This window comes from Phaenicophaeus curvirostris, chromosome Z, assembly GCF_032191515.1.
Source record: "Phaenicophaeus curvirostris isolate KB17595 chromosome Z, BPBGC_Pcur_1.0, whole genome shotgun sequence".
NCBI classification, from domain to species: domain Eukaryota; kingdom Metazoa; phylum Chordata; class Aves; order Cuculiformes; family Cuculidae; genus Phaenicophaeus; species Phaenicophaeus curvirostris.
In genome coordinates, this window is record NC_091431.1 from 49,878,586 (window position 1) to 50,022,764 (window position 144,179).

At 41.4% G+C, this 144,179-nt stretch overlaps 4 protein-coding genes across 5 annotated transcripts; 2 read left to right on the forward strand and 2 right to left on the reverse strand.

The window, feature by feature from the left end:
- Nucleotides 1–28,184: 28,184 nt before the first annotated feature.
- On the forward strand, nucleotides 28,185–49,338 carry HEXB (hexosaminidase subunit beta). The gene is made up of 14 exons (XM_069881139.1): nucleotides 28,185–28,482; nucleotides 28,594–28,748; nucleotides 32,746–32,811; nucleotides 33,147–33,193; nucleotides 33,408–33,518; nucleotides 35,823–35,924; nucleotides 37,227–37,356; nucleotides 39,080–39,260; nucleotides 40,296–40,382; nucleotides 40,964–41,036; nucleotides 41,556–41,730; nucleotides 42,545–42,635; nucleotides 42,836–42,940; nucleotides 49,030–49,338. Exons 1-14 carry the CDS (start codon nucleotides 28,193–28,195, stop codon nucleotides 49,091–49,093), a joined length of 1,677 nt encoding a protein of 558 aa, XP_069737240.1. The 5' UTR covers nucleotides 28,185–28,192; the 3' UTR covers nucleotides 49,094–49,338.
- A 47-nt stretch (nucleotides 49,339–49,385) lies between these two features.
- On the reverse strand, nucleotides 49,386–69,165 carry GFM2 (GTP dependent ribosome recycling factor mitochondrial 2). 2 transcript variants are annotated; one of them, XM_069881133.1, is made up of 21 exons: nucleotides 69,071–69,152; nucleotides 68,901–68,988; nucleotides 68,410–68,494; nucleotides 67,490–67,535; nucleotides 64,153–64,250; nucleotides 63,007–63,132; nucleotides 62,599–62,687; nucleotides 61,399–61,487; nucleotides 61,093–61,153; nucleotides 60,811–60,996; nucleotides 58,009–58,089; nucleotides 56,403–56,551; nucleotides 55,993–56,133; nucleotides 55,812–55,911; nucleotides 54,836–55,025; nucleotides 53,432–53,508; nucleotides 52,804–52,942; nucleotides 52,473–52,658; nucleotides 50,950–51,065; nucleotides 50,536–50,718; nucleotides 49,386–50,169 (listed from the first exon to the last, which is right to left on the reverse strand). In XM_069881133.1, exons 2-21 carry the CDS (start codon nucleotides 68,961–68,963, stop codon nucleotides 50,041–50,043), a joined length of 2,334 nt encoding a protein of 777 aa, XP_069737234.1. In that variant the 5' UTR covers nucleotides 68,964–68,988; nucleotides 69,071–69,152; the 3' UTR covers nucleotides 49,386–50,040. The 2 variants fall into 2 exon arrangements, with proteins under 2 accessions (XP_069737234.1, XP_069737232.1); XM_069881131.1 differs by having other exon boundaries at nucleotides 68,901–69,165.
- Nucleotides 69,166–70,439: 1,274 nt separating this feature from the next.
- Nucleotides 70,440–75,145, forward strand: NSA2 (NSA2 ribosome biogenesis factor). The gene is made up of 6 exons (XM_069881148.1): nucleotides 70,440–70,476; nucleotides 70,840–71,027; nucleotides 72,180–72,330; nucleotides 72,677–72,856; nucleotides 74,008–74,200; nucleotides 74,863–75,145. Exons 1-6 carry the CDS (start codon nucleotides 70,474–70,476, stop codon nucleotides 74,928–74,930), a joined length of 783 nt encoding a protein of 260 aa, XP_069737249.1. The 5' UTR covers nucleotides 70,440–70,473; the 3' UTR covers nucleotides 74,931–75,145.
- A 1,989-nt stretch (nucleotides 75,146–77,134) lies between these two features.
- Nucleotides 77,135–104,260, reverse strand: FAM169A (family with sequence similarity 169 member A). The gene is made up of 12 exons (XM_069881150.1): nucleotides 104,123–104,260; nucleotides 102,597–102,696; nucleotides 101,486–101,571; nucleotides 99,932–100,103; nucleotides 98,980–99,159; nucleotides 97,494–97,622; nucleotides 97,181–97,290; nucleotides 95,221–95,272; nucleotides 94,715–94,853; nucleotides 92,437–92,596; nucleotides 91,393–91,599; nucleotides 77,135–81,510 (listed from the first exon to the last, which is right to left on the reverse strand). Exons 1-12 carry the CDS (start codon nucleotides 104,255–104,257, stop codon nucleotides 80,965–80,967), a joined length of 2,016 nt encoding a protein of 671 aa, XP_069737251.1. The 5' UTR covers nucleotides 104,258–104,260; the 3' UTR covers nucleotides 77,135–80,964.
- Nucleotides 104,261–144,179: the final 39,919 nt, after the last annotated feature.

Below are 144,179 nucleotides of genomic sequence, written 5' to 3' on the forward strand. Positions count from 1 at the left end.
TCTTAGCAAGAAAAGTCATTCTTGGTCAACAAAGACAACAAAGATGATGACTCGCTTTTGACCAGGTTTGATTAGCAAAGGGTCTCAATAATTACTGGTATGTGAGCCACTTCCTACAGACATACCGACCAGCACAGGACGGGGAATACAATTGCAGAGTCAGTGGTGCCACGTCTGTCATCACTCAAGGTGACATTCAGCAAAAGTCTTAGCATCTCACTCATGTTCTCTGTCAGGAGATTTCAATTCCGTGGACATATCTTTGCTAGGTATTCCCACCTCTGAACAGTGACTCCAGGCAGGGGCAGTTTCTCACTTCTCTCTAGGAGCTATCTCCAGCCAGTACAGACTCCAGGCATTGCAGGAACCTCCCTTTGCTTCTCTCTTGCTAAGTAGCAGTGGCCCCCAGTGGTGACAGCTAAACTGGCTTCTTGTTTCAAGATTTCCTACTCCGGGCTGAAAAGTCTCCATACTGTAATAGAAACTTGGCCAAAGGACTTCCGAGATCATCACATCTTCCAGTTCTACAGGGAACATGGGGGAGTTCCTCCTGACCCCTTGCAGACCTAAGCTTGGAACCCAGCAATGCCAATGACTCTCTGAAAACAGGGCTGCAACTTAAATTATTCATTAAAATGCTTAGGTAGTTTAAACAGAGAACAGTGTGTCATCTAGGGAGACACCTAAATGATGGAGATTTTTTTGCTTGTCTTCACCTTTTATGTTAGTATTAAAAGCTGGAAGACAAAAGTGTAAATAGCTTCAGCTTTGTAAGGAGAGGAATACACATCTAAGTAACTGTTCTTGCATTCACGAGTTGCACTACATATTGAAATGCAAGGTATTTAAGGACTTTCAGTATTTAAGGACTATTTAAGGACAAGGATTTTTGAGGTGAGATGGGAATACACATACATTTTTGGTGGTGCAACTTTGAGTCACTCAAGTCTGAAAATACAGACCTGTATGTCTTCAAAAAAAATTCACATTTTAGCTTGGAGACTTGTTACACTGTTCCCCCCACTTAGATGCTATTTTATCCCCAAGCTGTTGGGGAAAGTAGCTCTTCACCTAGTCAGGCCTGCTGCGGAGTCATGCACTGACAGAAGCCAGAAAAAAAGAAGGCAATGCATAGGAGCTGAAATGGGCCCTGGTGCTTAGCAGAGAGCTTTGGATTTCTCAGGTGGTTAAAACATAAGAGAATTTTTCTTTTAACTCCTGTCAGTGCCCAAACTTTCAGTGCCCAAACTAATGACCAGTGTCCAAACTTTACTAGTTTCCAAACTAATGACCATGAAGTCATGGGAACTGGTCCACAGAACCAAGGTAAACTGTAAAGTTTGTAGTGTTTCCATTTCAAAAAGTTTGATGATAAGAATATATGTGAAATTCGGAAGCTTGATATGGTTTGTTGGGGACCACTGCTTTAAAGAGGCAGTACAGAATTTTCTGATTTTTATGGGCTTAGGACAGATCCAGACAAGCATTTCAAAGCAAGCTTGTTTATGTAAGTATGGCTTTATTAATTTTCCTGCTCAACAATTCACCACAAACATCTGGAACTGCACTATTAGTAGTTTTGAGGTCACATTAATTCTGGATGTTCTTAAATGGCGTTTTTACAGATACTTAAGAACACTTAAGAAAGAAACACTTTTGAAGGCTCTTGGCAGAACATGAGAAGGTTAAAACAGACTCTCAGTTACCTAGTCTTCTTCCTAGAAGCTTGATGATTGTGAAGACTAAGTAATCTGATTCCAGACATTTTAACAAAATGAAATGTGTCCTATGGAGTTGCTGTTTCTGTGGTTTAGATCTAACTTTTTGACCATGTTGCCTACAGCAGGGATTGTTTCCCAGGCATTGTTATATGCACATGTAGCCTCAGTATCTTCATCAGCCTATGTATGTTTAATGAGAAGGATTTAAAAGGACACATTTGCTTGTTTCAAAAGACTTGTTTATGTACTCTCTGGAAGCCTTTCTTTGAGACTTCATTGTTCTTGCATACAAAGGAAAACAGTGAATTGGATCCTGCCATAGAGCCTGTGTGTAATACGAAGGTTTAAATCCATCATGGTGCTGGTTTTAATTTTTTTATCTTTTTTACGAGAAGGTTTCATAAAAGTCTTCATTCTTGGTGCAGTGCTGATGCATTTAGATCTGCAGAAGAAATGGTTTATCAGTGAAGAAATGTCACAACATAACAGGCAAAACCTTGCAAGTTTCATATACAACAGTGAGGGGAAACTAGAATTTTTTAGGTGAACTCTTTTCCAAAAAGGCCTATTACTTCTCTGCTCTAAATGTTAATTTGGACGATTTAGTTAAGCCCAAATTAAGTCAAAGGCCTTAAACTTGGAAGAATGTGCAGTGTGGGCAAATCTTCAAAACTTTCTTAATACAGTCAGTGTGGCATTTACTCTGGTTATTGAGTTGAATCTTCAAAGGACTGTTTTATTTTAGGCTAATGGATTTTAATTAGAGATCTGATTGCTGCTGAATGTAGTAAAAATGAAACTGTTGATGCTTTATTCGAGCTAAACATTTTCTGGCAATTTTCCCAACCTCCAGGACATGTCTGAACACATTTTTTCTTTCCTACCTGAAGACAGAGCCACTTGGCATGTCAACTTATGTGTATTTTGGCTTGAAGAAAAGACAGTAGTTTGGAAATACAAAAGACAGCTTCTCTTTTGTTACAAGTCACAGGTTACAGTACACAAGAGGCAATACATTAAATTAGAAAGAACGCAAAGTGCATAGTTGGAAGATAGCTAACTGACCACTTGTGCTTTCTTAAAGGAATCTATTTAAGGTTTTAGTTAACAGGAAATTTCCTTTTCAGAATCTGCTTTCATCTGTCTGTAAACTTACAGTTTTGCTCAAACAGAATAACAAAGCCTCCACATCCAAGTAATTAATTGGAGAGTGGTGGGGTTTTCCTTAATGGAGTAATGCAAATTCAGCTGCGGAAGCAACCTTGTCCTGTGCTGGCTAAAAGATCAGAAGATTTTCACTAGTGTACTCTGTAGACATCTTTGAAATTCATTGCTTATTGTGATAAACTGCACATATCATGAATATTCTGGATGGAAAAGTCCTTGCAGGCTTTATCATATCACAATAAACAGATGGTTGCAGGGGCTGACTGTCTTAAGACAGTGGTTTTCAGATAACAGATTTCAAGCATGCATAAATGGATTTTGTAGATCCAAAGTAATGGTTCACCAAAATATCTAAGCATATACCTCTACCTGTTCAGTAGCTTGTGTGAAATGCCAGTACACTTACAGTGCACACACACACACACAAGGTCAGCCTATTCTGCAGAAGCCCAGCCAGAACTTGTATTGTAAATGTGTAGTCTCATTTTCTCAGCTAGAAACATAGAAATGAAAATTATGAATGATCAATTATATGAAAATTCATCAGATTTTGAAATCTAGCTTCAAAAATTTCTCAAGCAAATTTTACATATTCATTACTTATATGAAGATTGGAAAAACATGAAAAACTCAATAAGTGTTAATACAAGTGCCAGATTTTCATGCAAATGAAAGCTGCTTGCATATTGAAACAGAATCCTAAGATTTGCCTAGAGGCTTTCCTGAGCTCCTATGACTAAGATACTGTGGAAAGACCTTCTGGTTTTTTTTCTACTCAAGTACATTTCAAGAAGCTTGCCTTTTGCTAGGAGTCTTAGACATTCCAGTATGTCAAATTGGGAGAAATCTTTGAGGTGTAAAATCTCTGACAAAAATCATAAGTGGTTTCATCAGACACCAATGATTTTCCCATATTACAGTCAAATCAAAAGATAAAATAAAGATTTAAAAAAAAAAACCCACAAAAAAATCATTGAATTCTCCTTTATGACTGACACAGCAGATTCCATACAGTTTTTATAAATCAATAAATAAAATTATTTTATGTTGCTTCTCTGAGCAGGTCTAGTGGAGATACATTGCTGCAAGAGAGCTGTGTTGTCTGGGAGCAAAACAGTTTTAAATTTTCTTGAGTTCCTATTTGTTCCTGCCAAATAACATATGAACTTCTAATATTTACATGAAGTAATGTGATATGGTTTAGCTTTTTTGTGCTAATGCAACCCAATAAACAGACTACAGAAACGAAAATACATCTAAAATACAAGGCTTCCAGCCTATCCAAATATAAAGCATAAAATTTTGTCTGTGATCTTCAGAGTAAATTTAGAGCAAGGACAAATCTTTAGACTCCTTAACTTGTCAAAATTATCCTTTTAGTATATACTAAATGTTCTACGTATTTCAGCTTACCCCAATGTACTTCTATAAGAGAAATAAGCTCAAGAAAATCCCATCCATTGTTTTAAGGGACCAAAGGAAAAAGATGCTCTGATAATTTCTGACTAAAGGTTTGTAAGAGGAGGAAATGTCTTCAAATCTTTGTTGTTCTTGTAGTGTTGCAGTTACACCACCACTACTCTTGTGGAAGTACCTTCACATTCAACTGTTTACTAGTTATAATGCTTTAAGCATCTCTTTTTAAACCGTAACAGTCAAAGTGTGGGCTGAGTCCTGTAGCCTTCTCTTCTAGCTCTCTCTCAGGTCCCTCTTGCAGTGAGGTGGCAGAGGGCTGCCCCAAGTGCGCACCTCCATGGGCAGGGTGGGACGTGAACATAGTCTCTGACTGGGGGACAACCTCGTGGCACCATACAAGGCAACAAACTGCCTAAAGCCTGTGATAAATTATGTTAAACTTACTGTTTGGGCAATCATTTATCATGAACAAACACCAGACATCTGAAAAGGGATCAGGTCAATCCAGGCTTTGTTGGAGACAGTGGGCAGGTGATTGGAGACATGGTTTTGTCTCACTAATTATTGCAGAGCTAGGTGATTATGTTTAGTGAAACAAATGTGCAGTTCTATTACCTAGGCTCACAAATGTAAAGCTAACTCCACCCTTCCCTCTTTAAATACATCTTTCCTCCCTCTTTTATTTATTCTTATTCTGACAAACATATTATTAAGGAACTCGTGACAATGGTATTTTTTCCTTTCTTGTTTTCTATATATATTTATTTTTCTTTGCATATTTCTGTCTTGCTCCATCTTGGCATAGGTCATTTAAGCTGCGTCCTAACTGTTAGCAACATCATTTCTCTTAGCTGCCCTCCTAGCTTAGCAGTATTTGTCAAAAAAGGTAAAAGTAGCTGCAGAGAAGGGAGCCTGTCAATTGCACTGCCAAAATATACTCAGTCACACCCTGGTAATGGACTAATTTTTGAAGGACTGCACAGATTCTACCTTTATAGGTTTTGGTACCGCATCCCCTATCTGATCCACCTATTTCAGTAAATACCCCAACCATGAAAAGGTATGCCTGATCTGTTAATGTCTGCTGGCGTGGTTGTCCACTCTACCATGATCTGAACCAACCAATTAACTCAAAGTTTCTGAAGCACATTTTCTCAACATTATTCATTTAATACTAGAACCCACCTTCTGTGAAGTCAATGGGAGTTTTGCCAATGAATGTCAACACCTCTGCTATTTTATTACTTGGCTTCCTAAGCAGGAACTGCCAATCATGCTGTATTACACCATAATTTTATTAGGCATCCGATTGCGCTTTCTGAGAAGTAGAGACAACTACTCTTCACCTTTGCTGGCAACAGAGTCAAGGAAACCACCAAATTCTCTACATGTTTCTTTTGTTGGAAGACACAAATCTATAAAACCATTCTGACTTCTGAACTGATAAACTAAAACGTTGTGCCATCACATATATGTAGTGTTAAACTCCTGTCTGCAGGGAGTTTTTTCCCCTCTTCCAGGACCTATGTATTTTCCTATTTCCTTCTGAATAACAAAGCCTATAAACTAGACATTGGTAGATTCTGTGTTATAACATTCTGCACAATTAATATGAAGTGTTAAGAAAAACATTAGATTAAAAAAACCCACATTTTTCATCAGTCAGTCAGCTTGGACTGTATAAAAATGTGTAGTTATTACTTCAGATTCTTTCCCTAAAGGTATGTATTTTTGACTGAGGTATCTTTTTGTCTGTTTATTTAAAAAAAAAATAGAAATCTATGTATGACAAGCATATGGCTAATGAGATTAGGCAGTCCTCTTAAAATATTGGCACCTTGGCACAGCATCTCTTGGCAGAATTGAAAGCAGTAGACAGATAGAGTTTCAAAGAGTCTTCCTCTCCTTTGTTTCCATTTCTCCACCTCCAGATACACCAAAGGCAGAAAGCCACCTCCATGCTTCTTTTCACAGTGTTTACCTTCAATAACCCTCAGGGAGGGAAAACAAAAAAAATGGCAGGACGTGTGTCCTACTTCAGGAACACAAAATGTCTCCTGCATTCAGAGATTTGCTTTAAGGCCATTTTGTACTACCAGCATCGACAGAGGCAGGTCGAAGCATGGGGTGCCGTTTGACTGCATATTGTCCTTATCCACACAATTGACTTGAACGAAGATGGCTTTCTAAGCACCCTTTGGCTGACTAAATATACCATTGAAAATTTTAATAAGAAAGGACTTTATAGATGAGTAGAGTCTATTTGTGATACCATTTATTCATAACAGTCTTATGAAGAACATTTGCGCAAAGCATCCTGGTTAATACAAGTAACTAACGGCCACAAGAAGCAGTCACGAAATAACATGACCTGACTATTTCTTCTGACAAATTAAACTGCAAATACAACACACAAGCTTTAGAGCTCACTGAACAAAAGAGATTACTTACAGACTGCCAAAAAAGAAAGCAACATCTGTTACTGGGGCCTATACAAAGAAAATATTACTGTTTAACTGCAATCAAATCCACTCTGACCGTTCACTCTGAATGCATTGTATTTTTTTCAAAACTTGATATTTTGTAAGGTTTTCTATATCACTTAAAAAAAGCTTTTCTCCAAAATATTTCACAATAAATCTTTAACTTCTTTTCAACAGATCTTACTCAGTATACTGAGCAATATTTCTTACAAATGCCTTTTAGTTGTATTTTGTTAGCTCTTTGGATCATGTATCAGTGTTTACTCAGATCTTTCTTTCAGATTCTTCATAGTCATAGCTTTCAGATCACAACTGTCAGGCTCCACACAGTATTTGTGAATTAAATTATCACAGTAAGTTAAATATTCACAATAAAAATTAGGCTGTGTGGGACGTGTGTGTATCAATAATGACATTGATTATGTATTAAAGGATTGATCATTCATTCTAGAAAGTTAGAAATATTTCAAACCTAGTCTTTCTTATATACACAGCACTTTTAAATATAACCCCTGTAAATTCCATAGAATTTACTTCCCCATTACAGCCAACAGAACATGAGCCAGCAGTGTGCCCAGGTGGCCAAGAAGGCCAACGGCATCTTGGCTTGTATCAGAAACAGCGTGACCAGCAGGTCCAGGGAGGTTATTCTCCCTCTGTACTCAGCACTGGTGAGACCGATCCTCGAATACTGTGTTCAGTCTGGGCCCCTCACCACAAGAAGGATGTTGAGGCTCTGGAGCGAGTCCAGAGAAGAGCAACCAAGCTGGTGAAGGGGCTGGAGAACAGCCCTTATGAGGAACGGCTGAGAGAGCTGGGGTTGCTTAGCCTGGAGAAGAGGAGGCTGAGGGGAGACCTCATTGCTCTCTACAACTACCTGAAAGGAGGTTGTGGAGAGGAGGGTGCTGGCCTCTTCTCCCAAGTGACAGGGGACAGGACAAGAGGGAATGGCCTCAAGCTCCGCCAGGGGAGATTTAGGCTGGACATTAGGAAAAAATTCTTCACAGAAAGGGTCATTGGGCACTGAAACAGGCTGCCCAGGGAGGTGGTTGAGTCACCTTCCCTGGAGGTGTTTAAGGCACCGGTGGACGAGGTGCTAAGGGGCATGGTTTAGTGTTTGATAGGAATGGTTGGACTTGTTGATCTGGTGGGTCTCTTCCAACCTGGTTATTCTGTGATTCTATGATGGGTAGGAACACTTCAAACCTGCAACCATGCAGCATTTGCAAAGCCTCTTGTTCTTCAGGAGGTTCAACAGCACCTCAAAGTTTACTATCATCATCAAACCTACTAATGGTGGGTTCAAAACCTGCACCCGGATCAGTGATAAGAGGATTGAACAGAACTGAAAGAACCTGGAAAGCTTAGCAGGAAATTCTGCTAGTAAAATCAAGAAAGCATTGGGTACCACAGCATCTTCCGTGCCCTTCATTAGCAGATCATCTGCCTGATTCAGCAGCAAGCCCATATTTTTTATGGTATTCCTTTTGCTGCCAGCATACCTGCAGAAGCCCTCATGGCACTTCACGTGCCTTATCTCTTCCAATACCAGCCAGACTTTTGTCTTGCTAATTCCACCCCTGCAGACCCAAGTGACACTTCTATACCCCACCTTGGTAGTATATCCTGTCTTCCACTCCCCACACACCTCCTTCTTGTGTTTGAGCTCAGTCAGACAGTCTCTGACAGCACTGTTTTCCTGCTGTATGCCTTGCCTAGGGGGATAACATCACTGGCCAACAAAGATGTCAGGCTCAAGCAGGTGGAGTCAACTTGAAAACAAGAGGGGGACAAATTTCTTATATATTTTTCCACAGAAAAAAAAAATCTAATTTGGGCTTTGAGACCACACTAATGTTTAGGCTAAGAATCATTTTTTTTTTTCCTAGTGGAAGCACTTCATGTTCTTCGTATCTAAATTACTCATTAAGTCTGAGACACATTAGTGCCTTACTCCCTCTGTCAGAGCTATAGATTATAAGTCCATACATGACAGTTTATTTATTACTACAATCAAGAGTTTGATAGAAACACTGTGTATATTTTGGACTTGATTATTGGGCTTTTTTCACTGTTTCCTTTTGCCTTCCTCAATCTTGTTAGTGAATGAAGCGTGTATATCCACTTTACTCATAACAAACTCTAAGTCAGGAAAGAAGGAGATACAAATCCAGCAAGAGTTCGAAAAGGAAGAAGCCCAATCTTGAACCTGAACATGAAGATGCCCAGCTGGAGGAATGGATGGGGAATGTACATGAAAAAGTAATCTAAGCATGGTATTCTGAATTTCCTGAAGCTTAAGAGCATAGGGATTTAGAAGACCTATAAAAGAAAAAGCTGAAATAGTTAAGACAAAAAATTAATCAAGAATGACTAATAATTTCAGCAAAGCCAGAGCTGAAGCAGAGAAGAAGTCTGGCAGTACCTTAGAGTTTCTGAGAGGTCAGGGACACACAAGCAAACTGTAAGGAGGGTAGCAAGCTTAAAAAACAATTCAGGCTCCAGCATGACTTCAAGATATCCGCTCTTCACCACTGTGGAAGATAATTAGACAATTTACTGCATTAGTTGGAGTCCTCCTATAAAGTTTAAAAAAAAAAAAAAGATTTCATAGCTGCCAAGCCAGCATCCCTGCAGGCTTTACCTCCCTTTCAATAAAAGTTAAGGGAAGGAAGGATGCACTAGAAGAATTACAGTGGTATTCCAGTATTGACACCTTTCCAAGCCTAGCTTCAGTGCACTTGCTTTAAAACCACCTGTATCATATATTTGGAAATACACATGTGGAGTATTTGATTGAGGAGGTATTGCAGAGTAATAAAAATAACTAAAGAAGCTGTAAGAGAGATTTTACATTAACATCTCTTCTACCAGCAATAATCATGGAAAAGGACATGGAACAGAATGATTATAGCAAATGCGGAATATTGTAGGATCATCACATGTAGACAGAGCTCAATGGGCTCAACAGAAATGGGAATGGTAAATGAAAATAAGTTGTGAGTGCCATTCTTGATAAAGCAGTGATGATTCAGGCTGAAAACAGTAAAAACTGCCTAGACAAAGAAAAGGTGTAGAGGAGAGAATTACATGCTTTTCAGGGCAGTTTGGAAAGTAACAATGACAAAAGCAAGGTGGACAGGGTTCAGCGGAATCCCTTTGCCAACCGATAGATGCTCACTTTGCCTTACTTGAAAATGACAAGACTGTAAAAACGGAGATTGTGCAGCTGGCTTTTATGCAAAGCTGTTGTCTCAATGACAAAATGTAAAAGACTGAAGAATAAACATAAAAGAGTAATTATTTCACAGATGTGTAAATGTAACAGAACACAGTCCTAGAGAAGAAATAAACAACTCTCAGATCAAAGGATTCATAGATCACTTTCACTGGAGGAATAAGTTGAAATTTATTAGTTGCCTTTTTCTTTTTTTTCTCTTTCTTTTTTTTAAGCCAGCTCACAATAAGTATACAGCTTAATGTCAACTTAAATTACATGTATAGTTTTCTGACAGGTTCATTCGCTTTTTCAGGTTTATGTCTAACACACTGACAGTCTCTAATCAATAGGAGACAATTCCCTTTGAGAGTTATTAAAATATACCTTGCATTTAAATGCAATAAAAAGCACGACTGAACATGCCTCTGTTCCTCAACACATAAATACCACATCTGGTCCATAAAAAACATGCATTATACAGAGATTGTATGAATGCCAGATACGTATTATTACATGGAACTGTTTTATTCATCTAGCCTAATTTCCAGATGGTTTATTACTTGTAGACAAGAGTATCGTCAAAACTGTTGCTGGAAGTCCATTTATTTCATGACAGCAAAGGACAGGCATAGTGAGTTAAGCTACAGGAAATGTTTGTGATACAGTTAATGGCAAGCCATGTGACTGCATCATCAGTGCTATCATGTTTAAAGAGATGCACTTAAAAATTTGATTTCAGACTAAAATTTCAGTAAACTGCATTTCAAATATGCACTTACTTTTTTTTTCCAGCAATAAATGGCACATAAATGCAGGTAATGTTTACAATAAACAGAGTAAGCAATTAATGGAAATGTAATGGAAACCATTGGTACAAAAGGTGCTGGTAACTATAACCATACCCAAAAACATATCAAGCAGCTAGCTGCAAATTCTGAAGACGCTGAAAATTAATATCCTTTAATTCCTCCAATTTGGAATAGGGCTGTGGGATTTCTCTCGGGTTTGGCTTTTGTATTTTCTCTATAAGGAACCAAAATGTATTTTCAAACATTATTTGAAAGGAAAATGACATTTCTCAATGAGCTATATTATATCATAGAATCATAGCACAGTTTGGGTTGGAAGGAACCTTAAAGATCATCTAGTCCCAATCCCACTAGCATGGGCAGGCACATCTCACCAGACCAGGTTGCCCAAGGCCCCATCCAACCTGGCCCTGAACACCTCCAGGGATGGGGCAGCCACAGCCTCCCTGGGCAACCTGTGCCAGTGCCTCATCACTCTCATCATGAAGAAATTCTTCCTTATATCTAGTCTAAATCTGCCCCTCTCCAGTTTATACCTGTTCCCCCTCATCCTATCACCACAAGCCTTTGTCAACAGTCCCTCTCTAGGTTTCTTGTAGGCTCCTTTCGGGTACTGGAAAGTCACTATAAGATCTCCTTGGAGTCCTCCCTTCTCCAGGCTGAACAAGCCCAACTCTCTCAGCCTGTCCTCGTATGGGAGGTGCTCCAGCCCTCAGATCATTTTTGTGGCTCTCCTCTGGACCCATTCCAACAGTTCCATATCGTTCTTACATTTAGGATTCCAGACCTGGACACAGTACTCCAGGTGAGGTCTCACAATAGAAGAGCAGAGGGGCAGAATCACCTCCCTCAACCTGCTGGCCACACTTCTTTCGATGCGGCCCAGGATACAGTTGGCCTTCGGGGCTGTGAGTGCACGTTGCCAGCTCATGTTGAGCTTCTCATCAAGCAGCACCCCCAAGTCCTTCTCTGCAGGGCAGCTCTCCATCATGTTATCCCCCATCGTGCACCAAAATTGGGGATTTCCCTGACCCAGGTGTAGGACTTTGCACTTGGCCTTGTTGTTGAACCTCATGAGGTTCTCACGGGCCCACCTCTCCAGCCTGTCCAGGTCCCTCTGGATGACATCCCCTCCTTCCAGTGTGGCAACTGCACCACTCAGCTTGGTGTCATAAAAAAGCTTTTCATTTCTGAAAAACTTGTTTTGGTTCCACACAAAAGTAAAGTTTCTAGTGCAATGGTTAAAGTATGAGGTGGAGGAAGGGATGAAAAGGCATGTAGGTGGGTGCAGACACTATGTTGTAAAAATGGTGTTTCACCAAGATGTCAGAGGAGATAGGGTTAAAAAGCTAGAAATAACGTCACTGTATGAATGCTGCTAGAAAGGCACTAACATGAGGGTTGGACAGTAGCCACTAGTTTTCCTTGTAATGAAAGTACATTTCATTAAACGCCAGATTTACTTTAGTGAAGTACCAGCTACACAGAGATATATGAACTACAAAACAAAAACACACAATTTTTTAATATTTGATGTATCAGTGTGACATTTTTTATATTATCCCTCAAAAAAACCCCTTAGAATTATTATAGTAAATTTACTTTACAATCTCATTCAAAAATGGCATCATAACATGACCTTATAACTTCTCTTTTTAAGACATAATATTAACCTCAGGCTCTTTTCTGTGCCACAACATTTCCTATACTGGCTTTGAAAACCTTAAAGTTCCTCTCCTCAGTTCACTTTGAGTCCTGTTTCAAATTATGTACTACTCCTCACACTATGCCTTCTTTTTTGTAAATCCTGAACAGAAGCACAGCCATTTACAAGAAAAACCGAAACACCTCAACAATTAGGTAATGGGAAGAAGTCCAAATAATGTTTCAGAGAAACCTGGAGGCTGCAGTCTATGATTCTAATGTAAAATTCCCTTTAAACCAGTCAGAAAACTTGTGGTCTAGTGTACTGTCAGCTACAAGACTAGGACATCTAGAACTATGGATTAATTAGTACTGCGCAGGAGATTACCCTTGGTAAATGCAAGACTTCTTTGTGGAAGTGAATAGCCAGCTGAGTGGCCTCTTGATGTCATCTGTGGCCAAAGCCAGAAGAGTTCTGTATGACCTTTCAAAAGGTTTGTGTATAATCATAGAATGGTTTGGTTGGAAGGAACCTTAAAGATCATCTAGTTCCAACCCCTCACCATGGGCAGGGACACCTCCCACCAGGCCTTGAACACCTCCAGGGATGGGGCAACCACAGCTTCCCTGGGCAACCTGTGCCAGTGCCTCATCACTCTCATTGTGAAGAAATTCTTCCTTATATCTATATATAGATATAAGATATATATAGAGAGATATATATCCCTCCTTGAACACGGGAGGGAGCAGCCACAGATTCCCTGGGCAGCCTGTGCCAAGTACTCACCATTCTCATCGTGTTTAAGATAGATGCAATAAGACTAAGGAGGTAACTAATATTCCTGAGCGTATGTACAAGCCTAATCAGTAATGCATTTCCTCCCCTTTCTCTCTCACGCTTTTTGTTCTCTTATAGTAAATGGAAAGAAATCTGGACAGAGAACATGTCTGATTTTGCTTGTACAATGAATTGCTCAAAGTCACACAGAAGTATCTTGTGTCTAAACACCACCAAGAAGAGAGAGACAATGCACTTGGAAGAAAAACATCCTACACATTCTCTGAAATGTTTGTGTGTTGGAAAAACAAGTGCATTGTTCCTTTTTGGATCCCATAAAGAAACACTCATTTAATCAGTCTTGAGATTCTGCATGACTCTTGCTATTGAAAGTAAAAACAACTCAGCTTTTCTGTACTGCTCAACATCCTGATACCACTAGGGATAAAATCTGCCACTTATAGCGTATCTATGTTGCATCTAACAGAATGAAATAAAACTTGACAGACTAAAGCAATGTAAATATGTACGTGTAAGAGAATACAAAACAAGCAGCTTCTTACAAACAACACAAGAATACACTCTTATGCTCAATGTGGACTTTTTTCTAAAGCTAAGACTATAAGGACTATAAATATGCATAGTATTATTTATGGTAGGATGTCCCCAAACACCTCACAATAGAGATACAGCTCTTGAAATATAACATGCTAACCAAAAACACACTAACCAAGTCACAAACACAGAACAAGCCCAAGCTAGATCAGAACAGCTGCAAATTACATGGAAGGTAGAATTTGCCTCATCCTCAGCCTTATAGTAATGCATTCACCTGTGTACCAATATCATTTTTTATTGAAAACATCTGTGAGCTCTCCCTACAATACTCTATTGTCCAAGAGAAAGACAAGTGTGTTAAAAACAAAACAGTATCATCAAAGTTTGCCCCTCTGGGGAATTTTCAGTAAACTGTTACCTACATTGTTGTCTAAAACATACTGTATTCCTTTTCCAGTTCTCATCAAATCCAAGTGAAAAAAAGGATATCCATCTACCTTTGATTTTCTAGACTAGAAAACACGTCTTCCTTGTATATACTCTGGGTCATGTTTGCAAACCTGCTGTAATCCTAACACATGTTCTTATTTCATTTTATAAGGACCAGTGGAAGAGTTTTTATCCATTGGCTTCTTTACTGCTCCATAAAGCATGCCTTTTCTGTAACTGAAGTTTGTGATAAAAATGAAATGGGCCTAAGAAGGCTGATTCATACCTCCTTCCTCCATATCCCCCATCCACTCCATTCTGCATTAAGGAGACTGTATTTCACATGGCAGAAAAAGGTTATAGATAATCTTCTCTTAACAGACTACCCTGCATGCAGCTGGCTGCTTTTCAGGACCACAGACCTGTTTTAAAGTACTGGAAAATCAGTAACAATTTGCCAGCAGTGAGCAAGGCACCAGATCTAGATTAGCAACGCAGTAAAACACAGTACTGGTGGGCAAGACTATATAGGCATTTGGACACACAGATAACAAATAGATAGAATAACACAAGCCTGGCAAAAGTTTTTGGAGCATCTCTGCTTTTTACCTTTCTCTAGCCCCTTTCTTACTAGGTGATCTGACTGCTCTTGAGCCAGAATTTGACTTATGGGTCTTTACCTCAATGGAAAATCTGGAGCACTGAGTGAAACACAATCTTTTTCTTCTCTTCTGCCTTCCTTACAAGACTTTGCCCCCTTCCAGGACCACACAAATGCAGTGGTAGTTCTGCTCCACATCCAGGTCAGCTTTTCCTGTGCGTCGCCTACCTGAGTACACCAAAGCACAGTCACAATGAAGCTGTAGGTTCTCTCTCCCCAGCTGCAGCAGGAGAAGCTCAGCCTGACCAAGAGGCATAGAGCAGCTGAACCTACTTAAGGGTATCCAAGGAGGTCGGAAGACAAAATCATTAGGGCACTGTGCCTAATAACCTTGATGTCACACATATTTACCTGATTAATCAGTACATAATAAAGATTTACTGCAGCTGGCACTAAGCCTCAGTAGCATTGATCAAAGAACATTGGCAGGAAAGGACTACTTCTGCACAGAGTGAACTAATGCCAATGTCAGATGAGGTCAGCTGCATCTTTACCTGACCAAGCCTTAGAAGCCTCTGTAGATGTTCCAGTACTGCATCAAGGAAGCTACCAGCCTGTACTGATGCACAGGGCTATTCTATCCCTGCACATTTCTTGTCATTGAAGTTCAAAAGTTTTCTGTTAGTCCAGTCCTTGAATTTCTCAGAGCCTCTCTGAACTGAAGTTCTACTGATAGGCTTGTCATCCTCTCCTACTAAACTGTGGACTGTGCTGTCCACAAGTTGGACACCTCATTACAACAGACCACATCAGCTGCACATGCCTGCATAACCTCCCCTAGAAAACTGGGACTGCACTTGAAATCACTGAGTGTGTCTGTTTAGTAAGGAATTAGTATAGAGTAAAATCATTAGGAGAAAGGTATCAAAACTTTTCCAAGGCCCTGGCAATTGAATTCATTCTAAGTTCAATATTTTCAGTGAAAGCAAGGAGGGAGGCAGGACGAAAGTAAGATCCACTCAGATCCTGAGAAATAATAATTTTATTTTTTACATCCTGAAACACAGACAGTTTAGCTTTTTTGATACTGGAAAATTCTTCAAGTGTTCTTAAAGAGGACGGCCTTACGCCTGTGCACTGAATTTTGCTCTGTCTCAGAGGCTGCAACAATTGAACAATTAACTATTATCCTACAAATTTGAATGTTAACTACTCACAGTACAAGTAATCATGAAGTAGGCATCTGATTTGCATGGATTTCTTCAGTGACAAAATGTAATTATATATAAAGTAATAATATATATATGCACAGCATGGAGGAACTCAGGAAAGAAACTATGCACGTGGAATCCCAGAACGGTTTCTAATCGTCTAATAAAAGATGCAGACAAGACCTAATTGCTGTTTCCATCACGCCAGTAGTTCCACTTTCAGAGTATTGTCTCCAGGAATGACTCCAAACGCTGATTCACTGAGACCACAGCACCACCTGCTGTCGAAAACAAGGCTTCAAAAGGGAGGAAGAGGTTTTGCCATCTTTCCATATGCTATTGCTAGGTTTAATTAAATATATATATGCATATTTAAAAAAGGCAATAAAAATGGAAGAAAAAATACTTCCTTCTCTGTATAGACTTCATCCTCTCTGATTATCAAAGACGCCTCCAACATAAAACTTGCAAGGTTTCTGTGCCTCAGATGTTGTGTGGAGACTCCTACAAAGTTTCTGGGCAATTTCAATTACTCTATTATGTTTAAATACAGTGCTGACAAGGTGACTCTCTTTTAAAGCTTCTACACACAGGCAGTTTTGTCTAGTATAAAGCAAGGGATGTAGAAGGATCTATGTCTTCATTGTGTAATTTATTACAATGATGCAACAGATAGGTGACTAAGATGCTCTGACAGTAATTTAACCTCAAAAAAATGTACAGTAGTTATGTTTGTGTGGGTCTGCCTTTGGTTCATGATACACTTGCAGATGCCTTCCTGTACCACACCTTTTCCTGATTCACCAGCCTGTTTGTGTGGATGCACTCAGCTCTCTTGAGATCTTAGAAGACTGATGTCACCTCTGGAAAAATGCTGCTGTGCAGCTTGGCTTGATGCACCTCCATCTAACTAGCAGACTCAGTACCTGGCCTATGTGCTATGTTGCCTTGTTGTGTCGCCAGCTGGAGCTATGCCGAGATCCTGGGTTTTATTTCCCCCAGGAAGAGGCAAAGAGGCAGGACACACCAAAGGCTTATCATCAGAGAACTTTTGAGGAAATTACTGTCTTATACTGCTGTCATAGCTGTCTTGCACAGATAAATTAGTGGTCCTGTCTGAGCTCCCTCTCCATCTAAGTTGCACCCTCTCTATAACTGTACAAAGAAGCTCTAACATCATTATAAATTTTGCACTAAAAGACCTTTTAATAGGACATAGTTCCACAGCTGATAGAACTGCGAGAACTGAGTGACTGAGCCAGACAGATAAGCATCTGGAGACTACAGTGCATAACTGTTGGGAAGCCTGCCCAGAATAAAGTCAGGGAGAACAACTGGAGCTATTTTTAAGGACAACTTTATTTAGCAGAAGGCCAGAACTACTTAAATGTTTGGGCTGTGGTGGTAAAAGCTCAGGAGATCTTCAGGGAAGGAGTCTAAGAAGCATAAGAAATTCTGCTTCTGCTTGAATAGTCCTTATTCCTCCACAATCAAAACAGGGACTCATTTGCTGACTACTGCTCTTTTAATCCAGGATAGCTCTACCATGTCTGATGGACAGTGGTCTGACAAAGCAGTCGTTCATGATCAGGCACAAATCACTACTCAAAACAGACTATACAAAAGCCCTAATTCACTTCAGTCTTCCCTGCTTGCTCCTCCCCTCACAAACACACCCCCCTACCTTCCCCTGCAAGATCTCATTCCAAATCATAGAATCACCAGTTTGGAAAAGACCCACCGGATCATCGAGTCCAACCATTCCCATCAATCACTAAACCATGTCCCTCAGCACCTCATCCACCCATCCCTTAAACACCACCAGGGAAGGTGACTCAACCACCTCCCTGGGCAGCCTGTTCCAGTGCAAATGACCCTTACATGCAAATTTTTTTCCTAATGTCCAGCCTAAACATCTCCTGGCAGAGCTTGAGGCCATTGCCACAGACCAAAGAACCACGGCTGATTAAACTAAAGACCCCAGAGCAGTATGTTTGGGAGCAGCAGTATTCTGCCAGAAAAGGAGATTTCATCAGTCCCCAAAACAGCTCCAGATCTCAGAATTCCCAGATACCTGTGAAGAAAAAAACAAAAATCAGCAAATAACCATGGGAAGTTTATAGACAGCCAGTAGACTAGCATGTTTCTGTATCTGGCATATAGTGGTGCTTTCTCCCAGCATGTTTTTCACACCTACTAAGAGCTTAAATACTGAAGCCACAGACTTGACTCAGTATCAGAATCATTCAGATTTTCTTGTATTCAAACAACATAGCGCAAATCCTAGAGCTATATACGGTGAGGCTGGCAGCCTAAACCACAATTCCCTTTACTAAACAATATGTGTATAATATATATGCTGTGTTCACAGTTTGCTTTATAGCTGGTTCACTAATTATGCATCTGGCATGTTTATCCATTCATTCACAAACTGTCCTTGCTATTGTTGGAAGAAGATTTGACCTGTGAATTTTCTTCAAGTTACATCAGTTAAACATCCTGTTTTGGTTAGTTCTCACCCCTAATTACTTATGTATGTCAACATCAGTACCAGCATTCTTATTGTGTAGCTCACACACAGCTCCTGTGTAATCTTCTTTCATTCTGAAATTCTCCTCAGGCAACAAATATACTTGAAGACAGTAGGTCATGGGCCCATAATTCAAGCACTCCATTGTCACACACTGGATTTGTAGGCTGTCAGGGGTTTCCAACCTTCTAGATCTAGTAGATACCTGGGCACCTCTGATATGTAAAGGATGTCCTTAAAAATCAGTCTGTACAAAATCTCCAGGATAAAAGAGAAGAAACATCTAGCAAAACCTGACATACAATCACCACACAGAAGACAGTGTATAAGCTAGGCTAGTATTTTACAGTGCAGCAAGTGATTCCCTGCTAGAAGTTTATTCCATTTCCAAACTGCAAAATCTTCACAACCTTTCCCTATAGGAAATTAATATGAGCAGCTACTTGTAGTGGTTAGACCCTAATGCTAATAGAGAGGACTGAAATGGGTGCCTTAATTTATCTCAGTTGCATGTTGTTGCACTCAATTTGTTTGCCAGTACTTCAGCATATATACTATCTAGAACTCCTAATCCTGTCCATATGATACTAGCCACATCTCTCTTAGTTTGTTGTGGAAGAGAGTTTGTTTCTGGTGGGATCTGAAGTCCCAAGCCCTCTAAATGAGTAATTATTTCTGATTGTGTTTGTCCTAGAGCAGAGGCATCTAGGCCACCAATTAAAACATCATCGATATATTGGTACACTATGAATCCCTCTGGGATAGGAAACCTTTCCAGTCGTGCACGGTGAGCTATGGCTGGGGAATGACAATATCCCTGGATGAGGCAGGTAAAGGTCCACTGTACTCGCTTCCATATGAAACCAAACCTATTTCTGTCTGTGTCTTTCAGGGAAACCATAAAAAACATAACTTACACATCAATGGTAACTAAAACTGGATGAGCCTGGTCCTAATTAGTTTTAATTAGCTCAGCTATGTTTGGCACAGCAGCAGTTAAAGGACCAGTGTTAACATTTAATCGTTGATAATCTACAGTTAATCTCCACTTCCTGTTCAGTTTTCACACTGGCCATACTGGGGAGTTGTAGGGGGAATGAGTTGGAATTGTTATCCCCTATTCTTTCAATTCGGCTATCACTGGAGTAATCCCATCTTTAGCTCCTCTTGGAAGGGAGTAAGGCTTAGTGTTTGCCATCTTGGAGCAGGGGACAGAGAGCTGGAGAGGTCTGCAAAAGACTGATAGCAGTTACAGAAGACCCAAACTTCCATTCCTGTGCCTTTGAATCCACTCACGCTCTCCCCTTCAATAAATCAAGCCCTAAAATGCTAGAAGACAAGGAGCCCAACATCATAGTTATGGTGGGGTGCTCTTCTCCAGGCAACCAGCATTTAGCATAGGCACTTGATTGCAGCTGGGTGTGTCCGAAAGCACCCATAACCAAAATACATTTCTTGTCTACCACTATTCCATTGTGCTCAGCAACTTCTGTTTCTACAGGTGACATTTATGCTCCTATATCCACCAGGAATGTACTTGGGGTCTTTAAAGGTCCTACGGGAAGTGTCTAGCACATCTCCACTATGGTTCTCACTGAGCTTCCTTAAATGGATCCACAAGCCACTGCCTTCCTGCTTATTGGAAGCAGACAGTGGCCTCTGTTTCGGGATTGCAAGTGGTGACATCAGCCAAAACAGGGGAGCTGTAGGGCTGCTGGGGAGGGAAAAGGAGCTGTGGTGACAATTAATGATTGTGCCATTCTGCCCCTGCCCTCTCCTAGTTGGAGACAGTTGGGGGAGAAGCTGGTATTATTTCGTCCCAGCCTATCAATAGCCTTTCCAAATCATCAATGGGGAAGCTGTCCATTACTTCCCTAGGAATCCCTTTTGAGAGATCCTCGGACCATAATACTTATTTGTTGTTATCGGGGGATTTCAGAGGTGGTCTGGCAATACACACAGCACTATCATCTCGAAGAGCAACTGCCTTGGCCTTACCATTTTTTTCTACACGCCTAATAGTTGCTTTTACTCATGTGTCCCAGCTAAGACACAGACGCTTATGACAATTAATCACTTCCTGCCCAACCTCTCCCTACGTTAAATCAGGCTGCACCCCCCTCACATGCGGACAAAGTAATCTGAGACAGTCTTAGAACTAAACTGCATATTGCTTCAAGAGATCCAGTAACCCTCTAACAATGGGCCTTAATCTTTCAGGGTCTGCTATGTATTGCATCAACGGTGGGTGCTGCAGGACCAGTAAACAAACAGTGGTGCATAAGCTGAAGTCAAGCAGCCTTTTGCATGCTCTCTGTTATGCAGCTCAGTGTCAGGGTGTGCATGACTAACAGTTCTCCTCTCTCCACCATCTCAAATCCCCCCACCCAAAAAGCAGGTCTTTGGGTCAAAGACCAAGGCTCACAATTATCATCTGCTATTAGTATCACAGCTGGGCCCCAGTACCTTCTATTCTCATCCTCACTCAAGAGAAGACAATCTCCACCAGCTAAAGAGACGCTAAATATATATTCAGTTTTACTTTCATGAGCCTCTCTGGACTATTTCTCTTGGATTTTGCCAACTCAATAGCAAATAAGATACGGCGTATGTCTGATGACTCGCTGAGCACCCCACACCCCTTCATCTTTTATTTCCTTTTTTACCATCAGTCAGAGTCTTACTTCCTCCAGATAATATTTCTCCTTTAACTTCTCTAGCCTTTGCTGGGGAGAGAGACCCTCTGAAAAAACAGGTGCTTCATATGTGCACCATAATTGCTCCTGCAACAACTTTTCTCCTTTGAAAGCATCCTTCAGAGCACTTTGTGATTAAAATCATAGAATCATAGAATCATAGAATCATAGAATCACCAGGCTGGAAAAGAGCCACCAGATCATCGAGTCCAACCACTCCTATCAAACACATTTGTCCATGTTCACCTTCAAGTCTCGTATTTATAATATATTTATATATCATATAATTATATATTATATAATTATATTTATTACTAGCTCTTTCTGCATTTAACTGGTTAGAAAAGTTCCTGGTCTCATTCTATTATTGCTCCTGTAGTGCTCTTACTAAATCCTGCAAAGACTTTATAGTCTCATTCTCCAAGTGGCAACTTTTCGCTTTATCCTCCTGTGCAGTCACTAAGGCAGCCCCCAAAATTGCACACACTGAAGCTTTTCCTTTTCCTATTTTAAATGTACATTCTTCAGCTACAACAGCAATTTTATCTGCTACAGCTGGTTAGCTGTGTCAATTATTCCAGGCCCACAATAATCCAAGAGCCAAAGGATGTGCAACATAAATTTTGAACAGTTTCAAAATAACATCACAGTCACCACCACAGTCTCCCTGGGATGCTACGGTGTTGGAAGATTCCCTGGGAATTACCCCCCTTAACTCTTCTTCCCCTGGGGACACCTTCTGCATGCTCAAGCTCCCCTTTATGAGGAGAGGCCCTTAAGACTCTGGACCTGAATCAATCGTTTCAGCATAAAAGGGATCCCACTGCTGACACTAATTGACCCAAACTCGGATGTGAGTGGTGGGTCCTGGGTCCCCCCTGAAAATTTAGCTGATTAAGGTAAAAAATAATACCAATGATTGAACTAAAATATATTTATTCTCACAGACAAAAATCTTGCGTATAGGAAAATCATCAGCTTATCAAACCCTTGGTTGGAACAATGAAGAAGAAAAAGAAGGAAAGGAGGAAAATAAAGACGGAGTAAAAGACAAAGATTCACCACCCCAAGGCTCCAGCACTAAAAGGATCCTTCCAGGATGGTGGGTGCGCAAATGTCCCCTCTTCTAGAGTATTGTTTATAGGCTTTTGGTGAACTCGTGCTGTGCTGCTTCTAGGAAAGTTCTGGAACTGAATTTCAGGGGGCTGTTTCTTCCAAGGGGGCTCTTCAGGCAGCCAGCACAGCTGGGTTGCTTGTGAGAGTGAGAGACAGTGTTGAAGGACACTGGTTCTGCTGCAGCCTCAAGCATGATTTAAGGCAGCCAAAAATAATCAGTTTCTTACAATGAGATACCAGTGTAGAATTCCCAGTCTGGTGTCAATTCACACTCTAGTTTCCTGGGCAATAACATCCCTATATGTTACCAGACTACAGTGGCTAAAGAACATTATTTGGCTGTAAGAAGTCACTATTTCCTCTCTGCTGCTTTGTTATTTCTCAAGTAAGAAGGGGAGTCAACTGCAGAGACAGGATTACTGCAGAGTCAACTGGTAAATTTTGTTGCACACCTGGAAACATTGCTGAGAAATCTCCAGTCACTTTGAAGCGACTGCTTTAGCCACAGCAGAATTGGAAGAACTGAGAGCCACATTTACTACTTCCTCCTATAAAAGATACTGTTACCCAGCCCTATTCCACCATTTTGGTTTGCAAGATGAACCTTTGAAATTCCTTAATGTCCAAAACTGCTTTTGTGTTTTATCCTGTTTAACACATAGTCGTATGCAATTCACAATCCTAATACAGTCTGGAAGCATAACTGTATCTGTTACCATTAAAGTCTTAGCTATTGCTTGACAGCCTACCAACAAATTTTGGAAATACAAACAAACAACATAGAAGGATCCTTGTTACCTAAAATCTACTTCCATTGTAAAAGTCTCTGTACACAGATAATTTTTAAAATGTCTTGGGTGAAGTGTTTTTCCATTATTGTTCCCAATCCTTGTGACCCCATTTCATTACTTCTACAGACACCTGCAAAAGACTCCTTTCTTCCTAGACTCCTGCTTCATCCACATTTATTCATAGAATCATAGAATCACAGAATCATAGAATCACCAGGTTGGAAGAGACCCACTGGATCATCGAGTCCAACCATTCCCATCAATCACTAACCCATGTCCCTCAGCACCTCATCCACCCGTGCCTTACACACCTCCAGGGAAGGGGACTCAACCCCCTACCTGGCCAGCCTTTGCCACTGCCCAGTGACCCTTTCCGTGAAAATTTTTTTTCCAAATGTTCAGCCTGAACCTCCCCTGGTGGAGCTTTACTACATCTTGCCTCTCTCCTCCACTGCCAACATCCTTACCCAATTCTCTAAGAAAGGCAAGTTAGAGACATCCAGTAATACTGTGAAAGACAAGAAAGTTACCCAAGAATTAAGTTCCACAGTACCTATTCTTCAGGAGACATAAATGACCGCACCATATCTTGTCACTTACATGTTCTACTAATATCATGCACTATGAAAGCCTTTATGTCCCAGACCCCTCCCCACAGACACATAGAGAATAACACACCACATAGAATACCTTCTACTGAGAGTATATGGAAACATTTGTACTGCCAGTGTATGCAAATGTGTTTCCACCAGTGACACCAGGGTTTGTCATTCACGTGGCAGAGGGGGCATACCATGTTTCTTTGGGGATGGGAAAATGGAAGGAAGCTCTTTGGGTAGTCAAGTTGTGAGGTTCATAAGAGACAAGGTAACTAAAAACATGCTGTCTGGTCTAGCAGCCTGTGATTTCCTTGGCTTTGATAGTGATTTAAGTATGGCAATTTTCCCTATACTCTTTTGAATAAAGATTGGAGGGGGAGTTAATTAAACTAAAGAAAGCTACACCATATTGACAACTGATTTATGCCATACACATAATATTTTCTTTCTGCCTTGTTAGCTGTCTTTACAGTACTGAAAGCATCAGCTATGTATGCTTGGGATCCATTCAGTTTTCCTGGTTTTGTGTTCATTCCCTACCAAGAAAGCACAGAGGTAAAGCACAGAGGAAAAGCACAGACACTCACTAGCCTGTTTGTGTCTAACCACAGATTCCATTTCACATCTCTAAAATACTAGCTCAGTCTCATTATTGTTTTTTAAATTTCCCCTCTTCTTGAATCAACTAAGTTGAGGTTTTTTTCTAAGAGCATGAGTCATACTGATGTCTCCTCTCCTTGTGCACATGTTGGAAACAATTATAGTCCCGGTTCTGCAGTTTCATCCATCTGTTATGCTCAGTGGAAAACCCATTGAAATCAGCAGGCCTCTGAAGACGCTGATGTACTGGAGGACTGAAGCCTGCTGTCAAATACTCTTCAATTCTATGGCTGCCTGCTTCCTCTCTACTTCTTCCCTGTGAGCTTAAAACCAGGCCCCAGATGCAGTATGAAACAGGGTTACATTGCAGCACTTCAACTATATCAGTGTCTAAAAACACCAGTTGAAATTCAGATTGCTTGTGGTTATTAAAACCACTAGTCAGGTTTCCTCAGAAAATGAGGATAGTGTGTTCATACCTGCCTACTTCACCTTTCCACCCAATAACTCATAAAGCCCAGTGGCCAGTTTCAAGGCAGACTGCCAGAGAGGTACGTCTGAAAGATACTAAGTCCCTATAAGTTTGTCCAATATACAAATGAGTACAAGAAAGAAAAAAACACATTCACGAAAATACACAAGGAAGACTACCTGCTGTCTTCATTGATCACCAGAAAGTCTACCCAGCCAAAAAAAAAAACAAACACAAAAACAAACCCAAGGGAAAACTTACTTAATTAGTTGTCTGTGCACAGAGTAGCTTATTTAAAGAGTGAAAATCATAAATAAAGAGGAAAATATTTATTAGGTGACTAATAAAAGACACACGTAATTGGTAGAGAACAGCTTTGTTCTCTGGAAGCTACTAGGACTGAAAACAGAACTGAAAGCAAAAGTATTCAGCATGTCTATAGCCACCAGACCTTTGGGATGGCCAGGCTGGTTAACAACTTCCTTTAAACGGTAGATTTAGTTTAGTACTTACAGCCTCCCACCAACTTCAGATACTGCTCCTTGCCCGCTGCTGCCCCAAAAGAGTTTACTAATCTCCCGGTTGTGCCAAGGAAACCTATGAAATAACCCAGACTTCCTAAATATGCCTAAAAAGATGAACAGAGTTAGGCAACATGAACAGTTGAGTCAGCACAGCCAGGGAGGCAGTCACATCAAGCTAAGGGAAGAGTGTATATAAAAGAGAGCCTGAAGCTTCCACCATCACTTGAACACTTAATTGTAACAATTGCCTCTGAGAGAGCCAGAAAAGACTGTGCATCTATTTCCACACATCTCACTAGGAGATAGGAAGGGAGATATATATATGCAAGCATATATATATATGTGCAAGCATATGTGTTGTGTGCCTATTCGGTATCACATAATAAGAAATTGCTTTTTACTTACAGCATGATGAGATTAAATAACATTCTGCTATTGATAGCCTGTATCAAATAGCTTCCACCAAGCCTTCACGCTCCAATTGCATGGATTGGCACAGCAAACGAAAAACCCAGGATGTTTTGTGATCCATTCCCTTCAGGTGTAGTTCACACAGCCGAAACAGGCCTGGCATAGTCCCAACCTTCCCCTCATCCTATGATTTATTCCTCCTTTTTCCAGTGTGCCATCACTTTTTTTGGGTTTTTTTTTTTTGGAGGGGAAAGAGATTAGATCAGCTCCTCAGACCAGCTGAGTGTGTGATCACCTAAATCTGACTGCAGGGACACCTGGCAGCCGAGACCCACCTCCTCCTAAACTGCTGTGCAGCCCAGTCCTGCAGTGATTCACCAAGTGGATGAGACACCAGCACCTCTCAGGGAACCTTCCTGATAATATAAAGAGCTGCTCCTCCAGACTTGCAAAGTGACACAGGCCAAACCCTACCAAAGAAGAGGAGTTCTTTTTAGTAATTCCACAGCAAGACATCTGTGTTCTTTGCAAACAGATGTAACTTTCATTATGGAGGCCGTCTCCTTTTTTATTTTTTTAAACTTAAAAGTCTATTTTGTAATGCAGAGCATGTAGCTTCAGAGTTAACCTTCCACATGAAGAAGAGCACAGAGGGAGTGATGGCAGACCAACTCCACAGCTATGCTGCAGTAACAGCGTACAGACACTATCTCCCTGATCACTGTGGGTCATACTGGTGCATCAGGCAAAGCTGCAGCAATGGCTCTTCACTGTTTGCATCAATTATTCAACTGGAGGTGGCTTAAAACCTGAATTCCCCCCTGCCCCATGACTTCCAGCTTTGAATGCTTGGCTTGACTTCTTAAGACTTCACAGCAACTTTCCAGAATTCATATTGGATGTTGAAACTTTGTTTGGCAAAGCTTGAAATAGTTCACCGCAACTCACCTCTTATTCACAATATAGTTCATAACACAGCCTGCAGAAAGCCCGTTAAGAAGTAATTTCTGCTGAGAATGAAATTGTTTTGCAGCAGTACAAGAGATGCGTTAGTTTTCCCTTTACAAAAATGTAACCTGAATCAAGATCTTTCCATATGGAAATTAACCTGGTCAGAGTTTCTGACCCAGCCACATTCCCTGTTTAGAGGGCCGGAGCACCTTCCATATGAGGACAGGCTGAGAGAGTTGAGGTTGTTCAGCCTGGAGGAAAGAAGGCTCCAAGGAGCCCTTATAGCACATGACACTGAGATAAATGGTGCAGTTGCCACACCAGAAAGATGGAATGTCATCCAGTGGGACCTGGACAAGCTGCAGAAGTGGGCCTGTGTGGACATCATGAGGTTCAACAAGGCCAAGTGCAAGGTCCTACACCTGAGACAGGGAAATCATAGAATCATAGAATCACTAGGTTGGAAAGCACTCACTGGATCATTGAGTCAAATCATTCCCATCAATCACTATACCATGTCCCTCAGCACCTCATCCACCCATCTTTTAAACACCTCCAGGGAAGGTGACTCAACCACCTCCCTGGGCAGCCTGTTCCAGTGCCCAATGACCCTTTCCATGAAATATTTTTCTCTGATGTCAAACCTGAACCTCCCTTGGCAGAGCTTGAGGCCATTGTCCCTTGTCCAATTTCAGTATAGGACAGGGGATGATGTGGGGGAAAGCAGAACTACAGAGAAGGACTTGGGGGTGTGGGTTGATTAAAAGCTCAACGGGAGCTGTCAATGTGCGCTCCCAGCCTGGAAGGCCAACTGTATCCTGGGCTGCATCAAAAGAAGCGTTGCCAGCAGGTCAAGGGAGGTGATTCTGCCCCTCTTTTCCTCTCGTGCAACCTCATCTGGAGCACTGGGTCAGGTTCTGGAATCCTCAACACAAGAAGGATATGCAGCTGTTGGAACGGGTCCAGAGAAGGGCTGCAAAGATGATCAGAGGGCTGGAGCACCTCCCATACGAGGACAGGCTGAGAGAGTTGGGTTTGTTCAGCCTGGAGAAGGCTCGGAGGAGACCTTATAGCGACCTTTCAGTACCTGAAGGAGCTACAAGAAAGCTGGGGAGGAACTGTTTACAAAGGCTTGTGGTGATAGGACGAGGGGCTATGGGTATAAACTGGAGAGGGGTGGATTTAGATTAGACATTAGGAAGAATTTCTTCACTATAAGAGTGGTGAGGCCCTGGCACGGGTGGCCCGGAGAAGCTGTGGCTGCCCCGTCTCTGGAGGTGTTCAAGGCCGGGCTGGAGGGGCCCTTGAGCAGCCTGGGCTGGTGGGAGGAGTCCCTGCTCGTGGAAGGGGGTTTGGAGCCGGACGATCTTTAAGCCCCTCCCACGCGGCGCCTCCCTCCGCACGAGCCGCCCCTGGGCGGGCCGGGCGGCACCCTGCTCTCGCCGGGAGCGGGCGGCGCGGGGCGATGGGCAGAGCGATGGGACTGGCGGGGCTGCTGCTGGCCGTGCTGCTTGTCCCCGCCGTGCTGGTGAGCACGGGCCTGTACGGCGGCGGCGCCCCGCGGGGCGAGGCCGCGGCGGACGGCTGGGAGCCGGCCTGGGGCGCCGCCGCCGAGGGTTCGCCGTGGCCGCTGCCGCAGCGGCTCCGCGCGTCCCGCCGCCGCCTCCTGCTGGCGCCCGGCCGCTTCCAAGTGGTGCACGGCGCGGGCTCCTCGGCGGGGCCGGGCTGCGCGCTGCTGCAGGACGCCTTCCGCAGGTGCGGGGCGCGGGGCGGGGCTGGGGGGCGGCTGCTGGGGGGGGGGGGGGGCTTGGGGGAGGGGGTGCGGTGCGGTCTCTGCGGTCTCAGCCTACCCCGTGCTCCCCGCAGGTACTACGGGTACATGTTCGGGCGGTCCTGGCCGCCGCGGAGCCCCCGCCCGCTGGGCGCCCGCGCGGAGCCGGAGCTGCTGGAGCTGCAGGTGGTGATCGAGTCCGCGGACCCCGGCTGCCAGAGCTTCCCGCACCTCGGTTCCAGCGAAGCCTGTAAGCGCCGCGCCTTTCCCGGTTCACTGCCCAGGGCAGCACTTGCCAGGCTTTTTTTCCTTTTCTGGGGAGCTGGTAGCCGTAGGCTCGCCGGGAGCGTTCCGCAGCGGCCAGGGGACGGTTGCGGGCCTGCGCGCCCCGGGAAGCGTCAGCCCCGTGTGAGCCGCAGAGCTGCTGGGACGCGTGCGATCTCCGCGGCTCAGGGAGCGTCCGCACCGGCACTTGCTGCTGGCCGCGCCGCTAATTGCCGCTGAGAACCAGAGGAAAGGTGCTGCCCGGTGCCCGTCGTGTGCTGTGCCCTGGTCTGTGGTACGTCCTTGCGCACAGGGCAGGGTGTTGGGTAAAGGCTGGCTTTGCTTATTTGTCCAGTTTCCTTAGGAACAACTGCATTTCAATCGAAGTTGCCTGCACTGGCTTATGTACGTGGAGTTTCTGTTTTTCCTGGACATCTGATAACCTTGTTGGTTATCTTCGCAACCTCATGAGGTTCAACAACGCCAAGTGCAAGGTCTTACTCCCAGGGCGTGGCAGTCCACGGTTTCAGTGCAGACTTGGGGATGATGTCGTTGAGAGCAGACCCACAGAGAAGGATTTGAGGGTGCTGGTCAATGAGAAGGTCTACATGAGCCAGCAATGTGCGCTCCCAGCCCAGAAGGCCAACATATTGTGGGCTGCATCATAAGAAATGTGGCCAGCAGGTCAAGGGAGGTGATTCTGCCCCTCTGTTCCTCTCTTGTGAAACTTCATCTGGAGTATTGTGTCCAGTTCTGGAATCCTCAACATAAGAAGGATATGGAGCTGTTGGAATGGGTCCAGAGGAGGGCTACAAGGACGATCAGAGGGCTGGAGCACCTTCCATGTGAGAACAGACTGAGAGAGTTGGAACTGTTCAGCGTGGAGAGGAGAAGGCTCCAAGGAGACCTTATAGTGGCTATCCAGTACGTGGAAGGAGACTACATGAAAGCTGGGGAGGGACTATTCGCAAAGGCTTGTGGTGATAGGACTGGGGGTAATGGGTATAAACTGGAGAGGGGCAGATTTAGATTAGATGTTAAGAAGAATTTCTTCACAATGGGAGTGGTGAGGGACTGGCACAGGTTGCTCAGGGAAGCTGTGACTGCCCCATCCCTGGAGGTGTTCAAGGCCAGGTTGGATGCGGCCTTGGGCAGCCTAGTCTAGTTGTAGGTTGCAGGGACTGCCCATGGCAAGGGGGTTGGGACTGGATGATCTTTAAGGTCCCTTCCAACCCAAACTATTCTATTATCTTGCAGTATTGTAAATTCACTTTTCCTCTATCAACACATGAAGGAAAGGATTTAGGAGCATATGGTTTACCGTGAGGGTGGTGAGGTACTGGAATGGGTTGACCAGAGAAGTCATGTATGCCCAGCCTCTGGGAGTGTTCAAGGCCAGGTTGGATGAGGCTTTAAGCAACCTGATCTAGCGGAAGGTGTCCCTGACCATGGCAGGGAAGTTGGAACTAGATGATCTGTACTCGGCACTGGTGAGACCGCTCCTTGAATCCTGTGTTCAGTTCTAGGCCCCTTACCACAAGAAGGATGTTGAGGCTTTGGAGCGAGTCCAGAGAAGAGCAACAAAGCTGGTGAAGGGGCTGGAGAACAGCCCTTATGAGGAACGGCTGAGAGAGCTGGGATTAGAGAAGAGGAGGCTGAGGGGAGACCTCATTCCTCTCTATAACTACCTGAAAGGAGGTTGTAGAGAGGAGGGAGCTGGCCTCTTCTCCCAAGTGACAGAGGACAGGAAAAGGGGGAATGGCCTCAAGCTCCGTCAGTGGAGGTTTAGGCTGGACATTAGGAAAAAATTTTTCACTGAAAGGGTCATTGGGCACTGGAACAGGCTGCCCAGGGAGATGGTTGAGTCACCTTCCCTGGAGGTGTTTAAGGAACGGGTGGATGAGGTGCTGAGAGGCATGGTTTAGTATTTGATAGGAATGGTTGGACTTGTTGATCCGGTGGGTCTCTTCCAACCTGGTTATTCTATGATTCTATGATCTTTAAGGTCTCTTTAAGGTTCCTTCTAACCTAAGACATTCTATGGTTTGTTCTACTTCTTTAGTTCTGTGACTGAAGTCCAGAGTGGTGAGGTACTCCAGAATGAAGTCCTAATCACCAGAGAAGTTTCTTAACAGAAATAAGGATGAGTCGATAGTATTGGGTTTTGTCTGGGCAGATTAGCACAGAATTCAGCATCCTCAATTCGTCTGTTCTGTTTTGACTGCTGATGTGATTTTTATGTGCAGGTTTATCATGCATTACAAAGCAAATGAGTTATAGCAGGAAAACTGCTACTGCTTTAGAATTTTTATGTCACTGTTGAGTTGTTATGCTGCTTTACTACTAGCTGAACTTTGAACTGGTTTGTGAACTTAAGATTTTAACCAAAGCTAGTTCCTGACTTCTGTCAGGAAATCTGCCAAATCATGTGATTTTTAGGTTGCAGTCTTCAGAGCAGTCAGTTTTTCCCTCTGTTGTAGGACAGGAGTTTCCTGTTCCAAATAACTTGAGGTTTACCTCATGTAGTAATCTGAACTCTCCAGACTTCAGTAAGGTTTTAGTTTTCTACTTTTAATGGGATAGTTTTTTGAGGGAAAAAATGATGAAATACGCAGTTATTAGTCACGTGCTGAACTGAGCATTGTGGCCTCTCTTCTTAACAGAGATGGTATGGATCAGTCACTGACTGTCATACAGCAAGACTATTGGATGTGTAATCAAAGTATTGCTTATCTGCCCTTCTCCTTGCTGGGTTTTGGCCTACTTGTGTAAAAGGTTCCAAATAACCCTACAGATCTTGTTTTTCTGCATTCATTTGAGGTGTGATATATGTTCAGAAAAAAAGCCTGCTGTCTCAGAAGTAAATCCCTGACTGAAGTAGGTTTACCACAGAAAGACATGTAGTGATTGTAGTCGTCATCTTAGTTTTGTTTCTTAGCCAGAACTTGCAGTATATGTAATCTGTGTTTAGATTAAAAATGGAAGTTTGAGGTACTTGCTTCGTGTCCCTGAATAGCTTTTCCTTGGTAGCTTGAACAAATGTTTGAACTGTATAACATACCACCTATCATTCTTTCATGCTGAGGCAGATCCAATACATTGTTATATAGCAATTAGCCCCTGTGATTTTTTCCTCTGCTTCTTTAAATGTGCCACTCTGCTCAGTTTATTATTGCATTTATGTTTAAATAATACTATAAATCTATACATTTATAGATATAGTGTATTTTTATACATATATATGCATGTGATTTTTTTAAAATAACATATTTGAAAGGTGTTTCTTTCTTCACTAGAGTTTACTGAATCACCTTAAAGGGTAAACCAAAATTATTTTAGCTTTTTTTTCAGTCCTTTGTGTTGTATTTCAATACTGAAACTTAACAGAGGGTTGCTATGGGTTCCTTTAGATACCATTCTTCATTTTACTTGCCTTACTTCATTTCACTGCCCCCCATACACATGCTCATTAAGTGGTGTAGTGTGATTTTTATTTTTTCACTATTGTAATTAGACCTTTATAGTAAGCACCTAATAATTATTTTGTACAAGTTATGTCTCTAAAAAAAAAGTGTAAGTATAATCTACATAAAAGGAGAACTAGAATTTTGCTGTTAGCTCTGGCTTAGTTACCCAGCCCTTATTACTTATGCCTTGAAAAAAAAACCAAACCACTATCTGATGTGTTTTAAATCAGTTGGGTTAAACTTGGCTGGAACTCTGGGCCGTACACAATATTTAACATTGCCATTATTAAGCACCGTATTTGTTTTATCATCTTGATTATTAACTGTTGGCTTTCTGCATTATTTCAGGAGCACGTAAATAAAAAACAGCTGCAGGATATCACTGTTAAATGCAGCATTAGTTAGAATTTAAAAAGAGAGAGACATGGCACTTGAAAAATTTCTTTAAGGCCTGTTAGCCTTATCCTATCAATCCATGCTTCCTTGAGGAATAACTCTTTTTTTCCTTTTCTTTAGATCACTTAACCATAGCTGAGCCTGTGGCTGTACTGAAAGCAGATGAGGTGTGGGGTGCTTTAAGAGGTAAGCTGGTACTTTTCCTATGGAGCTATTTGTTCTGGGCTGATACAGACTAAGAACTAGCTGACTGCTGAGCCTTGTCCTCATTCAGTCCTTCATGGGAAATGAGCTTGAGCATAGAGGCAGAGCATAATGGAGATCTTGAATGGTTTTCTCTTCAGAACTTAACTGTGGTACTTGAGCAATTAAGGAAACTATGCTAAAGAGAAAGAAGCTCCTACAAAGCATTCTTTCTATCTGTGTGAATGCCTGTAAGTAGGTATGATCCTGTTTTTAACTAAACCTTGAAAGGGCAAGCACTAGGTTGTACTCCAAATCCTTTTCTGCTTTTTTCCCAGGTTTGGAAACCTTCAGTCAGTTGGTTCATGAAGATGACTACGGAAGCGTAAGTATAGCTGTTAACTAAAACCACTTTTCTGGTAACAGAAAACCACCTCATTTATTAGATACTCTTCTAGAAACAGCAGATGTACTAGTTTCATTAAGTAATTTTTTCAGAGGATAATCCTTGGAAAGCTGTTACCAAACTGAAAAGTATATCCTGTTCAAAATTATAAATATAAAGTGGGGATTCTAATTTTTAAATCTTGTTCTCGTAGTTTCTTGTCAATGAATCTGAAATAGACGACTTCCCAAGATTTGCCCATAGAGGAATCTTACTAGACACTTCAAGGCATTATTTACCACTGAAATCTATTCTTACAAACCTGGTAAGTGGACAGTTTTGTATCACTAAGAATGGAGGGGTTTTGTTGCTGTGTTTTGCCCTCTGAAGTAGGTAGCAACTGGAGCTGGTATGAAAGGAGAATCTGCTTTCTTTTGCTGACATCTAAAAGGACAGAGTGAACTTTTCTAAGTGAAGGTCAGAACATACACTGAAGAGGAATTGAGTGGGCAGACCCAGTGAACACTGCATCTGTAAAGGAGGTTGGGCTTTGTAGTTCCTTGGGATTTCTGTATATTCTGTTGCTTAAGCCAGCTCACATGTTTCTTGGAAGGATGTTTTGAGACATCTGACTGTCACCAGCCGGTATAGGGGAGACCTTGCAAGCCCTGGGTTCAGTGCCAGTGGTTGCAGGAAAATTTGAGTCTTTTTCAGTAACCAGGCTTTGGTAGTCCTTTCTTAGGCTGGTAAGAGAAAGCCAGTAATTTAGTAGTACAGAGCAAGGGGGCAAATGGTAAACATTCACTGGAAGCTCCTGATTTTTTTTCAAAAAGAAAAAAACCTCACACAAACAATGGCCAAACAAACAAGTAAAACTTTCTCCCAAAAGCTTAAGTAAGCACTCTTACTACTGCCTTGATGGAGAGGTGATGAAAAGTTGACCAAAGCTGTGAGTCTTCCTGTTTTGTCATCTCGTTTCCTGCTGTTGCAGAAATCTCTTGTAGTAGGGCTTGCTGGTGGGTTGAAATGGAGGAGCCATTGAGTGGAAAAACATGCAGTTCCCTGTCTTGTCTTGGCCTTGCTTTTGCAGCATGAGATAGTGTTAGAAATGTGCATTGCATGTCACAGAACTTTGCAGAGCATGCTTAAGATAGGCAGCAAGAGAGTACAGGTAAAACCAGTCTTCATTTCTGAAGTCGTTCTTGAACAGTGCTCAGAACTTGCACGTCCATGGATATTTACCAGTTATATTTACCTTTAAGATCTGTCCACATTCAGCAAGTAGAGTTTATGTAGTCTTTGATTTACAGCTGAGGGTGATTCAAAGACTGAAGTAGTTATTTGTGTCAGTATTTGTTGTGTTTCCTGAAGAGACAGCGATGTCCAAGAAGTAATTTGACTTTTCAGACTTTCATTTTTGATCATCTTTATGCTTCTGTAACTGTTGCTATTCTGTGTTCTTTCCTTAAATTATGTCTGTGGCTCTAATACTTTCCTAGAGCTACATTTTGACGTTTTGCTGGTTTAAGAACAAGTGCACTTTTCCTCTCACCTTTGTGCCTTGTTGAATCCAGGCTGACCTAATAAAAAGTAGCAATAATCTCTTCACTGAAGTGTGGTACCTAGATGCTTACGGCAGCAGTTCAAGTGAATTTCTTGTTTGCGTTTAGCTGCTAGACTGTATTTTCAGGAAGGGCATTGTCCCTGAGGAAGGATTGTCTGAGGTGAACTTCAGGAGGTACAATTTTCTGTGTGGAAAGATGGTATTTGACAGACATGCAGGAAGACGTGGGAATTGAAACTTCTGCTGTCTAATAAAAGAGATAATTTTGGGGAATGGACAAGGTATAAATCTTCCTTTACATTTGGTGGGAGTTCCTGAAGAGATTTTGTCATTTCTTTAAAGGAGTTTGATGAAAAAGGAAAGGGGGGAAAGGTGGAAATAATTGCGATGTGGCAAGGGACTGGAAGCAACTGTATTGAAATTACTCAATCCTGAACAATTTAGAGAATACTTACTCCATCTGCACACAGCATACAACGCTTCTAGTGACTCTAACAAACTTGCGTTACTCCAGGTATGTGTGTAAAGGTCCATCTAGAGTGATAATTCTAAAATGAGTGTGTTAACTTTTATCTTGATTATCTTCAAGTTCAAAAAAGGGAGGTATTGAGATTGTCATGACTGAAAGCAAAAAGGGAACACTATCTTCTGTGGTGAAAATGTGTGATTTACTTCACATACATTTGAAACAGATTCTGCAGAAGTCACTAGCAAGTAGGTATTTACTAAACAGTAGGATGCCCTTTCATGCTGATTAGTTTTCAAGAAATTTGTAAGCATTTGTAAAAGTTCTCTGTCTACCAGCCAGTGTAGCATGACCAGATTGAAGCCTCGTTGACAGGAGTGGTGCAAATAGATGGCAGACAAATGGAGCAGTAGTACAAACAGGCTGGTGCGTTTAGGTGTATTCTAGGATTTGGTGAGGTACACTTTTTCTCTGGGTCTTTTTTTTTTTTCAGTTATGCAGGATATACTGGGACAAGACCACCTTCTTCCACCTTCTTTGCATAGGTTTTCTTTGAGTGTTAAGTGCTTAACTAGACTGTTTTCCATTATTTGTTACAGGATGCCATGGCTTTTAACAAGTTCAATGTTTTCCACTGGCATATAGTAGATGATCAGTCATTCCCATACCAGAGTATTTTTTTCCCTGAGTTAAGTGATAAGGTGAGTAAACATCATTGGAGCAGGGTGGGAGGGCAGAAGTCTAGCACACACATTGTTAAAATAAAATGCAGAGCCTACCGATGGTTAAATACATCTGCCTTGGGTGACTGTGAAACAGTACCAAAGAAACCAGTACATCCACATTTAGGATTCTGCCTGGTTGTTTATGTGGACCATATTCAAGTCCAGTAGGGAGAGGTTGTTTTCTAAAACAGATACAGTGCAATGTGTCTCTTAGTTCCTGATTCACAACAGATTTTACTAATTAATGAAAGCCATCATGAGATTCTTGCTCAGTCATGGTACAGTAGTAGCCAAATGAAGCATGAATAGTTAGGTAGACTGAGCTTAAGCACAAGATTTGTGATTCTTTTTTAAAATGCTTGCTAGAATACAACCCTCATGAAAATTATGTAGGCAATGCTTGAGCAAATGCTGTGGAGGATTTTTGTAATTAAAAAAATTTAGATATTGAGTAGTCCAGCCAGATTATTTTTCCTACTAATGGTGGTGGAGTTCTGTCGTGTTCCCCACTGACAGCTGGAAAGGGAGATGGCCTTTGTCTCAATAGCCAACTTTTTGAAAGTCTTGTTGTTTACCATTGTCTTTTTAGAGTAACTTAGCTGTAGAAACAATTTCAAGATAAATAGAAGCTTAAGGTGCTGTTAATCATGATGCTTTTTGGCAAGCATCTGTTTCACTATACTGTAGCAATCTGGGTAATTTGTCACAATTGTTTGCCCTATAGAGGTGGAATCAAGTTCAGTATCACAAAAAAACATGACCTGATATTAAATAGGGCATTGTATCAAAACTGACAAGCAGAGGTGGTGGAAGAAGACAACATTTTTTCTGACTTGGCAGAATTTTTCCATTAGTCTTGCATGTCATGTAACAAGAGCCCTGTGTTTCAGAACTAGCGATGCAGAGGTAGAGGGGAAAGCTAACTTAGTTCTGTACAGAAGAATTGAAAAATGTGTGTCTCAGAAATCTAATGGAGTAGAAACTAGTTCTCTCATTTCTTCAATAACTGTGAGCTCATGAGTAAAGCATGGTCTCTTTAGGTGATGTGTCTTAGCATGGAAAAAAGGGGTTAATTTTTGTGGTGGTGGATTTTTTCTTTCTCTTACTAGTCAGCCTAAAAATTCTGTCAGTGCAGTTGCATGTGTAATAGACTAGAAAGGGCTAACTTGTAAAACTGCTCTCCAGTCTAAATTATGACACCCCAATTATTTCATCCCAATTTTTTGGTCAGCTGGTATAATGTTTTGTAAACTGTCTCTAAATGTGAATATTTTACAGGGAGCATACTCCTATAAGCACGTCTATACTCCTGATGATGTCCGCCTGGTGATTGAGTATGCCCGGTTAAGAGGCATTAGAGTTATTCCAGAGTTTGACACCCCAGGGCACACAGAGTCTTGGGGAAAAGGTATGCCCAAAAAAATCTTGGTGGTTAAAAGGTTGTGGTAAGTAGAATGTAGCAAGCAAATGAACTTGTTCAGAAGCACTTCAAAGTGCTTTGAAAGATGCTTGTTAAGAGTTAAGTAAGGGGCAGACTCAGTGACAGTTGTGACCTTTTATATGTTGGAGGAACTAAACTGCACGTAGAAGGTTGACACTTCCTGTTCTGGGTGCGTGTGTGCAAAAGCGCAGATAGGTTCTGTCTGCCTTAGGCTTCATGCTATTGTTATCCCCCAGACAGTGGCTAGAAATGGTGAGTTGCTCTCTCTAGAGTAGAGATTTCTGCTTTGGGAGATACTTTCAAAGTGGTCCGTGTTTCATTCTGTTGGTAAAGTGGAAACCTGCCAGTGTATGAAACACAGCAAAGTTGGATTCTTCTTCACACGGTCTTCTCAGCTGCAGAGTAATAGCTCTCTTGGTAGAGAGTGCTGGAATCTGGAGAGTGGTGGTGTTTACATGTACTCAAGGACCAGGGAAACCTGTGCCTTAATTCAAGGTGCGCTGACTGTGATTTCACTGCAATTAATGTGAAAATGTTTTGGCCAAGCTGGAAATAGTAAAGATTTTTCTGGTGCTTCATACCTTTAATTCTAGCCATGGGCCAAGTCTACTGTTCATCCTATGTAGATGTGACTGTAATGCTGGAAGGTGCCTCAGGCCCTTTCTCACCAATTTAAAATTAGAAAAGGAACAAGGCAAAAACTAAATTTGCTCAACAGTTTTTCTGAATCCTTCATCTCATGTGGTCTTTGCTGTTACAGAACACTAATAAAAACCAGTGGCTTGCCAGGTGATATGTGAGGTGGTCTGCATTCATATTAAAAGCAAGGTTCAGCTTCCTTGCCTAAAATCAAGGGTTCCTCATGCCTTCCTATATAAGATTTTTATTTTTTTTTAATGTGGTGCACAGGAGCCGGTCCTGGCTTTGCCAATGAAGCAGGGTAGCTATGCTTGGTTTGCATTCAAATTTAAAATATTGGAAAGAAGTCTTAAGGTGTGGGAGGAGTGTAGTTGAAGCAATCTACCTCTAGGACTCTGTTTTCTAGAGAAGTGTGCTTGAAGTAGGAAACATACAGCCAGAGGATGCTGGTGGTGCTGCTGCAACCACAATTTACTAACTGCATGTAATAACTTTTTCTAATTTTGTTATGGTGGCTCATGTTATTTCAGATTATCTTGACTCAAGAACCAGTGCTTAGCCTAGGCAGACATCATAAGTTCCTTTCTTATGTAAAGGTGAATTCTTAGCAGACTGAAGTAGGACGTCTGCCATGAGCCATATACTACCCACACTGCTTAGGTGTTAGCAAAGCAGAGTAATAAAAAGAGAAAAGAGGACTCTGGAGCACACTCATTATATTTGACTTCCTTCTGATTGGCTTCCTTCCTAAATCCATTGAAGCTTTTTTATTCAAGTAGTTATCCAGAAGCTGTTTTCTAGGTATGTTTTCACGTTCCATCAATTAGTGTGTGTTAAATCATAAATGTAAAAGTCAGCCCTGACTTCCAGCTAGAGGGTTCTCCAACCTTGTGCAAGTTTTTTTATTTCATCCTATTTAGTTACACTTATAATAGGTGAGCATTTAAGTCATTAATATTAACCTTTTTAATATGGGTATCTGTGTCTTCCTGCTAGCTAAGTTAGCTAACCAACATGGAACTGAATATCTTCTATTACTTGTTTCTGTTAGGTCAAAAAGATCTCCTCACCCCTTGTTACAGTGGAGAAGAGCCAACTGGGTCCTTTGGACCTGTAAATCCCATTTTGAATACAACTTATGAATTCATGACTAAATTCTTCAAAGAGATCAGCAGTGTATTTCCAGATGCATACATTCATTTGGGAGGAGATGAAGTGAGCTTCGATTGTTGGTATGGTGACAGCTGAAGGAATAAATACCTAGTGCCTCTTAAACTTGCCTTCATCCATCAGTTATGGAACTCACTTGCCTGAGACAGTTTTCACCCAAAGATCTTCGCTTCCATTTCTCTTAACTGTTTGCAGGCCAAGCATTGTGATCCTCCACGAGCAAGTGATGTTGCACAGAATTTTGCTTTGACTAGTAGTTTCAGTGCTCTAAAGGATTTCTTTATGAAAATTAACCTGGCAGGAAGGAGCATTAATATGGTAGAAAAGTACTGTGTAAGATTAACATTTAAATGCTTTGTGTTTAAAAAGCAGTTCTTTCCATTGAGCTCTGCCTTCCAGAGAATCTGCTAACATTACAGTATTGACTCATGTGACCTTGCATAAAAAATATATGGCATGTATTAATAGAGTTTTTCAGTTGGTTGTGGATTCTGAATATTTTGGAATCTGTCTGCTGGAGTAACTGGTAATACAGAACTTGGAGCAGATCTAATTGGATGAGCGTTCAAATTGATCTAGTTAGTATTTGTGCATTCTCTTGAAACATCAAATCTGAGGAATCAGGACATTCTTTCATTTTTAAAAAGAAAGAAAATTTCTAATAAATGCTTTATAAAAAGAGCTTTGGTCTCTGTTGGGGTATTTTTCAAAATGCTTTTTGTCACTCCTGCAGATGGTCTGGTAGTATGGCTGCTCAGTTTCCAGACCTGCTGGTGACCTTCCCACAAAGTTGCAGAAAAGCTAGGAAATCCAGAGCTCCTAAGAGCTTGAGGCAGCCTGCCAGAGGCAGCTTCGGAACAGATTCTGCAGTAGTTCTGCCAGACAAGTAGGACTATTGGCTTTATTTCAAATCAGGATTAAACTGTTTCAAAATACCTAAATCATGCTAGCCTGCTGCTTCTGCCCTGTTGTGCCTTCCAGGGGCATCAGCTATGTGCTGTATGTAGGTTGAGATAGTTGGGAAATCTGGTTTAAAACAAAATTATTCTTTTCTCTTTTTTTTCAACTTTTTGTTTTTATTATTACTATTACTTAAGGAAATCTAACCCTGAAGTGAGAGAGTTCATGCGGAAGCAAGGATTTGGCATTGACTACGCTAAACTGGAATCTTACTATGTTCAGAAGTACGTTTTTTTTTGGTTTTTTAATTCTTTCTTGGCTTTTGACAGACACTGTCTGAGGGTGGTGTTGAGGTGCAGATAATGAAACTGATTTAGGTTACTTTGTATTGTTTTCAAGAACTGCCTTATACTGGAGACTACTCACTTTAATACACTAAATGTAATGTTTACAGCTTTGAAATGTGGTACAGGACAAGGACATGTAGGCTGGTTCTGCATGTACTCTGAATGTATTTGGTGTCTTAAACTAGCTAGAATGCTGTCATGTCAATGCACAGGCTGGGAGGAAGAGTATTAAGGTTTCTGCAGCCATTTGTTTCTCTCATTCTTAAATAACATAGATTTAGACACCCGTATGAGTTGCTAGTAATTCTGAACACATCAGTTTGTGTTACTGCATGTGCATATCCTTATCATGGGAAAACATCCACTTGGAGGCAGAGTGCTGAAGACCAAAACCAGATAAACCTGGTTCTTCTTGGTCATCTGTGCAGTGCTGGGAAGGGCGTAATGTGCCTTAGGGTGGAAAAACCTGTACTGATCTCATTGAAGTTTCCAAACATGATCTTATTTCTAAATTCTAGGATTTTGGACATTGTTTCCTCCTATAACAAAGGATACATAGTCTGGCAAGAAGTGTTTGATAACAAAGCGCAGGTAAGATGGGAAAATAAATAGGATACTTTTGCCTAACAGTAATGTGAGAGGCTTACAAAGTAGACTATTAAGTAGTTACGGTTCTGTCTCTTCAGAGTTAAAGGAAGCCTGCTAACTATGGCAAATTCCTCCAGGTGTGGGGCCTGTCTTGAAATTGATTTACATCGATCACCAACACATAACTGTTCATCTCTTCTAGTAACACCAGGTGCACAGCTTTTCAGAGCCGGTCATATGACTAGTGTATGTTGGAACCTTCTTGAGGTTAATTGTCTGTAGTATAACCTAGGCTTCACTTTAGTGTAAACTCTGTTTAAAGCCAGCGAAGAGCTAATGAGATTTATGTTCAAGGGGAAGAAATGACAAAGTAGCTCCAAAATTTTACTGTTCAGAACAAAATACCAAGCTTTGAAAGCAATCTCTTTTCCTGATAACAGCAATTAGGATTGTCTTTAATGTTTGGGGTTTTTTTCTTTTTATGGGATGGGTTATTGATTGTTTTGTTTTTTCTCCTTTCAGCTGAAATCAGACACTGTGGTTCAGGTGTGGATGGCAAACAATTATGCTCATGAACTAAGCAGGGTCACTGCAGCTGGGCTCACTGCTATCCTGGCAGCACCCTGGTACTTAGACTACATTAGTTATGGGCAAGACTGGAAGAAATACTACAGTGTTGAACCGCTTGACTTCCCTGGTTTGTAACTTCTTTATACACATGCTCTGCACATGAAAGTCTGGGTAAAAGTAAAGTGTAAATGGAAAGAATAAGGGTTTTTAGAGTGGTCATGCACTCACTCACTAGAGATATGCTCTAATCAAAGGACTTCAATGACAGCTGCAGCTCTGGAAAATTCTCAGATCAAAAAAAAAAAGGCAACTTTCCACTTGTAGGGTAAAGTGTTACCTCGCTCAAGTATCTGGCATCAGTGCCTGTGTGAGACAGGATGCTGGAAATAAGTGGACAGATGCATCGTTTATTAGGGGCAGAGTTGTGCAAAATGGCTGTTATTAGATATCAAATTCATATGTTAGCAAGCTTCTAGAGCATTAATACTGCTGTAGAAAAAGACATGTTCTCTCCCTCTGGCTACAGCCGATACAAACATCTTATGTTTTCCTTGAGATTTTCTGTTTGTTCAAGGTGGTTCCAAGAGCTGACTAGGGAGAACACTTGGCTTCGCAGTTTTTTGAAGGAATATTCTGTGTGTGATATAATGAACAGTTTCAATCAGGGCTGAAATCTCTGAAAAATGTCAGAAGGCTGAGGAATGTCTTCAGAGGATAGAGGTAAATCCTTTCTGACTGAGAAGGGAAATAGATTCTCTAGGCAAATGGCCTGGTGGTTCTCACGTTCAGTAACAAGACTGCTAAAGATTAAGTTAGTGCTCAGGACAGATATTTTGTGTTAAAACGAACAACTGAACATCGTTCCTCAGTACTGGAAAATTAAATTGTTGATATATGCCCATCTTCTGGGAAAACAAATTCTAACTTTGTTTTCAATTCAGGATCTGAAAAACAGAAAAAGCTTCTAATAGGTGGAGAAGCCTGCCTGTGGGGTGAATTTGTGGATGCAACTAACCTCACACCAAGATTATGGTATGAACTGCTTTATCGTTAGATTTTAGGAGCCTTGATTAATCCAACAGGACTGTATGTTAGTGGTAACAATGCTCTGTCCTGAGCCTGAGTAGCTGTAATATTTGATACTTCTGGGTATATAAGACCTGGTATTAAAAATGTTAATCCTTTCTTGGTTCAAGACCATACCTACGCTAAAACTTAGTATATCTTTAAAGGCCACGAGCAAGTGCTGTAGGAGAAAGACTCTGGAGCGGCAAGAATGTGACCAACTTGCAGGATGCCTATCAAAGACTGACTAATCATCGATGCCGCATGCTCCGGTAAGATTAATAGCTATAATAAGGCTTGGTTCTCCTGCTTTATAACTAATGGAGTTTAGCTGCTCTGGGTGCTGCAGCAACCAAGATGGATGTAGCTACCCAGACAGAGCCTCGGTGGGCACATGCAGCTAGCCAGACCTTGGGCTGCAGGCGGTGCCCTCCTCCCACACTGACTCACGCCACCTGTACTGACTTCACTCGTGGAAGCTGTGCTCACGTGGGGGAACTCCTCCGCTTGGTGGCAGAGCTGAGGGAGGAGGTAGCTAGACTAAGGACTATCAGGGAGTGTGAGGGGGAAACAGATCAGTGGAGCAGCGCCCTCTCACAAACTCAGCAGGCTGCTGGAGCTAGTGCGACTGTGTACTATCTGTCTGCCAACAGCAAGATTGAGAGGAAAAAAGATGGGGAATGGCAGCAAGTTCCTGCGTGGCGCAGGAAGCCTGTTGTCCCTGTTCAGACAACAAACCCCCAGATTCCCTTGCAGAATAAATACGAAGCACTGCAAGTGGAATCCATCCCCGCAGTCAAAGAGGACGGCTCCCACAACCTAGAAACATTCCCTAGGCTGCACCATCCGCAAATGACCATCAAAACTTCCTCTGAGAAAAAGAAGAGGAGAGTGATTCTTTTGGGGGATTCCCTTCTAAAGGGAACAGAGGGATCTATCTCCAGACCAGACCCACTCCACAGGGAGGTCTGCTGCTTACCTGGGGCATCAGTGAAGGATGTCACTAGAAAACTTCCTTCCTTGGTGAAAGAGACAGATTATTACCCTCTGCTAGTATTTCAAATTGGCAACAATGACACACAGCACTGGAAACTGAGGGCAATTAAGAAGGACTTCAGGCCTCTGGGGAAAGCAATGGGACGCAAGTAGTGTTTAGCCCCATTCCAACACTAAGGAATGAAGAGCAAGAAATCAAAAAGAATCATTTGATTAATACCTGGCTCTGAACCTGGTGTGAGGAGGTGTGGGTTCTTTGATCATGGACTGGCCCACGTACCTCCAGGCTTCCTTACTAGGGGTAGGGCACACATGTCTCCTGGGGGTACTAAAGTCCTCACTAAAAATCTGGCAGGGCTCATAAATAGAGCTTTAAAGTAGATGTGAAGGGGAAGGGGGACAAAGCCAGGCTAGTCAGAAGTGAGCCTGGAAGTGAACTCCGGTGCCTGAGAGATGGTGTGCTGGCAAGGACCACCAGTATAACACCACAGAGTGAGTGGGGGCGAGCACATCTGGTGACAGAAAGGATGAAACCGGCACTGATGGGTTAGATATTCCAAGGACCAGTCAATTGGGAATGAACATTATTCCCTTTATGAGAGCTGAGGGTTCAGCCCAGCTGAAGTGCATTTACACCAATGCACACAGCATGGGCAATAAGCAGGAGGAACTGGAAGTTATTGTAGGGCAAGGAGACTACAACATAGTTGCCATCACGGAAACGTGGTGGGACGACTTGTGTAACTGGAGTGCAGTTATGGTGGGGTATAAACTCTTCAGGTGGGTGAGGAAGTGTAGGAGAGGTGGTGGGGTTGCCCTCTGTGTAAGAGAACTTTGATATCCTCAAGCTCGATTACAGTGATGACGGGATCGAGTGCCTGTGGGTTAAAATCAGAGGAGCCCACAAGAAGGCAGATATTGTGATGGGAGTCTGTTATAGATCACCCAGCCAAGAAGAAGCAGCTGATGAGCTCTTCTATAAACAAATGGGAGTAGTCTCAAGATCACTAGCTCTTGTCCTCGTGGGAGACTTCCGTCTTCCGGATGTCTGCTGGAAGTACAATACAGCAGAAAGGAAGCAGTCTAGGAGGTTCCTGGAGTGCATGGAAGACAACTCCCTCACACAACTGGTGAGTGAGCCAACAAGGGAAGGTGCTCTCCTGGACCTGCTGTTTGTGAACAGAGAAGGCCTTGTGGGGGATGTTGGAGGACGCCTGGGACAAAGCGATGGTAGAATTTTCAGTTCTAGGTGAGGTGAGGAGGGGGATTAGCAGAACAGTCACATTAAACTTCCAGAGGGCAGACTCTGAACTGTTCAGAAAGCTGGTTGGCAAAGTCCCATGGGAGACAGTCCCTAAGGGCAAGGGAGCCCACAAGGGCTGGGTGCTCTTCAAAAAGGAAATCCTAGCAGCTCAGGAGCAAGCCGTCGCCGTGTTGCAGAAAAGGAGCTGGTGGGGAAAAAAAACAGCTTGGTTGAGTAGGGAGATCTTGAGGGACATCAAAAAGAAGAGGAGTGTCTATGAAGTTTGGAAGAAGGGACAGGCATCTTGGGTGGACGACAGGGAGGAAGTGAGGTTCTGCAGAGAAAAAATCAGGGGGGCTAAAGCCCAACTAGAGCTCAGATTGGCCAAGTCAGTGAAAGGTAACAAAAAATCTTTCTATAAATACATTAACAATAAAAAGAGGACTAGGGAGAATATATGATCCCTATTGGGTGCAGAAGGAACAACAGTTGACAGGAGATGAGGAAAAGGCTGAGGTTCCTTCTTTGAAATGCCTTCTTTGCTGTTTGTACGTAATGGTAGGGAAAGTTGTTCCCTGTGTTTACACCCAGGAGTTAGAGGAGCAGAAAAAAGTTCCCATGATCCAAGAGGAGGTGGTTGGAGATTTGCTTGCCCAGCTAGACACTCAGAAGTCTATGGGATCCACCCAAGAGTATTGAGGGAGCTGGCAGATGTGCTGGCCAAACCCCTTTCCATCATCTTCCAACAGTCCTGGTTGACTGGGGAAGTTCCACTGGACTGGAGGCTGGCTGATGTGCCCTTCTACAGGAAGGGTTGCAGGGAGGATCCAGGGAACTACAGGCCTGTCAGTCTGACCTCAGTGCCAGGGAAAGTCATGGAACAGGTGATCTTGAGTGCGATCATGAAGCACATGCAAGAGAACCGGGTGATCAGGCCCAGTCAACATGGGTTCACAAAAGGCAGGTCTTGCCAAACTAACCTGATCGCCTTCTATGACAAAGTGACTCAACTACTGGACGAGGGAAAGGCTGTGGAATTATCTTCTTGGACTTCAGTAAAGCCTTTGACACAGTTTCTCACAGCATTCTGCTTAGGAAACTGTCAGCCTCTGGCCTGGACAGGCGCACACTCTCCTGGGTGGAAAACTGGTTGGATGGCCGGGCCCAGAGAATGGTGGTAAATGGAGTTAACTCCAGCTGGAGGCCAGTGACAAGTGGGATTCCCCAGGGCTCAGCGCTGGGTCCAGCCCTGTTCAGTGTCCTTATCAATGACCTGGATGAGGGAATTGAATGCACCCTAAGTAAGTTTGCAGACGACACGAAGCTGGGTGGAAGTGTTGATCTGCTGGAGGGTAGGGAGGCTCTGCAAAGGGATCTGAACAGGCTGGACCACTGGGCTGAGACCAATGGCATGAGGTTTAACAAGGCCAAGTGCCGGGTCCTGCACTTGGGGCACAACAACCCCATGCAGTGCTACAGACTGGGAGTGGTCACTGGCACTGGAACAGGCTGCCTGGGGAGGTGATTGAGTCACCATCCCTGGACGTACTTAAAAGATGGGTGGATGAGGTGCTGAGGGGCGTGGTTTCTTGGTTGATATGAATGATTGGACTCAATGGTCCTGTGGGTCTTTTCCAAACCAGTGATTCTCTGAGTTCAAGTACAGGCCTGAACTGCTGGCCTGGAAGCAAAGGGAGGAGAGCTAGGAGCCTAATCTGGCTGTATACATGTCATCCATTGTGGATTTGTATCCACAGAAGAGGAAAACCAGATACGTTAAGACAAGAGTTCTAGACAGTTTTGCAACTAACATTTTCAGACTTCATTAACTTTCTTCAGAAAAATACTTGAACTCAGCTATGTGTTCCTTTCCACTAAAGAAAAAAACAACACTATGACTAATTTATTTCAGACATAAAGGATATTAAAGGGTATGTGGGAGGAGTACACAGACAGGAGAAAAAGAAGGCTTGTAAAAAAAAGTTGATTTTTAGGGCTTAAGTCCAAGTTTGACTCTATTTGTAAAAGTACACAGAGTGCCTTTTAGGTTTTCCCAAATGCTGCTGCAAACTTGGACAGAGCTAGAATGCAATATGCCACTTAAGTTCTCTGCAAAAGTTTATGACAAGTCATTAAAAATCCCAACAATATGAAGAAGTATTTCAAGGTAGATACAAATCAGCTCTCTAGAGAACAAGATACAATGGCAGCACTTAAAATTCAAGCATTCTGCTCATGTTCCTGTAAATGTGTGAGCATGACTCTCTGTCAGAGCTACTGACTTCTACCTTACAGTATAAACTAGCTCTTTAATTAATCAAATTAAGAGTGTCTGAGCGGGTTTATTTCAAGCTGGCTTAAATTAGTGCTGTAGAAAAGCAGCTGCCTGTCAATTATGTTATCTCCCTCAGTCATAAGAAAAATAGATACATTAAGAGAAAGTTAATAAATGCATGTTAAAAACGGAATTGAAGGGCTTTAGAAACTTAAATCCTACCTCACAACAGGATGGTGCATCTCTTGATGGGTCTTGAAGACTTTACACTGACATAAAGTGCACAGTGAAGCGTGCAGTGACTGTTACTTCTAGGATTAGGGTTTTACAGTGAACTAAGCCATGCTATTCCTGGATCTAGTTAACAGCTGCTGCATCTCCATCTTTTTCCTTAATGCTGGCACTTGTATTGCTGTACAGGGAGCTGATCCAGACAAGTGCAGCCGCTCTGGTAGTGCTAGCATGAGAGATGCAGAATGCAGGGTCAGAGTAAAGACTGCTTCCTCTACCTGTTGCACACTTGCTCCTTAAACTACTTTCTGGTGCTAAAACTGCTTTGCCAGCACATAAACTTCTGGTGAACAATTCCTGTTATAAACAGACTACATTAATAAAAGGCTGTGTCCTCCTGAAAGTGCTTCCTTTTATATAGGCTTTGAACCAGAAAAATCCTGGAGAAACCATTCATACATCTTTCATGCCCACAGGGCTATCTTAGCATTGTGAAAACTCAAAAGCTGATTTAATAAGTCAGGCTCTTGCCAAGTCTTAGAGCGTGGGCAAAGGACTGTGCCCCTACCAGCACGGTACATACACACCATGGCAGCGGTAACAGGCCAAGGAACCTTTCCAAGAGGAACAAACAGCTCTAGCATGCTCTGCAGCTGGATGCTAGGGAATGAGTAGGGAGAACTTTGTAACAGCTAGATCGTGGTCACTGGAAGAACAGTAGCTCTGCCTATCCAAGGCCAAGGCCACTGCTGTTTAAACGGTACCATGAAAGCAGGTAGTAGGTATTCAGACCTAAACTCAGCTTCCTGTGGGATACTGCAGTGCAAATTGCAGAGAAATAGTGATGGGACAAGGGAAATGAGCATGTGTCTGTAGATTCCAGAGACCGAGACAACAAACTCATCTTTTACTGAGAGCAGGTCTTGCTTAGGGGCAAGCAATAGTTTGGCTGAGCTACTTCATTATTCAGTTTCTTCCACTGCAGCTTTTATGTGCAATTTAAACATGAGTATATATTATTCTACAAATCATTGCAGCAGTACTATCTAGCTCTTAAATATCCAAGAAGCAGAGTTTTGACACCTACTTTGACTGAAACATCTATTTATACTATCTTACTGCACAGTCATAAGCTACTGGGGTTTGGCTTTAAAGCCACACGAGAACAGAATAATTTAGGATAGTGTAGCTGCAAAAAATACTGCGTTGACTACAACTGGCTCCTGTCCAAAATGAATGGAAATTACATAATTAGATCTGCATATGAATAAAATATTGGGGTTGAAGGAAGTGTGCAAATGTCAACTGATACGTATTTTCCTCATGTCTTCTATAAAAGCAATAGCAATAGTTTTTGCAGAACATGAAGAATTTAAACTTTTTGACCTGTTCTCTAATATCCTGGTAAGTTTGATTGAAGCAGAGAACTGTACTTCACTGAAGTACAATCTACTGTAGAATAGAGCCTTTGTCATTCCTTAAAATAGGCCATCTGTTATTCTTGGAAGTAGTTTTGCTTACACAAAGATTAAAATATAGTGCCAGTATCTCTCTTCCTGCCTATTATCAAAACTGGCTGATTGTGTAATCATATACATTCCATTTTATTTCAACAGCCGTGGCATAGCAGCTGAACCGGTGTTTGTTGGATATTGCCCCCATGAAGCAAGAGGGGAATAACTGCTGCAAAGACTTCTAGTCAATAACCTCAAGTGCCTCTTGGGTATGAATATATGAACGTGCAGTTTTATATTTGAACCAAAACTTAAAATCATCACTTCTAAAATAAAGTTGTTTGACATTTTTGGTGAAGTAAAACTGATGTTTTTTAGCTTTCATTAGAAATGAGGACTCTTCTCTGTGAAATCCAGAAACCTGATGCCGTACAATTACTAATTCCAGTTTCCTTACATTCTAAATTTGAGGGAAAATAAAACTAAGACACTGTTTAAATAAAGAACAAAACAACCTTTTTATTTCAGAGTATCTTATCATCTGCTGCTTTTCTGTGTAAGTGGGGAATTGCAAATGGGATCTTACTCAATTTGCAGAAGCATTCGTTCCACTTATTTGCTAAAGCAAACTCAGGTAGAAGTTACACCCAGTCCTGAATTCTGATTAAAATTAGTTTCCAACAATACTGGAAGCAATACTTATGTACAGTTTAAATGCTTATTAACCATATTCTTTTATTTAGCTGAAAACAAATCAAGATACATACTACCAAAGCAGTAAAGTTATTTCATTTACAGATGACCTTTGCAAACTTTTCTTACTAAAGTAAGAAAGAGTCCTATTGGTGCTTGCTGCACTTAGCGCTCATTCCTATGAAGAGGATTTGCATCACTTCTCATTGTGGGTATCTGCAAGATCAGAATTAGTAAAGTGCCAGCTTGTGGTTGCATCTCTTGTTTGGCTGCTTTGTAGTTACAAGGCTGTGCCAGAACACGGTTTCTTTAACCTTCCCTTGGATGGTTAAAAGCAGAGTCTCCTTATACAGCTGTTATTTCATTATTTTCCACAACCAGCTGGTCCCAGAAGAATATACTGGAGTACATAAATAGGCTCCTGAAAATATTTAACGGGAAGGACAGGAAATACATTTACTGTCTTATGGCGTAAAGTGATCAGACCAAGCCCATCCTCCTCTGAAGTAGTGCACTTTGCTCTTGACTGTTCAGGGCTTGATAACTAGCAAGTTCCAAAGTGAAGGTTGCTGAGCCTGATGTTAGAGAACGCAAAACTGTTGAGTAGCCCTGAACAAAATGGAGAACACATCACTCAGTTTAGGATAAAAGGAAGGTAAGCTGCTTAAGTCACAGAGGCAGAAAGTCAGAAGTATGCTACAACACACTAGCAAATTAATTTTTTAATATTACTGTATTAAAAGTGCAATACATGCATCAGTCAACCTAATAATACACATGTAAAAACCTGTTTTAGAAGTATTTAGTTGAAAACATGCTGGTTTAACCATCTGAATCATGCACAAAACCAAAATGCAGTAAAAGACATCCATTCCAAACTTACTTATCCATAAACAACAGGAAAATTGAACTATTTTTAAGCATATATAAAGAGATCAGATTAATGTTTTTACCAATTTTAAGATAATCACATACCATCGTTTCTGCTAGTGGAACAACTGCAATTACAACTCTATTATCTTGACGACTCTGGATTTCCTGAATACTTCCTCTCCGCTGTGCAAGGTCAGCAAGTGCTGCACTGAGATGATCTTCACTTACTGTGATTTCTAGGTTCATCAGGGGCTCCAGTATTTGTATACCAGCTTTTTTTAAAGCCTACAGCAATGAGAAGAAGAATTATGTTGATTTCTTTTTTCCCCAGAAAACTGACAATAAGCACTTGCGTAACTCAAGCTAACACTGCCCCTCAAATTCTCTACTTCCAGAAGCTATTCAGTCCCAACCAAGGGCCACTGTCAAATTACCAGGTATTGATTGATACCCATGCATCTTCCCAGTAGTACATCATGCCACTGTGATCTGTGGCAGCTTAGAGTTTCAGTGTACCTTTTGCATGCAACGGGAGACGCAGGCTGATACCATCGTGTGGGAGGTGTCAGGATGCACTGTCAGTGACTGCACTGTTACATCTATGTCTTGAACTGGGAATCCAAGCAAAGGTCCTAAGAAGAAAAAGAAAAAAGCACATTTGTTTTTCAGAATATTAAAACACGTGGAAAGAAGTTTATTAATTTGGAGCTTCTCACTTTCCCATCTCCTTCCCCTTCCTCCCCTCAAGAGGGTTACCAGACTTGTTCATTATTTTGTGGTTTTGCCATTACCTAGCTTTGCTAAGAGACAAAGGATGCAGAACCACACTTCCTTACTCGTTTTACCAAAAGCACAGACAATTTTTAGAACCAGAAGTTCCTGAAAGTACACTAACCATAACCATTCCCAAAAATGAAGGTGTTTTTTTTTTTTAATACGTGATAATATCTAAAACTTGTGCACTGAAACAAGGGCTCACTTGAAAAAGTAGTGAAATCTTCTCTTGCACCAGACTATCTTCTGTATTTTCAACACAAAGCGATCATAGCAAAGGCTCATATTAACCCACCAGCAAAATTGCAGGGGTAATTCAATTCCATGAGGGACGAACTATGTTGAGTTGATCACCTAGGCAGGTGATCTGCCTCCAGCCCAGGACTCGACCAGACCAAAAATTTTATTAGACTAGATGGGACGCCTGAACCACATCTGAGAAAAACCATATCTGAGAAAAACCACATCGCCTTTCTCCTGTAGAACATATGGTCAGATCCACTTTTTTTCTCCAAAGCATTTAATCCCGTGAGCTTTAGCCTGCAGATGCTATAGCTCTAAAGTCTCTTCAGGGATTGTGAAGAAAGCATACAGAGCCAAGACTCATTCTGCAGCCAAAGATGAGAGATGGCTTTCCAAATCAACAAAGCAATATGTAAAAAAACACCTCCTGCAAATGCTTCTAAAGCAATTCTCATTTATCAATCCACTGTGTGTTAATTTTACTGTAAAGAAGAGTTCTTTGGCCACAAGTTTTTAAATACCTCCTGTTTTTAATTAAATGTGAAGGATGCTTTTAGTCCTTAGAAGCCTATAGTTTGCAATTAGGTAAGGCTTTTTATTCTATACTTTCATGGATTTAACACATTTGAAAAAAAAATCAGCAACTCCAATATCAGTGTGGTGTGTACACACCGGCCTCTGAAGAAACTTCTGTCACATCACTGTGGTTTACGTGATGTCATCAAATAAGTGCCTTATATCTTATACTAGACTTAAAAGCAAACCAGAAGAACCCCAAGCTCACTGGTGAGTGACTGAGAAGCAATCAACCTTAAAATCAAAATCATGCTGACTTCCATTCCTGGCATAGGGAAAGGAGTGCTTGGGAATGTTTGTAGTTAAGAAAACTTCAGAATTTCCCTTTGCATCCAATATTAGTATGTATTACCTTTAGTTTTCAAGCTACCAAGGGTTTTTTCTTCCTAGATACATATACAAAAATGTTAGACCAACCAGTATAGCTCTTACAGTACTTCTTTTACCTTGAATGCATGAATTCGTGATTCCATTTTCTATAGCACCTTGGAGTTCTTTGGGTAGCATTTCAATGACACCTGCAGCATACTCGATGATGGGTTTTGTTGTTGCTCTCCCCCCTGACATGGGCCTCACCTCTAACTCTGTTGTGACAAAGTGTCGTTTATCTCCTACTGTTTTGTCCAGTATATCTGCAGGGGGTAAAAAAAAGGTGAAACAATGATTTGGAGAAAAACTAATACATAAGATTCATCTGAAAGTTACACATAAGATCATTTAAAGTAAATCAAGTTACAAAACCAGAAACAAGATGTTCCTACTGTTCACTCATTTTACCTGTAGCTTGGGCAGCATTTAGGATGGTTTCTCTGTATGCTATTTGAAGAGGCCCCAAATAAGTCTCAATTCCATATTCACGTTTGATTCGGTCATGAATGATCTCTATGTGTAGTTCTCCCATGCCACAAAGAATAGTCTAGTAAGAAGAGAGTTATGAGACAAAAGGGAAAACAGGCAAAACTCAGGTTTTCATGCAAACTGTTAAACAAGGACTTCCATGCTCCTAGTAGTTTCTCAGAAATATTGCAAATTCTAAGGAGCCTCGAGAGGAAACAGAACTACTTTAGGTCATCTGGCATAAACACCATGTAAATAGGAAGGCAATTACCACTACGGTGACTACTGTAAAAAAAGGGCATCTTGCATTATGTTACAGAGGACTTCTGTGTTTCTTAAATGGACACATCAAAAACAAGCAAAGCACCAGATGACTTCCTCTACTCTATAAAGCACAAGTCTCCATTTTAGTTAGATGCACAGAATTTTGTACATATACAATATGAACATTTAGAAAGTCCCTTTTTATTCAAGAAAATCTCGATAATACAAATGCATTAACTGGAGGGTGGTCTTGACAGTTCTAAAATCAAGCCTGGTTAGGTGAGAAACAGAAAATTCAACTTACTTGTCCTGTTTCAGGATCTAGTTTCACTTTTAAACTTGGATCTTCACGTTGAAGGCAGCTCAATGCATTATCCAAGTCTGTACATAAATATCAAACATTGTATCTAAAGAGACTTCAGTGATTTGAGAATCAGAATGAAAATCTAAGGATCACTTTTCCTCCTGAAGTTAAATCTTGTTGTTAGAAGGAATCAAGAGGACCCTAGAGAAGCATAGATTCTGGCAAACAAAGTCAGCTCAAATTAAAATCAACTTGCAACTTCTGATTCTCTCCAACAAATTAACAGCACACTACAGAGTGCTTTAATTAATAAAAATACTATTTTCAGAGTTATATTTTGTACTTGTAAGGAGACAGAATGGAACCTGCAAGTACTTCATTGAGTCAGTGAAAAGTATTGTTCCCTTTTCACAGGTAAGAAAAATTATCAACTAACTCTCATATGATTTGTCTCAATATTTCAAGATGAGTTCAATATGAAAAGGTTCAAATGCAATTTTTTTTTTATTCACCATTATGTGAATGTGCTGAGGATAGCAGCTACAGAGAAGCAGCTACAGAATTATAAATTCAGAGCTGAGAATGCATTTATCTACAGTCTGGGGAAAAAAAAACAACAACAAACAAACAAAAAAAACCCCCAATACAAAACATCCAACCACCCTCCAAACCAGGAATACCTTACAATGCAGTGGCCCAGCCTGCAGATCTGTTGCTCTAAATCTGTATCCTGCCTGCTCCCTTCCATCACACACTACTGGTATTTGTCCCTCCTTCCCTTTACCCCCAACCAAGCTCCACTTTTTGAACATACAGAGTTTGAAGTACTTATTTCCAAAGAGTCAAATGGAACCAAGTTTTCTTGTACAGATTCTTGGGAAAGGCAGTAAGACTAAAAGTCACGCTGCAAAAGTGAACCCAAACTAGACACGCAAAAGTCTTGCTAAATGAAAATTTCACAACATGGAGCAAAACTGCTCCTGCTGACTCAAAAAAACCCTACATTTCAAGGTAGTTTGTACTCAGGACACTAGTACGGCACACCAGCAAGACTGCAGCAAAACTGAGCATGAGAATAGGAAATGGAAGTGCCTCCATCTCTTCTTTCAAAATCAAGAACTACTGCTTTTCTAGACACAAGAACTAGAAAAATACTACTACTGGTACTGCTTGACATTGTGATAGTAAAGCCTACTGAATCGCCACAATCTAAAACATATCATCTATGCAAAACACCAAAAAGGGCCTTATTATATCACAATTGAGAAATTTGTGCAACTCATTTCTATCAACCAGTCATGGATTGGGGATGAGCATTGTTGCTTACATAGGAGAGAATATGGTTATGGTTGAATATCTAATTTGTAGAATATCTTATCTTATTCACAGGTAGCTAGGTTGTACCTTGTTGTTTGGCCATCGAAGGAGGCTCAATTGTACAGAAGAAGACAGGGTCAGGGATCTCAACACCTGCCAGCAGAAGGCTCTCTATGTCACTGGCAGACCTCTTCTCTCCCCCAGCATCCCTTCCAGCTCGGCGTGCTGCTGCTGCTGCTGAAGCCTTTGATGACACTATGGTATCTCCTGTGGCACTCTAGAGATGAACACCCACGACACAGGAGAGGGAGAGGAAGGGATATTATACCAAGAACAAAAACCACAAACCCTGACCATTTCTCTTCTTAAAATCGCTCATGCTTAACTCCACTTATTTACTTATTTATAAACAACTACTTTAACTTCTGTCTTCAAATAACTAAAACTACCTGGAAGAGGAAAAACTGTGCTCAAATTTAGACTAAGAATTTTCTGTCCGGTTCACTGCATTTTAAACCTCACTTACCAGTCAAGATACAATGCCACAAAGAACAGTATTGGTAAATGAAAATTTGCTTAGGCATGTCAAATTCAGTTACATTTTAGAAAACCTGTGCAAATGAAATCTATGCAGCCTGTTCAGATAGTAAGTCAGTAAACTAAAAGAAGCAAGCATGAAACTAACTTATCTGAGCTTAAGTTAAATGCTTGCTTTTGGCTAACTTCTTTGGAACATCATTCTTCTTCCCCATTGGAGGTCTCTCCATGGCCCTACATTGTATTTTAAAGGTTACAATATAAATACAAGCTCAGAACTCTACTAAAACACACCTTCAGTTTTCAGTCCTCTTGGTGTAATCAGCACTCCAATTCCCAGGCCAATTACTGACTTTTTGCACATTGTAGTATTCTATTTTAGGAGGAAGTACATGCACATGTACTTCAAATAAAGGAAGTTTACATATGTCACAATAATCAAGAACACATCTGAGATACAATACCATAGAAGTACAAAGCACATTAATGAAACAAGCTCCCTTATAGAAACAGTATTTTCTATTACTTGTTTTAATCCAACAGTAAGGGCAATGTTGCCAGCCATCAGTGATGGGATTTCAATTTGCTGATCAGCAAATGGCAGGAGCAGACGGCTCACTCTCTCCCTGAAAATGAAATTCTTTCATTAGTCAGTACATTAAAAGACATTTTAATGCTACACTAAACCACACCTTTATCTTACTCACGTGCAACTTTTGTTAATATTATATACAGCTGATTGAGGTTTCAGTGAACCTGAGTAAGCACGAACAAAAACAAGTGGTCCACGACATTTATCATGGAGGACTTTAAACGCTAGGGCACACAGATCATCCTTGTACCACTGTCTGCAAAACAAAAAGCACAACAAAAAGTATACCTGCAGGATTATCTAATATTTACTTACATTTCCTCTCATTTAAGAAGCAATGCATTTTTTATGCCTCTATTAACATCATAATATTTTTAAAAATCACAATACATACAAAAAAAATATTAATGTAAGCAGTTCCAGCTCCAGTAGGATATGCTTTGTTGATAATCTTCATTTTCTCCTTTTATGCTTTCCTACTGATTTTTCTTTTTTTCCTAACCCTCCTTTTCTCCTTGTACTTACAGAAATTCATACGAGCGCTCATTAGGTGCAGGCAAGTACATCACAATAGCATCCAGCAGTGGTTGCACTCCTTTGTTCTTCACTGCACTGCCACAGAGCACAGGTACTGCTTTCTGAGCTAGCGTGACTCTACGGATAGCAGACTGTAACTGCAAAAAAGAATTATTTTGTATTAACGCATGAACTACAATTTAGCCTTCAATTGCATTCCAGCTATCCAATATTTATAACAAATACCCAAAAGTTATATATGACTGCAAATATAACATCAATCATCTAAACTGATTTTAGTGAGCTCCAAACCATACAGCCAAACACTTAGATGCTAAAACACAAGATACTGCTTTTAAGACTTTTAAACGCTTCATGCAGATCTACAGTTGTTCTTTAACTAACAGTCCTTTTAATTCAGAATGTTGCACTTCACCACTTCCAATATACAGTGTCTGAAAACCCAACCAACTCAAAGCAGTTGAGATGCCACTTCAGTTAGTAAGAGTAAGCAGCCTGGATACAAACTGCACTGATTCTACCTAGAAATTCCAATCACCTTGCTGTCATCACATTTGCAGCAGCCTAAAACCCTCCTGAGCAAAGGTACTCTACTTTTGAAGTTACGCCTAGCCAAATTCCGGGTCCTGCACCTGGGGCACAACAACCCTATGCAGAGCTACAGACTAGGGGAAAAGTGGCTGGAAAGCTGCCTGGAGGAGAAAGACCTGGGCGTGTTGGTTGACAGCGACTGAACATGAGCCAGCAGTGGCCCAGGTGGCCAAGAAGGCCAATGGCATCTTGGCTTGTATCAGAAATGGCGTGATCAGCAGGTCCAGGGAGGTTATTCTCCCTCTGTACTCGGCACTGGTGAGACCGCACCTCAAATCCTGTGTTCAGTTCTGGGCCCCTCACCACAAGAAGGATGTTGAGGCTCTGGAGTGAGTCCAGAGAAGAGCAACAAAGTTGGTGAAGGGGCTGGAGAACAGGCCTTACGAGGAACGGCTGAGAGAGCTGGGGTTGTTTAGCCTGGAGAAGAGAAGGCTGAGGGGAGACCTCATTGCTCTCTGCAACTACCTGAAAGAAGGTTGTGGAAAGGAGGGATCTGGCCTTTTCTCCCAAGTGACAGGGGACTCGATGAGAGGGAATGGCCTCAAGCTCCGTCAGTGGAGGTTTAGGCTGGACATTAGGAAAAAAATTTTCACAGAAAGGGTCATTGGGCACTGAAACAGGCTGCCCAGGGAGGTGGTTGAGTCACCTTCCCTGGAGGTGTTTAAAAGACGGGTGCATGAGGTGCTGAGGGGCATGGTTTCTTGGCTGATAGGAATGATTGGACTCGATGATCCAAGAGGTCCTTTCCAACCTGGTGATTCTATGATTCTATGTTTGAGAATCTATTAGTGCAGCATTGTATAAAGTCGTAATAAACTTGAATATACTTTGTCCTGAGTTCACAGTAGTGTAATTTCATTAGAAAAGCTAACGTGACTTTTTTGTGGATAAAAAAATGCTTATCTGCAAAATCATAATCTGCATGTACCGAATGGAAAATCTCATCCCTTCAAAACAACAGCTAGCAAAATCTTGCTTATAAATAATGAAATGTAAAAATTACCTTGTTTGCTGGTATTAAGTCAAAATTTTCACTATATTCTCCTAGAACCAGTTCAGCAAATTCATCATCCAGATCTGCAACCTTCAACAAAACAGCTCTTTATTATTTAGCACATAGAAGTTTCACAGACAAGTCACAAAGCTTTAGGAAATATAGCTAAACAGAGCCTTTCAAGACATCAGAAATCATAAACCCAAGCCACAGGAAATTAAGGTTTCAAGGAAGGCCAGAGGGGGGAAAAAAATCAACTCATAAAGCTGCTGTTAGGTGAAACATCGGGGGGACAGAGAATGCTTATACTTCTCCCTGAAACTGAAAAATACGTGCAGCCATACAGTGATAGTCAGGAAGGGTGTAACTGAATGTATTTCAGATCTGCAAACAAGGTGAAGTCTGAATTAAGCTGCAAGTGACCTTTGTGAGCCAACAGAGACACCACTGGAAAAAAAGGACAAGCCTTCAGGGCATTATGAACTTATTCACAGCAAAGGCTTGTGGTCCAAGAGCTCATCTGTGTTTTCAAACGTACCACTCAGCTTGACAAATAAATCAACGACTCTTGGAACCCCATCTCGCAGATACCTCGCCTCCCCACATGCAGGAAGGCGCTTTGCCCCCTCTAGTGGCTACGACAGCAACTGAACAATATCGAAACGAATCATTGATGAGCAATTAGAAGTCTAATCAAGCTAACGGTTAAAACATGAAAGACGAAGGAAAGGATTCGTGACAGCAAAGCATGCAAGATGGTCAGTACTGAAACTACTAAATTTTACAGTGTTTCTGATAAAGAGTATAGAAAACATTAAAAAATATTTCACAAACACAAGGTTATCTCAATTATCACAGTAATGGTCCACCCCTTCCTGCCTCAGGAAGGGCCCAGAAACCAAATGAATAAAATCCAACACTGTTCTTACAAAGCTCTCTATGCGACAATACATTTCTTAAGATAAGAGGCTGAGTAGTAATTTTGCCATTTAAAACCTGGACATTTGAAAACCAAGATTATGTATGTGTTTTACTGAACTCTGAGGAACATAAAATATATCTCTCCGATTCCGATGTTTCAAAGGAAACTCAAAACCTAGCATCATCAGTTTATGTACCTGCACAACGTTATTCAAAGATGTTTGGAGGGCAGCCCTTCCCTCAAAAAGGACAGGTATCCAAGATAAACTTGTTAACCTCCCGTATTTTTACTTACAAAAGTATGCAATCAAACATAATCACTGCTACACTTTCAAGTCGTATAAAAGCAAACAGAACATTGGGAAAAAAAAGAAACCTTTTTACTTGGAGAGAAGACTGGAGTTTCAAGTAAAATCAATGCTTCCAATATATAAACTGTACAAAGTAATGTGAAACCTTAAAAAGCCAGATGAGGGAAGAAGGAAAACATTCTGGGCAAACTATTTCAAATGTTCAGCACTGCTCAACAGGCAGTTTACTTAATTCTTCATCTCCTCTAAACTGCCAAATGTGCAAAACCTGGTATAAAGTAGATCAAGTTTCTATTATCTATCTTAGCTTCACGTTATAACAAATTATGTTAATGAAATATTTATACTGTTATTTCTCATCTCTCCCATGGGTTTTTTTGATGGATCTGGGAAAAGATTTATGGTGGGCTTCAGCTGCTCCTAATACAGTATTCAGTGCCATTTTGACCAGCCTGCAACATCCCACCCAACTTCTAGCTGCTACTCCAGAAGAGTATGGACATCCTGTAGACTCTAGGTCATACCTGCCAGGCCTCATGTTAATATCCCAAGTATCTTTTGGCATCTGAGCAGTACAAGATACCAAGTTAGCCAACTTAAACCTGGTGTCTGCTTTCTTCAGTCTCCTATTTAATAAGGCAGGGAGTTATTTCCATTTTACAAAAATACTGTACAGCCAAGGAGTCCAGGCCTCTATATTCACCATGTTTTGCCATCACATACTAACATTTCCAATATGCACTAGGCATCTAAGACAAAGGCAAAGGAAGTGAAGAAAGTATTAAATTACCTCAATAAGAATAAATGCAGAGTCTTGCACCTGGGACAGAACAAATCCATGCACTGATACACAGTGGGGATCAGCTAGCTAGGAAACAGCCCTGCACAAGTTAACCAGAGGGTCCTGCTGCCAAGTGACTGTGAGTCAGAAGTGTCCTCTTCCAGTGACAAAAGCTAACTGCATACTGGGCTGCATCAGCAAGAGCACAGCCAGGGATCCGGACAAGTGGTTAGTACCCTCTGCCTTGCACTTTTGAAGCTGCATCTAAAACACTTTCTGCTTTTAGGTTCCCCATTGCAAAAGAGACCCACAAGCTGAGGGAAATCCAGTGGAAAACCACTAAGGTCATTGCAGTGCAGGTGGAGGGCAAAGAAATGGGTTTGGCAAAGTTGGAGTGTCTAAGGGAGGACGCAAATGCTCTCTTTTACTACTTGAAGTGGTGGGGATAGTGGGGTCTGCTTCAGGGAAAACAGAGATGGATTCTTCCCATAGGTACACAAGGAAAGGACAAGCAGCACTGCCACAGGTCACAACATTCCCATTAGACAAAAATAAGTGTTTCACTATGAGGATGATCAAGCACTGGGACAGGCTGCCTAGGCAGATGGCAATCTCCACCCTTAAAGACTTGAAAAACTCAAACGAACCAGGCCTGAGCATCCTGAGGTAATGCTGAAGTTAGTCCTGTTTTGAGCTGGTCACTGCAACAGATACCTCTAGAAGTCCCTTTCGAACTATTTTTTCTCCTGTTCTAAATAACAGTTTTAAATATATTATGTATTTACTTTAGAACTTTACTTGTTCTATTAAGTTATTTCTGGCATCCTGGACTTCTTGGAACAGGTTGGGATCATCAACCTCCAGCAGTGACTTTTGTTCAAAATTTTTTCCATCATCCGAATCAGAAGAAGATTTCCAAATCATTTGTTCCATAGTCACAACATCAACCAGTCCTCGGAAGGTCTTGGCTTCCCCAATGGGCAACTGCAAGTAGAATGGAGATTTTTAGAGAACTGCAAAAAATAAAGTAAGTAGTTCCATTCAAAAGAAACCAAATAAACATTTACTTACTAAGCTTACCTGTAAAAGCAAAGGTTTTGTCTTCAACTTTTGTTTCATACTCTCAACAGCATATGTAAAACTATTAAAACAACAGATACTAAGTTACACAAAACTTAATGATACAGTAACATAGGTTTACCAATCCTTGTTTACTGCAAAAATTACTACTACAATTACACAAAAATATGCATCTTCATAATCAAAGATGTATATAGTAAGTACTAACATAATTGGCTTGCTCTGTGCTTAACAGAAAAGCTTAAATTGCTTAGGTACACTCTCTTACAAGGTTTTCAGCACTGACTAAAATAACTGCCTAAATACCTTGCCCTGTATTTGTCCATCTTGTTCAGAAAGCAAATTCGTGGTATCTGATGTTTGTCCGCTTGTTTCCACACTGTCAGGGTTTGGGCCTAAAGCAAAAGACAGAAGAGCAACATCAGTGCTGACAGCTGAACTACTTGCTCCCCAACACCACTGAGGGACTAAGTTCAGATTACAGAAGGGAACTGTGCTGAACATGTTACGACCATCCTGTATCTCACAGCACATATCTGAATACCACAGTCTTGTCTCTCCTTTCAGCTGTCAACACTCCACACCCTTCACTCAGGGCATGCAAGCATATGGGAAAGGGATCACGGAAAGAAACTGAGCATTACAGGGGATACATACAGAAAACGCTCAGCAATGTAGACAATGTGGGTTTGCTAATAATTTGCGTACTGCTGAGCCATTTATGACATGCATTTTTATTTGAAATTTAAAACAGGTATATATGAAAATCAGTTCAGAAAAGAAATAATCTCCTGACAGTACATGGAAATAATGCCAGAATTTCCTACACATTTTTAGAAAAAACACAAGCAGATCTAATTGTTCTGTTGTTGGGAATGGGTTACTCGGTTCAGGTTAATATGTGATAGCACCTAAATACTCTCCAAAAGCAAGCTAAATAAAGTGATACACACTGATTAAGAGTCCTCTCATCCTTCATTTAGCAAAAAGTTATGACCCATGGTACACAGTGATTTCAGAACATGTAACTTCTCCACAGGATTGAAATACTCAAACATCTCATGCTATAAAGTCAAATCCCAGCCTGCCTCCACCTTTTCTGCACTAAAGGGAATGTTAAATAGGACATCAGGGAGGGAAAAATTCTGGCTGGAAATTACTCCTTTTCTACATGAAATCTGAAAATGCAAAACTAACCAATATTAATTTCTTTCCACTGCTTGAGCTAGCCAGAAGTATTCACCTCAATCAAGGTTTGCAAGGACAGCAACAAAACAACAGCCTCCACCCCCCCAACTCTAATGGGAAGCCCACTTCCTTGCCCCTTATTGTCATGGTAATTCCGATATGCTGCTGGATTGAAATTAAATGCTCAGCTTCCTGAAGCTGTATTTTGAGCTAAGCATCATAAGAGAAAATACAGAGCAACATCTCTGTACTATTATTATTATTTCAGTCTGATTTAAGCCATTAGACAAAAAAAAAAAATCTACCAGTTATTTTTACCTCAACACCAGCTGAAGCATCAAACACCGCTACTGCTCCATCCAGGACTCTCAAACAACGCTCAACTTCCACTGTAAAGTCCACATGACCTAAAAAACAATCTTCCTTTTACACTATTTTAATTCAACATCAACAGGTCAGTACAATTTCTTATTTTTTTTCTTTTGAAATCACATTAAAACAACTCTGTCTTCACTTGCAGAGAAGCACAGCTATCAGTCCTTGAAACACACAAGGCTGTTACATTGCAATCACAGAACTGTGTGGAAATAGCTCACTTTAAGAAACCCTCTATTACTAACACCATTAAACCAATTACATATTGCACCATATTTGAAACTTTCATTCCGCAAAACCCCACCTCATCTACTCTCCCCTAATAATGTGAGTACTGCCAAAGTGTAGTACCAGGTGTGTCAATCAGATTGATCCTGTAGTCTTTCCAGTCAAATGTAACAGCAGCAGACTGAATGGTAATACCACGTTCTCGCTCCTGTACCATAAAATCTGTCACTGTGTCCCCATCATCAACATCTGTGAATAGGAAGCAGGATTACAGTCAGGCATGTAATAAATCAAAAACTGAAATTGTCTTGAAATACAGATGCTAAGAGAGATTTGGAAATACTGTCCCTTTTAATAAACGTATAAGCTACGAAAACCAGAATTTTTCATAAAATATATAGTTAGCTAATTTACCCAGGTTCCCTTTCCAGAGAACAAATGCTCTGTAAGTTGCTTTTTCTGGTTCTAAATCCTAGTAACACCACGAGAAACTTCAAAACTAAAGCAAATATCAAAATCATGAACAAACTACAGTTTTAAAAACCTGCCTGTACTCATTATATCGAATGTGACTCATTAAAATTTAGTGATTAAAAGGAAAATACATTAAAACTAAACTTAAGTAAAAACAAAAACCACACCAAAAAACCAAAACAGAGACTGAGTTTTCCTTGTGGGTTGTTTTTTTTTCTTGAATAAAAAGAGAAGCACTTCCATATTTTTAAACAAGCAGACCACTATGTTCAACTGCTCCAGAAGCCTAGCATCTTATAACCTTCTCAAACACAGCAGAGAACAGGGAACTAAATTTAAAAGGACAAAAGCTGCACAAATGGAGGCTGCTGTTATCCTTTCAATCTTGAAGAATTCTGTGAAAGTTGTGGAAGCAAGGAATTCTTCCTGTACTATGGCTTTCAAAAGAAATGATTACTTTTTGTTAATCTGGTGGTTTTACAGGTCAAAAGAGAACTGAAGAAATAGCTTTACCAGATTGGTCAGTGAGCAACAAGTACAACAAGGATAACCTCCAATTAAATGTTAAACAAATCATGGTAGGCTAAAAGTAAAACAAAAATACAAACCAATGCTGTCCTACAACTGCCTCAGAACATAATAGAATGCGCATTAAAATTTCATTATACTGCAGCACAACTTTGGAACACCTGGCTACTATGTTAAGTATTCCAACAGCAACCCCTAACTGCACTGCATGTTATTGTGTATTATTAAATCTCTAAAAGCTACCGAAATACAGGAAGTATTTCTAACCTCCAAGTGTTCTTATGTATCCAGAATAATAGAGCATTCTCTCTGTTGTCGTAGTTTTCCCTGCATCAATGTGGGCCATAATGCCAATGTTGCGGATTCTGCATAAAGTGAAAATGTTACTTTTATTATAGTTATTTTTTTTATTCAGTGATATTCTTATTTACATAAACAACTAATATTCACAGAGAATAGCATACCAGACAAATAACATTTTTCCTGTTGCATATGTGATACAGTGTACATTCTGATACTGAAGTATGTTAGTATTGAAATGGTGGATTTCCTTCAAATCTTGAGAGTTCAGAGCACTCAGGAGCTTCACAGAATCACAGAATCACAGAATAACCAGGTTGGAAGAGACCCACCAGATCATCAAGTCCAACCGTTCCTATCAAACACTAAACCATATCCCTCAGCACCTCGTCCACCCGTGCCTTAAACACCTCCAGGGAAGGTGACTCAACCACCTCCCTGGGCAGCCTGTTCCAGTGCCCAATGACCCTTTCTGTAAAGAATTTTTTCCTAACGTCTAGCCTAAACCTCCCCTGGCGGAGCTTGAGGCCATTCCCTCTTGTCCTGTCCCCTGTCACTTGGGAGAAGAGGCCAGCACCCTCCTCTCTACAACGTCCTTTCAGGTAGTTGTAGAGAGCAATGAGGTCACCCCTCAGCCTCCTCTTCTCCAGGCTAAACAACCCCAGCTCTCTCAGCCACTCCTCATAAGGCCTGTTCTCCAGCCCTTTCACCAGCTTTGTTGCTCTTCTCTGGACTCTCTCCAGAGCCTCAACATCCTTCTTATGGTGAGAACTGAACACAATATTCGAGGAGCGGTCTCACCAGTGCCGAGTACAGAGGGAGGACAACCTCCCTGGACCTGCTGGTCACGCCGTTTCTGATACAAGCCAAGATGCCATTGGCCTTCTTGGCCACCTGGGCACACTGCTGGCTCATGTTCAGTCGCTGTCAACCAACACCCCCAGGTCCCTCTCCTCCAGGCAGCTTTCTAGACAGACATCTCCTAGTCTGTAGCACTGCATAGGGTTGTTGTGCCCCAAGTGCAGGACCCGGCATTTGGCCTTCTTCAATACTGAAGAGTTTTGGAACATTGTTCTACACTTCACTTGAGAGAAAGGCCACTTCTTGGCCTCATCCTCACCCATCTGTTCTCCAGTTCCAGACAGGAGCCCCTCCACTGTCTCATCCATCCCAATCCCTAATCCCGGGTGCCTGAAATAATCCATCACATTTATACCCTGAATCTATCATCCAGGTTCCAAGTTCCCAGTTCCCATGAAACTGTCCTTGAGTCTATTCAGCCAACTCTTCCTTTCTGAAGTACCTTTCCAGTAATTCCAAAACCACTTCCCTAGCTCTGTGCATCTGCATCCCAGGCTTGTGATCAGCCCCCTTATTCACTATTAATGCAAACTGACTTTACCCTTGGGACAGAAGCACTCTGCCAAAGGAATTTCATCCCCAAGCCATTCCTTTGGCAGCTCAGCCCCTAATTACCTTGACCTCACTAGAAAGCCCCTGATCTAACATGACTGAACGCTCCTATGAACGCAAAGTATAGAGCCCTGCCCACAGTGGTGGTCTAGTTGCCAAGACATCCCTTCTCCATTATTCAGCACCCAGCAATTACCACGGATTTGGTGCTTCCCTAAGAACCAGGTTTGGGTTCTGATGATGCAAACGAGACAATCCAAGACCTCTCTGACACCAACTGTTCTATCTTCCAACAGTCCTGGAAGACTGGGGAAGTCCCACTGGACTGGAGGCTGGCTGATGTTGTGCCCATCTACAAAAAGGGTCGCAGGGAGGACCCAGGAAACTACAGGCCTGTCAGTCTGACCTCAGTGCCAGGGAAAGTCATGGAGCAGGTGATCTTGAGTGCGATCATGAAGCACATGCAAGAGAACCGGGTGATCAGGCCCAGTCAACATGGGTTCACAAAAGGCAGGTCTTGCCAGACTAACCTGATTGCCTTCTATGACAAAGTGACTCGGCTGCTGGATGAGGGAAAGGCTGTGGATGTGGTCTTCCTGGACTTCAGCAAAGCCTTTGACACAGTTTCTGACAGCATTCTGCTTAGGAAACTGTCAGCCTCTGGCCTGGACAGGTGCACACTCTCCTGGGTGGAAAACTGGTTGGATGGCCGGGCCCAGAGAGTGGTGGTAAACGGTGTGAAATCCAGCTGGAGGCCAGTGACAAGTGGGGTTCCCCAGGGCTCAGTGCTGGGTCCAGCCCTGTTCAATGTCTTCATCAATGATCTGGATGAAGGCATCGAGGGCACCCTTAGCAAGTTTATGGACGACACTAAGCTGGGTGGAAGTGTCCATCTGCTGGAGGGTCGGGAGGCTCTGCAAAGGGATCTGAACAGGCTGGACCGCTGGGCAGAGTCCAATGGCATGAGGTTTAACAAGGCCAAATGCCGGGTCCTGCACTTGGGGCACAACAACCCTGTGCAGTGCTACAGACTAGGAGAAGTCTGTCTAGAAAGCTGCCTGGAGGAGAGGGACCTGGGGGTGTTGGTTGACAGCCGACTGAATATGAGCCAGCAGTGTGCCCAGGTGGCCAAGAAGGCCAATGGCATCTTGGCTTGTATCAGAAACGGCGTGACCAGCAGGTCCAGGGAGGTTGTCCTCCCTCTGTACTCGGCACTGGTGAGACCACTCCTCGAATACTGTGTTCAGTTCTGGGCCCCTCACCATAAGAAGGATGTTGAGGCTCTGGAGCAAGTCCAGAGAAGAGCAACAAAGCTGGTGAAAGGGCTGGAGAACAGGCCTTATGAGGAGCGGCTGAGAGAGCTGGGGTTGTTTAGCCTGGAGAAGAGGAGGCTGAGGGGTGACCTCATTGCTCTCTACAACTACCTGAAAGGACGTTGTGGAGAGGAGGGTGCTGGCCTCTTCTCCCAAGTGACAGGGGACAGGACGAGAGGGAATGGCCTCAAGCTCCGCCAGGGGAGGTTTAGGCTAGACGTTAGGAAAAAATTCTTTACAGAAAGGGTCATTGGGCACTGGAACAGGCTGCCCAGGGAGGTGGTTGAGTCACCTTCCCTGGAGGTGTTTAAGGCACGGGTGGACGAGGTGCTGAGGGATATGGTTTAGTGTTTGATAGGAACGGTTGGACTTGATGATCTGGTGGGTCTCTTCCAACCTGGTTATTCTGTGATTCTGTGATATTGAAGCGTCAGAGTGGTAAAAGCAAGGAAGTCCTAACTTTGATTTAGAACATGCATGTTCTACACATGTAACAGGCACAGCAAAACGGCCCAAGACTTTTCATCACACCAATTGCTCCATCAGTTAAATCCAAAAAATAAGCTAGCATCGCATACCTGGATATATGAGGATTTATGACAGAACGCAGAGACTTAACTTCTCCTGGAGATTAAAAAAAAAAAAAACAAAACAAAAAAAGGAAACAATTGGTTAAATCAACCCCAATGTAGAAATGGTAGATTTTAACAAAACTAAATATACTCCAAAAATTCCTAAAAAGCTTATTAAAAAAAAATCCACAGCCACAACTCACAACAATCCATAATCTCTACCACCTCAAATTTCTAAAGATATGCGCTTGGTTTTCAATAACTATCTCTCTCTCTTAAAAAAAGAGAAACTCTTCAAAATACTTGTAACTTTGAAAAAATAAGGAAAAGCTAACACAGAAAAGTATCAGCACAGTAAAATCTTACACTGCAGAAAACAAAAACAAAATGTGCCACACTTCCAGGCAACTACAACACTGACATTCATCTGAACTGGTTAGTAGATAACAAACTTCAAAAATAATTTCTCCTTTAAATACTGAAGCCAGACAGCATAATGCTCAGGGAGAAAATGTAAACTGACCTTGGTTAAGAAAACATGGGATTGAAGAGTTTTAAATTCCTATTTTCATTTCCTCTCTCATAGCCTATTTAGTTGTAAAACAAACTGCCAAGCTAAATTCTTAGGAAACTAATTCATAATTCAGTTACTTAGGCTGTGTAAGCTGTGTTTCATGAACTCAGTTTCCTAGTGCTTTAGCTTATCTTTGATAGGCCCAACAGAATTCAGCAATAGTTAAGCAAACACTCCTTCACCATCAACAGATCATCCCTCTGTCCTGAACTATTTAACCGCTCTTTTTGCACTTTTACACCAAACTCTATAAATCATGACCAAAAGAACAAAACAAAACACAATTTATAAAGTATTCTTTCTGACTTTTAGAGTAATCCCTACTACTAAGAAAATAATTTTACCCTTTTACCTGGTGGAGAACTGTAGTTTCTTAGACGACAGTTTTGCTGGGTCACACTTAAAACTCTCAGTTTTGTCTTCCTGAAATACATGTGCTTATAAGGAAAAATAAAACCAAAAAACATAGAATAGTTATCATTATAAATAATTAGTCTGTGGATACATTTTTGCTAGTTGTAGAAAACTAAAGTAAAAAAATACATACAGGAACTGATATTGTTACTAAATAAGATTAAGATACAGGCTGCTTGGAATCAGAAGCATGAAGATGGTATCACCATCACCAAGTCCAACTTCAATATCATTTGGGAAATACAGTAAAAGTTACAAATTCAGCCTCCACATCCTGATTTACATGAAGTCCAGTTCCAACACCAAATTATGTGTTCTGTTTAGATACCAACTTTTAAAAGAGTTACCAAAGCAAGAGTGTTTACTCAGAGTAGCCCGAGTATTTCTTCTGCTCACAGAGGGAATATCAATATTTGGGAAAAAGTTTACCTCATTGCACAAACTTGATGAGTTCAATACGTTCACTGAGTATTTCCTCGTAATCCTCAACATTCTGGCTCACCTGTAAAGCTCTTCCCTGCCAAGAAAGATAAATATTGCATGAAACTTCTACAACAGGTAACTATACTACTTGTACACAAGTCAATCATGAAGCTTACCTGTTTCCAAAGTTACATCAGGTTTTCAGGTTACTGCTTTGCAGTTTAAATTGATGTCAGATGTATAAAAATAATGCTACGACGCCTTAGACTGCAGCGTAACTGTGTGCCCACAAACCGTACACGTATTCTCAAAGCAATCTGCAAAGAGTAAAGCAGAAGGATCAGCCTCAGTATTTAAACTGGGCTCAGACAATTCGGCGTGCGGGTGAGGGACCAGCGAGGCATCAGCAGCTCTGACTCTGAAGGAGGAAGGCAGGCAGGGAGTATCGGGGACAGAAATCAAACAAAACATGAAATACGATGAGCTTTTAAGTGTTGTCAAACCCACCACGATGGCAAGCTGGCTGCTGCTGTTTGAGCAGGCAGGACACCCAGGGCCAGCGCCACCCCTGCCCAGGACGACATGGGCCAGCCGAGCACAGCTGAACAGAACCAAGTACAGCCGAACCGAGCCAAGCAATGGCCAAACAGAACCAAGCGTGATCAAACAGAATTGTGTGTGGCTGAACCGAGCCAAGTGTGGCCGAACGAGCTGACTGCAGCGGAACCGCGTTGAGCGTGGCCAAAAAAAAACCGAGCGCGGCCGAAACGAGCTGAGTGCGACCGAACCGAACCGAATGTGGCCGCAAAGCAGGAAGCGCAGCCAAAGAGAACCGAGCGTGGCCAAGGAGAACTAAGTGGAGCCGAATGGAACCGAGTGGAACCGAACCGAGCCGAGTGGAGCCGAGCGGAGCCGAGCGATCGGGGCGGCGTGAGGCGCTCGGCGGGGCCGCCAGGCCGGCGGGGTCCTCGTCCCGGCCCGGGAGCGACCCCGGGTCCGCGGGCAGCGCCGGCAGCGGCCTCTCCCGCCCACGGGGCCGCGTCAGCGCCCCCCGGCACAGCGAGCGCCTTCCCCGCTCGCCGAGGAGCGACTGTGATGTCCTTGTGAGCCCCGCAGCAGCCGCAGCTCTGGCTGGTTCGGAGCCTCGGGGCCGGCCCGGCCTGACCTCGCCCTCGGGACCGGGAGCGGCTGCACACAGCGGGTCGCAGGAGAAAGCGCCGCTGCCCAGCGCAGGCCGCGCGGCACGCAGAGCGCTGTCAGCTCCGAAGAATGGACGAGGTCTGGAAATCAACGGTGCTTGGCAGAAAACACGCTGTCAGAGGGACATTCTGTCTGACGTTCAAAGAAATACAATTACTCAGATGAAACCTAACCCTGCTTTGGCTCAAATCCAAATACTCCGCTTGCTGCAATAGGAACGACTTCTCGCATCACCGACCTCTTCCCCGCCGCTTTTCGCCGCTTCCAGACGCGTGGCTGGGAACCAAGTTGCGCGGGGCCGCGTTTCCAGCCGGGGCCGCGTTTCCAGCCGAGGCCGCGTTTCCGGCGCGCCCGCCCTTTCCGGTGCGGGGCCGCCAACATGGTAGGCAGTGGGGAGCGTCGCGGGGCTGAGCGAGACCCCCGTGGGGGTAACCGGGCGGAGCGTGGGGGGACGTCAAAGGAGGGGGGAGGGGGAGCGTAGCGGGAAGGGGCCGGGTATGCGGAGAGGAGGCCCGCGGAGGATGGGGCGCAGTGTTAAGGGGACCAAGGCGGGGGTGGGGGAGGGTGCTAGGCCCGCCATGAGGAGTTGGGGTGTGCGGGATGAAGGGGACTCGGAGGGGTGGGGGGAGGCCCGCGGAGGGTAGGGGGTACCGAGGGGCAGAGAGAGGGAGGGGCATGAGGGGGAGTGAGCGGAGAGCCACGGGGGATCCCCGCGGCCACTGATCGCCCCGCCGTGCGCCCGCAGCCGCAGAACGAGCACATCGAGCTGCACCGCAAGCGCTATGGGTACCGGCTGGACTACCACGAGAAGAAGAGAAAGAAGGAGGGCCGGGAGGCACACGAACGGTCCCGCAAGGCCAAGAAGATGATCGGGCTGAAGGCCAAGCTGTACCACAAGCAGCGGCACGCTGAGAAAATACAGATGAAGAAGACGTGAGTACCCAGTTTCTCCAGCGGCACCCGGACCATAGGAAGGATGAGACAGGACATCTATGTCATTACAAAGAACCACTCATTCTGGGTACCATGCATTTCAGATCAGGTGATACCAGTGTGGCCACCAGAACTAGGGGAGTGATGGCCGCCCTGTACTCAGCTGCATCTTGAATCCTTTGTTCAGTTTTGTGCCCCTCACTGTGAGAAAGACATTGAGGCGCTGGAGCGCACCTAGAGCAGGGCTGGGAAGCTAGTGAAAGGTCTGGAGAGTGTGTCCTGTGAGGAGCAGCTGAGGGAAGTGGAGTCATTTACTCTAGACAAAAGGAGGCTGAGGGGAGACTTTATCATTGTCTACAGCTGTCTGAAAGGAGATGGTAGTGAAGCAAGTTTTTGTTTCTTCTCCCAAGTAACAAATGATAGAATGAGAGGAAATGGCCTCAACTTGCACCAGGGGAGGTTTAGATTGGATATTGGGAAATAACTATTCCACGGAAAGGATTGTCAGGCATTTTACCAGGCTGCCCAGGGAAGTGGTTGAGTTACTATCCCTGAAGGTATTTAAAAGATGTGTAAACATGGTGCTTAGGGACGTGGTTTAGTGACAGACTTAGAACTGTTAGGTTAAACAGATGGACTTGATCTTAAAGGTCTTTCCCAACCTGAACAATTCCATAATTCTGTTATACTTTTAAATTGTGCTTAGGCTGTAGGATAAAGTGGGGTTTGTCACAGAGAAGAAGTTTCTGACTTCCTTTCTTCTCAATGAATGTTAAAATTTCTGCTCATGAAAATATTCTTTAAGTCTTGAGTAGGAATAGCAGTGACTGGTATAATTACGACAGAGACATGAATGCATTTACTTAGGGCTTTTACATCAGCTGCTGTGTTAGTGTAGCAAGAGGCAGCAGCCATTCTTTTTAATAGTATTAATAGAAAAAGTACAGTAATGTACTAAGTGTTTGAGCTGAATGTGAGGCTTGATTTCTAGGAAAGTTACAGTAATAAGCATAAGCATATGTGCTTGTTTACAAATAGCTCTTTAAAATGAAAATTCTGAGAAGGCACAAGCTGAATTGAAAGAACATATCTACGATCTAAAAATAAGCCATTTTTTCTCCTACCCTTAATACTGGCTTTCTTTCTTTGCAGCATTAAAATGCATGAAAACAGAAATACAAAGAAAAAGAATGATGAGAAAACACCTAAAGGAGCTGTACCAGCGTACCTGCTGGACAGAGAGGGCCAGTCCCGGGCCAAGGTCCTCTCTAACATGATCAAGCAGAAAAGAAAAGAAAAAGCCGTAAGTAACTGTATTAAAATAGAGGTAGTTACCATGACTTGTGACAATGACCATTTTGTGTTGCTGATGCTCCACTGACTTAAAACCTACAAGCAAAATCTGAATATTGATATCGTAGAAAACTTGAAATCTCAACTCACTCAGAAATCTAGGACAAAGTAAGCGTATGCAATATCTTCATTTTCATAACCTTAAATGCTAATTAAAATAAGTGGCTATGAGTCCCATTGAGTCTACAGTGTACCACTGTCTTTAGGGAAATTTTATTTTAAGCTTTGGTTGTCCCATTTAATTTAGCAATGTGGCAAGTAAGACTCTTGACTTTTTTTTTTCCCCCCTCTTCTAGGGGAAATGGGAGGTTCCTGTGCCAAAGGTCCGTGCACAAGGAGAAACAGAAGTTTTAAAAGTAATTCGTACAGGAAAGAGGAAGAAGAAGGCCTGGAAGAGAATGGTTACAAAAGTTTGTTTTGTTGGAGATGGCTTTACCAGGAAGCCGCCTAAATACGAACGATTCATTCGACCAATGGTAATGTCCTTATGTCTTAAAGAATGTTTAATTCTTTTTATTTTCTGCTTTGGGTTCCTGTGGCAAGGAAACTTACTTCCATGATAATGCACTTAACTACTGATGATGTAGGACACTTCCTGGTAGTTTCTCTGCAGAAATCTAAACTTGGAATAGCCTCAAAGCGGGGAGATGCCCCTGCAGTCACAGTCTATGCTGAAATGCCTCTGCTCTTATTCTTGTAACTCGGGTGATGCCAGTAAGGTAAAGCTACTAACTCTCAAATTAGCACAGGTAGGTCTTCAGTGAAGGCACCTGTAATGGCTTTGAGCCGGAGGCTTCTTTTTCAAGCCGCTGTGATGGTGTCAGCTGCAGAAGGCAGCTGTGCACCAGGACTCCCGAACTCCCTCCTTCTGGCTTGTCAAGTAAGCTCAGAGCACAGTCGTGACCTTATGGAAGGGAAGTGCTGTCTATCCAACTTGACCTTTCCTTACACAGCTGCAGGAACATTGCCTGGGCTCTAGCAGCCTGGCAGCGCACAGGAGTTAAAACTAGGTTAACTAAGACAATGTAGTGTTTCTATAAATATCTGCTCCTTTTTCCTCACAGGAATCAACAGGATCGCTATGCAGGCTGCCTGTTGGATGGTACTTCATTACTATTTTGATGGGCATCTTACACAAAAGCCTTGGATAAATTTTTACAGACACAGAAAAGTTTCTAGTACTTAATTATAAAGTACCCTTCATGAAGCACAAGTCTCATGGTAGAACGTGCTGTAACAGACAAGTATTTTATGATGTGTGAAAGGTTTTTCAGTTTTACAATTAAAAAAGGAAAAAAAATCTAGTCTTAAAAACCAGTAGGACTTTTTAATGCGTTACCATAAATGCTTCATTTCTTCATGGAGCAGAAGACATCAGAGGCAGCAAATTTGTACTATTCAAAATTGACATCCTGAATATATACATGGAAGGCTTTATCTTGTCATTAATCAGGTTTTTAAACAAACTTGACATTGTATAATAGGCAGAAAGCGTTCAGTACTCTAGGTGGTTTCTGTCTTTCCAGTCTCTTAAAACATAAAGCTGAGAACATTATGCTGAAAGTGTTAGGTGAGTCAGGAGGACTTAAAGCAATTTTAACTCATTCTAACACTCCTTGTGCAACAGGGCTTACGTTTCAAGAAGGCACATGTGACACATCCTGAACTTAAAGCTACTTTTTGCCTACCTATCCTTGGTGTAAAAAAGAATCCTTCTTCTCCTTTGTATACAACGCTGGGTGTAATTACCAAGGGTACCGTCATTGAGGTGAATGTGAGCGAGCTTGGCCTTGTGACACAAGGAGGCAAAGTTATCTGGGGTAAGTAGTAAAACTTGCTGTACCTAAGAACTAGTTTTACCAATTTTAAGTCTTCATTGCTTGATGTATTGTTAAGACAATAGTAGTCATAATTGATCCATTTTTAAATGTTAGGTTTGGGCTGTAGCAGAAGTAACCGCTAGGCAACTCTAAAAATGCAAGCTTTAAGTTTCAGTCTTAAGCTGTTCACATTTTCAGAATCTTGCTGTTCACATTTTCAGAATCAAATTTGTTAAAGACTCAACTTGTTTACCTGTCTCACATTGAGCAGTGCTGCAAATCTATAAAGACCTAACCCCATGAACTATGACAATCATGTTTTCAGTGAAAATTCTGTGTAGAAGTATCTTCACAGGGTCAGACTGACTTTTTTCAAGAGAGGGGTTGACCTGTACAATAGCAGAACCTATGAATGTTTTGTTTTGTTTTAATCTACCCAGAACTCTAAACAATCCACTTATCAAATGGAATAAAATGTTTCAAAAACTAAGTTTGCAGCATAGCAGAAGGCTAATTTAGATTTCAAAGTGCATTTCAGTTTTGGAACAGGAATTCCATACACTTCAAGACTTGTGGGTTGAACTTGAAAACACAGAATAATCTAGTTTGTTATATGAACTTCCTCAAGCTCTTGTAGAAATTTAATACCTTTTTCTCTTTAGGGAAATATGCACAAGTAACAAACAATCCAGAAAATGATGGCTGTATTAATGCAGTTCTACTTGTTTAAGTTGTGTGTGATACCAAGCGTTGGATGTGGGCTCCTGCAAAATCTGTGCAGTTTCAACAAGTTTGCAAGATCTCTGAAACCTTCGACCATTCAAGAACATTGACCCCCACAGGCTGGTGAAGAACTTAAACATGCCAGAAATGACTGCTTGTATTTTTGTATTTATTATGTTTGCTCAGCTAAACAATGCCCAAATAAAGTGATTCCATTTTCAAGTTTTGCTGATGTGGTATGGATTTGATCTAAACCTTCTTGGTCTTTTTACAGTAGCAGTTTTCTGGCTTAGATAAATTGTATAACTACTTAATTCATCTCACATTCCTAGTGATGGGAAGTAACAGCTGCTGTGTCCCACAATGGCCTACTGTAATAGCTAAAGGTACAGATGAACATAGTAACTTGTATTCTGCTTCTGGGAACACAGAAGAGCTGGACGAACGCAGCTAGAATTTTACTGCTGACTGACACCAGAACTTAAACACTGATTAGTACTTGCCCCTTAAGAAGCAAGAGTTTGAGAACACATGAGCAGCACAGGTATGTGGGGAAATTACTAAAAGGGCAGCTATGGCACCCTTGTTACCTTATGTCTGTCTTAATTTTTATGGCTCTGATAAACACTGAAGGAAAAAAAGGGTCACATGCATCAAACTATCAATATATATTTAGCTTGCATCCTTGAAATACAAAAAGCAAAAGCCACTGCTGAACTGGAAGCTTTCAGCAATGGTTTATGTAACTGCAAGAGTAATCCTCAAGTCAAGACTTTAGTGGTAAACTAACTTAACGCAGTCTATCACTACAGATAGACATAGTCACCATTTTACACTCCTAAACAGTACTCCACTCCAAGACAAGGAGCTTCTAACACAAATTCCAAGACAAATCCTTGTAAGCTTTCTCCAGTTCATGAGGGCACTCTTGCCCTTCAACACTCCAAGAAGGAAACTTCCAAAAAAACTAAGATATTTCAGAAGCCAGAATGTGAGTAAGTTTGTGTTGGTGCTTTTTGCATTAAAATACAAACCTGGATGTGGTCACACATGCAATAAGCAGATTGAGTAGCACATTATAGAATACAGTAGTTAAGATTGGAAGGCACCTCTTGAGACTGTGTAGTAGAAGACCCCTGCTTAAAGCAGTCAACTACAGCAGGTGTCCAAGGGCATGTCCACTCAGGTTCTGAGAAACTCCAAGGATGGAGACTCCACTACCTTGCTGGGCAACCTGATCCAGGGTTAGACCACTTCTACAGTTCAAGATATTTTATATTCAAATAGAATTTCATGTATTCCACTTCATGCCCACTGCCTCTTGTCCTGTCACTGGGCACCCTTGCGGAGTCTTGCTCCATCTTCTTTGTACGGTTCAATCCCTCCGCCCCCTCCTCCCCCAGGTATTTGTAAGATCCTATCAAGCTTTCTCTTTGCCAGGCTGAACAATTGCAGCTCTCAGCCTTCTGTATGACAGAAGCTCCAATCCCTTAATCATCTTCATGATCAGATCACATTCCAGATCTGGAACTCTGGCCAAGAAGTCAAGCTAGCTACTTTTATACCAGCTTTGTGTCTTCTCTAACACTATCTGATAGAGGCAGCACTTAAACTACACCGAAGTCCTCCTCTTAGAGGCTGTTTTGTTAGCTGAACCTATTATCCTAGTGTGAACTTCAAAACTTGCTATAATTTGTACTTCTTTATGCAGTGACATGTGATTGAAACTAAGGTCACAAACCGTTAAGTCATTTGCTTGGAGAGGGCATTTTGTCGAATCAGGTAAGTTTCCATTTAAGTTCTTGTTGCTTTACCTTTACTGCATATTATTTATTGACATGAACAGAACACTTCAATTTTTCTGCAGCAGCCTCAAGAACATTACTGCATTTTGTGCTATAAATGTATAAATGTGCTATAAATTCAACCTGTTGGCTGAACAACACAACTGTTGCACTTAAGACATTGTAAGACACTATAGGGAATGTGTTACAGCATTTCAAGTTGGCTTGTGTGCAGCAAACTACAGCAGAATGCATGCTGCAACGTTAAGAACAGCCTAATCTACAGCTTTTTCTTTTTTTTAAACAGACGTCTGATGCTTACGCTAACTAGGTACCAGGAAATTGTTTTAATCTATAAAGAAATTCCAATTCACAATTTTTGAGCTTTTAAAGCTTCTTGGTAGCAGATAAAAGGATGCTCGTTCTTGTGAACTGAACCACTTTAAAACATGCCTCCTGTACAGCAGAAAGGACGCAAATACTAAAAACGAAGGAAAAAAAAATGACAAAATATAAGTTTAATTACTACTTCAAAACATTTCAAAAGCAGCCAAGACAGTACTTAATAAAAGGAAAAACTAACACTGTAACAAGACTGAAGTACAATACTCTAGAAGAGCAACACATCTTTCGTAAGATTTATAAACAGAGTATCACTAGTTTAGAAAACATCGACATCACATTTGTGAAAATAAATTTCGAAGTGTATCCCCTTGGAAATAAGATTTTAGAATAGTCACTTAAAGCAGAGAAGCCTAAACCTAGGCCTGTCTGTTGCTATGTTTAACTTCGTAGTGTTGACGACACTGTAAATGGTCAATTGGATTAGCAACATCTACAAATGAAATGGTACAAAAAAAGCAAACAGAGGTCAGATGTCATTTCAAATAAGGTAAAAGCACTTTTGAAATAAGATGCATATACATTTTTAGGCAAAGGGCTCTGAAACACGATAAATGCAAACAAATTCTGCATAAAATTAAAACAGACCAAAAGACAATGTGGGAGAAGCAATGCAAATCCTGTTACAAAATTAACAAGCATTTGAACAAATGCTGGATCCAAATACAAAAACATTTGCCACCTAAATGCAAGGCTGAAGTCACTATTAGTGTTCTTTAAACTCTATTCCTAGACTAAATAAAGCTGAAAAATAATACTGCTTGCTTTCACTGTACACATGTAGCTCCCCAATATGTTGTAATAGCATTTGGTAGAAACTTGTATAAAGTTTAATCATTGGTTGCTGGTGCGATAAGATCTTAAAAATTCTCTAAGAGTTTGATGGTAGTAAGACAGGCAGTTAACAGACAAAAACCCCCCAAAACTGCTGGTTTTCCCCAAAGTCAAGTTGGTTGACTCCCCTGCATTAATGTAACAGAAGTTGTATAGACTACAGTGGGCACATTAGTACAGCAATAAAAACTATTATGCAAAGTCAGTACTTTGGTTTTGCTACGCCATATTTACTGTGAGATGACTGATGCCAAAAGAAGTTTACAGTGTTGTTACACTGTGCCCTTTAGTTCAAAGTACTGCTCTGATCACTAATGGAACCATGTCCAGTTTTCAAGACTGTACTGGTTATCAGGATCACTAACTGCACCCCAAATGCCCAGACTCTGTATGCTAACAGCCATCAGCTAGTATCTCAGGAACCCCAGATATACACAGGCATCTACTGAAGATTATACCTAAAGTTGTGAATTTATATTCATCAAACTGTCTCACTGAAAGGAGATCAGAAGTATAATTGATCTCAGATTGACCTAATATAATAATCCTTTTGTAATAATTATGTATTCAATATGCAAGTGTCTTAAAAGAAATATACTGATACAAATCAGTTCCAACTTAGCCATGAAAAGTAAAAGCCAGACGAGTGACATTACCTTCTCACACTCTTTTCTGACTTCACAGGGCATACAAGCAATTACCATACATAATAGCTGAAATAACTGGGACTCACTTTTCATAAGCAAAAGAATCCCTACCTTTTTTTAAAGTGGATACGTTTATATTAACTGCAGTATTCAGCAGATTAATCTTCACTAAAGCTTGCTGTTAAAATGGAAAATGAGTCACAACATAATGTATACAACCACCCTTTAAGGCAACAGCCCGTACAAATCCCAAATTCTTAGCAACGCAACAGACGTGTTTTCTAGCCACATTTTTTTAATACAATAAATCTTAGCACTAAAAGAGAAGCCATACGGAAGATAACAGAAGCTTTGCCTCATGTGCTTTATAGAAAAAGCTTCATTAGTTTTATAAATGCTTAAGGTTGACTTGAATATGTCTACAAATGATCATGATAGATGCTGAATATTTATCATAAAAAGCTTCATTAGTTTTATAAATGCTTAAGGTTGATCATGATAGATGCTGAATATTTATCAGTCATGAGGGTTCATAAGGAATGTCTGTATGTACATTGACAGGGAGTTACACTTACGTGCAATAGTTCAAGAAACCCAGATTTAACTCAGTAATCTCGTGCACCCTGTATCTAAAGTTTAGGTGATACGTGGTTTTTTTTAAAAACTGCCTTTTCCCTATGAACTGCTCTTAACAGGTTAAAAAGGAGCAAGGTACTTAATCAGCTGAAAGAAGTAGTATTAATGTATCTTACACAGTTAAAATATCTTATAAATACAGTTAAACTGTATAAGCATAAAATCCCCAATTCTTACACTAGCTTTATAGAGGCATAAAAGACAGCACTGCAACTATTCAAGTGAACCTTGTACTCAGAAGCCCTGAACAGCAATTTACAGACACCCCTATTTTTGAGACACTGTGGGAGACTAGTTCACTCCTCTTAGAATAGGCATAAAACAGGAAAAATAGTAGGGTGATTTCCTGTTCTTGGAACCCATTTTTATTTCTTATTCCTGAGTTTTTAACCTCTCATGAGATGAGCTTCGTTGACTGAAAGAAACACATAGCAAACTAAGGAGGAATTTTTGTTTGTGTCACAAATGACGTTAAATACATGGGTGGCCATGAGAATCTCTGAAGGGAAGCATGCATGAAAAGCCTGGTTTTATTTCTCTTTGCATACAGCAAAGTTCACTCGCTGCTTTTAAGAAAACACAGTGAACTAGGGAGCTATCCTTCCAGGGATTACACCCAAGTTAGAAAAAGAAAGCGGGAATCTGAAATATCTGCAAGCAATCACCTGCAAACTTCTTAAGATGTAGGAGTTCAGCAAACAAGCATTTGCTGAAATATCTACTAATATTTATACTAATGTATGTCACAACCTCCTGAAATGCCAGCACTCACAAGAGACACACCTGGCAAACACATTTTAATAGTTACCCCACAGCACCAGCCGAGTACTTGGAAAACAAAAAGCACCATGTCCATTCAGACCAAAAGAAGATCAAAAGTTGTCATACTCTAGTCCTGCAATATTAACAAGTAATCAAGTATCCACTCAACACATGCAAGTAGTTAGGAAGGTAGTTCAAGCGATTCTGTGCATGTACTGGAGCCTGTGCTCCACACACTCTGGAAAAAATCTCGGGCTTACCAAGATGCTCACTCTGGAAGCTACAAATACTGTGTAGACATGTCTTGATCTCCACATAAAGAACTTCATTAACAAAATGCATGACTGCAGATACTGTGCTGACCCTATTTCCACTGACTCAGCTGTTTCAAGTGGTTCTCATGACAAACAGATGCTGCTTATGCTGTTTTGATATACTGATATATACTTTCTTGAGTGTTTTGAGACTTAGGATTACAGAATCTTTTCTTTTAATGTCATCTCTGAAAATCAATGGGAAGGGAACAGTAAGGGAGGAAGGATTTTTCTTGTTCTACTTCCACAGTACAGAACACAAAGTTATTAAAAAAAAATGCTAGAGTGTCATCTGGCCTCATGGATGTCTGTAGGAATTTAAGGGACCTTCACAGGGCCAGGATTTTACACTGCATATTTCATCCATGACTGCCATCTCAAACATGAAAACTGTTCCCTTTGCTAACACAACTGTATTTACTCAGCCTGTATCCTTCATAAAAGGAGGAGACTGGCTGTTTACCTTCACAGTCTGATGAAGCTCGATGTCTAGTGGTTAAAAATTCAAGAAAACTTGAGGAAAGGTGATCAATTCCAAAACGAAGTCCTACCCAGAATTTAAACATGTGTCCCATGTCCCATATGGTTTAAGTTACACTCTAGCGTTTTTTACATAAAATAACTTTATTTTAAATTATGAGTTAACAATCTGTATTTCATTTTTAAGCTGGCTTTCCTTTTTTCTTCGGTGGACCTTTGTAGCCTTTGGCCTTTCTTCGCAAGTTTCTCCGATCTACAACAGGTACCTCAATTTCTGCTTCCTCAGAGCTGCTGTCAGCAGCCCGCTCCGCTGCTGTCTGAGTGTACTGATCCATCATGTCAGCAGACTCTTCCAAGTGCTCTTCCAACTGGTTCTTCTGTCCTTCCTGTCCAGAAGGCTGCTGAAAAGAAACACCCTCGAGATCGACTTCTATGGCAGAGCTCTGACTCAAGGTAACAGAGGCCTCCTGTGAGTTGTGCCCCACTTCCTCATTTTGATCTTCCAATGAGGATGCTGTTTTGGGGGACACATTTTCAGGAACAGATTCTTCTGCTGCTTCATTTACCATAGAGTGGGGAAGGCCATTGTCAGAGGGCTCTTCCTTTGATGGCAAAGGAGCTGCATTTTCCATGCTGGTCTTTTCAGATTCTTCCTGTTCTTCAGTGGCCTCCTCCTCTACTGATGTACCTTCTTCAGCCAGCAACTCTGAATCATTTGCACTTAAAACCTGCAGGGGATGAGAAAGAGTGCCAAAACAACCAAAGGGACAATTAATTGAAGACACAAAGGGCAGAACAACTACTGCCTCTAGCTAGCAATCTTTGAGGATATTTTGGCATTCAGCAGTTTTTAATACTATATATACAGCCAAACAATCTAGTCCTTTCCTCCTTTTTGTATGAGAGTTTTTCATGAACTAGTTCTGATATCCAGAGTCACTCTCCTATTTTCTAATTCAAATTATCCAAAGGATTATTTGGGTACAGCAAAAACATTCTGAAATAAATCTCAGAAAAAAGAAAAAAAAAGATTTTTTATTTTAGACATATGCAATTATAATTTTGCTAGCATATAACAACCTACTTTTGCACTATAAACAGAACACAGTAAAGTCCGTATTCTACAAGGGCATTTTTGGTAATTAACTGCTTGTAGACTTCACCAGGCCAGAATTACCAAACAAAAAAAGGACGTGGCTTTTCACTCACTTTCAACTAATACTTTAGTGAGGAAAAGCCTTTTCATTACTGATAAACAGGCATATGATATAGGGGAGAAGTTAGAAAGAACTTAGAGAAGGTCTTAGCTCACTAGAATTTGCATTGTTTGTTAGTAAAGGCCTCAAAGACCCTGGGTGTTGATAAGGAAGGAGCTCGTTCACAGACATTCACTGATAAGGGAAACCTGGAATGTGAGCAACAGCAGAAAGCCAACTGCATCCTGCTCTGCGGTTCTGGAGCTCGACCAGGGTGAGACTGTGCCTGTGCACAGATTGAGTTCAGGGACGCTGAGACCCTCTGAGACCCTTGACCACGACCACCAGGACACGCTGCACCTGCGCCAGTATGGGAGAAGCTTCTCAAATCTAATTATAATAGGAAGTGGGGAAAGGTCATGAATATGTAATAGGCATTTATGAATAGGCATGTCTTTGCACTATAACTATCTGCTTGTTAGACCATACAGTGTGCGAGTTACGAGGATTACACCCTCGCACCCGCCAGCAAATAGACACATACCTACTTTATAACCCTTAATCGGGTTATAGAATTTGATTGCACAAAACAATTTGGTGACCCAGATGGGACACCCCTCTCTATCTGGCTGCAGGACCGCTGGGAAGTGGGATGTTGTAGGTGCCACCAGGCTATTTCTCTAGAGAACCTCCCCTCCCCATCCGATCACTGCAGGGAAAGAGATGGCTCATCAGTGGGCAGACAAGGTATGTGACTTGGGGATACAGATACCTGCAGGAGGGAGGCAGGGGATAAGTCTGTAAGCCATGTATGGGACACCACCTGCAAAGATGAGGGGCTAGATTGCTGACCCTTGGGAACGGGAATTGTTAGGCCCAAAGGGAAATAGTATAGCTTGCCAACGACACATAGTGAGGTGAGCTGGAAGGGATTCCTAGAGCTTGCCAAGACCTTGTAAGGCGTCAGAAGCTGGGGAAGTTCTTCCTGCTGGGATAGCTGGAGAACTTCTTGAGGATAGTGATCATTGTATACATTTGTCGGAAGTATTTCATCCCAGTACTGTGTATATTTTAACATTGCTAAGAGCTCATTTTAAGTTCAACCCATGGGACTTTAAGGGGACGATAAACCGGATTGGAGTAATAACTGTTGCATGTGCGTATTTCAAGTGTTGTATGTGCCCCGTACTGTGTGTGATTTGAATATCGATGACATCAGAAATTGTGGATCCAATTCAACTAGTCATGACTAACACTGTGGGAGTTGGACTGGCTCCAAAACGAAAAGCTGTGTGTTTGAGATGCTGCATTGCTGCAAAGCAAATGAGGAGTTCTTATTGTTGTGTATGGTTAATTTGTTCTATGCTCCATGAATTGTTTAATATATGATACAGTGCTGGAGTTTGGCAGGCATTTAAAACTTAAGATAGTAGTAAGGTGAAGGGCAGGCACACTGGGGTGGGCTCGAGCCTCCAACCTGTGGCACCAAGGAGTTCCAAGTACTATGCAGGTAAAACTAGGCAAGACAGCTTGCTCACTCTGAAAAGTGAGGGGCACTGCCAGAGATAAGGCTCTTGAAGCTTCAAACGTTTATCCGGGAAAAAGGAAAAGAGAAAAAATGGAAAACCCCAGCCTTGGGGCTGTATGTGTGTATGAGTGTCCCCCCTTCTCTTCCTTTCCTTCCTTAATGTGAAGGTTTTTTTCTTCAGATTCTTTGCTTAGTCCACAGGAGTTATACATGTTATCTCTGTAGGGAAATACTGGATTATGAGCAATTCTATTTGAATAAGAGTAATAAGCAACTCAGCTATTATAGTGATTCCTAAACAGGCTTTATTAAAAGATAGGAGATATGATCCCTAAAATTTTAAGAGTGTCAACTATCGATTTATCCAAAATTTGTTGTGTGATTATTTCTGCAGACAGTTTTATTGTGTATAATTGGGGAACAATACGTTCAGGTTTAGTATGTTGTGCATACATTATGTTTATCAGTAATTTAAGAAAGGTTGAACTACTGGCTAATTGGCAAGGACAAAACTTTATGTAATTTAACAGAAAGTATCATCAGTAGTGGAAAAGAAAGTTTGGTCCCAGAAATCTGGGACCATGAGGGGGAAAGACCAGGAAAGGGTTAAAGAACAGTGTAAAGAAAGGTTTTAATGAAAACTGAGAAAGAAAGAGGTGAAACTAAGGAAAAGGCAAACCAAAGAAACTCAAAATGGAAAACAAAACGAGCCCTCTGAGGTGTGTATTAACACATTGGAAGGATATTGTTCAGAACTGGGAGCACTGAGAACAAGACAACCCTTATTGAATATTGTAATCTATGGTTTCCGCTTTACAAATGGGGCAAAGTGACCACAATGAGACAACAGATTATAACACCCTCTTACAACTCATATTGTTTTTGAGGAGAGAATGAAAGTCAGAGGAAGTGTCTTACAAGGATATGTTTTTAACTCTCCATAACCACCTGGAGGGACAAAGGGACTGTGGAATCGTGTCCCCACAGGACCCTCTGGTACTCACCCTTGAGCAAGAAAATAACAAGGAATCTGGAGGTAAACTGAGGCAGTGTCGTTCAGCATGAAGCATCGGACAAAAGTGCACAAAGCTAAACAAAACTCACCAGGCACCAGTGCAGGATCTAAGTGATCTGTTTAAGTCTCCCCCTCAATCACGGGAACAAGATGCCGAGTCAGAAAGGAACCCCACTCCTCCGGACACATGGTCCTGCAGGCACCTCTCCATGAGGCAGTAGGACCTGATGGAGGGCCAATGCTAATCAAGGTACCTTTTCCACGACCGATTTAGAAGCGTGGAAAAGGTTAACTGAAACTACTGGAATGATCCGGTAAGTGTAGCCAAAACATTTTTAATTTATTATAAGACAGCACAACCCCAATGGGGATGATCTACAATTATTACTGGAGTGTTTGACAGAGAACCAATTAAACAGTCTCAAAGACTGAGGGGGATTTGGACAAAAATTATTATACATGAGAAGGGGTGGATGTTAAAGATTACTTCCCTCTTCAAGACCCAAAGTGGGATGCAAACAGGAATGCACATAAAAAAAGGCTGCAAGCATATCAGGGGTGGATTCTGGAGGGGATGGAGAGAGCCATTCCCAAAACAATAAATTGGTCAGTATTATATGCAGCTAAGCAAGGTCCTTCCAAGTCACCATCTGAATTCCTGGATTGATTAAGGGACGCAATGTCTCACAGCACACCACTGAGTCCTGGGTCAGAGGGAGTAATACACTCTTCGCTCTTGGGTCACTCAGCAGGGGATATCAGGTGTAAATATCAGAAGCTGCATTCCACAGAAGATAGGAACCTGGAAGTATTGTTGGATAAGGCGAAAAAGAAATGAAAGAGAGCAAGGTAATCAGAAAGGACAGACAGTGGCCCATGTGAAGGAAGACTGACAGAGATCTGGGGAATCCACCCTAGCAGATCCTCTGGTTATAATGAAGCTAGGGAAAGAGTAAAAGAAGATAGAATTTTTAATTGATACCGTGGCAACATATTCAGTTTTAAACCAAGCTTTGATACCCCTGGGAAATGACTACAACATGGTAAAAGAAGCAACTGGCCAAAGTGAAAAGGCATATTTTTGCAAACTTCTGAAATACAAATTGGGGAAACAACGGGGTATACACCAATTCCTGTACATGCCCAATTGCCAGAAGGCACTCTTGGGGAGAGATTTATTAGAACAATTAGGGGCCGTAATTAAATTTGAAAAAGGAGAAATTAATCTAGAAGCAAATGATCAACAATACATACAAATAATAAGCTTATCTCTAGCTAGTGTTCCCACAGGAGGAACAGTCGACAAGGAAATTACGAACCAGGTATACCTTGGGGTATAGGCCACTGATGTGCCCAGGAAAGAAAAGAATGCTCCACCTGCTGAGGTCAAATCGGCAGCAGCCAATAAGAATTAAATAAATATCCCGTAAAGATGGAAAACAGAGAAGAAATTAGGCCAACAGCTATCTGTAAACCTAATGGATCGTACCAAGCGGTCCATGACTTAAGAGCTGTAAATAAAATAAAGACCTCTATTCAGTGGTGGCAAATTCATATACTCTATTACCTGTAGTAACACTTGAACTAACCTAGTTTACCATTTTAGACCTGAAGGATGCCTTCTTTTGCCTCCCTCTCTATGACGCCAGCCAGAAAATATTTGCATTTGAAGGGGAGAATCCCAAAAGCAGATGCAGAAATCAGCTTACTTGGACAGTATTACCGCAGAGTTCAAAACAGCCCTACTATATCTGGCAATCAACTTGCAAAAAGATCTTGAGTCCTGAGAAGCCCCGTCTGAGGAAGAAAAACTGTTACAGTACACAGACAATATCCTGATTGCCACCAGGACAAAGGACGCTTGCATGACCTGAACGGTGAGTCTATTCAATTTTCTAGGACTCCAGGGATATGGGGTATCCAAAAAGAAGGCCCAGATAATGCAGCGTGAGATGATTTACCTGGGCAGAGGACTTTGGAAGAAGCCCGAAAAGGCCACTATCAGTGAAAGAGTTATGAGTTTTCCTGGGAATGACTGGGTGGTGCTGACTGTGGATGGACTACTTGTTAAACTCCTGTACGCACTAACAACCACTGAACAGAAACACCTTCAATGGAATAAAGAAGCTATACAGGCCTCTGGGCTACTGAAAAAGGCCTTGATGTCAGCTCCACCCTTGGGACTCCCAGATGTGAGTAAGCATCTCCTTTAATATTAGCACAGGATCTGGGCCTGTATCGCCGAGCACTTGTATACTTTTCCAAGCAATTGGACGCAACTGCAAAAGGGCGGCCTGGATGCCTGCAAGTGGTCACAGCTGTAATACTAGATATCCAGGAAGCCTGAAAATTCACCTTGGGCCAGAGAATGATTGTTTGTGTCCCATATAACATCTGCTATATTAGAACTGTCTCTCCCTACAAAGGTTCTTGAAATATCAGACTGCAATGGTAGAAAACTGTAGTCACTAACATTGTCAATCCAGCCTCTTTTCTTAGCAGAAAAACAGGAGAACCAGTACATCATGACTGACTGGAAACTACTGAGGTGACATACTCGAGCCATCCGGACTTGAAGGATAGTCCTATGGGAAGTGCTGAAGATTGGTTCATGGATGGAAGTAGTTATGTCTTAAGCAGTAAAAGACATACCAAATATGCCATTATGACTAGTCAAGACATAATACAGTTAGGACCTTTACCCATGAATACCTTTGCACAAAAGGCAGAAATAACTGCTCTGACCCGTACCTTGGAATTGGCCAAAGGCAAAGCTGTAAATATCTATACAGATTCGAGGTATGCATTCAGAGTTGTACATGCACATGGAGCAATCTGGAAGGAAAAAGTTATTGAACTCACAGGGTAAACGCATCAGACAGAAATCCTGAAACTACTGGAAACAGTCCAACTCCCTGAGAAGATAACAACCATGCATATCAAAGCACACCAAAAAGTGATTTGGAGCTGGAAAGAGGAAATGAGCTGGCAGACAAAAGAGGCAAAACAGGCAGCCAAAGGAGAGGTAAAAACAAAAGGGGCTTTGATCCTCGATGGGTGAATCTCCCTGGAAGGAGAACCCCAATATATCAAAGAATATCAAAACCTCACTAAAGATTTGGAAGAGTTATATAATGACGAGGGATGGGTTCACACCCCACAAGGGAAATTAATCATATGGTTTTTACTAAAAGAGCATAGAAAAAGGCACTGGAGAGCAGAGGGCCTATAGAAATACCTAATTAGAGGAATTATAGCTAGAAATGTATTTATACATTACTTTGAGACAGCCTGTACAAGAGAAAGGCTGTGGATGTATCTTCCTGGACTTCAGCAAAGCCTTTCACACATTTTCTTGTAGCATTCTGCTTAGGAAACTGTCAGCCTCTGGCCTGGACAGGCAAACGCTCTCCTGGGTGGAAAACTGGTTGGATAGCTGGGCCCAGAGCGTGGTGGTAAATAGAGTTAACTCCAGCTGCAGGCCAGGTACAAGTGGGGTTACCCAGGGCTCAGCACTGGGTCCAGCCCTGTTCAATGTCTTTATCAATGACCTGGATGAAGGCATTGAGTGCATCCTTAGCACGTTTGCGGATGACACTAAGGTGGGTGGAAGTGTCGATCTGCTGGAGGGCAGGGAGGCTCCAAAGGGATCTGAACAGGCTGGACCACTGGGCTGAGACCAATGGCATGAGGTTTAACAAGAACAAGTGCCAGGTCCTGCACTTGGGGCACAACAACCCTATGCAGTGCTACAGACTACAAGTCTGACTAGAAAGCTGCTTGGAGGAGAGGGACCTGGCGGTGTTGGTTGACAGTGACTGAATATGAGCCAGCAGTGTGCCCAGGTGGCCAAGAAGGCCAATGGAATCTTGGCTTGTATCAGAAACAGTGTGGCCAGCAGGTCCAGGGAGGTTATTCTCCCTCTGTACTCGGCACTGGTGAGACCGCTCCTCAAATACTGTGTTCAGTTCTGGGCCCCTCACCACAAGAAGGATGTTGAGGCCCTGGAGTGAGTCCAGAGAAGAGCAACAAAGCTGGAGAACAAGTCTTATGAGGAGCGGCTTAGAGAGCTGGGGTTGTTTAGCCTGGAGGAGGCTAAGGGGAGACCTCATTGCTCTCTACAACTACCTGAAAGGAGGTTGTGGAGAGGAGGGTGCTGGCCTCTTCTCCCAAGTGACAGGGGACAGGATAAGAGGGAATGGCCTCGAGCTCGCCAGGGGAGGTTTAGGCTGGACATTAGGAAAAAACTTTTCACAGAAAGGGTCATTGAGCACTGGCAGAGGCTGCCCAGGGAACTGGTTGAATCACCTTCCCCGGAGGTGTTTAAAAGATGGGTGGATGAAGTGCTGAGGGGCATGGTTTAGTCATTGATAGGAATGGTTGGACTTGATGATCCAGTGGGTCTTTTCCAACCTAGTGATTCTGCGACAAGTGACTCAGCAGTGTAATCTTTGCCTCCAGACTAATCCCAAAAATACCCCCACACTGGAAATAGTCCAGATTGGGAAAGGTAACAGGCCTGGACAACAATGGCAAATTGATTTTTCAGAACTTCCATAAAAAACAGGGGGGTATGGATATTTGTGAGTATTTCAGATACCTTTTCAGATTGGCCAGAGACATTCCCTACCATAACAACCAAAGCTTGAGAGATAACCAGAACGTTAATATAAGAGTTAATACCCCGTTTTGGGGTCCAGCCACCATATGCTCTGATAGACGACTACATCTTATCTCAAAAACAATACAACAAATCAGCCACCATTTGGAAATAAACTGGCAACTCCATACCCCATATGCCCTCAGTCAAGTGGCCAGAGAAAATGAACCATTTGATCAAACAACAAATTGTGAAATCAGAGCAGGAGGCTAACTAGGCCTGACCACAGTCTCTTCCTTTGGCTCTCCTCTGTATACAAACTAGGGCAAGGGCCAAGGAAGGACTGAGCCCTTTTGAAATATTTTATGGACAACTCTATGAAATATAGAAAGGGGTGTCCCTACAAATTGGAGATAAAATCATGACTTCCTACATGATGGCATTAGACAAACAACTCAACAAAACTGAGAAATATGTGCGTGGGACCCAAAGTATGGGTTTGGATGAACCTGTACATAACATACAACCCGGGGATTATGTATACTAAGCCTCTTCAAGATTATTGCATTAGGATTAAACCACAACAAAACTGTGCTCTACCATTTCGAACATAGAACATGGGCATGAAGAGTAAATGAGAAAAGGCAAACTGTTAACTTAGTGTCTTGCATTTCATGAAAGCAACAAGAATTTGTCTGTGAAAGTAACACAATCAATGCTCAAGACATCTGCCTTGACCCTGCAAAACAAAGCATCTGTCACTTTGAGATCCATCCAGACACTAATCAAAAGACCATACTGGTATGTATTAGCCAAGGTTTTGTATGTTTAAGAACTACTTGTATTTCTATAGTAATAGATGAGACAATTATAAGTAGCAAGAATCATTCTAATTTTTGCATTTGTAATTTTGTTAAAATTGTCGAGTGTGACTTTCCTTACTTAGCACCAGTCATATCCTACCAGTTGATTAAATGTAATTACACTGTTACACAAGTTATTGCCTGTACCTATTGGAATGAATCTTAAATTGGTTAAACAATTAATGAAACATCAGAATGTGATCAAAATCTTGGACAAGGTCCAAGAAAGTGGGAGAAAGACCCTGATAACAGCCCACCATGACACAGAGGAAATAAACAGGGTCCTGAAAAGGGTAAGAGAAGATGTGAACCATCATTGGTGAAACATGCTATTTGGATGGTCCCCTGCTGCAACTGGCATTCTAAATAAGTCTTGTCATCCCATTATTATCCTTTTGATGTTAGTTTTGGTTAGCTTTGTTTGCTCTACTGTATTGTTTGTTTGGAATTGGAGAATGCTACAATGACTAACAATTTTGACTTCTATCTCTAGTGCCCATAAGAATGCACTGAAAACTAATTTTCAACCAAAACACTATCCAGTTCCTCTTCAAAAGATGGATCATGTATGAGGCAAACAAATATACCTAAGTTTAAAAAGCAGGGGAGAATTGATGAACAGGCATATGATATAGGGAAGAAGTTAGAAAGAACTTAGAGAAGGTCTTAGCTCACTAGAATTTGCACTGTTTGTTAGTAAAGGCCTCAAAGACCCTGGGTGTTGATAAGGAAGGAGCTCGTTCACAGACATTCACTGATAAGGGAAACCTGGAATGTGAGCAACAGCAGAAAGCCAACTGCATCCTGCTCTGCGGTTCTGGAGCTCGACCAGGATGAGACTGTGCCTGTGCACAGATTGAGTTCAGGGACGCTGAGACCCTCTGAGACCCTTGACCACGACCACCAGGACACGCTGCACCTGCGCCAGTATGGGAGAAGCTTCTCAAATCTAATTATAATAGGAAGTGGGGAAAGGTCATGAATATGTAATAGGCATTTATGAATAGGTGTGTCTTTGCACTATAACTATCTGCTTGTTAGACCATACAGTGTGCAAGTTAGGAGGATTACCCCCTCACATCTGCTGGCAAATAAACACATACCTACTTTATAACCCTTAATCGGGTTATAGAGTTTGATTCCGTAAAAAGTTACTGCCAAGGCAAACTGGAGCAACATTTCTTTCTTTTTGGCATCATGTGCATGCATGTCCCACTTCTGCATATTAAAACAGAAATGTTAATATATTCTGCTTAAGACTTGCATTGTCTGGCCTAATAACTGCTTCTCCCAATAATTTTATATAAAGATAGGAGCTACTTTCTACCTGTTAGTTAACAAAAGCAAAACCAGCAAGATGTGTATTCTGTGAAGGAAAGATGACTTCCTCTTGTTTCAGTTCTCTCACCTTCTCTGGTACAGTGTCTTCTGAAGGTTTTGCTGCAGGCTCAAGGATTAATGGAACAAAGAGTGTTAAGGGTTCTTCTCCTTGATTTGCAGACTGCAATTTTAATTCACCACTTAAAACTTCATTCGCTGTTCCCTCTTCAGCCATAGGTAAGGTCTTACCAGTTTCTTCAGCTGCTTCACCATTAAGAGGTTCTGCTGTAGTTTCCTAAAAAAATCACGTTTCCAAGTCAAGATTATGCCCAACCATTGCTCTCCAAAATTAACAGATGTATCTGTAATATAAATTTTTAGCTTAATGTGAGAAGAAAACAGCTTGGGTACTTAGAAATGTGTTCTGAGGCAGCAAAGTTTAGTGCAGAGTAGCACTAAGTTTCTGATCATAGCTTATACTTTTGCCAAACAAAGTTCCAAGCAAAGAGCCAAGCTGAACAGTGTTTATGCATCTTACATGCATACATGCTGCAATCACTCCTTGAACCCAACGTAGTGCAAGATCTACTTTGTCACCAATTAGTAAGAATATAAAACCCTGGAGATACTGCTAGGCACAAAAGACACTCAGGTTTAAATCCAAGTTGCTAAGCTGTAGATAAAATTTGGATTTAAACATGAAAACAGTTAAGCATTAAGTACAGAAGTAAAACAAACCAACATCAGCCACTAAAGCATACCAGCTATTGGCATCTTCTTGGAAAGTTTTTTTTATTTTTTAAATTAGAAATACTGGATCAGACTTTGACATTACTCCAGTTCTCAGGAATATCTGAGTAGAAGAAACCAATTAAGAAAGTTAGGTTGGTAGACAAGCTAAAAATTCACCTTACTGAAGATCCTATGAACTCTATTGTTCAAAGTAAGGACAACTGAATATTCCCTGAAACCAATTCTATACTAAGCTTAACTTCTCAAACACTTCTCAACAAAGCATCACTACAAAAATCAGAGTTGATAGTCACATGGATCAAGGCAGCAAACACCATATTTAACAGAAACTGTAGCTGTATTCCAAACTACTTTGCTATGGCTACCACATCCAGCTCACCTCCTTCTCATTCTGTTTCTCAGGGGGAGATACGTGTAGCTCTACTTCTGATACAGACTGACCCTCATTTTCAACAATCCTTTCTTCATCCTTCACAATATTCTCCTTCAGTACTTCTAAGTCTTTAGAGCTTTCAGCTGTCTGGTCAGGAAGTTCCAGCCTGCAGCAGGTATTGAGATACACCTGTTAATGTCTTAGATTTACACATAGTTTTGGTGATCTCACCAGGGAAATTCTTTCACAACTCATTATAAAGTGCTGTATCATGTGCTTGCCATAGGAAATAAGAATCTAGAATATGAAATATGTCTAAAAATGGCTATCTCCTTGTTAGGGAAAAAAAGCATGTTAACTAGGAAAAATTGTTTTGCAAATTATAAAATGAAGACACTTATTCCCATAAAATCTAATTGAGACAGAAGTCGGAAACCAAGTTTGTTTTTTTTAAATGTAGAAAGCAGTAATCCACTACATATTTGAAAGCTGCAAAGGGGTGAGAAAAGAAGCAGTTTCTCCCACCCCCACTGTAGAAACAGTTTAAAATTATGGAGTTATAAAAGCAGGCATGTTTGTACAATCATTGAATATACCCATATTACAAAAACGATGACTGGAAAAGAATTCAAGGCAATAAACAAATGTTTGAATAAGATTCAACCAGCTAGAGGTTAAGTTAGCAACTAGCTAAAGATGAAGCTCTGATATAGATGACGGGTAGGTAACACTATCTCAAATATTCAGCTCTCATTTTTGAGATGATAAAACTTAATATGAACTGGAAGTATTACATACAAGCAAAGGGAAAAGTACATGCAATAGATTTGCAGGAGGCTGCTTTGCTACAGCAGTACTGGAGGGTTTTATCCCAGGTGCCAGTCTCCGCAGGAGGCTGCTTCGCTAAAGCAGTACTGACGGATTTTATCCCAGGTGCCAGTCCCTGACCTAAGTCCCTGCATTTGCTAACATGCATGGAAGGAAAGAACCAAGGTGCTATCCTGCCTTTTTGCTATCAGGATTCCTCTTAGCTCTGCTCAAACACCAAGTTACATATTGTGTTCCAAGGAGCAGCGGTATCTCATTGACTTCATTTTGCAAGACCCAAAATACTGATATTCAATAACAGGTTAGCCCTCTCACATATCAACTAGTCAATTAGTAGCAACAGGGCTGTGGCAGTGTCAAACCATGCCATCTGGCCTGTCTGAACCAGCTTAGGGCAGCACACTGACAGCACTAGATGCCAGAGCCTTGTGTCCGCAGTTCCACAGAGCAAATTAAACATAAAAATACAGCTGTACCTAACTGAAGACCTTAGCTTCACGTGGAAGAAAAACACCCCATCAACTAATTTTGTTTAAAGAAATGTAATGGAACAAGTTTGAGGGATTTACTAGAAAATAACCAGGTTATCTTCAATTCTTCAAAAGACATTTTAGAGGTTGCAGTGGGTTTTTCTGGAAGACAATGAGAGAGGGAGAGAAAGATATGTAATGGGCAGAAGGGCAGTGTGTGTTAATGAGTGCACAGATCCTTACACAGGAAGGGGGAGGAAGGAAGAATTTATTGATTTATTTTTAAGAGGCACAGTTCTGCTTTCTGGATGGAAGCCAGGGCAAATTAGTACTTCAGACCCTGTCTTGTATGAACTGTTACAGCACACAAGTGGTATAATTATTCACATCACCATTTGATAACTGGTACACAGGAAAAGATCCTTTAAATTGGAGACAATTTTTTTCCCAGGATCTAAGTTTGGATATGATGTTTTAACACCAGAATTTCTCTTAACAAAGGGCTTCAGTTTGAAGATGGCTGGCTCTCTGTAACTCTTGTTACCAAGTGTTAAATAGTAACCAGTTCCCAATCTAAACAGTCAGACTTTATTTTACTGCAATATGCCACCATAACAGCAGGTCAGGAAGGGCCACCTCTCCAAAGATCACACATAGCATTGTGAATACGTGTCCAGTTACACTATTACAAGAAAATATGCTGTATGAATTCAGGTGGTTTTGCCTTCATGCAGACTCAGTTACAAGAGAACATCATCAACCCTCACTGCTCTCTTACTGCTATGTCCAGTATATGCTGATATTTCAGAGTCACTACATTCTGCTGTCTCTTCAGGTGATGTCTCAATTTTCTTTATCAGAGACTTTTTTAGTAACTTTTAAAATCAAGGAAATGAAGCAGGAAGAAGAAGAAATACAAATTAGCACATTGTGAGACAACTGATGCATCACAAAATAAGAAATTGGTAAAATATAGGCTCTTCTACCTGCTTTCTGACACATGAAGAGCATTTTCCTCATCTCCTTGGGAAACTCCAGGTTCAGATTCCTGGCTATTTTTTCCTATCCTGGTTCTTTTTAAATGACTGCTTCGTGTCCGAATGGAAACAGGAGCTGTGTTAGGGTTTCAGGTAAAAAAAAAAACAAAAAAAAAAAAAAAAACCACCAACAAATCAACAAGATAAATGCAAGTGAATAAATGCAGTCCAAGATCTACACATAATTCCCACCCCAATATTTCATTAAAGAACCTGAGAGCAAGGTAACAGCATTTCATTGTGGGTTTTTTTTTTTCCCTGAATATACACACAATATCTTTATAAAGACTCATTACAATTTCATCTTAAGTCCTCTAAAGGGTTTAAGATGAGCCTCAGAGGAAAGCACGTTTATATACACTGTGCAAATGAATACACTTAGTTTGAAACTAGTGAAAGAGCCCGATAACCTATTAATCCACAGTAATCACATTACTGATAAGCAAGGTTTTTACCTTTAGATGTGCTTGCACAGATATCTGATTCTTTACCTTTTTGAGAGTCAGCCTGTAAAGCAAAAGCAAATCTAATGTTACTCCAAAAACTTCTAAACTTATCAAAATACTTTCATCTCCCTGTCTACGACTGCATCTTTCTAAACCATTTTTTCATAGTAACAACCCTACAAAAACTTTAATATACTTACACGTAGGTACCTTATTTCTCAAATTTTTTTTTTTAAATTATCTATTACAAGGATGATTTTTTTTTTCCTGTATTTTACTTACGGCGTCAACATAGAAGGTAAGGTTTTAATTCATCACCTGCCATTACAAACACTATAAAGTTTTTTTTCCTTGCCTTTCTAATAGATTACCACATAATTAAATTCTAGAATTTTTTTGTTTCTGCTTTCTGTATAAACTCGTAGGGCTACACTAGAGTAGCTGACAAATTTTAACACAGAAGTTCTATTTTATATATGCATTCCATTTTGTAGTCTTATTTTTATCATAGCATGCAACAGAATACAGCAGCCCATATGAAAAAAAAGATCAGACAAAAACCCCCAGAACTTAGTGATTCCAATGCAAGTTACAGTCCACACAAGACGCTTTTTATGTCAGAGTTCCCCCTCCCTAGAGTTCTTTTGCCTCTTGTTCTTCCCCACCATCCCAACACTTCATTTTTTTCTGCAAGTTATCCAAGGACTCACTGGTCAAGGACTTGAAACTCTGAAGTAGGTACAAGCTGGACACGTTAAAATGAAGTTATACTTACTGCTCTTTGCTGCTAGAAGTAACCTAGAACTGGCAATAACTGGCATCCAGATGTTCTGTCACCTTTCCAGCTTCATTTCCAGTACTACTCAAGAAGGCCAGTAAAACATGGCATTATCTACATTCTGCTACTTGAAGTAGTTTCAATGAGTTTTAAATACATGAGAAATTGTATTCTAATGACAAATTATCCTAGCATCAAAACACAAAACTGAATCCTAAGTGAAAGGTGAACATGAAAGTTGGGGAATGTTTTTTTCCTTGTTTAGAGGAAGGTTGGGCATTTCACTTTGTTTCGTGGTCCAACAGTTTTTCAAAGCATTGAAGAACTGCTTATGAACAGTGCCAATGCCAGCAATTCTATCAAGCTATGACAAGCTGGAGCACTCTGTTATCTGCCAATTTCATCTTCTGGAAGAAGGCAAGAGACAGGGTTTGAATTCTTAAAGCAAGAAAAATCATTGAGCCTGTATTTCCTATTTTTCATTGAAGCATTGACTTCTATGAGATTATGTCACATCAATGCTACAAACAGTCCTGAAGCACACAAATACATGCTCACTACATTTCGAGCTCCAAGTTATTCTCAAGCACATTCTGTGCAGACTTAGGACAAAAATGAGATAGAGAAAAGCTTTATAATATTCAAAGACACATACATATTTGGAGCCACATATCCGTATGTGGCTCCAATACGGTTCATAATCCAAATACATAAAAAGAAAGCTGCAGTCATTCTATATGGACAATATATAACAACAAATCCAAACTTTCCACTGAACTGTGATGTGAATGTGCACTTTCTAGAAATAATTTTCATCATTCTTTCCACTCTTACAACAACTCTACTGTTAACAGCCTTTCTAGACAGTTTAATCTCAGAGCCAGTTCAAATACTCTTCCCTCTCTAATTTGCTAGCAAATGGCTCAAATTATAAACCCTGACAGCTGTGGCACACACTCTCTACATTCATGGGGACACCCTCCAGACTCCTTCACAGAAAAATGGTATTTTTAGCCATAGCTTAGTCAGGGGTGTTACATCAGCAGGAAGTATAACATCCACCCAAGAAGTAACAAAAGTTCTACTTTTATATGTAAGGCAGAGTTGAGCCAATTCAACTACAATGAAACAAAAATACTAACGTTTTGTAACAAAGCAGGCAAAAAGAAAGAGGCAGCAGTGTATACCTACACTTAGCTGTGTTTCTAGCTCAGTCTTCCATCCACTTGTTTCTGATACTGCTGCAGATTGTTGGTAATTATCCTCTGCTTGCAAACTCTTATTTTCTTTCTGTGAGGCCTCTGCTGTTGAGATTTAAAAAAGGAAACAGGGTATCTTTGTATAAAAAAAAATAACATTCCAAATACGATCTCACAGATCGCAGGACAAATAAAAATCTTCCTGCTAGTTTCCACCGGCAGTGTTGACAGAAGTAAACATTGTGCTTGCAAAGCCTCTATTAATCTTTTACAAAGTGTCAGAAAACAAAACAAAGCATACATACCTGCAATTTTGAGCTTTTCCCCTTGCACTCTAGACATAACAGATTTTCTCTGGAACCAACATCCTGGTCCCTCCACTTCCCACAAAAGGTTATGATCCCCAGGGTACTTCTCAAGATATTGCTTACAAGCTGAACAAACATAATAGGAACACTGTATTATACATACATACACTCATCTGTGCCTCAGTTTAAGTTCATTTGATATCAAATTAATTTGCCAACTTCCATCATACACAAACCACAAAAAGAAGAACTAGTCAACAAAACAATGGAGGGTGAAGTAAATACTATTGCTTTACCCTACTCATCCTTCGCAATAAATCCTTTCTTCAGATTTAAAGAGTTTCCATTGTCACCATAAACTGCAACAAAATAGATAGGATTTTCTTTTCCTCTAACGTCCACTTGAGATTTCAACTTCATTGGTCACTGTCCCTGCTAATCATAAGACCCAACCCAAGACGGAAGGCCTTGTAGGCAGAGGAAATACTCAAGTGATTTTTGTCATTCCCATGTTGTTATAGGCACTCATAAAAAGCACTCTTTGGGAATGTGAACACATTACTACTGCATGGCTTATCATCCACTCGCTGTTCACTTCTGGGATACTTCATCCTTGCTGTACCTCATCCTCTCTTCTCCCAATACACATACTAAATACCCATGATGAGAGGCAGGCTTTGACACCATCCTGTAGTAACTACCAGGAAAAACTACCATTTTTCACTTGATGCACATACCCTGTGGACAAGAACGCTGTCATATCATGCCTTGACCAGGGAAATGGATTAGTCATTAAATTCGGCTCAAGACAATTTGCCGGTTGAAGCGTAATACAGCAGGTCTAGACAGATCCCACAAGAGTGGTACTTGGAAAAGCAGAAAATTTCCAGTGGCTAAGAAGTGAAGATTAAAATGTTACAGAAGGAATCCTGGCAAATGGCCTAAGAGTAGGACAAGCTTTGAGGAACATGGCAAGGCAACATCATTTACAGAACGCACACCATCTTCTAGACGACATAACCATCTTGGGTGGCTAAGAGAAGCACCGTAAGTGTTTTCCTTGTACATTAGAACTGTGCCTTCATATACTCAAGTTAAAACACAGCCTAGTATGTCCGTTTGTCCATAAGTTCCGAGAAAGCATGAACTGTGACCTTGTGAGGCTTAGGTGTGAGGAAGAAAGAGGTGCTACAGAGAAGATCACAAGCACCTCAGCCCATTCTGAAGGCTTGGAGGGGACAACACAGTGGTAAGCTTCACAGCAGCAGAAAGCCAATGGAGATCAAATAATCTAATCTCATGCAGAGGATTAGATTTTGAATCAGGAACCGCTTTTAACAAATCAGGATTTTTAGCCTTCACTGAAGAGCAGGACATCCAATACAGAAACTGATGATGCAGCCACAAATGTGTTGCCTGAATGACAGCACCCAGACACAAAGAAAGCAAAAAGAAGATAAGAAAAATAAATGAAAGAGCTTGCCTGTGTACATGAAGAATGATAGTGGGTATCGTAGACCAAGAGAGCCTTCACTAAAGGAATCCACAAAGTCCTCCAACATGATTAGCCCACAGTCTTTCCCACGATATTTCTTTCTTACAAACATTGTGTCCAGAACTGGCAGCTTATAATTCTGACCACGGTAAGAGCTACAAACACTTCCTGAAATAATAGGAAGGGAAAAAATACACCACTGGCATGCTGCAGCAGGGATTATAGCATATTCAAATAAAGACTTTGATAATTTATACAATTATATAGTTTGGTATAATTAAGTCATAGAAGTTACAGTAAAAATTATAAAATAATTTATAATATTAACTAAAAATAAATATTTGCCACCAGCCATTTACTGGCTCTTGGAGCAAGCTTCATAATGATGCCAAGATACTTCAATAGATCAATATACTAGAAAGTCTGTAGTACCAAGACAGAGAGGAAAGGCTCACTTTTAAATCTCGCAACACAATTCCATAGGAAAACTATATTAAAAATTACGCTGAAAGCCAGAGAAGGGAGTGTCACAGATTACATCACTCCTCAGGGCACATGTGAAGGCAACAATTTAGCTAATTTTTAAAGACTGAAAGAACAATCCAAATTTTTTAAATAAAACCACAAAAAATCATAGGAATTCTCATATAAGCAACACATTATCCACATTATTAGAGGATTCAAAGGGATTCCGTGGTGAAAAGGTGATGCCATATAATGGCATTAAGATAGCCCATCAACTACTGAATCCATTTTTAGGCCTTCATTTTGTGAGCCTGTGAACTATGCCAAAGAGTTTCCCTTTCCTCTAACAAGGCCAAAGAAAATCATTCATCAACACGACACAGTTAGCTTGTAAAGTTTACTAAATACCATATTCTTTAAATAAGCTCACTATTTAGCCCCCATTCCCCAAACCCTCAGTACTCCAATGTTGTACCTGTAGGTTTAACAGAATAGAATCCAATGGCCTCTCCTTTTTTCCACATGATCTTAGCATAGTCATTCCTACCATGACAGAGAAAAGGGATCTCATTTCTTTCCATTTCTTGTGTCCGATAGATAATTCGATTCAGAACATAGAGAACAACCCTCTCTCCTACAGATTTCACCTAAGGAAACAGAAAAAAGTTTTAGGAGTAGTCAGATCAGTTACTCACACATCAAGGACCTTATTTTTCAAAGCTGTCAGTTAATATGCATCACAAGAAGCCGTAAGTGCTAAAGCAGGATGAAGCTCTGGTGTTTGAGGGCAAGGAGATGCTCGGAAACCACAGCAGTAGGTGAAATACAAAGCAATACCATAGAAAGAGGATATTTCACAACTTCAACGTCACTGCTAATCCAAAGGGTACAAGTTGAAAGAAGTGCTGCAAGTGGGGCAGTGGGCAGAATGTCTTTATTTTAATTCAAAACTATTTCTGAATTTAAGAAACATTCACCAACCACAGCAGCAGTACACCAGACTCAGAATTCCCAGGCTAGCAGGTATCTGGATTCCTACAAAGGAGAAATTACATGCTTCATGGTGTAGCAGGACTTGGCACACTCAACCACTGCTGACAGAGTGGCAGACAACAGTATATAATGCAGTGGAAGAACCAGTTAAAACAGTTTTGCACGAAACAAGGAACTCTATATCCTTCCATCTCTCCTGCCGAGTTCCTTTTAAGTACAAAACTTAGGTTCACCACTATTCTACCCACTGTGAAGGAAGAATGGAGGAACTATACTCTCTTCCCAGTGTCCAGAGCCTCAGTCACCCTACCTGTAAAAGATTCAGCTTTCCTGATTTAAACACTGTTTTATCATTAAGAAGCACTTGGAAAACAAGGCTACCTGCTAAACTCTCTAGAATAAATTAAAAAAATACAATAATGAGGATGAGTACTGAGATTCTATGAGCAAATACAAATTACACTGCTGGAACAAAACAGATTTCTAGTTCTGGAAAAAACAGAATTCCATGCTACATACGTGTCAGTAATGGTAACAAAGGTCAATGATAAGCAATAAAGCAGATACCAGGCAATTTACTTTCCAGAGCTCATGTAACTGTCACTGCAAGCCACCAGCTCTAACTTGCCTCTACCAAACAGTTTCCTAACAATATTTTTAGCTTTCTATTTTCCTGACACCAATAGGTACTGCTACGGTACAATGAACCACTCTACAGACATTTTGATACCACCAGACGTAGGATATTGTGAAGAGAAAAGAAAGAAATCCTAAGTTCATTAACATCTAAATAGCTTACATATGAAGTAACTGTATAATAGTCACTCTTGCTCTAGACAGCCTTCACAATCAAGATGCCTTTCCCCCTAGCATCTATTATTCCTATATTCCCACTGACCCTGCTTTTGACTTGAGGCACCCAACTCACTTCTAAATAAAACACAAACATGTAACATCTCACACTAGTTATTTGCCATAAATCACCATTATCTTGAAAGGTAAGAATAATTGCTAGGTGTACATTGGAGCTCTTTACCTGAAGAAGTCCCTGTCTAGCAGGAACAGATGTTCTCACAATGTCATCAATTGACCACCACTGGTCAGCAAGATACAGGGCTACAGCTTGAAAGAAACAAGGGGAAATAAAGCATTAGTGATTCTTATCATTCCAAAAGAAACATTCATTAAAGCCACTAAACAATTAGGAATAACACTTTTTTTGGCAGCTCTTACCACTAGCACAACAAATGGGGTGAAAAATACTCACTCCTTCCATATGTAATGATCCTTAGTCCAAAGCTTGTTTGAAAACCAAGAACAACGAAACCAAACACAGATTTTGTGTGGCATGAAATACAGCAACTGTTTCTCAGATTGTCTTCCATCACTGTGCTCTAGCACCTCCTTCCGCTAAAAACTGGGCCTGCCAAAATGAGTTTCATTCATCCATGTATTTTAGTTTTTGGTTGCCAATGGATACTGGTTTTGAAACTGTGCAAGTTTTAGGGAGTCAGATGAATGTAAGATGACTGATGGCTATGTGATTAAAAATCAGTAAGAATTTAATCTATGGGCATTTGTGGCAGATTTGACAATCATACACATGGCATTACATGGAAAAAGAAGGAAACATGGAGGACTTGAAGGGAAGAGAGAAAAGGAGAAAACACCACCACCAAAAACACCCCCAGTGATACATCAACTTAACCAATGCTCCATTAGGATCTAAAGCTAAAGACAAACTTACAATTTATACTGCCCAATCTCTGATAGAGTACTCAAATTCATGGGAAAATTAATAAGTTTCATGAATGCTAAGTAAATCACTTTTGGACAGATAAGGCATACATGAAGAGATCAAAAGACACATATTGCACTTGGACTCAGATGAGCACCATGCTATTCTGCTAAATACCTTCTGAGTTCAACAGATCCTGTTCTACCCTGACTAGTGTAGAAAGTTCTATAATTTGTGTATATGAATTCACAACAAAAATAACAGCACAGAACCAAGAACACAGTGAAGAGCAAATTCAAAAGCGGCAAAGTTATGAGCTACACTAGCAAGGGCCTGAGCAAGGGCCTGATGACATGTTTGTCACAGAAAAAGAAACAGCAACACAGTAATTAGAATCTTAAAAAGAAACCTGTGAGTGAGTCCCTTGGTGCAAATAAAGCGAGAACTTTGTATGTCTGGTCTTCTCCGTAAAGAGGAACGAAGCCCACAGTTGCCAGGCTAATAGGGATCTGAAATAAGAGCATACAATACCTCAACATACTCTTGCTAAAACAACATTAGTAAAATATACAGAGAATGTTTAGCAGACTAAGCAAGACAGATGTTTAAAATTCAACTCTTTACAGCTAACCATAAAGGACTAGCATCAGACTCCAGCCCTTAGTTTAGGCATTTCTTCCTACAATAGAAAGTGCTTGGAATCTCAGGCTTTGGCAGATTTAGCTACAGTAACTTAAACTGTCTCAGCTCAGTTCTCAGCAGCTTGCATTTACATGCACAACTGTAGCAAATTGTGCAAAGAGCCAGCAGTATGTTCACTTCAACTCTCCCAGGTAAGCAAGCTGTCAAAGCCAGTAGAACTAGGCAAGCAGTCAAGCACAGAAACAAAGTGGAGCCCTAAGGTCGAAAAGCTGCATTGAAAATGGTTTTCTTCCCCTATACAGCATGCATTTCAAATTCTGAAGTTGTCTGCTTGATTCCCTCTCAGGAACAACATAAGGGTCAAATAAATCCATCTTTCAGGAGTATCTTTGTGGAAATTATTTTGCTATTTTAGCTCACATGTTGCCAATATTTAATTAATGCATAAAAAGCAGACAAACATTAATGTTGTGGTAAATAGGCTCGCTTACCCAATTTCTTAATATTATGATACAGTATGCCACAATCGAGGATGTCAACATTAACAATATTTAGGCACACAGCACCCACAGAAATAAAGGAAAGTACTCAAGGCTCTGTTCTGCTAAGGATTCTGCAGCACTGAACTTCTGTTCGCAGGAAGAATCCTCTCTGCTCACTTACTTTTCATTAAAGCTATACACCGTTGCTTTTACTGATACTAGTTCCAACAGAAACGTTCACCTAGCAGAACCAACATTGAGCAACTTATCATGCAAGGCCTAAGTGTTTGTAAAACAAAGTGCCACAGCCAGCCTGTACTACAGAACTCCGAACAACAGCACAGAATATTTAAATAAAAACAGAATCACATTCTGAAATTAATGAAACTTTCTGATCAAGAACTGAATCCAACCAGGAAGAACACTGAAGGACTGAGATACAAAAAGAGCCAGTTAGCTTCAGTAAATCACTAATGCCTTAGTTACTATGACAGCTTTTTGTGATTGTGTGAGTTGGTGCTTTTTATGAAAGAGTTTTACTTATCAGTTGCAATTTCAAGCTTTTTTTAAAAAATTGTTTAACGCATAGAGATCCATTGCCTAAAAGCAGCAATTAGTCACTGATGCCCAGATTTAAACCAAACTACAGAACTCAAAAAAGTAGAGGTTAACAGGCAAACAAGAATTTGGAAAATACAAAAGCTTTGCTAAAATAATTATGTAATTAAATAGCTGGGACTGGATTTTTTAAATCTTTTAAATCTACAAGTATATCCAGAAAACTGGGACTAAGGTGTTTGCTGGTTCTTACTTTGCTGTGGTCTGGTAGAGACAAGAATTCAGGACGGTTTGGATTCCCACATCGAAGGTCAGACAAGTACTCCACCGCTGAGTGCTCCAAGTCCTCATGACTGTAGCTGTTCAACACATCCACAGGGAATGACATCCTCTTGAGAAATAAGCAATATTAATTATTGTCAGTAGTCTGAGAAATATGATGCACAGATTATTACTTACTCCTACTAAACATGTAAATAAGCCTGTTGAACAGCACCCCTTCTACTGCCTTCTACAGCTCTCTATATCCACGTCAGAAAGGAGAAATAATCCAGGCATCCATTCAGGCTTGTGCCTATTAACAACCAGTTTGTAAAACAATACACAAACAGATTTAGCTCATAATGTCCCTAGACCCAAAAGTGGCAGATGTACAATAGACCACAGGCTCCCTTAAGAGTTTTAAGGCCACAGATTAAGCAATAAGTGGCCAGTGAATAAAAACCAAACAGCCCAAAAGAAAATACGGATAAATTCATTTGAGACTTTGCATTTAAACCTATCTAGGAAGAAACCAAAGCATTGATCAGAACTTCTCTCAACAACTGGCCGATTAGTGCACCTACCAGCTGGTTGTTTCCCAAAGGATTTCAACTGTGAACAGGAGAGGCTACAAGCTCATCAAAAACAAGAGCCCACAACAGACTAATGAGACACCTTAAGGAGTTGACAAGACAAAAACCAGAGCAATAGCTCCCTGAAAGCTTTTAAGATTCCAATTCTCCTCACCAAAGCAGTGTCAAATTAAGAGAAACAAGAGCTCCTGGAATTCACCAAGTGCTCTTCAGCTAAGTCTCTTCAAGGTCTGTAAAACTATACACAGACACAGATCCCTCGTTCAGGCTATTCACACAAGCATGAGCCACCACCAGTTCATGAGAACCTATTCTGTAGGAACACAGGGATCTCTTGCCGTGTCTCACTCAGCTCTCGGGAACTCATCAGCCAAGTCTCGAAAAACAAAGCTTTTCACATAGAATTTACCGTTCCTAGTCTCCACCATGGAGTCTTTTGTTTAAATTTTATTTTAAATACTAGTCCCCAATAATTTTCCTTTATTTCTAGTCTCCTTCCTTTAATTCATCGTTCAGTGTTCTACTGACATAGGTAAATCAAATGCAAAACTTTTTATTTTGACTCACCCAGCCATAATTAAAAAGTCTGCGTTTTAAAAGCTTTTAAACACAATAACATGCCATTACTAAGTTGCTTGAGTAAATGAAGCTGCTCTGTCTACAAGAGATTTTTTCTGATACAATCAAAAAACAAATTTGGACATGACTTCATCAGCATTTACCAATTGCTAGCTTTAATACTTTGCTAGTGAAAGCACTAATGCTTTCCATGTATGTTACTGTTTATATATAAACACATTCCTCAAAGCAATTTCCTTTCAAATTCAGTTCATTCCTTCTCCTTATCTAGTTGGATTTTTCTCTTGCCTTCTCCTCGAGTCTCACATTCCTCCTGCTATCACTCACTGCCCTTTTCAGGAGCTTAGCTGCATCTTTTAATGGCCCACCTGTTTCTCCCCTCCTTCCAGGTGCTGCCCTTGCTAACAGGGCAGAAGCAGGTAAGAGACACCTTGGCACCAGCCAACTCCACTTGCTCTGCCTGTCAGCAGGTGAAGGGTCTTCCAGGAGCCATTGCCTGTGAATGCAGCAGCAATGCACAGCAGCAATAGGAGCTGCTGCCAGGGAAGCAAGTCATCCACTGCTGGTCTCCTCACCACCCTGAGATAAGGTTTACCCACCTGTATTACAGTCCTGAAACACACCAGCAAACCTGTAGCACATCTAAGCAGACTAGCTTGATATATATGCACGTTGCAAGAGGAATGGGAAGAAAGGTGAAGTGCAAGATTACCTGTCACTGCTTTTATAACAGGATGAGACTTTATGACCCCATTAACTGCATCAGGTGATGTAAATTCTGATATAACACAGACACTGGCAAAGGGGTAACCCACCTCCACTATTAAAGAAATACCTAAGTGCTTGGATAACTCTGAGAATAACAAATTGAGCTGAGCTTTCTTTATTACATGACAGAGACAAACAAGCCACAAGCTATAACTGAAAGCCTCTAGGAAATAATTCCTGACATTTTTTCAACAAAATAATCCAGGACCAAAGCAGAAAATGCACAATAAAAAAAATCAGTAGATTAGCTGAGTTCAAACGACTATACTACCTTGAAAATCAAAGGAGCAAACATATTTGTTCATAAGCAAAAAAGACAAACTCCCCTTTTCTACTAATTAATTCATTACCCCCAAATCATTCAAAGACCTCATACTTCGATTTTATTCACTACCAAACCACTTATTAGTCACTTCTGATTTTTCACGTAATATCACTTAGAGCAAACAGGCTATACAGAAAAGAAAGAGCGATCTTCAAGACCAAATCAAAGAAAATCTCATCAGCACCCCTTCTAAATAACCATCTATCATTTGTACCATGCAGTAGATTAGACACGTAAGGTAACAAGCTCTCATACACTTGCTTTATATAATTTGTCTCAGTGTTGACAAGATCAGAAATATCTCAACATTAAAGTTCACTAGATCCCTGAAGAAATCAGAAACTATATACAGAAAGTTATCAAATGACATTAAAAGCATTAAACAGACGACGAAAGGAGAACGTCCTGGCTGACCTACAGCAGAGGACTAGAATGCAGTTCAACAGCCCAAAATGCAAACATCTTTATTTTGAATGTCAAAACAACCTAACAAAAGCAAACAAAGTGTTTCCAATAGTAATAAAGCAATGCGTTTCCCCCCCAAACCCACAATTTGTCAGTGTCTTTAACAAAGCAGAAATACAGATGGCTCCACATCTAGCCAGTCTCAAGTAATGCAGGCGAAAAAAGAGAAGAAAATGGCTTTTCAGTTTTCCTTGAGCATTACACATTTTTCTCTGCAGAGGCAGTAGGAACAGCACAGGTCTCTGCTACAGAGTCCCTCATGCTCCCTTTTTGTTGCTCTAAGCCTCTATGTGTGGCACGATGGTAAAACTGTCAGGTCAAATCCTTGTCACACATCACAGGACCGCGGTCTGCTCATGGGACACCACTCTGATTGGTTGGCAGTCAGGTTGACTAAGCACATGCAATGTAGCCTTAAGCAACCAAACTCATCACAATATTTGTACAAAAGGCACATCGGAAGTGTGCGTTCAAAGAGAGGGAATAACGTACATTTTTTTTTGCTGGGGTTTTTGGTTTTTTGTTTTTCTAAAGGAGGCAAATTATGCTTTTCATGTTTCAAGCAAAAGAAAAATGAATCTTACACTCTTATTTCACATAATAATATTAAAGATTGTATGTAATGAATGCACACGAGAAAACTTTGCTTTAACATGGAATTGTATAACTCCCCCCACCCCTTGTCAAAATTATGCAAGCCACTACGCAAAAAAATGGCATGTCCCTTTTTAGGAACAGCTGCAGCACCAGAGGGTAACAAGGATCAATTCAAGGAACACCAACAAAAACCACATTTAACAGGATGAATGAACACATTCCTCTGCAACTGAGGCAGTTCCCTATGCACAAAATCTTTATTACAACAAGCATTAACATTAAAAAAAAAGGTAGAATAAGTGTGCAACATTGCAAATTGATTTAATTATCAATTACATGGTTACAGAACATGTTAGAACCTGTCACAGTGAGACAAGGCTCAACTCAACAGCTTCACTAATTATGAGTGGATGCACATTCAAATACAGAAGTTTTCTTACCCTCAGTCAGAAAATGTCAACACACAACACTCTGAAGCGATACTGTGAAGCTTAACAATATTACTGTGCTTCAGCACTCACTCTGTTCACTAGATCTGGCTCCCTCTTCCCAAAGTTCAGGTCAGTGCATAAAGAAACTCATTTTTCGTTGGTAGAAGATGTGAAAGCAAAAACAGAGATCCTCAACAGCCTGTCAGAAAATGATCTACACAATTGCTCTGAACATTGGCAGCATCATATGCAGCTGTGTGTCAACTCAGGCAGGAACTATTCGGAAGTTGACCACAGTTCATTTAAAAAATTAGGAAAACCAAAACAGTTACAGGCATAGTCTCAATTTTTTTTGTATCACATTTCGTATATACACTAGCTGCTGATGTTCCAGGGAAAACCGAGCAAGAACTGCAGAAGTCCCAAGCCACACTCCAGAACAAGATCTGATAACGCACTAAACCAGCTATCACCTTCTTAGTCAGAACAGCAAGAACATTATTTTCACTTTGCTATGTTGGTCTCCCAACTTGCAATGTCCAATTAGCAGTTTGTTGAAAGCTATGAAAGTACATAAAACTTAGAAAAATAAAAAGTACTACTTTTAACCGTCTATCTCCAACTACAAAAAAGCATCACATCTGCCACGCAAAATTGTTAAGTTCTACTAACACCAAATCCACTACCAGACAAATTACATAAATTTTTTTGCTGAGAATACCAGCTGTCACACACAAAACTTTTTCATTGCTTTTGTTTCTTCCTTATTCAACATCAAATATTTCAAATTGGAAAGGGCTCTCAAAACACTTTCTTGTTTCTATCCAAACAGAGTCTGAAACATTTAAGTAATTAAAAAGGCTGTTCATCCTTTTCTAATATAAAAATACGTAAATTTAAAATCTATGTTAAGATAATTAATAATTTAAATAAGTACAGAGAGTTCCTACCTGGTTTAATATGAGTGTTGTAGTTTGAAATGCATAGAGAAAACCTGTCCCACAATTAACAATTTGGACCACTACTGTAATAAAGCTTTTATGTTTTATAAATATCCCCATGCCTTAAAACTCTACTAATTTTTTTTGTAATGTATGGTGACTGTAGGAAGAGGGAGACATTTTAGGAAAGGGGAGTTGTTTAAACACTAGAGTATATTAGAATTTCTTGAAAAAAAAGGTGGGGGAGGAGGAAGGAGAGGAGCGGGCAAGGGGTGAGAGGAAGGAAAACCCCAATTAACATCTACTCATACCCTGTACAATCCTAAATAGAGGCCTTAATGAAACTCGGGACATCAGTCTAGAAATGGTTGTCAACATCCACCAAGAGCACTGGATTAATACGCCAACCACATTATCCATAATCTGCTTCAAGCAGCTTATACAGCTCTGGATTTCTATCAGAGACACAAATCAAAGCTGTTGATCTGAATGCAAACTAAAACGCAAAACCAATAAATCCTTTCCATTCATTCATTAGCCACCAAAGTTTAATTTTCTTGTATAACAGAAAATTTTGAAATCTACATACAGGATTTAACTTCCCAGTGCTGGTATAAAACAACAGCAGGAGACCAACAAGAATTATGGTTAAAAGGTCTCTATGAACAGTCTCGTCAAATGAAACATGAACAAGAAAGGAAAAAGTCCTCTTCGCTAAAAAAGAACTATTTGCATGTGACTTCAACTAAAAATATAATTAAGGTTTGAAAAATGTACATTAATGTCATTAAAACAAAATACAGTCTTAAAGTATCTAAAGTTCACTATACAATTAAATATACCCAGAACGTTCTAGCAAGTACCAAAAAAATTAACATTTGGTAGTTCTCACAGACTATACTGCAACCAAAACTCGATACTCTTGGAGTATACGCAACCACATTAAAGAGTGTTTTTAAGCAACTGGGCATTAGTTTTGCAGAAAACATGAACTCTACTAACTACAAAATTGTATGGCTTTAATAAAAATAGAACAGAAAACTTACCAGTTATCAAAACTGAGGTGGAAAGAGAAGTATTAGGAGAATGTAGTATGCAATTTAACTCTCAAAACCACCTTAGGTAGGTAATGTTCTTAAGAATGCTTGATTAAGCACCTGTGTAACACTACAGGCATTTTTCTCAAATTATTAAAATTAGATATTTGTTAAGTAGCCTATTTAATCAAAGACTATGTTCTTATGTATACCAACTACAAACCTGCTAATTACATTTTTCTACACGGTCCCACATTTTTATTAGATTATCTGGTTTCTTGAAGAGCACTTTCTTCAACAGAGAGTTTTGGGAAATTAATAAGCACAAGTGTTTCCTATGTGGAAAGTGTGCTAGAGATTTACCAAACTAAAATTCTGTATTTGAAACTATTCAAAATAGCCACCATTAATAAATCTAAAAATGAGTTTTTCTTACAGAAACCTTTCATGACATCCTTTTCAGCTTCTCAGATTAGAAGTGAATGTATCCATACACAAAACTAAATCCATTCCATGCACAAAACTAAATCCATTCCATGCACAAAACTAAATCCATTCCAGTTCTGTCTGAAAATAATGAATATCTAGAAGACAAAAAGATAGGACTAAGTGGGATTATTACTTCCTGGATCAGCCTCTGTGAGGTATCTGATCTCTCCTGTGCTCAGCACTCACTCTTTCCAACCTCCCTCTATCTCCCCTTCACTACACAAGGCAAACCTGCTTAATGTCTTACAAAACAACACTAAACCCAACACAGACACCGCTAATGACCCACCTTTACTCTCTGGTCACTTGTCTTCCTCCCTCCCAAGCCTCAGCAGTTTAGAGCTTCTGTTTTTCACTTTTCCAGCTCCACCTGCAGCTCCCTCAAACTCTGCTCCTGCACTTTACATGCTACAGCATCTGCTCTTAAAGATCATAAAGGCTTTCCTTATCACTAAGCACTCATAGCCTACACTCAGCCTCCTTCTTCCAGTGGCTGGCCAGTCACCTGGGACACATTCAGCCACAATGCTTTTGCCCCTGCTCATCATCCACAACTCTCCAACCCTACGTGTGCCTCTAGCTTCCCCAGGCACCTCTTCAACAAGGCCCCCTCTGATTTTCTGCAGCTTTATTTTCCACTTGCTATCAGAAGACCATCTCCTGCTCCCACTTGGCGCCCAAGGATTTCTGGCAACTTGTTCAGTTTTCAAACTTTCACACCCTCCTCTAAAATGATTACTCTGGTATCTATGAGGCTGCTTTTCCAAACATCTGGTGATTTCAGAGATAAGAGCAATAAGGAAGGCTCTTCTGTTCTCTCCTCTTACAAAAGAAACATACCCTATGTATGCATTTAGTTGTGCTGTCCTGCCCCCACAACTGGCATGGACTTCAAAGCGGCACAGGTCAGGTCAGCCAGCTGCAGATACATGGTCACTGCTCACCAGCCAAACAACATCAACTCTCTTTACGGCTGCTTTGAGAATATTCCAGATGCAGATTCAAATGTGATGGTGACCATGGTTACTAACTGTGAGCAGCAAGTCTTTCAGCTCTGCAATCATATCCTCCTTACCAAAGGAGTTACTAAAACACTTACTGCTGCCTGAAATACAACTATGCCACAAGAAGTCTGTGGGTGTCACGACTTTCAGGAAAGGAGCTGTAGAAAGTTCAAGGGTTAGTTAGTATTCAAGTTCTTTTTGCCTTTTTAAAATTATCTGTAGGTGTGCTTGTTGGTTTTATTTTGTTTTTAAAGTCATTTGCAGCAGACCTTTAAGTAAGAGGGCAGCAATTGTCTTGGTTTTGTGGGCAATTCACATGAAAATGCAGAAAGGCAGGTAGAAATTAACACAGAATCCTCCCAGGAATAGCAGTAAGTCACAGAAGTGAAGAAAGAAAAACAGAAAAAAAAAAAAAACACAAAAACGACTGCAACAACACATCCCTGTCAGTCAACCCTAAAACTGTCTTGCAGACTAGCAAGCAGAAAGAATTGATAGGTTTCAAAGTCTTACTACACAGCCCTATGGCCCATTTACAATAGCCTGAGGATGAGAATCCTGAAACCAGTACTACAGTAAGCCTAACATATTTGGAGCAGCAAGAAATTAAACCTCACTGTAAATTAAGAATTGCATTTTTTCCAAAACAGGAACAGGTAGCTACCTCCAACCATTGCTACAATTACCTTCAGAAGATAACAGATGGTTAAAAAAATATGGTGTTTAATAAAAGTGAACTCTGAATTTTACCTGCTATTTGCGCTCGGTGTTCTACAGAAGCAAATTCTTTCAGCTGCACACAGCTGAAGGCTTGACAATATACAACAAAACTATAAACTTCACAGGCAATGCAGTTTGCAGACTTAACAAAACAGGGGGAGATCAAAGGACATCAGAAGAGCTAGGGACACAGATAATTAGAAAGAACTTCACCTTGCCCTTCTGAAGGGAAAGGTAGGGTGAAAGTCAAATGACAAGAATACCACAGACATCAAGAACAATGTTCAAAGGAAGTAATAAGAGCGTTCAGACACCATGTTTGGGCCACAGACTTGACAAGGGAGTCATTATAGAGTGTCAGCCTGAGCCCAGTCATTTTGTAGAGATGTTTCACGCTGCCATCCCAGGTGACAGACACCATTCTCACAGCTACAGTAGTAGGAAGAAGCATTTCCACGTGCCCATACAAAACACTACCAATACTTCCTCACCTTTACAAAGACCACACAGACAGACTACCCCAATGAGCTGACAGTTCAAATCAGCAGTGAATACATGTCTCCCTCATCCCATTTTCAGAACAATGGAAGAGAGGCACATAGGAACTAAAACTACAAAACCAGAAGTAAACTACATTCCCTGAAAAACAAGCATTCAAGAAACAAATTCAAATCTTGCATCAATATAGCTAGGAAGCTAGGAAAGTCAGGCATCCTGCAGGCTATTTCAGCTAGAAGAAAATGATAAGTAGCAAGATCTGGTATTTCTTTTTTATGCAGAAGTCCTGTTCCCAAAACAAAGTAAGACTAAAACATCACAAGATTACTTTGTTGCTCAGAGCCCTCAAGAATTTGCTCTGATATCAACTGACTTGTATTCCTCTTCTCTAAGCTTTCCAGGAGGACCATGCAAACAAGCAGCGGCTTGGAGCACACCATCTTCCCCAAAATGGACTGCATCTCCCCACTGTCCATACCTACTACCATCAGAACCAGTGTTTAGCTAACTTCATAGCAGACAAGAGTGCATTCCGGAGCAGCTCTGTGTCTGTCCTTGCTTTCAGCAGTCTTATACTTACAGATGGCTCATTTTTGCTTCCCACAATTGTCTGGGTAAAGTCACTGCTGTTTTAGTTCGATCTATCACAGCTGCATTACAAAAATTACTGATTAACATGCATTCACTAGTCATCAGTAAGCATGTTACTACAGGACTTAAGTTCCACACCTCAGAATTTAAACAAGAATGTCTCTAATAGCAGAAAGGAATTCACTCACATCCTCCTTCCTGGTCTCATCCTGTCCTTACCTCCATCGTCAATGATCCTGACATCCTTCTAAGAACTTATGCACTTCTGTGAATATACTGCATCTCCCCTGCTCCTCACTGTAAATAAACGTTTGCAAGATTCAAACTTCTAATCTACACCTCTCAGTACCCAGGCTATCCTGCTATGGATATACTCAAGTTTTTGGGGAAAAAAAAAAAGGCCTTAAAAGCTTCAATAAGTGATCTTCTCTAGAAACAGACATTTTCTTGTTAGGGATGCATGTAGAAGAAAGATAAGCAAGTTTATCAGATCTCTGAACATGTCACCATACTGTACCATATAAAAAACTGGAACAGCATTAAGCACTGCTGACTCATGGTACTAACACTAAATTAGTGATTAGCCTTAAGCCTCAGTTGCAGGAATTCGTTTGTTATTTTCTGCTTCTTTAGAAATCTCCTTTCTGCAGCTTCAGAGTAAAGGTTAACAATATAAACTCTCAATGCTGCAATATCAAAACAAATAAAATACTCTAATACATTAGAATCTTTTTAAGTTGCCTGTGGTGCACTGTAATAACATTTACACTGTTATTGCTAACATGCCCAACTATTTTATCACTATCAATTCACATATCATTCCAATTCCCCCAAGTTATGATTAGTGCTGGCTAATTCTACAATAGCTACGTGAAACACTATTCAAGTTAGAAAGTCTTTCTATTTGCAGGATCTGCCACTTGCAAATGAGCTGGACGAAAGACTGGTCCTCTAGCAACGTATTTGTTATCCTAAAGACATTATATTTTCATATCTGATGCATTAGAAGTATAAAGTCAGTTAGGGTTAAAGCAGCACTCCATACCCTTCAAAGTTCGTGGATACTCAGTGCTTGGGAAAGGCCCACTGCAGTAGCGGGCTCACAGTGACTGCCATGCTCAAACTCCTGAACAGGTTGTTATCTTCTAGCACTGCCCCAGGGGCTACTGATTCGACAGAGACCACACCTTTACCAATTACTCTTCCTCTTCGGCGATCCACATAATTAAAGCAACCTATTTAACCACCCTTACTTTTTTGATGAAGCCTAGAAGAAAGCGTAATGGTGAAAAAATTTCTAACCATAAACAGAAGGGAGAGACACTGGCACTGTGAATACGCAGGTCCTCTGTTCTACCATAACAATAAAATTGTAAGATGTTATTTTACTACAAAGCAAGGGAGCAACAAGTCACATGTCAAAACAAATTAAAAAAAAAATCTAAAATGCTGTTTTGAATAGCTGTACAAAATGCAGCTCAGTACACAATTCCATTAAATGTATCTTCCTAGTTTTTCGATTGAAGGAATCATTCTGTACCTACAGATGTATCACTTAAAACACTACTAGGTATCCCTTTTAACTGTGAAAACAATGAAAGAGTATGTTAGTTCTGACAACTCTCACTAACTTCAGTGAGAAGATCTGAAAGCTTGTCACTCTTTCGGCACAGGATTCTTTTACATATTTCAGGGAGATATTTAAAAGCTTTTTTGAAATCTCAGGCTCACTGGAGAACACCAACTAAATTTATAATGATTAAATAAATATGTGCTGTCACATCATCCTGTTCAAAAACGAAGGCAAAAGTCAGCGATAACAGACAAAACTGCAAGATGCCAGAGAAGGCCCCTCAACACACAGCATATGCCATTTCAGTAATTTTTAGAACAACACAGTAAAAGAAGCACATTAAAGTAGGCTTTCCCACAAAAAAAAAAAAATTTAATCCATAGTGTGACAAATGGAAGGAAAGGTTTGGAGAGGAAATTTGAATTTTGCTTAATTGAATTAAAAAAAAACCCTTTCTATTGTCTGGAAAAGGTGTTTTTGTTTTTAACTAGTTTGCCTTTTTGCAACATACAGCTGACACAAATTGATGACTGGGCTACGACCTCTGAGTCTGGAAGAAGATGAGAAAATAAGACGCTATCAAATGAGTAGAGATACATTTAAGAAACGGCAATGTGAAAATAAGCTTAAGTACACACTCCAGTATCACTATTTGAACTTGAAGTTCAGGAACACCTTCAAATGAATTACTACTACTTGATATTCATCGATTAGTAAGAGACAGATGGATGCCAACCCTTATTATACCTAAGAATGTAAGCAAGTAAGGGGCTCTTCACTCTGATGAGCTTCTATAATACTGCCAAATTCCACATTCTTATTCCGCTAATTTCATAACAAACTTTATTTTTCACACTTAGAAATGAAAACAAAAGCATTAGTGTCAGCTTTAACACTGAACTTCCTCCATCTTTCACCAGCAATGATTCTGCACTGTAATAGCTATGCAACTACAAGTATTTAAACCAATTTGCACAGACAGGACATTTGAGTAAGTAAGGAGAACTTTAAGTTCATTCTGAATTGTGTTATCTTAGGCATTAAAAAAAACCCAAACTCAAAACACTCCACACACAAAAATCCTGTTTTTAATTATTGATGTGAAGAGACTTCATGTACCTTACTACGCATACAGATGAAATTAAGAGTACTTTGCACGTCATCTCTCCAAGTAGTGCCTCTCTATATAGGAGCTCCAAAAAAACTTGGAACTATGTCTTGATCACACATTGCTAGAGAGCATATTGGAAAACTAGGCTAGAACCTAATTTTAAATCCTCACCTTCCACAGCAGTAAAGGAAGGCACTGTAAAACATTTGCTTCTGTACAAAGCCAATAACAAAGATCAGATTGGAAGAAGCTGGGATGGGGAAGCAGCTTAAATACCAGTCTGCTACATGACAGTCCTCGGCAGCTTTTCATTCATAAAGCAGTGCTGAAATTGAGATGGTCATTGATGTTACCAACATCTGAATTTGAACAATTCTAGTATAAAATACTCTCTGCCATAATGTTTTGCCTCTATGAAAAAGGTGCTATGTTTTCTTATCAGCCACCATTAAAAGAAGTGAGTTATTCTTCAGTATCTCAATCAAGCAGAGGTCAATAAAACAAGAAAAGTGATAGTGTGATTAAAGAAATAGAAAACACACTCAGTTCCAATAGCAATAGATGGAAGGAGAAACTGATATGCAGCAATCTTTTACAAGTCCTTCAGCCAGGCAGCACTGATTTTATTATACTGTTTACTCTGCCACAGTACTCTCCTTCAAAACTGGTCGGTTATATGACAGACCATGACCAATGGTGTATCCCAATGCACAAAACAAGTATCTGCACTTAAACAGAAAAGTTCCCTTCTCTCTGCTAGACACACACATACACAAAAGAAACCAAGCATCGATTGGACAGCGTCTCCACACAACAGGCTAGTTTTCCAAATTTCACAGAAGCAATACCAAAAACTACACAGCCCAGAAGAGCATAAAGATCACTCTCCTCTAAATAGGAATTAATACGTTTATAAAATCAGTGAGTCGGCATGTTTTGTTTTCCCTTAATCTAGTAAAACCCTTGGCTCTATCTCCCAGAGTAACCCACTTTCTCAGGCTGGATTTAACACTCCATAAGCAGGATATCGACGCTACGTCAATGTCTATCTTGGGCAGGATGCCTCCCTCGTTTTAAGAGGGCAGATTCAGCCCTACCTCAACACATAGCTCCACAAACCCTCACGAACCACATTCCTGGGGAGAAGGCAAGACAGCGTGCCTGCCTGTACGACTGTGCATGTCCACAAGCATCCACACACACACAGGCGCACGCAGAGCCATCTTTTGTGAGAGGCATCCATTGTAGCATCCTAGTTATTATTATCTTGATCGATGCGTCGGGGCACGTAGAGCAGCAGGTCCTTTACATCTGTGCGGAGGGTTGGGGGGGCTACCACACCTGCATTTCCAAGCGCCCCGTGGCATAACTGGCACCGAAACGGGGGGCGCGCAACACGCCCCCCCCCCACCTCAGACGAGCGAAGGGGGGGCTGGGGGGGGGAAGGAGGGGGTCGCGCGCGCCGTTTGGAGGGGAGGGGGACAGCGCCGCCCACCTGGCCTCCCTCCCCCCGGCCCCCGCGCGCGCTCCCTCACCTCGGCTGGCCGGGCAGCCACCGCGCCTCCCACGAATGGAAGCGGAACGGAGGAGGAGAAGGAGGAGGCGGCGCTGGGCGGTCTCCCTAGAGGCGCTCGCAACGCTCACCTCCGGCTTCGCCCGGTCCTCGCCGCCCGGCGCCTGCTATCGCCTCCTTCCCCGCCCCGCCCCGCCCCGCCCCCGCCGCTGACGCAGCGCCGCGCCTCACCGCGCGCAATGGCGCCCGCACGCGCCCTCCTCCGCCCCCCCACCCCCGCCCCACACCGCGCGGCACGTGACGGGCGCGCGCCCCCGGCTCGGGGCGGGTGGAGGGGCCCGGGGTGCGAGGGGCCGCGCTGGCAGCGTCACCGCGTTCGAGACTGCTGTACGGCCCGGGGCGGGGAAACAGAGACGCTTAACAGTCTAATTTAACCATTAAGGCAGGTACACTTTTATTCAGCGCTGGAGAAGACTCGGGATTTTGTCCTCAGAGTGCTTCTGCTGAGCAGTGATTTCAGAGAAGATTTTCAAATTCATATCTTTCCCCGAAATGACAAGTATACCTTATTCCGGGAACCTCATTGCATATCCAGGGGGAATAAAATCAGATCAGCTCAGAGTCACAGAATGATAGAATCATAGAATCACCAGGTTGAAAGAGACCCACCGGATCACCGAGACCAACCATTCCTATCAAACACTAAACCATGCCCCTCAGCACATCGTCCACCCGTGCCTTAAACACCTGCAGGGAAGGTGACTCAACCACCTCCCTGGGCAGCCTCTGCCAGTGCCCAATGACCCTTTCTGTGAAATTTTGTATCGTTATGTTCAGCCTAAACCTCCCCTGGCGGAGCTTGAGGCCATTCCCTCTCGTCCGGTCCCCTGTCACTTGGGAGAAGAGGCCAGCACCCTCCTCTCCACAACCTCCTTTTAGGTAGTTGTGGAGAGCAACAAGGTCTCCCCTCAGCCTCCTCTTTTCCATGTGGCCATATCCGAGTGGTCAATCTGAGTGACAAGAAGATAAAGGTCGTTATAGTTATCTTAGTGGTTATCTTGTTTCTAACACAATATACTTGATGTTTCATCCCACCATTTAGAAATCACCATTTCAGGCCCCCCTTTTTCAAGGCCTTTGCAAATTCTTTTCTAAAAGAGTCACAAGAGTTCTTATTGTTTAAAGCTCTCTTAAAATATTTTCCTGATTCTACTGTGTGTCTGATCTGATTTCTTTTCCATGTCTGAAAACTTTGGACTGTGAGAAACACTCATTCAGTGGTAAAATACTAAAAAGGACAAAGTCTTCAAAGCAAAGATAATAATATTTTTATTTTACAATTCAGCACTGAATTGGATGCCCTTCTAACAAATGCATACGATCCCACAAAAGCAGTGAGTATATATACTAGTTTTAGACAAAGAACCATATAAATCTCTTCAAGGTTTCTCATTATATTTTTTAAGTATTCTGCCATGTCCAGAGACTTCCTTCAGGTTATCTCTTGACCTAAAACAACTACATCTTGCTAGACAACAAAACATCACATCTGGAGATTGTCTGCATGTTATCTCTTGATACAAGACAGATTTATATGACAAGACAATTAAACATACAAACCAGCTGCAGCAAAACTTATCAACTAATTCTCATAGTACTGTTCACTAACAACACCAAAATGCACACTGAAACACTATACGGGTTCACAAAACTGATAGTCCAAATGCTACAACACTGAGAAAAGATTCCTCTACAGTATGCACATCGAATATTTCTTAATTCCAGACCCCGTTCTGTTGCCACGTTCTCTTGCCATGTTCTCTTGCCACTCCACGTGATTTTGCAAACGGAAAAACATATCTGCACACATTACTTCACCCAATTCTCCTCACACCTCAAGAACAACGTTAATTGCAACAAGGTGTTATGGCCACTTTTCCCCATAATCAAGCTTATACACCAGCCACCACTGATTATCAAAAGCTTTTATCAGGGTTTATCTGTGTCCACCACTCAGTGGACCACTGATCCCCTTATGATCTAATATCTTAATGATCTAAAATATATCCGAGCTGGCTTTTCTTTAAAGTGCAGCCACTCTGCCAGCCTCCCATCTTACGGGTTCTGTGTTCTGGCTCTGCAACCACAAATCACTTGCGCTGCATAGGTGGATCTTTCCTTGTTGTCCTGGATCTTACATTCAGGACAACTCAAATCCCAACCATATGTTACCCACAATTTCTTGTTACACCACATGCATTATGTCAGGACACAATAAACACCCATAGGTAATCCATATACAATCTGGACAAAATTCATCATTATTTCTACAACAAAACAAATACAATTTTGTACAAATATCCCATTTCACTGAAGGAAGGAATAAATCGTGTTAAGGAAATGAATTAGCTAGTTTAGCTTGTTTACTAATTGAAACAAGGACAGTCCCACAGCCGGGACAAAGGACAGGCCTGAAGACACAAGAAGGGGGGAAGATAAGATAAAGACCATCAGAGGCAAACAGAAGACACAAAGAAACTGTGATATGCTCATAAGAGTGGGTATGCTAATAAGTTCCGAAAAATGATGGACATGTAATATGTAGCTGTTTAACCAGTATTTCCTGGAACCCACACAAACATGTATGTTTTACCCATATAGAAGTCATGCAGCCAGTGGGGGCCTCATTAGTGGGACACGGTAGGTGTGCCCTGGCATTGTTTATTAAAATCATTCCTGCTTAATAATCAAATTGGTATTGGTAATTAGTATTGGCTTTTCACAGCATCACCACAAAAATAACACACACATACAACACAACAACATTAACTTATTCACTTCAAAACGACATACAGAGATCAAATATTCACTTCAAAATGACATACAGTGTTGCCTTCAGAGGCGTTGCCTTCGGAGGCGTGGCGACCTGGTTCAGGAATGGCACGGCAACCAACCCCAGGCCGCTCGGTCCATGAGCTCACAAACACCAATGTGGTGGATGGCAAATGGCGTTTGTTGATACGTAACACAGCCTTATATAGCTTGGGTTTACGATGTCACTTCCGTCCGCTTACATCATGAACTAAACGCAATTGGCTATCCGGAGGGGGTCCTACCTTTCCGTACATCACGAGATCTTCCGACCGCCGGGCCTTAGCTACCCACATTTCCCCCCTCCCTATGCTTAACGAAATAGCCAAAAAAATTATAAAATATAAAAATCTTAACAGTATAAAATCTTAACAAATTTAAACAAATTAACAAATATAAAAATCTTAACAAGTCTCAAATATAACATCAAAAGTCTAAATTTAAAGTATAAAGTCTAAAAAGTGCAAACAACAGTTTCATGGTAACAAACATAATGCACACTTGGGTAAATGATCACTTGAATGTTGGGTGTAACGCTAACCAAATACCTTCTTAAAGCCGTTGCTGGTGTTCTACAAACGTAATGTTAACCTTCTCTAGCCAGCTCTTAACAAACGACACAAACTTACTCAATATACAGGGTCCAAAAATCAGTGCCAATATGATTATTACAATCAGCCCTAAAATCAAAATTACACAAAGGCATTGCAGCCCCTCCCCATAGAGGCTGCGTCGCTGTTGTTTGGATTCCGCCAGTGTGGAACTCTCAGGTGCAGACAGGATGCTTGTCAACTTGTCGTCCTCTCCTGCCACCGGGGCGTACGGGTTACAAGGGCATCTGATAATCCGGTCCTGTGGACAGAAACTCTGAACAAAAACCGTCAAAGAGTCCCTCAACCGAGGGCAGTTTGCTACAACGTGGCCCGCCTGGCCGCACGTAATACATGCTATCACATTGGCTATTGCAGTGCGAACAGCCATCTGGATCGGGGCTAGATGCTCTTCCTTCGCAACATGCTTAATCATGTCTGCGATACTTGACCCCACCGGCAATGACCACAGAATTTCTTTGGTTGCCAAGTTACACTGCTGATGCAAGCATTCTGCTACAACCGGGACTTTTGCTTCCGCAGGCAGGGTCGAAGAGTCGACTGCTGCCTGGAGACGGTCCATGAATTGTGTGAAACTCTCACTTTCATTTTGTTTTATTGTGGACCATGGTGACGGTTTGGCAATAACTCTAGAGGCTGTGCGAATGGCTTCTCTGGCCGCACAGGTAGTTGCCATAACTTCATGGGCCCGCAGGCCCTGGGCTTGTGCCTGAAGGGTAATCATTGTTGGGTCTGTTCCCATGAGCCGCTGCAATACAGAGATCACCTATTCACTTCAAAATGACATATTGTGCCATATAGTTTCAGTTTCTTTAGTTAATGTCATTCTACAACCAAGACCTCCTGACCTCACCAACAAAAACCAGAAACCAGATATTAGTTAATACTCCTGTTACAACCAAGACCTCCATATAGTTTCAGTTTCTTTGGTTAATGTCATTCTACAACCAAGACCTCCTGACTACACCTACAAAAAACAGAGACCAAATTTAGTTAATACTCCTGTTACAAGCAAGACCTCCTGAGAAAAATAATTCTGATACAACCAAGACCTCTGAAAAATAAAATACTCATTGTGAGGATTAATTGATAAGTTTTGCTGCAGCTGGTTTGTACGCTTAATTATTTTGTGATATAAATCTGTCTCATATCAAGAGACAATATGCAGACAATCTCCAGCCTAAATAAATATTCTTTGAGGACTTACACTGTTCTTTGTCTAAAACTAGTATATATACTGAAGGCAAATCTTGGCCAGCTTGCAGTAACAAAGGATGTGATTGTAACAGGAGTTTAGCCTGTTTACTAGTTATAAGAAGGACAGTCCCTTAGCAGGAACAAAGGGCAGTCCTGAGCTCACCAAGAGGAGACAATGAGTAAGGAGATAAGATAAAGAGCATCAGAGGATTCTGAAGACACAAAGGAACTGAGATGTACATTTGAGAGTGGGTGATACGAGTTCTGTGTATGTTTAACCAATATTCCCTGAATATGTAACCGGTGTTTCTCGGAATCTATATGAATATGTATGTCCAACCAGTATAAAACTCCTGTAACCAGCCTTTGCATCATGCCTTTTTTAGAAGGGCATCCAATTCAGCGCTGAATTGTAAAATAAAAACATTATTGACTTTGCTTCGAAGACTTTGTCCTTTTTAGTATTTTACCAGTGAATGAGTGTTTCTCGCACTCCTGTTACAACCAAGACCTCCGAAAAATAAAAATACTCCTCATCCTGTATTGAAATCGGGGATTGCCCTGCCCTACATGTAGGACCTTGCACTTGGCCTTGTTGAACCTCATGAGGTTCACACACGCCCACTTCTCCAGCTTGTCCAAGTCCGTCTGGATGATATCCCGTACTCCTGGTGTGGCAACTGTACCACTCAGCTTGGTGTCTTTTCCCTAATGATTCTATGCTCCTGTTCACCAAACTGGGGGCCGACAGAACTCAAGTTAGCTGCAGGAGCATGTCTTCAAAAGGAAAACAGTCAGCCCTTTTCCCCAGCACTGACCACCACCGGCCACGACCCCTAAGCATCCACCCGCAAGAAGACCTACATGCCAGGGAGATGGAGAACAACCAAATCAAATGACATCTTGTAAAAAGACAGAACTCACCTTTGACCAAGGCTGTGCTTCACACCCTTGCTATATAGCATGAGCTGGGGAAATACTAGGCGCATAGCTGTGGTGACATCAATGGGACTGAGGAGGCTGGGCACAGATTGGGGTCACTGCCCAATGTAGGGGACAGTGATCATCCCAGGAATCATGGAATCGCTTCTGTTGGAAAAGACCTTTAAGATAATCAAGTCCAGCTGTAAACCTGATACTGCTAAGTCTTGATACAGCTGATTTCTCATCAGCAGATTTCAACGTTTCCACTAACCATGAAGAACTAGCATCATTTGGAAACAACGGCAACACAAACACAGATATCAAAGAATCACAGACTTGTTTAGGCTGGAAAAGACCTTTAAGACTGTAGAGTCTAGCTGTACACCAAACACTGCCAACTCCACTGCTAAAAAATGTCCCTGAGCATCTCATCCACACGGCTCTTAAATCCACTGCGTGGACTTCTCCGTGCTATCTGCCAAAGATAGGTTTGTCGCTCCAGGGATTCAGTGCATTAATAATATGATGTGTGTGCCAAAAATAATGTAACTTCGCTGAAACTGTCAGATTATGAGAGGGGTTTGGGAAGACAGCATGAACAGAACTCTTTAATTCCATGGTTAGGTTAAAAAGTCATTTATGACTAAACTTAGACAAAGGTCAGTTGGCTACAGAAAAAGGGATCAATATGCTGATATCCTTTAGGTCATACTAAAACACACTTGATTCCATTAGGAAGCCTTGTGAGCTCAAAGATCAACTCTTATTGCTTTATGTTGGAGGACCAAGGTTCATGCTAACCTGATTTTTTTTTCTCATAAATACTGTAATAGTGAGTATTTTTTTTCACTTACATTTCAAAGAAAGACAGATTGGTTTTTTTCTGCAGTCTTACATGGTGAAAATTGTTCTGCAATGTATAGTAGTAGAGGACAAGATACGTTAATGAAGTAAGATTAGAATTTGTTAGCAAATTCTTAAAACTAATAACTCAGTTTCCTGTATTTTTTGCTTCCACAACAAATGAAGACATGGACCAAGTACTTGGTTGTGGGTTTCTACCTTCACTTTAACTGACAGTTTTATGGAATAACCAAGAGACTTTGGGCCCTTTTTGGTGAGAAATTTTTCATCTATGTTGTGTCGTGGTTATTTACTAGGTATTTCAAAAGAGAGAAGGCAACTTTAAAATACACAATGTAATTCAATAAAAATTTTTCACTCCTTAGTTGCTTAGGATAGAGATGTCCTATTAAAATCCTGGTCATAAAGTCTTTTAGGAGAAGAAATATAAAAGCAGATAACTTCTTATAGGCAGAAATATAAATTCAGACAGAAATCCTCCAATAAATTATTGCCTTCACAGGACAACTCCAATATCGTTTAGAAATAGATTTGCATTTCATATTCCTTTTTTTTTATTGTTATCACTTTTTTCATGCCATCATCTACATCTGGAAGGACCTATGTACAAAACCCGCAAACAAATACACACTTTCTCTTTAACTGAGGTTGTGAGGCTTGCAGAAATCTCAACCAAAGATGCTTGCTTGTCACTAGTGCCTTTTCTGCATATTAATCTTACTGTGAGTTTGTGTATCCGTTCCTTCTTTCCTGTATCATGCTTACAATGCAATATTTTATTGAACTTTACTAATATAATTGTTCACACCAATAACAAATATATACAGTGGGGGATCTTGTAGATTACATGACATATTACTGAATACATGTGCAATAGATACATACACACACACACACACTTTTACCTGCCACAAGGGACCTTCAGCTCTTCTTTGGCATTTTAGATTGCCATGATAGTTTTTACAGTAAAGACCATACCCCATTTGCAGCCATGGTAGCATACACGAAAATTAAATGCTTCCTTTGCATAACATTGAATTAAAGAGGGAATGTAAAAGTGGAAGGTCTGGCCTGTATTTTCACATCTTCTGTCTCTGGTATCTTAAAGCATTTGATACTTTCCAAGAAATGTCAGATGGGAGAGAACCTCAACAAATTGTCTGGCCCATCTTGCAGTGAGGCAAGACCAAGACTGAGAGATGTTTGTCTAAGCTGACTTTTCTTAAGGCTCCAGTGAGGGAAATGTCCACAGGCTGTCAAAGTGAGCTCTAGATTAATTTTTTTCCCAATGAAAAAGGAGTAAAAGGAAAGATATCAACTTCTCATGGTGCCACGATCATGAATATTGAATGCTAAATGACAAGCACGCTAATAAGCATGCTAAATAGAAGTATGCTGTGTACACATACACATACAAGATACACATTTGACCATGCATTTGGCAGTTTGTGTGCACTGTATTCCAAACATATGTTCCAGTGACATATGATGGACTTAGTAACATAGAATCATAGAATGATTTGGTTGGATGGGACCTTTAAGGATAATCTAGTTCAACCCTCCTGCTAGGAGCAGGGACATCTTTCAATAGATCAGGTTGCTCAAAGCCTCATCCAGCCTGACCTTGAACACTTCCAAAGATGGGGCATCCCCAGCTTCTCTGGGCAGCCTGTTCCTTTGTCTCGCCATCCTCATCAGAAAAAATATTGAAAAATAGTGGTTACAGCTAGGGAACTGGGGACTTCTCACTAGAAAAAATCAATAATTTAACAGGCAAATACTGGGATTTACAAGTAAAAAACTAGGGGTTGCTGGTGCAACAGGTAAGGCCAGCAAGATTTGGTGGCAAAAAAGGAATTAGTTGTTTCACTAATGGCTCAGGAGTACCTAACCCATCTAGAAAAAGAGACAACCTGCTCATTGGAAGACTTATGTAACAGGCCAAAGCATAACAAACTAAGCATACAAAATCACAGCTACTGACCATCTTGCTGTACTTCTTTCCTTTCACTCCTGGAAAAGGGCAATCTTAGAGATGTTATTAAATTAGATGTAAAGAACGAAAGGTATAAAGAAAGAAACATGCATCTTGCAGTTCCTTCTACTGACAGGTTCTTTTAGAGCACATAAAGCAGCTATGTCAGGTACATCCATTCTCCAGCTTTCTTGTCTTTAACCTCACTCAGTGCCTTCCACAGCATGAGCAAATACAGCCTTGGCATCCTTTGCAGAGCTGTGTTTGTTCCACTAAAAGTAATATCATCTTCTCATCTATGTTGATGAAACATTTGGTCCATCCATGTGACTTACTAGCAAAAGTCCGTGTGTTCCACTGTGGTAGGTTGACCCTGGCTGCTGCCCCATGCCCGCCAAAGTCACTCTGTCACTGCTGCTCTTCAGCTGGGCAGGAGACAAAAAGTATGCTGAGAGACTTGTGGATCGACATAAAGACAGGGAGAGCCGACCAGTTACCATCACAGACAAAACAGACTCAACTCAGGTAACTTAATTTAATTTATTGCCAAAAAAAGAAAATGGATAATGACAAAGAAGAAAAAAAATTAACAATTTCCTCAAACCCTTCACTTTTTCACCAACTCAGCTTCAACTCCTCTCTAGCTCCTCCTCCCAAGCAGTGCAGGGGGACGGGGAGTGGGATCAGTCCATCAAACATTCTCTCTGCTGCTATTTCCTCCTCACATTCTTCCCCTGTTCCGGTGTGAGTTCCAGCCCACAGAGCAGTCTTCCATGAATTTCTCCAGTGTGTGTTGTTCCCACAAGCTGCAGTTCTTCACAAACTGCTCCAACATGCTTAAGTGTAGGGTACTCCACAGGCTGCATGGTGAATATCTGCTGTACTGTGAACCTCCGTGGGCAGCAGCAGGTCACCCTTCAAGTCTTCAGCACAAGATGCAGGGGAATCTCTGCTCTGGCACCTAAAACACCTCGTCCCTCTCCTTCTTCATTGACCTTTGTGCCTGCAGAGTTGTTTCTTTAACATATTCTCACTCCTCTCTCCCAGCTGCTGTTCTGCAGTAGGTTTTACCCTTTCTTAGATATGTTATTACAGAGGCACTACCACCGTCACTGTTTAGCTTAGCTTTGGATAGTGGCGGGTCTATCTAGGAGCCAGCAGGCATGGGTTGTCAGGCATGGAGGAAGCTTCTGGCATCTTCTCACAGAAACCACCCCTGCTGCCCTCCTGTTACCAAAACCTTGCCATGCAAACCCAGTACATCCACAACTGGATAACAAAGTTCACTTCACTCTTTTTATATTCCTGTAGTAAAGCTAGAAAAATCTCCCTATCTGATCAGCTGAAAAATCTCCCTATCTGATCAGCTTACTCCATGTGCAAACAGATTATTCTGCTATCAGGATTCTCATTACCCAACAGCATGTAACAGAAATAACAGCTCCTGAGTCAACACCTCCTTTTTGATTTCCAATTTCATCGCTGAATTCTCCCTTTTCCCTCCAAATACGAGTTTTGCTTTCCGACTCTGAACTTACTTTGCCTAGCCCCTACACCCAATATCTCCATGTTCTGTTTTCTGTTTTCATTTATATGTGGTTACAGTAAGTGTTACCAGTAGGTGAAGATTTTTGGAGCATTTCAAGATCATTTCATAAGCTTCTTTCATCTGACTCTTCCATTTCTTTACAAACTCTTACTCTCCAGGTACAGCATGGGGATTTATAAATAAACCAAATGTGCTGTAAATGATCCAAATAGAAAGCTTTCTCTTATCAAAAAAGAAAAAAAAAAGGAAGATGAGAATAAAATCTGGATAATTCCTCCTTACATTGTTTTGAGGAGTCATATCATGTATATGGAGATCTTCAGACTTCACACAAGGAGAACTGCGTTGTAAACCATCAACACAGATCTCCTCTCGCGCTGTGTTGATATTGCAGTCAAATGTGTAATTGCTACACTGGCAGACATATCAATGTGCATACAGTGTGCAGGCCTTTAGCCACATCAGATCTGCTACTCATAGCAAAAGCGCAATAGTAATGCAGAGTCTTGTAAGTGTATTCAAAGAAGATGCCGTGCAGAATTGTAGATGACGAAAATTCTGTAGGAGGGCTCTGCCATCACAAAGCAACCCAAGAGAAGACACTTCACAGAGGCTGAAAAACAGCTTTAGCATCCTAAGACTGCCCATATTTGCTTGCTCAAAGATGTAGATTCTTTACTGTTTCACCCTCCACTTCTTCCATGATTATGACTGCCTGCAATCAGTAGTCTGGCCTCTGCAGGACGCATATCCCCTACCCCCCCATCTCCCTGTACAATGTTCTTTTTATCCAGTTAGTTTGAAGCCTGGCCTTGTGGCCCCTGTCCTCTTCCTGGCCCCATGACTTACTGCTCCTTCTGGCACCAAAGCTCATGGCCTGTCACGGCTTTCCTAGTGCGAAATGAAATACTGCAGCAGTCACATATGCTCTGAGCAGCAAAAAGTCAACCAGGCTTTCCCTGGTCACAGTCTCCAGGAGTCAGAGAGGCCCTGTGCAGAGCAGACATGGTAAGAAAGAGGGAAAAGGCTCAGATGGAAAAATTTACTATTAAATTGCACTGAAAAACTTAAGTTGAATTTAACAGGTTATTACTTAAATGGTGAAGAGCAGAAAGAATTAAAATAAGCAAGCTCAATTTATCTTAGCTCAACCTGTCCTGACAAGATCAAATCAGTGTGAAGCAACTCTTGGTGTGGATTTAACTAATCTATAACTACCCTTGAAAATACCTTTACTCAATGATGAGTGTGAAGTAATTACAAGGGAATTATCCCTTTCATTTTTTAAAAAAAAAACAAATTTCTGCTGCGTTTTTACTCTAACTTCTTGCAGAAATAAATACATTCCCCTTGCACATTTGAGATTTTTTCTGTAAATACCAGAACAGCTCTCTATGGCTCCCTTTAAATCCTTTCTTGATACATTTTTCATCTGTGATAGCTGCAAACACTTGATGGAGAATGGGTAGATACAGACCACTGGTGAGCTTGAATCACTACTTGTCAGGCTGGTCACTATTACATCCTTGTTACCTCATGCCTCCTCTATCAGCCCATAAACTTCATGTTTCTTATCATGAAACTGTCAATTCTCTGAACAGGAGCCATCTTCCTATCATAGGTAAGACTACAGTCTTACCTACTACACTACTACAGTGATTTTTAACATGGATATGTGTCCCTGTGGGTGTATGACAACTTTTAAAGGATTTCTGAAGGACAACTGAAAAAAAGAAGAAAATTTTGCTGTCCTTGGACTTAATTTTACTCTTTAGAAATAAACATTGCAAAGCAGAGGTCTGCAATGTGGGAAAGAGTGAAAAAGATTGCTCTACCTAAACAATTTTTAATGCCAAACAGTTAGAAAGCGGAAACTCTTTCTTTCATCCTCAGATACCTTCGTATATTTATGACTACAAAACACAAATCTGATAATTGTTCTGATTAGTTCATAGCACTTTACTTGTTCAGCTGTTTCTTCACTTGAAAAGCAATGTCCTCACTACTGGACAGTTGTATTTTCAGAAATAGATTACTTTCTGTTTTTCTACTCTGCAAATTCACACCAAAAAATGCTTTTAATTTTCACTTGTAGCTCCACCTAGGTACCACTTGCTTCTATATGCTGATTGCCCTGTGGCTGGAAAGGGTCTGTCTGTACATCCTGATGCACAGGATAGCCATGACATTGGCACTTACTGCTGTGTGACCTTGCCTATATTCTTCCACTCCAGAGAAAGTGTCCATGCGAGGAGAGCAGCTGATGCAGTGTGTTTCTGAAGTGAATGAAAACAAAGTTCAAGTCTTCATTTCTTGCAGTCACTATCAAATAGTATTCTGTGTGAGGAAGACGAAGGAGGATTTGTTGTGGAGATGGTAGGAAGAGCTTCTGAAGTTGCATCTGGAAACCTGGGAATCTCCCTTAACAGAGCTCTGAAGAGGGAACACGTATATGACAACAGGTAGGGAAGACTCTTTTGCAGAAGGGAATGTCGCTGTGAAGGTCATAAAATCACTAGTGGGCATGAAGAAGCCCAACCGAGCTCTAATATCAGACGGGGAGTGGTAACATCACAGAGGCAAGCATTTAAGACCTTTGTGGGTGTGTAAGAGGGACAGAGAGGTTGTCTGACATCCTAATATTATTTTTTACATAATTTTTTTCTTCCATCTGATAGGAGCAAGCCCTCTCTCAGAAACATGGGACTAGCAGGACTGCCCCCAGTTCACCCCTTTGTACTGAGGGAGTACTGTGCCTGCACAGAACTCTGGCAGGTAGTTGTCTAAATTTCCTCTTTTAAACTCTAAAGAAGAATCCACAAAATAGGCCATGTAGTTTAAAAAAAACCCCTTGACTTTATTTGATGTCTAATCAAGATTCATATCAATATAAGCCCATTACTTTTTGTCTCTTGTCATTGCATCCATTAGCCTGATTGATCACAGTCCCCTTACAGCCTAAGAGACCATTTTTATGTGCAAACTATAAAACTGAGACTCCACCATTGCAAGCAGACCATAATAATTACCATAGTTATCATTACTTCTGTTAATGCATCCTAGAAAACTGAAACAAGACCAACCATGACAGGATATAATGAAAGACTTCTTTAATAATGAAGTCAAGCTTTCAAACAGGTTGACCAGAGAGCCTGTGCCACCTCCATGCATGGAGGTCTTTATGATGCGACTAATACCCAGAGCCACCTGGTCTGGCCTCCAAGGTGACCTTGGTCCAAGCAGGAAGTTGGACTGAAGACCTTCTGAGATCCAACTGGAATTTTGTTATGATTCTGTGAAAACAATTGTTTCCCTGTCAGCAATATACCATTGCTGACCCATATTCAGTTTGCAATATTCTATAATACTGAGTACATTTTCTAAGGACTTCTATCTACCCTACTAGTCCCTATGTTTTAGTATGCATTCGATTTCTCCTTTCCCATTGCAGTGACTATTCTTCTTACCTTTGCTGCCAAAGACAGCAAAGGTCATTTCCTAAGTTTGCTGATGTTTGCCTCTGTCATTTCCTAAGTTTCCTCTGTCATTTCCTAAGTTTGCTGATGTTTGCCTTTCCTGAGGTTCACAGATCACTCTGTTGCTACTATTATCTTCTCCTTGCAAGAATCACTTACCAGTTTTTAAGAGCTTTCTCCATGCTGCAGTGCAACTGCTTTTGGCACCATGTTACTTTTGACACCTTTGCAAGAGTTTTGCTAAGTCAGCTTAGCAGGTATGGAAGTGTCTGGAGCACAACAATGGAGAGGTACTTCGGCTTGGGATACCCTGTGGAGTTGCCTAAGAAGCAGTAATATTTTCACAGGCAGGTAAGGACTGTGGGCTTAGTGATCCAGTCTTGAAGTCAGCAAATTGAATTCCAGCCTCAAATTGATCTTCCAGTTGCAAGTGGGGTTCCCCAGGGCTCAGTGCTGGGTCCAGCCCTGTTCAGTGTCCTTATCAATGACCTGGATGAAGGCATTGAGTGCACCCTTAGCACGTTTGCAGATGACACTAAGCTGGGTGGAAGTGTCGATCTGCTGGAGGGTAGGGAGGCTCTGCAAAGGAATCTGAACAGGCTGGACCGCTGGGCTGAGTCCAATGGCGTGAGGTTTAACAAGACCAAGTGCCGGGTCATGCACTTGGGGCACAACAACCCCATGCAGTGCTACAGACTAGGAGAAGTCTCTCTAGAAAGCTGCCTGGAGGAGAAAGACCTGGGTGTGTTGGTTGACAGCAACTGAACATGAGCCAGCAGTGTGCCCAGGTGGCCAAGAAGGCCAATGGCATCTTGGCTTGTATCAGAAACGGTGTGACCAGCAGGTCCAGGGAGGTTATTCTCCCTCTGGACTCGGCACTGGTGAGACCACTCCTCGAATCCTGTGTTCAGTTCTGGGTCCCTCACCACAAGAAGGATGTTGAGGCTCTGGAGAGAGTCCAGAGAAGAGCAACAAAGCTGGTGAAGGGGCTGGAGAACAGGCCTTATGAGGAACGGCTGAGAGAGCTGGGGTTGTTTTGCCTGGAGAAGAGGAGGCTGAGGGGAGACCTCATTGCTCTCTACAACTACCTGAAAGGAGGTTGTAGAGAGGAGGGTGCTGGCCTCTTCTTCTGAGTGACAGGGGACAGGACAGGAGGGAATGGCCTCAAGCTCCACCAGGGGAGGTTTAGGCTGGACATTAGGAAAAAATTTTTCACAAAAGGGTCATTGGGGACTGGAACAGGCTGCCCAGGGAGGTGGTTGATTCACCTTCCCTGGAGGTGTTTAAGGGACGGGTGGACGAGGTGCTGAGGGGCATGGTTTAGTGTTTGATAGGGATGGTTGGACTCAATGATCTGGTGGGTCTCTTCCAACCGGGTTATTCTATGATTCTATGATTTTTTTTTCAAATTACACACATCCTTCAACATTTCCAAATACCAATCTGAGGTATTCACTCCACAAAGTCAAGCAATCAAGAGGATAAGCAAATGGAAAGTTGGAATGAAATTAAACTGCTGAGTAAGTGCCTTGGAACGTAACTTATCTTAAAATGCTATAATACCTTTCTGTAACTTTAAATCAGATCTTCATTTTCTAAGGACAAACATTTAAGGAAGCTTTGAATACAACCTCGTCACCTTGGAAAAGGCAGATCTCACCACCCACCAGGGGGGATTTTTCTGGTTTCTGAGAGCAGTGATCTGCAAGAAACTGTTCTGCTTTGGAGTGTTTCTGATCAGGAGCCCTGAGCCTCAATTTATCTACAGATAAAGGAATAAAAGTTTTTTTTTTTCCTTAAAACAACAATAGTCTTCAGGCATAATTGTTCTATGGCTAATATTCATAGTAAGCCAAACAAAATCAACTTCTTTCTTGATTACTAGGAGCAAGTAGAGATTTAGTACCTGTGTTTAGTATTATACTGGTTCAGAGTGAATAATATTAACTAAATACGGACCAGGAGCCGTGTTTGTTTTAATTTTCTATGTTATATTCTTTGTACAAACAATGGTCATATTATCCAGATAGAAAAGTAATGCTTCTTCAGCAAGATTTTGGTTTTGCTGAGAAGCGTTATTTTTTGTGTATTTGTCAATTTGACTTCAATTCATACTATCATTTACAAAACTGGGAAAATACTAGAATGAGAGATACAACCCAGATAAATTCCAGGCACAACCCAAAGCAAGGAGATGCTACTCTGTAAAGCTGGCTGACAAAAAATCTACATAGAACTTTTTGTAACTGCAAAATACATATTTGTTGAAATTGAAATATTTAACAGTAGCACTTTGATGGTTTTGACAGATTTTTGGACAGAATCAAGAGGATTTTTTTTCCCTTCCCAATATCATGATAAAGTAAAAAAAAGTTCTGTGTTCCTAGATTTTTTTATATGACTGTTATATACTGTGTATATTGTTAGGTTGTGTGATAAAACATCTCCAACAACACACAGGAGCACAGGGGCACAATACCAGGCAGGGTAACTCTAGTAACTCAGTCAGAGAAATGAAACCCCTGTCCCATCTCCTTCCAGGGCTGGCCATCAGCCTCCTTGGTTGGGCTCTCACCCATCACCATGAGGCAATGTACAGGCTCTCCAGGACACCTTTCAGGCTGGGGAGGTTTACTGCTGATGGCTGCATGAATTATGGGATTGTACTAGCTTTGGCTGGGATAGAGTTGAATGTCTTCATAGTAGCTTGTATGGGGCTATGTTTTGGATTTGTGGTGAAAAAACAGTGTTAGTACCACATGGATATTTTAGTTATTGCTGAGTGGTGCTTACAGAAAGTAAAGGCCTTTTCTGCCTCTCCCATTGCCCCACCAGTGAGTATGCTGGGGGTCCACAAGAAGACAGGAGCAGGCAGAGGCAGGACAGCTGACCCCAACTAACCATGGGGATATTCCGTATCATTTGGCATCATGCTCAGCAATAAAACCTGCGGCAAGAAGGAGGCAAGGGGGCACATTCAAAGTTATGGTGTTTGTCTTAAGCATGATGGCGCCTTGCTTTCCTGGAGATGGCTGAACACCTGCCTGCTGATGGGAAGGAATGAATTAATTCCTTATTTTGCTTTGCTTGCACATGTAGCTTTTACTTTACTTATTAAACTGTCCTTATCTCAACCCATGAATTTTGTCACTTTTACCCTTTTGATTCTCTTTCCCCATCCCATCAGCAGAGAGGGCTTGGTGGACAGGGGTGGCAGGATGACAAGTGAGGAACTGAGTGGGGCTTAGTTGCCTGCCAGGGTTAACCCACAGAAGGGATACAGGGAAGAGCATCTAAGAATTGTTTAAGACTTACTAAAAGATTTTTATGGCAGAAACCAAAGGTGGAGGGCTCACAGTGGTTTGGGGAGGAGCAAGTGTGGGAAACAGATGGATAATGGGATAAAACATGTAAACATGTTGCCGCTCAGCCTGCTTGTCGGTCCACGCCCTGCACCTTGTCACCACAGGTCTGTCCCATCTTCTCACTGAAATCCATTTCTAAGAATTTTCTTTGGAGATGGACTCACTACTCTGAGTATTATCAGAAACTGAAGCAGGGAACACGCATCACAGGGGCTCATCCATCCATGGTGCTGGCAACTGGCACAAGTGCAGATGTGCGAGCAAGTATGTGAGCACTAACAAAGATCATGCTAGGCTAGGGGGAAGCAGGGGTGGTGCGGGAGCTGGGATTTGTGTTTCTTCTAGTGAGCCCAGAGCCGGAGCTGGCTACTGGAGGGAGTAGGGGTGTAGGCCAAACTGTAAGGGTTTGTAAACTGTAAACCCCAGGGTCGGCTGAGAGATCTGTTTGTATTTGTAGCTGTATGTGTCTGCATGAGACAGCTGGAGACAAAGAGGGTTCAAGTGACACTTACTAGGAGATCCATTGTGTGCATCTGTCTGTGAGTGGGGATGCAGGCACTGAGGGCTTGTGTGCATAGGTGCTAGCAATTGTGGAACTGAGCACCCAGGACCAGTTAGTGAGGGTCTCAGTCAGTTACTGGAGCAATCTGTATCTCTTATGTTTTACATATAGATATGTTTCCTGCCAACAGGCTTTCATCCTGATGAAACAGAGAAGAGAACAGGACAAGGCCATTCATGCAGCTTGTGTTTCTGTCCATGTTCATCAATGTGGCCAGCTGTATATGTATGTATATGTGTATCATATACGTGTGTCTGTGTGTCTGTCTGTTGGGCCTATGTGCTCAGCCTTGCTTCCAGCTGGATGCAGGAGTGTGGAGCTGTGATAGCTTCACCTCTGTGGACTAACAGAAGTGTCCTCGCCAGTGTAAGGTTTTGACATTGTATGAACATTGTTTTCATCTCCTTGCAACCAAAGAGTTTTAAATTTTTTTATAATAATAAAACCTTACCCTAGTCTCAAAATGTATTCACTGGAAGAGAGTTTAGCTTTTCCTTCTGATTCAGAAGATAAAGAATCCCAAATATGGAATTTTTAATGGGGAAACATAATTCCTAATCACTTGTACCTCTGAGAAGCTCTGGCAATCCCAGAAAGAGTAAACAAATTACTAGAAATTTTGCATTTGTGTATGCTTGTTAGACTATACTTAAAAAAGAAAAGGAAAGAATTGCCATAGATTGAACTGGACAAACAACTCCATAGTGCAGTTATGAAGTACTGGCGTCCGCATTTCTGACTTTTTTGGAAGGCCCAGGATGACCTGAGGAGAATATCCTCATTTTACCTCAATCAGCTATGCTGCATTTGAAGTGATGTTGTCCTAGTTCCACTGCAATTAAGACTCTGCTCATTAGTTCCTGTGAAAATTTGTCCTCTTACAACAGCCCTTGTGTACTCTAATAAATGAGAAGCAGACCACTCTAATATTGTATTTCTGTTGAATAGGAAGTGATACACGGTAGGTTGCCTGATATCCTCCTGCTTCTCCCAGAGAACACAAGCAGCTGTTAGGGACAAGGAGCGTTTAACGTCCTGTCTATCTGGAAACCTAGAAAAGAAATTAGATAAGCAGAATTCAGCCATCTGAGCTGTTATCAGAGTGGACCAGTAGAAGAACTCAACTTTTCTTCCCCAGGGTAGATCTGGAGACATCTAAAAACTTTTGAAAAGATTCCCCAAAAAAAAAGTCAAACTGTTCTTCTACTTGTAGATTTTAGATTTTTCCAAGTGTATTTTAGGTTTCTGAGATATTACACAGATTTTTAAATGAATGCAGGTGTTAAACACAGTAGCTAAATATTTTAGTTTACCATTTAATACTGCATTTAGAGCTCATCTGAAGGTCATTGTATTCTGTCTAAAGAGATTGATTCTTTTCTTAACTACAGTGTGATACAAAACAGTTATCTACTACCTGTTAATTGATTAGCTCTGCAATATGCTTTAATTTAGTTTGACCAGGTATTATTCTGCTGTAGGATGAAATGCCCACTACTCTCCACTGATAGTAACAGAAGGCAGAAGTGATTAACATAAAAGTGAATGCCTACAGACTGCTCATGGTATTTAAAATATCCCAAATCACTTGCTTGTACATCATTTTCAGAAGCCAATTACTCTAAATGGTATAGAGCAAAAAAAGGTAACAAAAATCCTTCAAGAAAATTACTTTCCTTTTGAAAAACAGTAATAATCACCACGATATATTGCCTTATGACTGTTTTCTTTCAAAAGAGGATCTTTCACACTCTATGTCTCTTTTGGGTGGCTCTTAGGACACTAGCAGTGAAAGAGGGATTGTGGGTGAACAAAATAATGCAGAGGCGAAGAGAAGCAAACACCATTTTTCCTGTTACTGTAAAATACTCTGAAGAAGAGTTACTAGATGTAATTTTCCTCACTAACCCCATTAAAGTCAGCCAGGTACCACCTGGAAGGAGAAGTTCTAAGGAACAGGTTAAAATCTGCATCAAACCGCTGTCTCCCAGAAACAGATATCTCGGTACCTTGTAAAGTACCTACTACATCTCAAAACATGTTAACATAAGGTGGAGCAAAAATTATCTAAATATTTGATACGGACCATTTCCATAGGCTAGAGGGCATTATGAGCTCCTCTGTTTTGAATAAAAGGAAATATTTGACCCATTCACTTAAAGAGGGTTGATACCTACAAAAGGCTTAGTAAACACTGGTATACCTGACCCTTCTGCTGGGCTGATCAGGTTTGAGGTGGGGCTTTTTTTGATTCTTTCTTGCCTTGTAGAGCCTGAGCCTTAAGCCCTGCTACTATGTATACCTCCAAACTCCCAGATCCTTCCTCCTCCCTCTCAGCAGAATTTCTTGAGACGCAGCTCGCTTGTCTCTCTCTTCTAATCAAGAAACATGAATTTGATGCAAATTTCTTACCCTTAGCACATGAGCTCATGCTGTGCCCTCTAGCCAGACCTTGCTCTCAGAGCCTTCCACGTCACTCCTGCGCTGACCATCACCCTCCTCCTACTGGACCCAAAGCAGTTTACTGGCTGAGAGGAAATATCCTACAATGTAAATCTGATCAGTTTCACAACAGAAATTGTTAATCAACATCTTGAAAAGGCAGCAGTGGTCCATTATGACCCTCTATACAAAACCAAAATAAATATATGGTCAACTGTGAACACCCACCAGGATTATATAGGTCAATTTACACTGTAATTGCAGGGAGGGACAGAGACATTAAAATGAGTGCCACAGAAAGAAGGAAATTACTTTTTCACCCTTCTGATTTCTCCTTTCTATCCCTAACAGGTGCTCTGGGTATAGGCCTGTTTACTTCGTATTTCTAATTTGGCAGCCTCATGGCTTCACAGCCTGTGGGTCAGTCGTCAAGCAGAAAGCACTATTCTCCATTTATACCAGTGTTCTTAGACATGTGTTACACAGTACCTTGCTCTGGGACTCCCTGCCAGTGCTTAAGAGACAATAAGCCAGGTTGCTTGCCATTTGTCATCAAGATAACCTTTTTTTGCACTGGTTTGAAGAGCAAACTCTTTCCACTCCACTCTGTTGCCCAGGAACAGGAGAGAGCTTCAAGAAGTGGTCCTACTTGTGTAAGTGATCGGTTCCCTGAGACAAACTACCTCCCCCATCTCATAGCAAGCCATCCTTAGATACCCTGCAAGAAAATTCATAAAACCAAGATCATTTGGAGACCTTAATGGCCAGCATCACTCATCACATGCCTCTGCTTGCTCATCCACTAGGAACCAATAATGTACATGCAATCTCCATGCATCACCACTCACATTGAAGGGCCCCTGGCTGGGACCCTAATTAAGAAGAGACAGTCTCAGTGGTTGCTAATGAAAAGGTTGCTAATGAAAAATGATGGAAGAGGTTACCAACAACAGAAAATGCATAATACCACTCATTAGCTCCCTGAATATCTAGGTGTATGGTGAAGTGACTAGTGTCCTTGTTTCAGATTCCTCTGAGCTTGATCTGGACACACTGCTGTTGGGATGCCTGGGCAGGAAAATGAGAAATGCCACACAGCAAGCTGTGCAGAACAGACAAATTCAGAGTGACCATTTTGTCATCTGGGTGCCAGGGGACCAAGGTGACATATCCTTCTCGCCCCCCCACCAAAGCCGCTGAAGAGGCTGCTGCTTTGCTGAGCCACGGGGTGGAGAGAGCCCAGGCGGAAATCTGGTGGCCACTCCAGGTCAGTGGCCATAACAAAGCCGATCTGTGCAGCCAGGGTAAGTAGGGGAGAACGGGCGATTATATCTCTGCCACTGGTTTGCCTGTCAGGATGACCAAACTGGCCCATGGTCACCCCTCCCCTCCCGCATACCAACACAGGTACATGGAGGTATGTCATAACCATGGAACAAAAACAAGACTCAGAGGTGATCTTCAAAACAAAAGTATTAATAAGATTTGTGAATAGAAATACTATGAGTTTCTTGCGATGGAAACATCCTAATCTATGACCCTGGAGTTCTCTGGATTCCTACACACTGGCGGGGGTTGCACTGCAATCCACTGTCCCCCTACCATCTGTGCCACAGACAAAAGGTAAAGGAGATGGGCCGACTGGCACCTCAGATGTTATCACTCCAGAAGGGACTATAAGAGAATGAGAGGAGCAAGCACTAATGGGAGCTCCCTCTCAACTTGTCTGAGTCCACCCACCAACGTCAACAATCCACGAGCACCAGAGTGTTTGCAGAAACTTCACTCGCAGCAGCTTCAAGGAAACATCTAAAGACTTTATCACTGAACACCCTACAGGTCATAGAGTCCTTTCCAAACCCTTATAGGGTGCTAATATTGGCCTAGATTTGAGCTTATATTCTTGACTTAGAATTGCAACATTATAGGTAATAAACTAAATGTTTAAATACAGTTCTGGGTCCTACTCTGTCCACCTTGGGGTGTGACACAAGGCCACACAGGTCACTTTCTGCTATTTAAAAACCACTGTTGAGCCAGGTGCACAGAGTAATTTCTCTCTTCTTTTTAATAATTGTATATTCTCTCTTCTTTTTAATAATTGTATATATGTAGTTAGTAACTACATGTTTAGCCTCCTCAAGAAAGAGCAGTCATCTAGAGAAGGACTTTGGGCATAGCAACTGAATTTTATTTACAGTGAAATTGAACTCCATTGTCTTATCCTGTATCAGTGTCTTTCTGAACTCCATATTCAACCAACTCACTTTGCATCTGTGTATTTTAAAGTGTATCAAATTATTTTCCATCACCAGCAGAACATGAAGGGCGTTCTTTTATTATGCAATCTATTCTTTATTCTGTAAACCATGGCTTATTAGCAGAAGCAAGTGTAGCACTTAAGACTGACGGCGGTGAAAAGATTAGTTGAAAATGAATTGACCCCAGGTTTAGTTTTAACCAGATTTAACAAAGACAGATAGTTTGAGCTTGACTTGGAGAAAAAAAATAAAGGGATGATACCGACCATCCTGTGTTAAACATAACTGCTTTCCTTTTTCCTGAAAGAAAACAAAAGCAAGTCTGTCTTCAGTGATGTAACCTTTTGTAGGAGAGATGTGGGAGAATAGATTGCAAGTAGGTCTTCTGGGAAGGGTCATGCTTGAGATTCACAGAATCAGAAGAACGAGAAATAGAAAGAGGATTATAGAATTGTAGAATCGCCAGGTTAGAAAAGAACTCTTGGATCATCGAGTCCAACCATTCCTATCTGCCACTCGACCATGTCCCTGAGCACCTCGTCTACCTGTTGTTTAAACACCTCCAGGGATATTGACTCAACCACCTCCCTGGGCAGCCTGTTCTAGTGCTTGATGCCCCTTTTTGCGGGCATGAAAGATTTCACTGTGGCTTGTATGCTGGGACAAGCGGCTGATGCCTTGACATACCCATGATATCAGCAGCAAGCACAGAGCATACAGCTGGTGTTCTCATGCTTGCTAGTTTGCTGAGACCTTGGAATCTTTACTAAGACTCATGAGTTAATAAGAAAAGAATGCATTAGATGGAAAACATGAAGATAAAGGGCACATCTCTGGTAAATAGTGGGTTGCACTCTATCACTGTAACTGCTGGGTTCTCACAGGTGGAAATTCACTGGGGTAGCTGCTGACTGGATACAGAAACACTATGTAAGGTTTGCATCCACTCAATAAAGGTGATCTTGCTTGTTGCCTCATCGACGGGGTCCATGCCTTAATCGCTACACCTTTTGGTGAAAATTTTTTCCTGATATCCAGTCTGAGCCTCTCCTGGCACAGCCTGAGGCCATTGCCCCTTGTCCTGTACCCTGCCACTTGGGAGAAGAGGCCAGCACCCTCCTCTCTACAACCTCCTTTCAGGTAGTTGTAGAGAGCAATGAGGTCTCCCCTCAGCCTCCTCTTCTCCACGCTAAACAACCCCAGCTCCCTCAACTGCTCCTCATAAGGCCTGTTCTCCAGCCCCTTCACCAGCTTTGTTGCTTTTCTCTGGACTCGCTCCAGAGCCTCAACATGCTGCTTGTGGTGAGGGGCCCAGAACTGAACACAGTATTTGAGGTGCAGTCTCACCAGTGTCGAGTACAGAGGGAGAATTTTGAGGTACTATTTAATTCAAAGTCTACGTGAAGATCTATGTGACTTAACACCATAAACACAGACTGGTTGATGCATTAAAGCTAACAAAGCAGAGCATCTTGCTGCAGCCAGCTACTACTTCTTCAGGTTAAGTTTCATCTGGAGAGAAAAAGATTCAGCCATATCTCAAGCATTAAAAAGTCCAGTGGGTAATTTAAGAAATTCAGACATGTTAAATGAAAATATGTTAAATGAAACAATTAAGATAACGGCAAAAGACAAGAATGTACCAAATCGTTTACTAATGGGAAAATTACTCTTTAGTAGGGAGCTTATTCTGGATGTCATCTCCAAGCATCTGAAGGAAAAGAAGTTTATTGGGAGTGGTCATCATGGGTTCATCAAAGGTAAATCATGCTTGACCAATCTGATAGCCTCCTATGATGGCAGAACTGACTTGGGTAGATGAGCAGTGGATGTTGTCTTCCTCCACTTTTGAAAGGCTTTTGACACATTATATCCTCATAGGTAAGCTTAGGAAGTGTGGGTTAAACGAGTGGACAGTAAGGTGGACTGAGAACTGATTGGATGGCAGAGCTCAGTGTGGTGCTCAGCAGCATGGAGTCTAGCTGGAAGCCTGTAGCTAGCTGTGTTCCCCAGGGGTCAGTACTGGGCCCAGTCTTGTTCAACATATTCATTGCTGACCTAGATGAGAGGACAGAGTATATCCTGAGCAGCTTTGCTGATGACACCAAACTGGGAGGAGTGGCTGATACACCAGCAGGCTGTGCTGCCATTCAGCAAGACCTGGACAGGCTAGAAAGCTGGGCAGAGAGAAGCCTAATGAAGTTCAACAAAGGCAAGTGTAGAATCCTTCACTGAGAGCGGAATAACCCCATACACCAGTACAGGTTATCTTATCCTTCCCTTCTACTCTGCCCTAGGGAGGCCTCGTCTGAAGTACTGTACCCAGTTCTGGTCTCCCCAGCTCAAGAAGCACAAGGAACAGCTGGAAAGAGTCCAGCAGAGCACTATGAAGATGTCCAGACTGGAGCATCTCTCTTATGAGGAAAGGCTGAAAGCCCCAAGTCTGGAGAAGAGAAGACTGAGAGGGAACCTTGTAAATGCTTATAAATTTCTAAAGGACAGGAGTCAAGAGGGTGCAGCCAGACTCTTTTCAGGGGTGCCTAGAGACAGGACAAGGTGCAACAGGCACAAACTGGAGCACAGAAAGTCGCGCCTCAACATAAGGAAAATGTTCTTTACTGTAAGGGTGATAGAGCACTGGAGCAGGCTGCAAAGGGAGGCTGTGGAGTCTCTTTCTCTGGAGATATTCAAAACCAGTCTGGATGTGTTCCAGTGCATCCTGTTCCAGGTGAACCTGCTTTAGCAGAGAGGTTTGACTAAATGATCTCCAGAGATCCCTTCCACCCTCACCATTCTGTGATTCTGTGAGCAAAGTGTACATTTAACTGGCCCTTAATTAAGGTTATATGAATACAGAAGGCAGAATGCAACACTTGACAAGAACACTACAGGCAACTCCAGATTTCAATACCATATTGTTAACTGTAACCTTTCCAATTGCATTATTCCCACATGTTTAGTAATTAACTGGCTAACAGTCAGTTTTCAAAGGGGTTGTATGTGTTTGTGTGCTAATTTATATGTGACAAAGCGTGGATGTGGCAAAGCTTGCCTGGGACTTTATCTAAAATATGTGACTATCTACGTTACCTAATTCTGTGTCTGTTCAAGTGAGATAATACTGATGTTCCTTAAGAAAAACTCTTATTATGATACAAGATGGACATGTTCATGCAGCAGTTTGAGCAGAAAGAGAAAATAACATGGTGGCTGTACTTCCAGCAGGAAATACTTTAACATCCAAAATCTGTTCCTAACAGGAAAAATACAGTTTTCAGCTTGCCTTCAGCTAAGACTCCAAACTACACAAACTATCATCCCTTGTTACTTGTTAGGTAGTTCTGGCATTTGATGTGATTAATACCCTGAAGTTTTAGCTTAGATTGAACCTGTGGTAGCTGCAATAGAAAGCTGCTAAGAGAAGAAACTTGCCTGTGGGTATTTGGCAGTTCAGCAGTGCAATGCATTGACTATGGGGCTGTGCTAGGCTGTGAGATGAGCAACATTTGCAAGAAAGCAATAAGGGTAAGCATTCTGCTATATTGTGACAGTCCTGGAACATCTCTGTGGGGTGACAGCAACTGTTAATATGGTGGTTTGAATGTGGCTAGCCACCAGGCACCTACCAAAGCCACTCCATCACTCCACCTCCTCAACTAGACAGGGAAGAGAAAATACAACAAATTGTTTATGAGTGAAGATAAGGACAGGGAGATCACTCACCAACTACCATCCAAGGCAAACCAGTGTCACCTTGGGGAAATTAATTTAAGTTATTACCAATCAAATCACAGTAAGGTAAGAGAAATAAGAACAAAACTTAACACCTTCCCCAACCCTTCCTTTATTCCTGGGCTCAGCTTTACTCTCAAGCTCTCTATCTCCTCCCCTCAAGCAGCACATGGGGAAAGAGAATGAGGGTTGTGGTTAGTTGATTACACGTGTTCTCTACTGCTCCTTACTCTTCAGATTCTTCCCCTGCTTTAGCATGGGGTCCCACCCAAGGGAGACAGTCCTCTATGAACTCCAATGTGAGTCCCCACCCACAAACTGCAGTTCATTAACTGTTCCAGTATTGGTCCTTTCCATGGGGTATAGTCCCTCAGGAATGGACTGCTCCAGCATGACTCCTCCAGGGGTCCACAGGTCCTACAGAAGAACTGCTCCAGTATGGACTCCTCTCCAGAGGGTCAAAGGTGCTGCCAGCAGTCTGCTCCAGCAAGGGCTCTTCTTAGAGTCGCAGCCTCTTTCAGGCATATCCACTTGCACTGTCATGGAGTCCTCCATGGGCTGCAGGTGAACAATTTTTGCCACCAAGGTTTTCACCACAGGCTGCAGCTGGATCTCTGCTGTGGCACCTAGAGCACATCCTCCCCCTCCTTCACTGACCTTGGTGATTGCACGGTTGTTTCTCCCACATATTTTCATTCCTCTCTCCCAGCAGTTGTTGTGCAGCAGATTTTCACCCGTCTTAAACACATTATCACAGAGATGATACTGTCATCACCGATTGGTACAGCCTTGGCCTTTAGTGGCTGGCACTGGCTCAGTCAGACATGGGGAAAGCTTCTGACATCTTCCCTGCAGCCACCCCCTCTAATAAAACCTTGCCATGCTAACCCAATACATTTTGATTTTTCTTTTCTTTATTAGTTTGAGAAAAATCAGCTTTCAGATGAAGGCTTTAGAGAAAAAGTAATTCAGCTTGGATTGCAAG

What these genes read in the sequence shown, in the direction of transcription:
- HEXB (XM_069881139.1), top strand. Translation starts at nt 28,193, where the DNA reads ATGGGCAGAGCGATGGGACTGGCGGGGCTGCTGCTGGCCGTGCTGCTT. An exon ending in CACAGAGTCTTGGGGAAAAG is followed by an intron (nt 37,357 to 39,079) that starts GTATGCCCAAAA and finishes TGTTTCTGTTAG; the next exon opens with GTCAAAAAGATCTCCTCACC. An exon ending in GAATCTTACTATGTTCAGAA is followed by an intron (nt 40,383 to 40,963) that starts GTACGTTTTTTT and finishes TCTAAATTCTAG; the next exon opens with GATTTTGGACATTGTTTCCT.
- FAM169A (XM_069881150.1), bottom strand. Translation starts at nt 104,257, where the DNA reads ATGTCATTCCCTGTGGATGTGTTGAACAGCTACAGTCATGAGGACTTG. An exon ending in CTATTCTGTTAAACCTACAG is followed by an intron (nt 99,160 to 99,931) that starts GTACAACATTGG and finishes CTATTATTTCAG; the next exon opens with GAAGTGTTTGTAGCTCTTAC. An exon ending in CTTCATGTGTCAGAAAGCAG is followed by an intron (nt 92,597 to 94,714) that starts GTAGAAGAGCCT and finishes TACCTGCTGCAG; the next exon opens with GCTGGAACTTCCTGACCAGA.
- NSA2 (XM_069881148.1), top strand. An exon ending in AGAAAAGAAAAGAAAAAGCC is followed by an intron (nt 72,331 to 72,676) that starts GTAAGTAACTGT and finishes CCCCTCTTCTAG; the next exon opens with GGGAAATGGGAGGTTCCTGT. An exon ending in AGGAGGCAAAGTTATCTGGG is followed by an intron (nt 74,201 to 74,862) that starts GTAAGTAGTAAA and finishes TTTTCTCTTTAG; the next exon opens with GGAAATATGCACAAGTAACA.
- GFM2 (XM_069881131.1), bottom strand. Translation starts at nt 68,963, where the DNA reads ATGTTGAGGATTACGAGGAAATACTCAGTGAACGTATTGAACTCATCA. An exon ending in ATAAATCCTCATATATCCAG is followed by an intron (nt 64,251 to 67,489) that starts GTATGCGATGCT and finishes CACTTTATGCAG; the next exon opens with AATCCGCAACATTGGCATTA. An exon ending in TTCCACTAGCAGAAACGATG is followed by an intron (nt 50,170 to 50,535) that starts GTATGTGATTAT and finishes CATTTTGTTCAG; the next exon opens with GGCTACTCAACAGTTTTGCG.